The sequence below is a fragment of the Phacochoerus africanus genome, chromosome 1, assembly GCF_016906955.1.
Source record: "Phacochoerus africanus isolate WHEZ1 chromosome 1, ROS_Pafr_v1, whole genome shotgun sequence".
In the NCBI taxonomy this organism is placed as follows: domain Eukaryota; kingdom Metazoa; phylum Chordata; class Mammalia; order Artiodactyla; family Suidae; genus Phacochoerus; species Phacochoerus africanus.
Genome location: NC_062544.1, coordinates 284,817,046 through 284,958,427, shown reverse-complemented (window position 1 = coordinate 284,958,427; position 141,382 = coordinate 284,817,046). Strand labels below are relative to the sequence as shown.

At 51.7% G+C, this 141,382-nt stretch overlaps 2 protein-coding genes, 1 long non-coding RNA gene and 1 pseudogene across 8 annotated transcripts; 2 read left to right on the top strand and 2 right to left on the bottom strand.

Annotated features, from left to right (window-relative positions):
* Nucleotides 1–32,258: 32,258 nt before the first annotated feature.
* Nucleotides 32,259–33,182, top strand: LOC125111505 (general transcription factor IIH subunit 5-like; annotated as a pseudogene).
* A 27,922-nt stretch (nucleotides 33,183–61,104) lies between these two features.
* Nucleotides 61,105–99,051, top strand: TMPRSS2 (transmembrane serine protease 2). Of its 6 annotated transcripts, none has more exons than XM_047797006.1 (14): nucleotides 61,382–61,482; nucleotides 70,800–70,870; nucleotides 73,842–74,064; nucleotides 80,394–80,480; nucleotides 81,364–81,486; nucleotides 86,010–86,136; nucleotides 87,778–87,888; nucleotides 91,314–91,357; nucleotides 92,348–92,522; nucleotides 93,797–93,972; nucleotides 94,657–94,752; nucleotides 96,686–96,828; nucleotides 97,274–97,426; nucleotides 99,004–99,051. In XM_047797006.1, the coding sequence occupies exons 2-14, from the start codon at nucleotides 70,856–70,858 to the stop codon at nucleotides 99,013–99,015; spliced, it is 1,485 nt and encodes a 494-aa protein (XP_047652962.1). In that variant the 5' UTR covers nucleotides 61,382–61,482; nucleotides 70,800–70,855; the 3' UTR covers nucleotides 99,016–99,051. The 6 variants fall into 6 exon arrangements, with proteins under 6 accessions (XP_047652976.1, XP_047652962.1, XP_047652952.1 ...); XM_047796996.1 differs by lacking the exon at nucleotides 99,004–99,051 and adding an exon at nucleotides 63,192–63,318 and having other exon boundaries at nucleotides 61,425–61,482; nucleotides 97,274–98,683; XM_047797020.1 differs by lacking the exon at nucleotides 99,004–99,051 and having other exon boundaries at nucleotides 61,105–61,482; nucleotides 97,274–98,683.
* A 6,928-nt stretch (nucleotides 99,052–105,979) lies between these two features.
* LOC125136260 (interferon-induced GTP-binding protein Mx1-like) lies at nucleotides 105,980–132,646 on the bottom strand. The gene is given in 16 exon segments (XM_047796963.1): nucleotides 105,980–106,466; nucleotides 106,469–106,666; nucleotides 109,575–109,820; nucleotides 110,039–110,115; nucleotides 112,941–113,099; nucleotides 113,446–113,587; nucleotides 114,002–114,124; nucleotides 115,693–115,771; nucleotides 118,683–118,881; nucleotides 122,132–122,270; nucleotides 123,234–123,388; nucleotides 124,934–125,074; nucleotides 126,693–126,885; nucleotides 127,750–127,875; nucleotides 128,812–128,885; nucleotides 132,574–132,646. Coding segments are annotated over 14 exon segments (2,067 nt in total). The 5' UTR covers nucleotides 127,855–127,875; nucleotides 128,812–128,885; nucleotides 132,574–132,646; the 3' UTR covers nucleotides 105,980–106,355.
* Nucleotides 132,647–135,531: 2,885 nt separating this feature from the next.
* On the bottom strand, nucleotides 135,532–140,190 carry LOC125136266 (uncharacterized). The gene is made up of 3 exons (XR_007137141.1): nucleotides 139,678–140,190; nucleotides 138,868–139,527; nucleotides 135,532–137,981 (listed from the first exon to the last, which is right to left on the bottom strand). It is a non-coding gene; the product is annotated as an uncharacterized LOC125136266 (long non-coding RNA).
* Nucleotides 140,191–141,382: the final 1,192 nt, after the last annotated feature.

Sequence of the window (141,382 nt, the reverse complement as noted above, 5' to 3'; positions counted from 1 at the left end):
GCAGTGGGGAGCCAGGGGCGCAGTCAGGAGCCCACTGCACAGATAAAGAAATGGAGGCTGGCCTCCTCCCTGCCTTTCCTCCTGCCTGGGAGGGTCCCTCCTCTCCCTCCCTCTCCCACCTGCCGCCCTCCGCCTGGCCCTGAAAGAGGACTCCCCGTCACCCCAACTCCTCTTCTTCCAGGCACTAGTCTCTGTTACCCCTGTCTAGGATGTGGAGGTGCTGCTTTTGGCCAGGGTTCCCAAAGCCCAGACCGCCCGTGGGTCTGCCCTGAGGAATCTGGAACCCCCGGCACCCATGGGGACAAACCTAACAACCCCTAAGTTGTTGGGATGGCTCGCGGCTGGTGGTTAGAGTAGGACAAAGCCACCTTGGACCTGACGCAGGACAGGCAAAAATCCTTGACCTACCCGCCCCCCCAAAATCTGATCACCACGTAAGTTGAGTTTCCTGAACGAATCACCCTGACAGCGGAAATCATGACCCAGCCCAGTATCCGGAACCTCAGGCAGAAGGAGCAGGGAGCCGCCGGCTCTCGCAGTCACATCCCCGCAACCCACACCCCACTGCTTCTGCTTCCTCTAGAGGGACCAACCGACCGTGAACAGGCCAACATTGGCCTCTGTTCATCCATCCTGCAAACCATGCGTCAGGCCTCGTTCCTGGATGACAGACCGGAAGCGAATGTGGGGCACAAAGTCCCTGCCAGTGTCCAGCCACCATTCCAGGGGGCCTCAGAAGAGCAGATGTGTCTTAGCATCTTTTTTTTTTTTTTTGAAATAAGTGACTCCTTACAGTATGAAATAAAGGAATTGTTAAATTTCTGAATACTAAGAGTTCCTGTCGTGGCGCAGCGGAAACGAATCCTACTAGGAACCATGAGGGTGTGGGTTCAATCCCTGGCCTCGCTCAGTGGGTTAAGGATCTGAAGTTGCCATGAGCTGTGTCGCAGACACGGCTCGGATCTGGCATTGCTGTGGCTCTGGCGTAGGCTCTGATTGGACCCCTAGCCTGGGAACCTCCATATGCTGCAGGTGCAGCCCTAAAAAGACAAAAATAAATAAATAAATAAATAAGGTTTTGAGTACTACAGTAACATAAGCTATTAAAACATATATACTGATGTACTGAAGACTTTTTTCTAAAGGAAAGGAAACGGCAAACAGTACATTTACCAGTTTCATCAGGAAATTTAGATAACGCATGGGAACGGCAGGGGCCGTCTGCCCGTCCCCAAGGAGAACCTGTGCCAGTGGGATGGCGCTGGTCTCATTTCCTCTCCCTCTTTTCCAGGCAACCTTCGTTCTCTGTGTAGGAGGTGAATGCATGGGGGTGGGCACTCCCACATTGCCCATGGTTCCTAGGAGACCCCACCCCCACCCCCCTCCCCAGGGCTGCTGAGTTCTGCCTGGTGTTTGGGGGTTTCTGTGTCTGCTGAAAAGTCCGAATCCCCAGGCTGGGCCTGTGTCTCTCCAAGGCCCCCGTCTGCTCCCGGGCATCACGGCAGCCACTGTGGATCCAGAATGGGGCTCCACGTCCCCCCAAACCTCTTTCTCTTTTTTGTCATTGTAGTGAATGAAGCGCCACCTGCTCCAGGTGGAATCTCCGCGCCGCCCTGGGCTGCTTCCTGTCCCTCCCACCCACAGCCGGTCACCCCAGCCTCCCTCAACCCCGGCCCAGATCCAAGCTGCCCTCTCCTCTTCCCAGACCATCCCAGTGAATTTCCCATCACCCCCTTCACCCGGTACACCTGACGCTTCCCGGCCAGTTCCTCCGCGGCGGTGGCTGAGGTCTTGCAACATACGGTGCAGCCGGATCCTGGCGTGACATCCAGGGGGGTCGGGATAATGTGCAAACTCCAAAACGGAACCTCCCTGCTCCTTCTGTGAAGTCCGTCTTCGCAAGAGGTGGTCTTCAGAGAAAGCCAGGGAGATGAGGATCAGTAAAAGGCAAAAAGGAAAACGCTGTTTTAACCCTTTAGGACCTCGGCGCAAGGATGCACCACTCCGCAGCATGCGGAAAGGTTGCTTCAAGCACCTCCTTCTCCTTCTCCGCAGCGGACCCAAAGGCTCCCGCCCGACTCCCTCACCTTCGCCCAGCCTCACTCCTGCTCCGGCTGCGACCAGCCCTGGCCTTTCTCTGAGCCCGTTCACACGCTCCACGCCGCGGATTCCAGAAACCAAGCAATGGGCCATGCCCTTAGCCAGAGTCCTTGGCAAAGGGTCACGTGGACCTTCCTCACCTTCTCCTGAGGGACTGCCAGCTCCAACCACGCCGCCTTCCTGCTGGGTTAGATGCTGCTTTGGTTCAAGCTCCAAAGCCCCATGCCCTCAAAGGGAATCCCAGCTTCCCATCTCTCACAGCCCTCCAACCTCTGGCTTTTAAAATGAAACCTTGTAGGAGTTCCCATTGTGTCTCAGTGGATAACGAATCCAACTGGGAACCGTGAGGTTGCGGGTTCGATCCCTGCCCTTGCTCACCGGGTGAATGATCCTGCGTTGCCGTGAGCTGTGGTGTAGGTTGCAGACGCGGCTCAGATCCTGCGTTGCTGTGGCTCTGGCATAGGCCGGTGGCTACAGCTCCGATTCAACCCCTAGCCTGGGAGCCTCCATATGCCGCAGGAGGGGCCCAAGAAATGGCAAAAAGACAAAAAAAAAAAAAATGAAAGCTTGTAGCACTGGGAACTCTGTCTAGTCAGTTGTGATGGAACAGGAAATGTGAGAAAAAAGAATGTATACATGTATGTGTAACTGGGTCACCATGCTGTACAGTAGAAAAAATATATATATAAATAAATGATAAAATAAATAAACAAAATGAAACCTTGTTGAAGTGGGGCACCCCTCCTAACTTGGTCTGTTGGCAGCATCCTAGACTGATTCCCCTGAAGTCACAGACAGCTTCCTCCTAAGTGTCAGCTCATGGCTTCAGAGGCGCTGACACAACTCCACGCCCCCTGGCTTGTGAGCAGGACTTTATGGCCAGGGAGCAGGGGGTGGTGGGGTGGAGAGTCAAGGGGCCAGCCTATAACCTGTGTCTCCATTTTTTGTTTTCTGCTTTTTTTTTTTCTTTTTAGGGCTAAACCTTCGGCATATGGAAGTTCCCAGGCTAGGGGTCAAATCAGAGCTCCAGCCACTGGCCTGCACCACAGCCACAGCCACGCCAGATCCAAACCACGTCTGTAAGCCATGTCGCAACTTGTGGCAACGTTGGATTCTTTAACCTACTGAGTGAGGCCAGGGATCAAACCCGCATCCTCACGGATACTAGTTGGGTTCTTAACCTGTGGAGCCACCATGGGAACTCCCCTGTGCCTCTGTCTGTACTTTGGCTCTGACCCCACAGATTTCAGGCATGTCCCACTCAGTTAATGCACCGTGGAGCCAGGACTTGCATCCAGGTCTGACCACACACAGAGATTTTTCTAATTACATATGCTACGCCATGGATTTGGAAGGATGGGTCTTGTAAACTCAGAAATAAAGTACATGTCAAGGAAATATCATTGATTGTGGCACCAGATAAGGAATATTATAACACTAGAGACAGATACGTTAACATGTCTACTTAACGTGACTGTATCAGTTAGTTATTTCTTCCTGACAACCCTCCCCAGTTCTTAGTGTCTGAGTTATTTACTCAGCTGTAGACTGCACTGGTCAAAACTTAGTCTGGGGTCATCTGTACGGTTCTGCTGTCCCCTGAGGGTCCCCTCGTGTGTCTCTGGTAAGCTACAGTCCAGCAAAATGCTGATTCTGCTCCTGGAGGTTGGCTGGCTGTTGGCTGGAGTGCTGGGCCAAGTACATTCATCACCCAGCCGGCTAGCCCGGGCTCAGCCTCCCGGCAGTGGGGCTGGCTTCCGAAAGGGAAAGGGAAAGGATGTAGGGCCTCTGGGGGCGGAGGCCACATTCTGATAATGTCCAGAGTGGGTCCCTTCACTCACCCAGGTTGCGGGGGTGGAGAAATCGACCCCACCGCTTAATGGCCAGTGCCACAAAATCACACGGCCAAAGGTGTGGATACAAGTGGGCATCATTTCCATCTGCATCCACCCCAAAGCGCTCGTGTTGATCAGGACCTTTACCTGGACTCTAAACTGCAGAGATACAGATACAGAGAATGAACAGGTGGTTGCCAGAGGGGAGGGGGCAGGGGAGGGAAAGAAATCGATGACGATGCTTAAGAGGAACAAAAGTCCACTTACAAAATAAATGAGTCACAGGAATGAAAGGCACAGCGTGGGGAATGCAGTCAGTAGCAAAGTCATCTCTTGGTATCGTAGAAGATCGGAACTAGACCCAGTGATCATTTTGAAATGTACAGAAATAGCAAATTACTAGGTTGTGTCACGGGAATTAACATAGGGCTGTAGGTCAATTATACTTCGAAGTCAGCCAACAGGGAGTTCCCGTTGTGGCTCAGTGAAAACAAACCCAGCTAGTATCCATGAGGATGTGGGTTTGATCTCTGGCCTCCCTCAGTGGATTAAGGATCCGGTGTTGCAATGAGCTGTGGTGTAGATCAGATTCAGCTTAGATCCAGCATGGCTGTGGTCCAGGCCAGCAGCTCTAGCTCCATTTGACCCCTAGCCTGGAAACTTCTATATGCTGTTCCTGTGGCCCTAAAAAAAAAATAGAAAAAGAGATCTGATTTGTGGTCACTTTGGTGGGGACTGGAGGGCGGGGAACTGGATGAAAGAAAGAAAGAAGGTACGAACTCCCCGTTACAAGATCACTAAGTGCTAGGGCTGTGAGGCACAGCAAAGTAACTATAATTATAATTAACGCTGCTGTACTTTACATGTGGAAGTGGGTTTTTTTGACCGTACCCTTGGCATGTGAAAGTTCCCAGGCCAAGGATCCAAACGGTGCCACAGCAGCACCACCACCAGATCCTCACCCCACTGAGCCACCAGGGAACTCAAATGGCAGTTGTTAAAAGAGTAAATCCTTCGCGCTCTCATCACAAGGAAAAAACCTTTTTTCTATGTCTTTCCTTTTGTATCCACGTGAGATGATGGATGTTCCCTATTTACTGTGATGACCATTTCATGACGATGCGAGTCAAATCATCAAACCTGGACAGAGACGTGTGTGTGTCCACTGCATCTCAATAAAACTGGAAGAGAAAAAAAAAAACCTGGCTGGTCTCCTCCCTCTGTTCTCTCAAGACATTTTGGTCCTGCCCAGACACCTCAATTGTGTAAGGAATAAACTCTTCCGTACTCTCCCTTGGGGGTTGTGTGCATGCGTGGTGTGTGTGTGTGTGGTATCATCAGTCTCCATCCACATCAAATTCTGGGCTCAGGTTGCAGGTCCACTGCTTTTTGTCAGTGTGCCTGCACCACGCATGTGGACACCTGTCTGACGCTGGCAGCCCACACCCCTGTCAAAAACTGGACATTCTCAGAGTTCCCTGGCAGCCTAGCTGTTAAGGATCTGGCATTGTCACTGCTGTGGCTCGGGTCACTGCCGTGGCACCGGCTTGATGCCTGGCCCGGGAACTTCTGAGTGCCACACGTAAGGCCAAAACCCCCCCAAACAGGACATTCTCATTACTGGAGAACGTTTCCATGAGCCTCTTGCCAGGCGGCCTCCGCTCCCCACCCAGGATGTAACCACCGCAGCTTAAGCCCCTTAATGTGTGTTATGCAATTTCATTTTAGGGCTACACCCACAGCAGAGGGAGGTTCTCAGGGGTCTAATTGGAGCTGTTGCTGCCAACCTCCGCCCCAGCCACAGCCATACCAGACCCGAACCGCAACCTACACCACAGCTCACAGCAATGCCAGATCCTTAACCTGCTGAGCGAGACCAAGGATCGAACCCGCATCCTCACAGAGACAACATCGTGTCCTTGACCTGCTGAGCCACAACGGGAACTCCCATTGTGCCTATTTGAAAACGTCACAGCAATGGAGGTTTACAGGTTGCTTTCTTTGGCATCCGGCTTCTTTCTCTCAGCCAAATGCTTTTGATACTTTCCTGTGGTGTTGGTTGTATCAGCTGGGTGTCCCTCTTTACTGCGGACGGATATCCTGTAGTCCTGATATTTCAAATTTGTTTGTTCATTCTCCTACTGTAGATCCTTGAACATTTTCCAATTTTAGGCTATTATGCATAAGCTATGACGAATATTCATGTGTAAATCTTTTGGTGGACATCGCTTTTCCTTTATTTTGAGGAAAAGACTTAGGAGGGGAATGGCTGGATATGTGCACATTTAACTGTTTAAGAAACTGCCAGAGTTCCCGTGGTGGCTCAGTGGTAATGAACCTGACTAGTATCCATGAGGATGTAGGTTCAATTCCTGGCCTCGCTCAATGGGTTAAGGATCTGGCGTGGCCATGAGCTGTGGTGTAGGTCACAGACGTGGCTCGGATCTGGCGTGGCTGTGGCTGTGGCGTGGGCCGGTAGCTGTAGCTCTGATTCGACCCCTAGCCTGGGAACCCCCCTATGCTGCAGGTGCAGCCACCAAAAAAAGAAAAGTCCTCCATAGTGTACAGTTTTATATCCCCACCTGCACAGTAGAAGAGTTTCAACTGTTCTACGGGCCTTAGTGACAGTATTTTTTTTTTTTTAGCAGCTATACCTGCGGCACACAGACGTGCTCGGGCTGGGGTAAATCACAGCTGCATCCCTGATGACCGAGGAGGCTGAGCACTTTTTCATGTGTTTTGGGATCATCTCTCTATCTTCTTGTGTGACGTATTTTTCAAGTTTGGCTCATTTTTATTGGGCCATTTGTCTTCTCAAATACTATCTCCTTTTATTATCGAGTCGTAGCCAGTTTTTATAGGTTCTAGCTACAAGTCCTTGGTCTGTTGGGTGTATCGCAAATGTTCTCGTCCAGTCTGTGTGTTGCCTGGGAATTTTCTCAGTCATTTTTAGTTCCAGTGAGATCTAAAGACCAGTTGTGGAGTTCCCGTCATGGCGCAGTGGTTAACGAATCCGACTAGGAACCATGAGGTTGTGGGTTTGGTCCCTGCCCTTGCTCAGTGGGTTAACGATCTGGCGTTGCCGTGAGCTGTGGTGTAGGTTGCAGACGCGGCTCGGATCCCGCGTTGCTGTGGCTCTGGCATAGGCCGGTGGCTCCAGCTCCGATTGGAACCCTAGCCTGGGAACCTCCATATGCCGCGGGAGCGGCCCAAGCAATAGCAAAAAAAAAAAAAAAAAAAAAACAACAGTTGTTTTCTCTTACGTCTAGTGCTTTCTGTGTCCTGCCTAAAAAACAAGATCATCTAGCCAAAGATGCAAGTTTATAGTTTCGGATATCCCATTTAAGTTAATAATCCACCGTGAGTTGATTTTTTTGTTTTGGTATATAAGGGAAGGGTTGAGGTTTATGTTTCTGACATAAATACCCTTCGTTCCAGCTTCGCGTGTGGCTTTCCTCTCCCACTGAAATGTGTCAGCTCCTTTGTCAAAAATCAATGGACCAGGTAAGCACAGGCCTGTTTCTGGACTCTTCTGTCCCATTGACCTACGTGTCTGTCCTTGGGCCGATACCCCCGTCCTGATTATTGTAGCTTTCAAGCTAATCTTGAAATCAAGTAGCCTGGGCCCTCCAGTTTTCTTCTTTGGCTAGGAGTTCTCTTGTGGCCGCAGGGGCTTGGGGGTCTGGCATTGTTACTCCAGCGGCTTGGGTTGTTGCTGTGGAGCAGGTTCAACCCCGGGCCCAGGAGTTTCCGCATGCCATGGGCGCAGCCAAAACAGCAACACCGGCAACGACAAACACCCTTTGGCTCTCTAGATCCATTGCATTTCCACGTGAACTTGAGAATGAATATTTGTTTCTCATCATTTTTTCTGGTGATCCAGGGACACTTCAGACCCACTTTAGCTTTTTTTTTTTTTTTTAACTGAGGTAGAGTCGCTGTACAATGGAGTGTTAATATTTGCTGCACAGTAAAGCGATTCAGTTATACATACGTATACACACGTTCTTTTTAAATATTCTTTTTCATTATGGTTTATCAGAGGATATAGGACACAGTTTCCCATGTCACATAGCGGGGCCTTATTGTTTTTCCACTGTGTGTGTAATAGCTTACACCTGCTAACCCCAACCTCCCAACACCATCCCCCCCCCACCCCTGGCAACCCACATCTGTTCTCTATGTCTGTGAGCTGTGAGTCTGTTTCTGCACAAATGCACTTGAAATTCAACTTCGGCCTGAAGGTCTTGTGGCCACACACACAGAACGCTTGGGCAGTGGAGGTTATAAATTCACACATCTGTTCCTCTACCCAGGACAAGCCCAGGACAGGAGCCTGTGTGCCCCCCGGCTCCCACCAGCAGGTTATGTCTCATTCACCTGAGGGCAGAGCCTCAGATTTTGGCCGAGTGCCCCCGCCAGGCTCCCCTCCTTGGAAGACCCCCTACTTTATCCGGTGGCTTTTGGCTCCGTGCTGCTCCATGTGTGTTTAAAAAGATGGGTGGGACAGTCCCGGGGCCCCATTTCCCTCTGCCTCTCCCACTAAGCTTGGATGCCCCCAAGACGGTTCCCTGTGTCTTTGACTGAATGGGCTCTGGGACCAGAGCGACCAGACACCCCTCTGCTGTCCGGAAGACCGTTAGCCTTGGTTTAGGAGAAGAGAGTGAATGAATGGCAGCCGGGGTCCCCGGGGGAGGTGACCAGTGGAGCGTTTGGCCCTCCTCCTCTCCCCAGAGAGGGGAACTGGAGAGGAGGAGGACCAAGGAGCAGCTGAAGAGGGTCTCCCTGCAGTCGAGGTACCGCCGGGGGGCTCCTGGGCGGGGCTCTGAGCAAGTGTCCCCACGGCCCTTTAGCTCCGCCCACCCCTTTCCACCTGCGCCCCCCCCCCATGCCCCATTTCCAGGGCCCCTCGGTTCATCCTCTCTTGTCACAGGCGGGGCCCAGGGGTGGCCTCTGCACCTGGGAGGAGAAAGGGACCAGCCCGGGGTCCCGCCTAGAGGAACCCACCCCCTGGACTTTGCCCACCTGCTGGAAACCCGCAGCCCTGGAGTTTACTCACTGCGCAGCAGCTGACTGGCTATGTGACCGTGACCTAGAGCCGGTCGTGTTTGCTCACTCGTTCCATAAAATGAAAGCAGCACACCCATCAACTTTATAGGAACAGTGTGAGGCCAATCTAACATTTTAAAGCCCTGTAAAGTGGCCGGGAACTCTTAAGTGCCCACCCAAACACTGTTACCTGTAACGTCAGTCAGCGCAGGAGGCACCCTGACCCACCCGGTCAGGGCTGGTGAGGCCAGAGGCCCCGCCCACAGCGCCTTCCTCCTTGTTCCTGTCCCCACCCGACCCCCAACTGCCACCATCCGCCCCCTGCCACCCCCACCTCCCTTCCCCCACTCTGCCACCCAGAGGACCATGCCCTGCCCACCTGCCCAGGTTCCGTCCTCTCCCCAGGAACCTCCCTGCCCCAGGCTTTGCCTCCTCTCTTCCAGGCTTTTCTGGCTCTCAGCAACGCTTACAACTGGCTTAGGGGACTTTCGGCCCCAGCGTGTTTGGAACTGTAGTTTGTACCCAAATCCCGACCAACCACTGTACACAGATGAGGCCAACATGCCAATGGAGTCTCTGTTTCTGAAGCCTAGTTCAAGGTGATTTACAGCAAAATCAGGAAGACACAGGCCAGCCACAGGCTGGGCGCAAGGCCTCAAAGGCTGAGAACCTGCGGCTGGGATGGCAAAAGGCCGTCCGGGGTCTGGAGGGAGGAGGCTCGCTGGCGGGAGTCCCCATGGAGAAGCCGTCGTCCCTGAGGTCCCGCCCCCACGGTTGCATGGGCCACAGGGGACAGGACCTGGTGACTCCAGCACCTGCTCTCTGCACCAGGCTGGGCTGCTTCTGAAATAAACGCACAGGCCTGGAGGAGGCTCAGAAGATCCTCAGAGTGGGTCACTCCTGTGGGTTCACTGCCACATCTTGGTCCCAAACAGGGACTGGCCCATTGCTTAGATCCCTTAGCCACCCCGACAAAAGGAGATGGGACCTAGGGGCAAGGCCACAGGAACCAGAGTGGCCCTGGGAACAGAAGTGCAGTTTCTTCCCCAAGGGAGGACCTGGGAGCAGGGCGGATCTCTTGCAGTCACCAGAGGGACCACTGCTTGCACACCTCAGCCCACGGGCCAGGGTCGCAGCAGTTTTATTGTCATCTGTCCCAGAGGAGGGTCGGTGCAGGAGAGAGTTGATCCTAAAGCCAGACTAGGGCCTTCTACACTCCCACTCTTTATGGCTTTCAGGTACCAGATTGCATCTCTAGGGCTTACAAGGGAGGCAGGGCCAATCCAGCAAAGACTGTAAATTAGACAAAGATTGTATTCAGGACCCTTCCTGGCTCTTTAAGTCCCTCAGCCTTTTGGAATCCAGGTGCTCCCCTAACCCTTCTCTTTTCTATACAGTGGCAGTCAATGGGCAGGAAGTACTAATTCTCACTCAAGTGTAAAAGACTGATAAGGATTGTATTAAGTTATGCCTCATGAGGAATCCCCTTTAACTAATCTCTGAATAGGTCTCTAGGCTATTACTGGCAAGGTTGATAAAATTCATTCACTCATCCATCCATTGAATTTTGCGGGAGAAGCAGATGAGATCCCGCCCCTGTGTGGCAGGACACAGGACATGCTTTGCCTCTGTGTGGGTCAATGATGATCCCACAAGATTTCCCGGGGCTGTGTCCTGACAAAAAAAATTCCCTGTGGAGTTCCCGTCGTGGCGCAGTGGTTAACGAATCCGACTAGGAACCATGAGGTTGCGGGTTCAGTCCCTGGCCTTGCTCAGTGGGTTAAGGATCCTGCATTGCCGTAAGCTGTGGATCCCGCATTGCTGTGGCTGTGGCTGTGGCTGGCAGCTACAGCTCCGATTCGACCCCTAGCCTGGGAACCTCCATATGCCATGGGAGCAGCCCTAGAAAAGGCAAAAAGACAAAAAAAAAAAAAAAAAAACCTGTGCCCCTCCCTCCAGAGAGCCCCACATAGATAACTGAGTAGAAAACGGGGGACAGTTCCTGGGCTGCCCTTTCCTCTCAAGAATGTTCTGGAAGGGCTGGAAGGGCTCCTTTGCCCTCTGCCCTTTGGATTATAGGTCAGGGTCCAAGGAGCACTGAGGGATATGGGTTGTCTGGGTAACTCAGCCAAAGCCGGACCTAATTTTTTTTAAAGCTGAGGAATGTTCTCATTGTGGCTCAGCAATAATGAACCTGACTATTATCAATGAGGACGTGGGTTCGATCCTTGGCCTCGCTCAGTGGGTTAAGGATCCGGCATTGCCGTGAGCTGTGGTGTAGGTCACAGACTCCACTCAGATCCCACGTTGCTGTGGCTGTGACTGTGGTGTAGGCCGGCAGCTGCAGCTCTGATTCAATCCCTAGCCTGGGAATTTCCATATCTCCAGGCTGTGGCCCTACCCGCCCCCCCCAAAAAAAAAGTTGGGGCATCATTAGCTCAGTGGTGAAAAGTCATTGGAATTTGGACTCCACCCCTCACCAGCCTTGGCCCTCAGACAACGCATTTACTATCCCTAAGCCTTGACCTCCTCAGGCCTAAAATGGCATGGTGGGCATAGTGGGGTCTCCCCTGTAGGTTTATTGTGTAAGCTCTCTGGAATAAAGTTACAAAGCACCTGGGGCGGTGAGTGCTGAGATCAGTGCACTCAGCTTCGCCTGAGCCATGGGAGGGGGTGTGGGTGCTGAGAAAGCCTGGCCCCTGGGCAGCTGAGCCTGGGGAGGGGGGCGGCGGGCATCAGAGCAAGCTTCCCCAAGGAAGGGGGCCTTTGAGGCCAGAGCTGAGGTTGATTCAGCTCCCTCAACAAGGCAAAGAGGGGGGAAAAGCATCCCGGTAAAAGGAACAGCATATGCAGGATTCCTGAGGCCAGAGGGATCTTGGGGGGGGGGGCAAGGGAGAGGGCGCCTCAGGCTGGCGGATGGGAAATGTCTCTGGGGCTTTGGTCCTTATTCTCAACTCCCTTTATCAGGAAGGGGATGTGCTCAGTCATGAGAATGTATTCATGCTCCTCTCCCACACGTCTCCGTGCCTTCCATCTAAAACTTGGTATTTTTCTCGATTCTTCTTCATGGGCTTATATCACGCTGAGACATTACTAAATAACATCTTATCTATAGAGTTTCCTGAGAGTAAGTGGGTCCCAGACTCTACACAATTTCAAGCACACTGAACTGCGTGTCCTGTGAGAGGAATCCCCAAGGTAAGTGTTGAATTCTGCCAGCTCCTTTCAGCTTTAAAAGAAGCAGAGACAGTTGTTTGAAGGACTGAGAAGAGAGACTACCCCAAAAATCTGTTTGCCTATTTTTTTTTTTACATGAATGCCCTGCAGGTCATAAGACTAACATCTGACCAAAGTTATCAGGGGATCTACTCTGGGGAAGAATGGGGGAAGGAGAGGGAGGGAGGCCGGGGAGGTGAGCAGTAGGCGATGGTGCGCAAACGAAACCTGCTGCTGTGTGTTAAGTGCAATTTGAGGCACCAGGAAATGCAGGTGAGTTGTGTTGGGGCTGCTGGGGGTGACAGACCGTGAGAGGAAGAGGACGTGGGGAAGGAAAGCGGGGACATCCCGAGGAAGTTCACGCTACACTAAATACCCATCGAGAGCCATTCGAAGTGACACATCTTAAAAAAAAAAAAAAGAAGAAGAAGAAAGAAAGAAAAGAAAACCCAACAGATTTAGCCGTAAGGAAACCACCAGGCAATTGCGGAGCTGCGCTGGTTTCCAGGGAGGAGTGACTCAGAAACCACATGGGTCACCCGAGGAAACTAGGCATTTGGCTGCCCGCGATGGGGAAATAGAAAAGGGTTGTGGATGGCGCTAGTGCCTTCCAGGCGTTTCCTGGGAGAGGGCGGCCATGCGTCCGGTGTGACACCGAGACCGGAGGGAGGTGCAGGTGACCAGGCTCGCCTGCGGGAAAGCCAAGCACGGGGTTCAACCTGAGCTCTGGTCCGATGGCAAACCCCGGGCCCCTGGCAGCTTCCTGAAAGCAGACCTCGAGCCGCTCCCAGGATGCCCCGAACGTGTGTTTCTAAAGGTTCGCTTAACCCAAAAGCAGGATCTTCAAGCGGAAAATATGTATCGCGTTTGAAGTCAAAGAGAATAGTTGTATCTGCTTCTTTCTGGAAGGTCCATAAAACGAAGCAGAGTGGAAAAAGTAAATTTGGCACCGTCACCTTTTCCTAATCTGTCATTCCGCGGGGGGGGGGGGGGGGGGAAGAGGTGTGGGTGGCAAATATTCCCCAGGGATGTACCCCCGACCCCACCGGGGAGCCTCTTTGCCTCTGTCAAACCTGCAGCTTCTCACCACCCCCCGCGCCTCATGTCCTGCTGTCCGGCGTCCACCTAGAACTCGATGGAAATTGCTGGCGAGTGAAAAGTTGGGAAGGACACCTTCCTTCGAGAGCCACGTCCTGTCCACCAGTTAGAATCCTACGACCCACTCAGGGTCCTTGAAACTGAGGGCTAAATAGCTCCCAGGACCCCTGGTTTGGGAAGCAAGGAGGCCTGGATGTCTGGACCCCAGGCTGACAGAGGCAAAGGGAGACGAGAAGGGAGACGAGAGATGGTGGCTCCTGGTGGCAACATCAAGGCTAAAGCTGTGCCAAGGGGCAAAAGAACTGTCTTTTGTAGCATCTCTCCTGAGATCCCTGCTCAGCCAGTCATATCCAGCTGGAGGTGCTGTCTGGCCCCCCCCTCACCCCCAGGCCGTCTCTGGGGTCTCTCTCTGATGTGCCTGAGCGGCTCTCCCAGGGGAGGGAGCAGCTGAGCTTTCTGGTCCCAAGGCTGCCTGAGACAGAGCCTAGGCAGAGGGTGGGCGGATGGGTGGCTGTCCAGAGCCAGCTCGGACAGGATGCCAATGGGCAGAGAATCCAGTGGGGAGAAACAAGGAGCACAGAACCAGAAACTTTCCGGGTGCCCACCCTGGGGGCACGGGGGACCGAGAGACTCAGGGAAGGGAAGGCAGATGCTTCCAGGAGGGCACACGCAGGCAGAGCCGAGGAGCCGAGGGTCCGGGAGGACGAGGACCACACGATGGCCACTGGACTGAAGTGTGAGGTCCCAGGGCCAGCTCACAGAAATTTCCAGAATTCTGGGTGGAGCCAGGCTGCAAGACGTCACAGCAGGAGCTGGTGAGAGGCTGTGGGTGGCAGCTGCTGCTCCAGGGAGTCTGCCCAGGAAGGTAGCAAAGGGACAGAGGGAGACAGGGTCTCCCTGAGCCCAGGCTGCTGTGAAAAAGGCTGGAGACTGGGAAGCTTATAAAGAGCAGACACTTCTGTCTCACAGGGGTAGAGGCTCAAGTTCAAAAGCAAGGTGCCGGCAGAGTCCGTCAGATGAGGCTGCGCTCCCTCGCTGTGCCCTCCCACCGAAGAAGAAGGTGCTGGGGCATCTGGGGTCTTTACAAGGACACTGATTCCCTGCACCAGGGCTCCACCCTCCTGGCCTAATCACCTCCCACCCTGACCTCGGGGGTTAAGATTTAACAGATGACTCTGGGGGACACAGACATTCAGGCCACAAAGGGGTGAGTGGACATGCGGACAAAGCAGAGTGGATACAGAGGACATAGGGACACAGAAGACAGGGGACAGAGTGGAAGCAGAGGGCACAGGGACACAAAAACCCAGGGAACAGAGTGGACAGAGGACGCAGGGGACATAGGGACCCAGAGGACACAGGGGACAGAGTGGACACAGAGGACACAGAGAACACAGGGGACAAAGTGGATACAGAAGCATAGGGACACAGAAGGCACAGGGGACAGAGTGGCACAGGGACACAGTGGGCAGTGCCGGCTACTGCAGTCCCACGAGGGCAGTATTTCTTTGGAGAAACAAGCCCAACCCTCTAGGTGTTTGGAGTCGGGGAGGGTCCCCAGCGAGGACAACTGTTCTTGTTCTATCTCCTGTTCTGTTGAGGGATGGTTGGGTTTTTTCGTTTACCTTCTGGTCCTAAGACCAAACTCTGCCAACCTCCGATTTTGACCTTGATGCACACACACGCTGCGAGCCATGCGTCAAGTTACCCGCCCACTGTTGGTCCTGCTGGGGGTTTGCGTGTCTGCGTTCCTTGCCCAAGGGCCCTGGGAACCCTGGGGACAAAGGCTTACGCTGGCCACCACAGGGGGGCCCCCCAGTTCGAGCCCCCAGCACTCCTGTCCATGTGGTTTGGGGGACAGTGGGATGAGGCTGACACTGTCTTCAGAACTGCCTTCCTCCTTCCTCCAGAGCTACTGTGATCTTGGCCAGAGTTGACCATGAAAGCCCTGGTGTGGGTGGTAGGGGTGTGTGTGTGTGTGTGTGTGTGAGAGAGAGAGAGAGAGAGAGCACGCGAGAGGAGGGAAGAGCGCTGTAAGCCCCTTACCCTTAGGTAAAAACAGAGGTGTCTGCAACTCCGCCAAATTCTATTTAAGAAAGAAGGAGCTTGTGTGGCTGCTCCTGCCCCAGGGAGTCATTCTGCTGGGGGAGAGGGGGTTGGGGACCCTCCCCACCTCGGTGCGGCCACACCTGGGCTGCAGGCAAACTCTCCAGCTGTGTGGCCTTGCTGGCCCAGGGTCAGCGCATCACAGAGGCTCTCTGCTGACGGAGAAGCTCTCAGGATGCGGGAAGCAGGTTCTTCAAGGGCACCGACCGCAGGAGAATGGGGACCGTGGAGACGCTTGGAAGAATCTGATGAAGCAAAGGACGAACAGGAGCGGAGCTGGATGGACCAGAGGGGACAGGGGGTGGGGTCTGAGCACAAGGCTGGGTGGCACCTTGGCGCTGGGACCTGGGGGGCTACTTGCCTTTGAAAGCCGTTTCCCTGGGTGTAAAGTGGGGGAGTCCAACCAGTTCAGCGCCCCTTGGAGACACACTAATGACCCATGTTCACAGCAGCACGTTGGCTGGGCCCCTGAACAAGGCTGACAGCCGTGGGCCCCCGGCCCTTGGCCCTGGATGAACTTTCATGGTGACAACTGTCGCCCGTGGCAACTGGGTCTCCAGCATGGAGCACTGAAACACAGAAAGTGCTCCAGGAAGGACCACAGTAAGTGACAGATCCCACTCTCCCAGCAGTTACGCCGCCTGCGCTGGATTTTGGGGCGTCGCAGAAGTGACACCTGCCCTGAAGATGGCAGCACCCAGAGGGACACAGCAGACGCCCTTGGCCGCTGGGGGATGTGCCACACCCACAGGGAGGGCTTCGTGTGGCCACACTACCAGCTTTCCTGTAAAATGCACATTCCTGGGCCCTGTCCCAAACCCAGGGAACCTGCATTTTTAACACCACGTGCTAAAGGAATTTCCATGCCTAGTCAAGGGTGGAAACCCTGAGAAGCTGGGCAGCCAAGTGGGATTTATGAAAGTTGGATCCCTCAAAAGCTAGCTGGCTAATTCAGCCCAGAAATGCCCTTGGTGCAAAGAACATCTTAGCTGAAGTCCCCAGGTAACCAACGCCCCCTCTTAGCGGGCCGCCCGGATTCCCACGGTGTCATTGTCTGGTCCCTTTGGCATTTCTGTTTGCAATTCCTGTTCCAAGAAGGGTCTCTGAGACAGATTTTAGGTTCCAGAGCACGGATGCTATCTTGCCCTTCCTGGGCTCCTCTTTGTCAGGGCGAGAAGCTGTAAGCACTGAATACGCCACGAAACGCCCTTGAAAATGAATTCAAATGAGGCACTTGGGCAAAGGTCATTAGGCTTCTGTGGAAGCCCCAGATAATCACCTTATCTTCCAGGGCCACTCAGGGCCGTCTCAAGAGCTCAAGATCAAATTATTTTATAACCACATATACACAGGGGATTGGCCAGGCTTCCCCAGGAAGTAACCTGTCCAAACAAGGCACAATGAGCTGATTTGTCCAAAGTCCCCCAGGTAAAACACAGCTGAGATAAGAATTCTGAGCCACCATCACCGTCCAGTGAGCTGACAGTGGGCTCCAGTTGTGAAAAGCAGAAGCAGTCTCGGGAGAAAATATGAGTAAGCAAGTTATTAAATTATCCACAAATTCTCTAGACAGTTCCAAAGTTCAGAAAACATTTTTGTGGTCCATGAACGAATTCTTCGTCTAAGATAATTGTGAAAATGAGCCATATTTGTGCCTTCTAAGGACTCAGCAACCCACTATTCCTAAGAGGCTTCAGAACAGTTCACTGGACTCAATGGTCCTGTCTGCTGCCTTCTTTCGGCTTCTCCTGGGGACCTGGGCCCAGGGCATCCCTGATTCAGTGGCTCTCAAACTGGGTCACCCCCAGGGAGATTTGAAAGCTCGGGTCAGAGAGTCCTCACCCCTTATTGATGAAGGCAGAGCCCCAGGGAGTGCACCCCAAACATGACCTGGTTTAAAACATTCCTTGGGCATATTCAACATGCAGCAAAATTGCAACTCACCACCTTCATAGAATCGCACCACTGAGTGAATCTTCTCCTCCAAACAAATGTAAATTACTTGACAAACAAATGATAAAAAGTCATGGGGGGTAGAACTGAGCGAAATTCAGACCGTCGCATAGCTGTCTCACCAGAGCCAATGGCATTGTTGTCGGGGATTTTATCTCCCCCCAATCCATCGTTACAATTAACTAATGCAATTTACTGATTTCAGTACCCGTGTTAACATCTCCTGTGGTTTCCTTCCTCCTGAAGTTATTAGGCAGCACAGTGATTTCAATCCTGGTTGAACACGGGAGTGACCCAAGTAGAATAAAAATAACTAACGCCTTGTTCTGAGGGTGTGGAATTCCATGTCCTGGAATTTAAACATTTTCCCCAGGTACTTTAATGAGATTCCAAGATGGGCTTTTGCAGTTCTTTTGTCAAAAGTCTGCATTAAATGCTTCAGTCTTTTTAAGTCTGAAGTCTTTCATTTCTTATTTTGTTCATTTGGGTCCTTGCTCTTGTCTTCTTAGTGGAGCCTGGCCAGAGGTTTGCTGATTTTCTTTATCCTTTCAAAAAAACTGTTCTCGGTGTTATAGATTTTCTAAATCTTTTTAACCTCTATTTTATTTATGTCCTCTCTGATATTTACTATTTCCTTCCCTCGTTGACTCTAGGTTTTATAACCACATTTACACAGGGTTTGTTCTTCTTTTCCTAATCCTTTTAGGTGGTACGTTCAGTTGTTTATTTGAGATTTTCCTTGACTTTTTGAGGAAGGCCTATATTGCTATGAATGTCTATATTGCTGCATCCTATAGATTTGTATGGTTGTGTTTTCATTGCCATTTGTCTCAAGGATTTCATCATTGACCCACCGGTTTTTTAGTAGCATGTTGTCTCATCTCCAATGAGGTGTCAGCTTTTAGTCTAATTATCATTCCTTTGTGTCGATCGATCGCATACCTTTTTTTTCCCCTCCTACCCATTAGATTTTCTCTTTGTTGTTATCTTTCTGCATTTTTATGGCAATGCATCTGACCTGTGGATTTTATTTTTATGTATCCTACTTGCTCTTCTGTGTTATCTTTCTTTTTAGAAATTCATCTCTTTCTTCGATTTTGGAAAATTACCTTCTAATATAAGTTGGTTTTTTCTTCCACTCTTTCCTATGTTCTCTAGTCCTGGAACTCCTATTAGATGCATGTTGGAGCATCTCACTTTATTTTCCATGTTATTTAAATTTCTTCCATATTTTTCTTTCTTCATCGCTGTCCTGCTGGCATTAATTCTTTGGTACAATCTTCTAGTTCCCTAATTGTTTCTTTAGCTGTGTCCACTTTGGTGTTCACCCTGTGTATTAAGTTGTTTCTCTCTCTATATATATATATATATATATTTTTTTTAATATATATATAAATTTTCAGGGTATCCAGTTAATTTCTTTATCCACTTCTTCTTGATTCATGGCTGCTTGAGTTGTATCATGGAATCCTATTTCTGGTCATTTTTATTTTTATCCTTTCCTCTGTCTCTTTGAAGGGCACACACAGCAAGTTCAAGTCCTTTGACAATAGCTCTATTATTTAGATTATCTCAGGAGCATTCTCCCAGTTGTTGCACTTATTGGAAATGTTTTCAAGACATTTCATTTATCCAATGCTTTGAAATGAAATTCTGCTCCCCTGGTGCTTTGTGTGTTTAGCTCTCCTCTTCCTTCTCTCATCCTATTATGGTTGGCAGTCTCATGGTTAACTCACCCATAACTCCACCCACTCCAAGGTCAGACAAACAGCCCTTTTCAAGAGCATTCCAGCTTTTGTTCATGGAGGGCAAAGGGGGGGAAGCCATGCCCTGCTCTTTTGTTTCCTAGAATGACCTGACTCCAGGCTCCTCCCCCACATGGGTGCCTCTGGTATCCTTTCCCATTTAGAACATAAAATCCTGGTGGCATTGCCTGTGCCTGGGCCTGGACAGCAATAAACTGGTGGCCTTTGCCTCTTCTCTGAGTTTCCTCATTCAGTTTCAAGTCTACAACATTTAAAAAAAATACGTATGCATAAAATACTTTTTGTAAATATATATTAGGAGGCGTTTTGGTGCAAGAGACAGAAAGCTCAGGAGTTCCTGTTGTGGCTCAGTGGAAACCAACCTGACTGGTATCCATGAGGATGTGGGTTCAAGCTCTGGCCTCACGCAGTGGGTTAAGGATCCAGTGTTGCCATGAGCTGTGGCATAAGTTGCAGATGCAGCTTGGATCCTGCATTGCCATAGCTGTGGCACAGGCCGGCAGCTGCAGCTCCCATTAGACCCCTAGCCTGAGAACTTCCCTATGCCACATCTGTGGCCCTAAAAGAAAGAAAGAAAAAAGAAAGAGAAGCTCAATTCAAGGTACTTTAAAACAAGGAAAGTCACCATGTCATGCAGCTGCACATCTAGCAGTTCTTGGGCTGTTCTATGATGTGCTGGAAGTTTCTGCTTGTCTTTCCAGCTTGTCCCAGTCCTCCTTGTGCCGCCTAGCCCAGCTGGCTGCCTGGAGAGAGTTCCAGTTAGTTTTGGCCAGTGGGGAGCATCAACAGGAGATCCTAGAGAGAAAGGGGAATGAGATGGGTCTTTATTCTCCCTGCAGAGACCCTCAGACCAGCTGCAGCCTCTGTGGACGAGCCCAGCCCCTCTCAAAGGGCCATCTCCACACGGCCTCTCGGCCTCCAGCTTCCGAAATTTTGCTCCCCTCTTTCCGGACTTGGGGTGGAGGGCACGCTTACCAACTTCAAGGGGATACTGCACTTATCTCTTCTGCACCTTTTAAAGCAGTTACTCTAAGAAACTCTCCCCGAATTATTCCTACTTCAATGTGCCGTCTACTGGGAACTTTCCCAATATAAAGTCAAGAGATCAAAGTATTTTCGTGTCTCCAATCTGCCATCCATCGTATGAAGTTCCACCTAATGGTAGGTACCGCCTCAGATGGCTACAGGCAGAAATTGTGGATATATGTTAACATCCAATGAGAAAGAAAGAGGCCATCCCTTTTCTAGAAGACACTAGCCAACTTTCCTTGATGTTTCATTGGCCATAATCAGTCACTTGTCCATTTCCTGAGCCAGTTCCTGTCCAGCAGGGAAATGCCATGTGTTGGCTGGCTTAGACAGGGGTGGGCTGACCAATAGCTATAGAGAAAGTTGGAATTTCTGTGATTGGCTTAGATTTTCTAGCTCTGAGATCCATCCTCCAATAGCAGGGCTGCTGGTACATGATGGGACAAGGATGGGATTAGTGACAAGGAGACAACCATTATCTCTGCTATGTTGGGGGAGGACAGAGGAAGACATGGTATATCTGTGGGTGTGTTTCCATGACAACTTCCTTTGCCATGTTGCCTGGAAGGCCACAGATTTTGCAGTTCAGAAGATACTTGTTATTTGAAAGCAATGGCTTCTAAATTCTTCATAAGGCCCCCAATCCAAGATTAAAGCCACAAAGCAAAATGCCCTTGGTCTCCTTACCTGAAACAGCCTGCATATCACAGAGTGTTGCCTTGAAGCTTGGACAGGACCTGGTGTTTCTTGAGGACATCCAACGTGGGATGAGGAGACGGTGGCCAGGATTAGGCTTCACTGAACTTGCGACGTCCATGACTCTGTGTGACCAGGGCAACAGTCTGAGGACCACTGTCAGAGGCCTGGGGGACAGATCATGACTGGCCAAATGCAGACGGAGTGCTCAGCCGCAGGTGCACCCCTCTATCCATGAATGTGGAACTTGACCCTGAAGCAGTGTTTGTTTCCAGACAGATCACTTAAGTACTTTTCCTCTTGAGACGAGAAAAGAAGCAGTTACATGAACCATTTCAGATCATTTCATACAAGGGTGAAAGGGTGATTACACATGGGCCACATGAAACATAATAAAGCTTAAGCATAATAAACAAAATCTAGAGCTTACCTCCACTCCCTGGGGAAATTTTGACCTAGAGAACAGAATTATTGAAAAGAAAACAAAAGGTGGCAGGTGTGTGTGTGTGTGTGTGTGTGTGTGTGTGTGTGTGTGTGTGTGTGAGATCATGTTGGAGCACATACACACATGTGAAGCCAAGTACACGCATACGTATACACATGTGGATATGCATGTGTGAGGTCACGAGCATGCAGGTGTGTGTGCTTGTGGGCATGAGCGCACATGTGTGTATGTACATGTGTGTGCGTGTGTGCAAGCACACATACCTATACTGTCTACCCTGCATAGATCTCCTGGGAACCTAGAAATCAAAAGGAGAATAGAATTTAAAGATCAACTAACTCACAGTCTCTTTTGATCTCAACCTGAACTTAATCAGCGCAAAAGACCCAGAGGTCTACCGACATCTTCCCACTTTCATTCTGCAGGAGAGAAAACTTGGAGAAAAGGACAACAGAGGTCGAGAGAGGGAAATACTCAACTTGCCCTAGAAATGTACATGAAACTCCCATCTATGCCTCTTACTGGAAAAGCACATCAACTTCTATGTTACCTGCTATTATAAACAACGCTCTATGAAGCTTCTAATAATCCAATAGTTTTACTATGACCAGTAAATTATTAATTTTCCAATGGTTTACCCTGACCTTGAGAGAACTTTGCCAATAGTGTAATCTAAGTAGACTCACAGGCAGCATTTTATTACTGCTAAACAAGCTTCTTAGATGAGACCTCCATCCACACCTGCTCATCAGGAGGGATTTGGGTAACACATATGAACTCTAAGACCAGGTTTAGTTGTTAGAAAATTCTAGACCAAAATTTCCGTTGATGCATTACTCTTTCAATAACCAAACAACTCAAAACAAGTTATATTGACCATAAAAACCTAACAAAATAGTAATATATGGGTGTTCCCTTGCAACACAACAGGTTAAGGATCCAGCATTGTCACTGCAGTAGCTCAGTTTGCCTCTAAGGCTCAGCTTCTATCCTTGGCTCCGGAAACGCCCACATGCCGAGAACACAGCCAAAGAAACAAACAAAAACAGTAATTTATAAGCAGAGAGCATGAAGGCAGCAACTGAAAGCTATAGCCAGCTCAAAACAACACTAGCGATGCCAAGAAAGGAAAACCTTCTGTAACTATAATCACTACACAGATCTCTAAATAAAGCATTTTCCCTAAAAAAAAAAAAAATTCATCTGATTAGGTTGCCTTCTCTTTAAGTTCTTATAAAGTTTCTCATATTATAAGGCACTCACACTTGCTTTTTAAATTTATGTTTTTATTGTGAAATATAGCACCAATTCTTTTTTCCCCCTTATAAAAAGCAAGCTCCTTTTCCCTGGAAGAACAGTAGCCTGAAATGACCTCAATCAGGGCTTGGTTGGGATGCTTAGAGTAGCTGCCTGGTTGAATCACTCACAAAAGATAAAGGGGAAAAAAAAGGACATTTAACAGGGATTGAATTATTCTCGAAGGGATGACCTCACACTCAGGGACTGGAAGGTGTTAAAATAAGCCTTTTAAAAACCACATTAAAAGCAATAGGATATCTATGTTATGTAAATTCACCCACAAAAGGGATTAAAAAAAAAGAAACAGTGTTCGAAAGTTATGTAAACAGATAGTTACAGTTGGGGATACAGTTTCTAGCGAAGGCACCCAGCTTGACTTAGCTTGCTGCAGCGCAAAGAAAATTAGACAAAACCAAAAACTATATCGTGTACCCTGGAAAAGTATTAATGCAAAAGTGGTGGGGAAACTGGAGGACAAAGGTGGAAGTAAAGGTGTTTGTATGAAACGGCTTCATTGGCCATGACTGAAAAGTCTACAGACAATAAATACGGGAGAGGGTGCACAGAAAAGGGGACCCAAGGTAAGTTGGTGAAACCACTATGGGGAACAGTATGGAGAGTCCTTTAAAAACTAAAAATAGAACGACCCTATCTATGATCCAGCAGTCCCACTCCTGGGCATATATCCAGAGAAAACCATCATTCAAAAAGATACCCGCACCCTTATGTTCACTGCAGCCCTATTTACAACAGCCAAAACATGGAAGTAACCTAAATGCCCATCAATAGAGGAATGGATAAAGAAGATGTGGTACATCTATACAATGGAATATTACTCAGCCATAAAAAAGAATGATATAATGCCATTTGCAGCAATATGGATGGACTTAGAAGTCATGACATTAAGTGAAGTCAGACAGAGAAAGACGAATATGAAGTAATATCACTTATATGTGGAATCTAATAAAAATGATACAAAAGAACTTATTGATAAAATGGAAACAAAGTCCCAGATTTTGAAATCAAACTTACAGTTATCTAGGGGAACCTGGTGGCGGGGTAAATTAAGAGGATGGGAATAACATATACACACTATTGCATATAAAATAGATCATTAACAAGGACCTACTATATAGCACAGGGAAATTTTCTCAATAATTTGTAATATATATATGGGAAAAGGAATGGATATATGTAGATATATGTGTGTGTGTGTGTGTGTGTATAACTGAGTTACTTTGCTGTACACCTGAAACTAATACAACATTGTAAGTCAACTATACTCCAATAAAATTAAAAAACAAAACAAAAGAAATGAGCTACTTGGAATGAGCCAGTTTGAAAGCACAAAACGTCAGCTCTTTCACAGTCAGGAATTTCACGGGGTTATTTCCCTCCCTGGACTTGCGTGTCCATCTTACCTCCCACCCGATTTCATTCCTGATGTGTTCAATGTTTTGTTTTGTTTTGTTTTTTGTCTTTTTGGCCATTTCTTGGGCCGCTCCTGCGGCATATGGAGATTCCCAGGCTAGGGGTCTAATCGGAGCTGTAGCCACCAGCCTACGCCAGAGCCACAGCAACGCGGGATCCGAGCCGCGTCTGCAACCTACACCACAGCTCACGGCAACGCCGGATCGTTAACCCACTGAGCAAGGGTAGGGACCGAACCCGCAACCTCATGGTTCCTAGTCGGATTCGTTAACCACTGCGCCACGACGGGAATTCCCCGATGTGTTCAATGTTGACAATGTTGAAGTTCACCTGAAGGTTTAGGCGTCCCCTGACCCTTTTATGTCCTGGTTAATGGCTCAGGGCAAGGAAGCCGCCTTCCTCATAAGACTTAATTAGACTCCCAGGGGCCCCCTTGCGTACCTGTGCAAGGCTGTGTGCACACCCTCAGCCTTCCCATTCTTGGTCTGATCAGTGATTAGCTCACGGCTCACGCCCACTGATGCACAGGGACCAAACGCTAGGTTCCCAGAGCCAAGCTCTCCTTCTAGGTTCTGGGACTTTGGCTTGAGCCACCAGGTGACCCCTCCTGAGGATGAACTGGCCTTTCCAACCTCCACCAGATCCCCTGGTTTCATCCCACTCCCTTCCCTGGGCTGGTCTTTCCAGGCTTGATCAGTCCCCTGTGGAGGAGACACCCCCTCTCCCCTGGCTCCGGAGATGCTTGCGGATCTTGGCTCAGAGGTCTTCCAATGTCAAGAGCCTTCCCCAGCTCCCAACAGCCTTGTGAATCAGGTCTCTCCTATTGAGCCCATTTAAGTTGTTTTTGCTTTGACAATATGTATTTATGGCTTTCTGGATGTTAACCTGTCATTCTTCCTTGAAAGAAAATGTAATTTCTACATCACCCGAAATGTAGAGAAGGGAGTGAGGACAGAGCCCTTGAATTGGGGTTGTCATCACAAGGCTTAATGCGCAGCCAAGGATGACAGGGCAAGTACATAGCATACATTTGGATGCTACTGTAACTTCTGCGTTGAAGAACTTCATTGGAAATGCATCTATTGAGGAAATGGTCTGGTTTGAGAATGAAACACACACACACACAGCCCTGGCTCTGGAAGCAGTACCCTCCCATAGCATGACTTGGCCATGCCAGGCATCTGCTTCCTGCCAGATGGCTTGATTTTTCAGTACAGGAAATTCCCAAAGGCCCGTCGACCCTTCAGTGGCAAAAGTTTCCACTGACAGCCCGGTAGTTTTTCAAGGCCCTCACCTCAAAATCCTCTCCTGGCTATATCCACCTGTCACATGACTCTTGCCCAATTCTAATCAAACCCCTCTCCCCACCCCCAGCCAGCCAGACTTTGAATTTTACAAAAATCCCAACCTTGCCTCCCTCTTTGAGATGCTCCCCAGCTCCGTGGAGCTGGGCCCTGCCGGGCTGTGACAAGTGATGAACTCAGCTAGTCCTGGGAATACGGGGGATGGAGGCTCCAGTTTTCTCACCTTGTTTAGGTCTCTGGTTGAATGAGAAGTCAGACATCTGCCGGATTTCTGTTCTTTGATGTACACACGGAAGGGATGAAAGACTTGCTGGCCTCAGCAAGAAAGTGGGGACACAGAGGCTGGTCCAGCCACACCACCCACCTTTGGAGCTGGGCCAAGCACTGGGCCAGAATCTCTTGATGTCAGCCAGGCTGCCAGATGCCTTCGCTGTGTGGCCCAGGACATCCCTCTGGGAGCCCCAGGCTCCCCCCATGCCCAGTGGGCCCAGAGCTGGGAGAACTCATGGGCTGTATTTGGGGTGGGGAGTGGGGGGCTTCCAGCAGCACCTGGCACACATGAGGGGGCTCCCTCTGAGTGTTAAATAATTCTCAACTTTAAGTGACCTCTCTGTGACGACTCACTCGGGTCCCTCATCTGCTTGGGGTTAAAGCCATCCTGGAAACCGCATCTTCACTCCCTCCTACTTTTGGCAAATGCCTGGGTGAGATCAGGAGATGCAAGGTGGGCAGCGTTTTTGAAGCAGGAGGTCCATGGGTCCCAGGCTGAGCAACTGTAATCTGCTCCCTGTGGACAGATAACTTCAAGATAAAAGCTGCGTCCTGCTGGGATAAAAGATGGAGACTTTCTATTTCTCATCCTTGAGGTCAAGGCGGCCCCCGAAACTACACACTCACAGAAAGGTTCCTGGGGGGGTCAGAGAAGGGAGGGGCACCACACCAGCATCCACCTGAGAGACCCTGGTGCGAGAATCCATCCTGGTTAAAAACGCGCATGCGCACGCGCACAGGGGCGGGACTGCGTCAGACCAAAGCCAGACGAAGCAAGATGATTGGCCAGAGGAAGCCCGGAAGGACTGCCCGGGACAAGTGGTTTAAACCACCTCCAAAGCAGGTGTTGCTCCCTCTCTCCGTCTGTTTATGTCTGTCTCTCTCTCCGAGACCCTCCACCCCCACCCTCAGGGCCTCCCCCACCCCCCGGGCTCTCCCCGCCCCCCCGCCGCCACCCCCGCCACCCCCAGGGCTCTTCTCCCTGAAGAATCACTGGTTTGCCTCACTAGTCCTGGGGACCTACATCGTGTGGTTAGGGCTCAGCTTTCTCACCCCACAGCCGCCTCTGAGCAGAGCAATTTAAGTGAGGAGGCAGATTTGGAGGGTGAAGACCTAGACATTGATGAGTGGCCACCAGTGAGGGTCCCTGGCCCCCGACTCTGCAGCCCGTCTCCCCCAGCCTGTCCGTGCCTGGACTTCTTCCAGCCCCAAGGGACAGTCCGCTCTGAGCTGCTTTTCTTCTTTGAATGCGACAAAGGACATCTTCATTTAAATACCGTTCCTGGAGTTCCCGTCGTGGCGCAGTGGTTAACGAATCCGACTAGGAACCATGAGGTTGCGGGTTCGGTCCCTGCCCTTGCTCGATGGGTTAACGATCCGGCGTTGCCGTGAGCTGTGGTGTAGGTTGCAGACGCGGCTCGGATCCCGCGTTGCTGTGGCTCTGGCGTAGGCTGGTGGCTACAGCTCCGATTCGACCCCTAGCCTGGGAACCTCCATATGCCACGGGAGCGGCCCGAGAAATAGCAAAAAGACAAAAAATAAATAAATACATACATACATACCGTTCTTTTCCCCAGAGCCTTCTCCTCTAAAACATTCTAGATTTCTAAACTGAGTTCCCTGGCTGCTGCATCTTCTTGGTGGTGACCCTGGAGAGCTTCTGAAGGGTCCTCTCTCCACTGGTTATGGCTGCTGATGCCAACAGAAAGGTCAGCAGTGACTTAAAGGGGGTACCCGGGGGACATGTTTCCTGAGGAGTGCTCTCGGAGCTCATGTGTTGTGTTGGAGGCAGACCCAGAGAGCCCTGGGTTTGAATCCCAGCCTGGCCACTGATAAAGCGTGAAGCAGCTCAAGCTACACATCTTCGAGCTTCTTTCTTCAGTAAAACAGAAACTCTGCTGACCTCATAAGAGCAGGACCTGCGCTGGCGCGGATACTCAGCTGGGTCTCGGGTTGGGACCGGCCACTGGGAGGGGCAGCAGCTTGGTAACTGTGCCATAGGGGTACGATGCACATTCAGGGCCCCTGGCCCACCCTGCCCACCCTGGCCAGGCCTGCGGGTACCCCAGATTCAGAGACTAGTGTCCTTCACCCTACCACCCAGAGTCTCTGCCCAGCCCTGGGCCCCCAAAGGTCTCCAAGCCAACAGCCTTTGGGGCCAGGAGCCAGCAGAGCTGGTTCTAACTGCAGCTATTCCTTAGAGCTCTGCCTGAACAGATGTTACTGCCACGTCAGTAAACAAAGAATGTTGCAGCCATCAAGCCATCTCAGGACAGCCACCCCGATGGTGAGCCCTGAGGGCACTCAGGCTGGAAACAGGATGCCCACTGTCTGGCAGCCAGCTGCTGCAGACATCCCCTCCCTCACCCCACCCACCCCAGCTCCCCTCACCCCCACCCCCATGGTGAGCCCTGAGGGGACACAGGATGAGAAAGCCCAGGCTGCTGGCCCCAGAGGGCTGATAGGCACATCATAAGAAGAATTTCAGGAATTCCCTTCGTGGCTCAGGAGTTAACAATCCTGACTAGGATCCCGTGAGGATGCGGGTTCATTCCCTGGCCTCAGTCAGTGGGTTAAGGACCCAGCGTTGCTGTGAGCTGTGGTGTAGGTCACAGACACAGCTCAGAACCTGCATGGCTGTGGCTGTGGTGCAGGTTGGTCGTTACAGCTCCGATTAGACCCCTAGCCTGGGAACTTCCATATGCTGCAAGTAGTGCAGCCCTAAAAAGCAAAAAAAAAAAAAAAAAGAATGGTTTCAGTGAGCCCAGGTTCTTGCCCCGTCCCATACATAAAAAAGGGCTAAATTCCTTGCAGTAGCTGAATTTTCTTTGACGGTAATCTTTTGTGTTCCAACTACCTGATTTTTTTTTTTTTCTTTATGGTGTGCCTGTGGTATATGAGAGTTCCCAGGCTAGGGGTTGAATTGGAGCTGCAGCTGCCGGCCTCCGCATCCTCATGGATACTAGTCAGGTTCTTAACCCTCTGAGCCACAGCAGGAACTCCCCATCATCATTCTTAAAGTTCTAAAGCATCACTGCCCACATCCTGCATCAGACTCTCCCTTCATTCGCAGGCTAGGGCTTGGAAGCCAATGGGTGTCATAGCTGGGTTGGCCAGGACCGTGTTGAAGTCTGTGCTCTGGTGAGTCAGGGACCTCAGTGTCTGGCTGGGGAATCCCAACTTGCTTTGCATGTCAAATTTTTTAGTAGGTAAGAGGTTTCTTTGTGTGTGTGTGTGTGTGTGTGTGTGTGTTCGTAGTTTTGTTGAAATAGAATTCACATACCATACAAAGCATCCATTTGAAGTGTACAATTCAGAGTTCCCTGGTGGCTCAGTGGGTTGAGGATCAAAGCTGTGGCTGAGGTCACTGCCGTGGTGAAGGTTCAATCCCCTACCTGGGAACTGAGACCCCACATCAAGCTACTGCATGCTACAAAGAAAGAAAAGAAAAAGAAAGGAAAGAAAGGAAGGAAGAAAGAAAGGGAAAGAGAGGAAGGGAAAGAGAGAAAGGAAGGAAGGAAAAGAAAAGAAATGTAACTCAAAATGCTTAAGGGCTTTTTTTTTTTTTTTTTAGCACCTGTGGTATATGGAAGTTCCCAGGCCGGGATCGAATCCAAGCCACAGCTGCAAACTATGCCCCAGTTGTGGAGATACCAGATCCTTTAACCCACCGCACCAGGCTGGGGGTGGAACCCTGGCCTCTGCAGCAACCTGAACCACCACAGTCAGAAACTTACCCCCCTGCACTCTTTAAGGACATTTCATAAATAGTTTTGAAGCATCCTACCACTCCGACTAAGCAATAATCAAAAGTCTCCAGATTTAGAAGTAGAGTAAGATAACTTGAACTTAAAAGCCTAAGGAAAAAACAGGTTTTAACATTTGTCCCTAATGATAAACCAAATGTTAAGCTTTTTTAAAAGGTAGTTGCCGGTCCTATTTCCCATGCCCAAGAGATGTCCTCCAGGACACCAGGAAATCCGAACAGGAAAGCCCCAGCCCCTCCTCAGTCACAGCTCTGAGCAGACTCATACACCTCTTATAAAGTCTATATCAGATCTTTCTGTAAAAGTCATTTGCCAGGAGAGAACTCTAAACATGAATTCTAAATCTGAACATCAATTTTGTGCACGTCTCCCAGCATTCGGGTTTATTACGGGGCTTTGGTGTCCCACCCCTTTGAGGCGACCTTGCTGGCTCAGCACCATGAATCTCTGTGGCTCCCTCCTCCTGGCCCCTGCTCCCCATCCAGAGCCAGGTCCAACCTGGACACTCGAGGCCCTGTCCTGTCCTCACTGGGGAGTCTCCAGAGGCTCCCTCATGCCCGGTTTATTTTATGGACTTAGTCCAGCCTGTGCCTCAAGCCCTGAGTGCCAGTCTCACCCTTCATCTCTCCAGATCCCCCTGGGCTCAGGCCCTGATGGCCTCAAGGTCAGAGTCCTCATCATTTAGCCTGTGGCCAAAACGCCAATTCGCTGCTAAGCTTTTTGAACTGTGGCTGCCCTAAGAAAGTTGTTGATCTATTTTATTTTATGTTATTTTTATTTTTTTGCCTGTTCCTTTTTGTTTCCTCTTTATATACCTCATCTGTTACTGCTGTGTGCTTTGAGACAACAAAAAGCTCTCAAGGTACCAGGCGTGGAAATGCTCTATTGGAGAGGTTCTATTTTCCTCTTTTTCTGCAAGAGTGAAACTATTTGCAAAATTTACCTGCTCGTTAATCATCAGAAGAACGTCAAAACACAAATTGGGAAGGAGGGAGGTTGTGGCCCCCACCTAAGGGGACCCTCGGCACTGGCAGCACTGGATGAAAAGATGACCACAGCCGATCATGACCCCCGACCCCACCCACCCCCACCCCACGCACAGGTGCGTAGTTCCTCCTGCGTTTCCATGCCCCCGTCTGGAATAGTGTGATCAGGCTTTTGCCTAATAAACTGCCACTGACCAAGCAGGGTAAACAACAGACATTTGTCTTCTCGTCATTCCAGAGGCTGGAAGTCAGAGAGTAAGGTGTGGGCAGGCCTGCTTTCTCCCTCGGCCTCTCTCCTCGGCTTACGGACGGCCGTCTCCTCCCTGTGTCCTCTCGTGTTTGAAGAGGAGCAGAACACGCCTCAAAGTGCACCCCTCGACACCTGGATTGTTTTGAGCTGCATCATGAGCCAGGTGACTCAAGAACCTGTACCTGTTCCTTTAACTGCCTGAAAGAATTTAGAGAGCGGGCCTGGCCCAGAACAAGAGCTATTATCAGAGATAAGTTTTTATCTGAAAGACGTACCCACAGGGCAGCTCAAACATCAAATAACCAGACCTCTGCTCTCCTTATCGTCCTGTGAGTGGCTCCCTCCCTTTCGGAGCCCCGGCCCCATCCCGTCTCTTAGCTCAACAGCGTATCTGTACAGCGTATCTGTCCCCGTGACCTGACTGCCTCTGGGTCTCCTGTTTTTATGGGGGTCCCATATAGACAAAATTAAATTTATCTTCTGTTTATATGTCTTATGACAATTTAATTATCAGACCAAAGACTTAGAAGGGGATTTCCCGTCTTGGCTCAGTGGTAACGAACCCAACTGGGATCCATGAGGATTTGGGTTGGATTCCTGGCCCCGCTCAGTGGGTTATGGAACTGGCCTTGCCATGAGCTACAGTGTAGTTAAAGACATGGCTCAGATCCCCTGTTGCTGTGGCTGTGGTGCAGGCCAGCAGCTGCAACTCCAATTCGACCCCTAGCCTGGGAACTTCTGTATGCCACAGATGTGCCCCTAAAAAGGAAGAAAAATAAGAAGACTCTGTCTTCAAATAGAGTCCCATTCAATGGTAGGGTAGGGTGGGGGTGGGGTGTTGGGGCTTCACCCTGTGGATCTGGGGACAGGGCACAACTCGGGCCAGCCCCACCCTGCCTGGTCTTCCTCCTGCCCCTTTCCAGGTTCCCTGCTGCCCTGGGCCTCCACCCAGAGCTCCCTTCTCTGGCTTCCTCCTTCGGGGACCCACCCACCCCCAGGCTTTAGATGTCCCTCTCTCCACTCCTGGTGGCAGGTGATCCCCACATGTCCCCTCCAGCCTCGAGGTCTCCCTGATGTCTCCACTTGGGTGTCACACGCGCTTCACAATTTAACTTGTCCAAACCTGGACCAGTCATCTCCCCACAGACTTGGGAGCGGATAAGCCCGCCCTTCCATCGGTCAGGCCAAGAGCCTGGAGGCAGAAGCCCACAGGGCTGGCCCTTCTCGGGGATTAGGAGAGCAAGGCAACGGGCTGGAGCGCTTTTCCTCTAAACCAGCCACATGAGGCCCAGAGACTTGTGATGGCAGATGCTGCCGGCGGATGGCGGCCTGTGCTGGGGCATCCCTCCTCTCCTGCAGAAGCAGAGGCAGAAGGAGCATCCGGGCAGAGCCCTCCGAGCAGACCCATGCTGGATCGGGCACCTGTCCTTTGGTCAAAGTTGGCATCTCACAGCCTGGCAGAGGGTCCAGGCTCGGTTCCAGGGCTTCGCTGGAGCGTAGAGTGGGGTTTACGTGGATGCTGACGATGTGAGAGCCTTGGGGCCCTGGGAGGTTGGTGCTCACATGATCAGATTATTATGCACATGTGGCACAAGTGAGATGCTGTAACTGCAGTCTTTCTGCTCATGCTCGCCTCTATCCCAGGTCCCTTGGCGAGGATGCGGCTGCTACGGGTGCATTTGGACCGATGCTCTGGGGTGGAGGAATTTGGGACGCATTCTGGTTGGGATGAATCATCTTGAAGTTGTCTGCTGTCAGTGGGGGTAATTTGCTGTTAACTGTGAGGTGTGGGAATCGCTTCCAGGAATGTTCCTGCCGCCCACAGGACCAGCTTCGGGCAAGGATGCAGGAGGGCGTCTCCCTAGCGTGTGAGCACAGTATGTCCCGCAGTGCCCAGCTCTCATCGCTAGTGGGCTGGAGCAAAGTTCCACACGTGTGGAGCCAGGAAAAGGCAGAGCATCCCTCCATGTCCCCGGAGAAATGCTGCTTTAAAGTTATTGCCAGAGTTTCCATCGTGGCTCCACGGAAGCGAATCTGACCAGCATCCATGAGGACACAGATTCGATTCCCGGCCTCTCTCACTGGGTTAAGGATCTGGTGTTGCCGTGAGCTGTCGTGTAGGTCACAGACTGTGACGTAGGCCGGCAGCTGTAGCTCCGATTGGACCCCTAGCCTGGGAACCTCCATATGTCACAGGTGCAGCCCTAAAAAGAAGATAAAGTTGTCACCAGAAGGAGTAAGCCAAGAGCGTGCACCTTCCCCCCTGCCCACGTAGTTTAGAGTTATGATGGAACTGGATGCCAAGGCGCTTCTGGATCCGTGGGTGGAGCAGTGGCAAGGTTATCTGCATCTTCTGACTGAGGAAAGACGGTCCACGTCTTGACAGGAGGGCTTCTAGGATGTGACCCCGCCGGAAGCAGTTTCTGCCATGCTTGGATGAGTCCGGTGCCCCCGGGAAGAAGTCGCTGGTTCAGGGCCCTGATGACACCCACATCTTCGTGACGGCAGAGCTGCTTAATGTCCTCCAGGAGCGAGTAGGTGAACTGATGGACCAAAGTGCCTTTTCTCTTCCCCAGAAGTGAAACTAGTAGATATTGACCACTTAGGAATTAAAAACAACAAATGTGACAGACGCTCCCCCTTCACTACTTTCTGTGACTGGTGAGATGTATAGAGTTGCTTAGAAGCATGCGGCAGGCAAGACTGTGCTGTCGGTAGTTCAGAAAAAAGCCCCTAAACTGACTTTCTTCTGTTTTTTTTTTTTTCAGTACAAATATTCTAAACTTTAAATTTAAAAAGCTTTATAGAATTAATAAAGCCCTTAGGTTATTGTTCTGAATTTGTGTTATGGTAGTACTGTTAGCTTTGTTGGTTGGTTTGTTTTGGCTCAGCCCACAGCCCGTGGAAGTTCCCAGGCCAGGGGTCAAACCCGAGCCACAGCAGCAACCCAAGTCGCTGCAGGGACAACACCAGATCCTTAACCTGCTGCACTGCAAGAGACCTCCGTTCTAAGAAGAGAGCTTGTTAGAATTTGCAATGTATGGCAGTCTCTCGTTTTAAATAGATGCCTGCTTTTGATCTGCCCTTGGATTTGGGATTTTGCATTTTGTCCCTTAAAGAGGATCTTTCCAAATCAGCTAAAGCTCCAGCCCCGACACCATAGGGTCCGGCCCTCATAGGGTCTCTTGCAACGAGGGGTCCCCCTCCTCCAGCTGTGCCAGGCTCCCAGGTCTTGTGTAAACAGCCTGTTTGTCTTGCTCTTGTTTGGACCTAGAGGAAGAGCTTGAACAAGCAGACGCCAAAGAAAGCCCAGATTCCCTCCTGCCCAGGGGCCGGTCCTGGCTGGTTCGGGTGCTGGTGATTTTGTTTGGTTCTGTGAAATAGTTTCTTCCTCGCTTCTCTTTTCAAGCCACCTTCAGATCCATGCCATCCTGGGACCGTTGGTGCAGTAGGAAGGGCGGGCACACCCCCAAGTCCCTGATGACAGAGATGGACGCTGTCACTGGGCTGGCTGGCAGCCACCCCACTGGACACTGGGGGCCGCCTGGAACTTGAACCCAGATTTCCTGTAAATTCCAGCCCTGGCCTGGATGCATCCAGTGAGGGATGTAGTTTGAAATTTCTAGTGACAGCAGAGATGGGCTCAAGGAAACATCCGCTCTCTGGGCCCAGAAAAAGCAGCCTGGGAGTCCCAGGGGTTAAGGCCTCTGCAGGTGCTTCTGGTCCAACTGGAAAAACCAGGCAGACTGGGGTTCAGGGTGATGCCAGGGGAAGAGGAGCAGCTAGTGAGAAAGGAGGGAAGCCAGGAACTTAAAGCGCTTGGCAGGGAGCACAGGCCACCCGTCCTGGAGTGAGGTCTGGGCCCCCACGCCAGCACCCCGGCTGTGGACACAGCCACCCAGGCCCGGCCGTGGAAGGGTTAGGACTCACTTTAGTCTTTTGCTGCATCCCCATTTCTGCCAGCTTTCCAGCCCAAACTCCCAGCTGCTGTCAACCCAGCTCCCGAAGGGGACAGGTCACATTTCTTCTTCTTTTTTCTTTTTTTGCTTTTTTTTTTTTTACAGCCTCACTTGAAGCATCTGGAAGTTCCCAGGCGAGGGGTCGAATTGGAGCTGTAGCTGCCGGCCTACACCACAGCCACAGCAACGCCGGATTCAAGCTGAGTCTGTGACCCTACACCACAGCTCATGGCAACACCGGATGCTTAACCCACTGAGCAAGGCCAGGGATCAACCCCAAATCCTCCTGGATACTATTCAGATTCATTACCACTGAGCCACAAGGGGAACTCCATGGACAGTTCACATTTCTGACTCCAGGCCAGCATGCCCTCTGTGGCCTAGAAGTCAACTTGGAAATGTCAGAACCCAGCTGCCTGCCATGCTGGACTGGCTGGGGACAGGTGCATGGCCTCTAGGGCCCAAGCCTGGGCCTGACTTCGCTGCCACCATCTCCAGGTAAGGTGCCGGCATAACCTAGTGACTCCCTGATACCTCACCCGCCTTGACCACAGGGTACCCCCCCCCCGCATTTCCCCCCTCCCCCCACACATGGTGCCCAGCCTGAAGACACAACTGTTCTGAAGGACACACAACAGGCCTGGACTCTAACACCGCCCCCACCCCAGCCCCGCATATCTGAACCAGATGCTCAGGCTCTGGGCCTCATCGGTACAGCTGAGCTAGTGACCCCTAACCCCAGCCTTATTCCCAGAATCTAAGCAGATCCAGTCCAGTACAGAGCACATGGTGGACCCTCCAAACTTAAAAACAATTAAATCCAGGAGTTCCTGTTGTAGTTCAGCCATAAGGAACCCAACTAGTATCCATGAGGATGACGGTTCGATCCCTGGCCCCGCTCAGTGGGTTAAGGATCCAGTGTTGCTGTGAGTGGTGGCATAGGTTGCATATGAGGCTTGGATCCTGTGTTGCTGTGTCTATGGCTGGCATCTGCAGCTCTGATTTGACCCCTAGCCTGGGAATTTCCATACGCCACAGGTTTAGCCCTAAACAAACAAACAAACAAAAAAACACAAATAAATCCATTGTCTTAGTCTATTTGGGCTAGGGGGCTCAAGGAGCAAACCTCTCTCACAGTTCCAGAGGCTGGGGCTGGCGGGACCGAGCTCAAGCTGCCTGCACGTTCAGTGTGAGGTCAGGGCCCGCTTCCTGGCTCCTAGATGGTGATGGCCCACTTCTCACGTGCCCTCACAGGGCCCAAGGGGCAAGGCGCCCCCCACCCCGGGGCCTCTTTCCTGGATCCCCTCCTGAAGCTCCGCCCTCACGACCTAATCAGCCCAGAGGTCCACCTCCTGATGCCACGACGTTGGGAGTTAGGGTTGTGGATGACACATGACCCCTGCCATATTAGCCATTTCCCCTCAACACCTGCCCCTGCCCCAGCTGTGCACCCTGAGCGGACTCAGGATGGAGAAACACCAGCTCCAGGCCTGCACAGCAAGGTGCACAGCAAAGGCATGATCTCCATAAGCCCAGACTCTCGCACCTGCCCTTACCCAGGAGGGCATTACCTTTATTAACCTGCGAGATCTGATTTCCTCTTTTTCTTTCCTTTTTTTTTAGGGCCACACCCTCGGCATATGGAAGTTCCCAGGCTAGGGGTCCCATCGGAGCTACAGCTGCCAGCCTACACCACGGCCACAGCAATGCCAGATCTGAGCCACATCTGCGACCTACACCGCAGCTCACAGTAACGCTGGATCCTTAACCCACTGAGCGAGGCCAGGGATCGAACCCACAACCCCATGGTTCCTAGTCGGATTCGCTTCCACTGCGCCATGACGGGAACTCCTGGTTTTCATTAATTAACAGTAATTTTGATCTTCTGACTACCTTGTTTTCTGGTACAAAACCCCCCATCTCCCCTGGCTCCTCCATGAACACTTCAGTGTAGACCCTTGGAGCCACTCAGCAAGGCTGTCTTCCCAGCGTGAGTCCTCAGAAAGTCCAACAAATAAAACATAATTCTCAACGTTTAGGTCGCATTTTTGTTGGTTTTGTTGTTGGTTGATTTACACTGTTTCAGGAATATATATGTGTGTATATATATATGGAATATATATGTATATATATGTGTATGTGGAATGTATATATATATGGACTATATATTTGGACTACATATATATAATATATATATACATATATTCTTTCCCAGATTCTTTTTCACTGCAGGTTATTACAGGATACTGAGTATGGTTCCCTGTGCTGTAGGTTAATCTATTTTACGTACAGTGTGTGTCTGTGCATCACAAACGCCCTATTTATCCCTCTCCGCTTTTCCCCGTTGGGAACCATCAGTTTGTTTTCTGTGTCTATGAGTCTATTTCTCTTTGAGAAGTCAGTTCAGAGTTCCCGTCGCAGCTCAGTGGTTAACGAATCTGACTAGGAACCATGAGGTTGCGGGTTCGACCCCCGGCCTCGCTCAATGGGTTAAGGATCCAGCGTTGCTGTGGCTGTGATGTAGGCTGGCAGTTGCAGCTCCGGTTGGAATCCTAGCCTGGGAACCTCCACATGCCGCAGGTGCGGCCCTCAAAAAGACAAAATAAATTAAATAAATAAATAAACATTAAACATTTAAAAAATATACATAGATCAGTTCCTTGCATTATTTTTTGATTCCACATATAAGTGATAACAAGATATCTGTCTTTATCTGACTTACTCCACTTAGTATGATAAATCTCTACATTCACATGCTTTTTTTTAGTAGATAACTTAAATACACGAATTTTGAGGGGAGAAAAAACCAGTCTGTGGCACCTATGTGATCATTATTACAAATAATGAAAAACTTTAATCTGAAGTATAGATTTGAATATTTATTGTCATAGACTAATATAATTGGTATAACAGATTGTTTTTTCCAACAATATTGACCATAAACTCTCTTCTACAGTATTTTTCCTGTTGCTTTGGGTGCCCTTGTTTTGTTTTGTTTTTTCTTTGTTGCTGCCCTGTGGCGTATGGAGTTCTGAGCCTCAGTTGCTACCTAAGCCATAGCTGCGGCAACTCGGGATGCTTAACCCACTGCCCCGGGCGGGGAATTGAACCTGCATCCCAGTGCTTCCAAGACACTCCTGATTCTGTTACCCACAGTGGGAACTCCTCGGGTGCCCTTCGTTTGGGATCCATGAGCAAGAGCCAACATGGAAACTCCCCTATCTTCCCAGACTCCTGCTGATAAAATGGTGCTTTGTTGACACCTTCCTGCAGGCAGTCCCATTTGTCGAGGATTTGTGAAAAATGAGAATGCGTGTGGCTCCACTCTTCCTGCTTTTTGGTTAAATTTCAGGACAAGGGACACAAGCTCACACATAGAGGTCACAGTGCCATTGGGTAACGTGTGCACATCACCAATGCCCGTTGAATGTTTTAGTAAACCAGACGTCCCATGTGGCTCACGGCATAACTCCTTGGCATTGCTTCTACAGAGGCTGTGGCTTGACCCCCTAGCTCAGCAACTTCCATATTTTGGAGAATAGACTTGTGGTTGCCGAAGGGGAGGGGGAGGGAGTGGGGGGGAGGGGGAGCTTTGGGTTAATGGATGCAAACTCTTGCTTTGGGAGGGGATTGGCAATGAGCTCCTGCTGTGGAGCCCTGAGAACTATGTCTCCTCACTTATGATGGAGCAGGGTCACGGGAGAAAAAAGAATGTATACATACATGTATGTGTGACTGGGTCACCATGCTGTACAGTAGAGGGAAAAAAATTGTATTGGGGAAATAACAATAAAACATAAAAACAACCGAACAAAAATAAAATAAAATAAAGTTTTAGTGAACCGCAGGGAAGAATGCCCAGGTTCTGAGAAGCGGGTGCGGGCCTCTTTCCCCAGACCTGGCCCTCGGCGTCGGCAGTCCTCAGGCTGGTTCTTCCCACCTGCTCCTACCCTTCGGCTCTCATCACGCTGTCATCACTCTTCTTCTCTAAAGAGAGTTAGACCCTTTTCTTGCCTCCCCATCTTCTGGGGTGAGCTGGTGCCTGGAAAAGCACAGTGACCGACTGGCAGGTGCCGTCCTAGTGGAATCATAACGGGCTGCATCGGCGCAGAACCCAGCACGCGCCACGGGCTCCGTACAGCCTGTGCCCTGGACTCTGCCCACGAAGGCAGGCGCTGTTTGTCCCATATCACGGATGAGACAGTTGCGGCTTAGAGAATTTCAGGAACCTTTCAAGGTGACACATACCGTGCCGTGAATTTAGATATCTTTTCCCCTTTTCCCCCTCCTTCCAACTGGTGCTGGCCATGGACTTCACTTCTCTGGAGATGGAAGTGGCAGATGAAAAGAAGGGACGAGAAATGGGTCTTTCTGGCTCTTTTAGTCCCACAGCCTAAATCCTTAGGAGAATTATCGAGAGTGGGCCCTACGGGGGCTGTCAAAGGGACAAAGGAAAGAATCTTCTGGAAGGAGTGGAGGGGGGGTGCAGGCCCTTTTCTAAGAGGAGATGAATTCTTCCCACTTCCTCCCGTACAGATTGCTGGTCACCTTCTCCAGAGGGAGCAGCGCTTCCCCGGCAGCCCCTCCACCTACGGGCTCCACTGGCATCCGTGTTAGATCCCTCGGGCCGCCGTGACTGAACACCACACCCTGGGGGTAGGAGCGGGGCTGAAACAACATATTTAAAAAAAATTTTTTTTTGAAGTCCCTGTCGTGACTCAGCAGAAATGAATCTGACTAGCATCCATGAGGATACAGTTTCGATCCCTGGCCTTGTTCACTGGGTTCAGGATCTGGTGTTGCCGTGAGCTGTGGTGTAGGTCGAAGATGCAGTTCAAATCTAGGGTTGCTGTGGCTGTGGTGTAGGACAGCGGCTGTATCTCCAATTGGACCCCTAGCCTGGGACTCTCTATCTGCTGTGGGTGCAGCCTTAAAAAGACAATAAAACAGAATTTTTTTTTTTTTTTTTTTTAGGGCTGCACCTGTGGCATATGGAAGTTGTTGGGCTAGGGGTCAGTCAGAGCTGCAGCTGCTGGCCTTCACCACAGCCACAGCAATGGGGGATCCGAACCACATCTTCAACCTGTACCCACAGCTCAAGGAAATGCCAGATCCTTTAATCCACTGAGCAAGGCCAGGGATTGAACCTGCATACTCATGGACACTATGTTGGGTTCTTAATCCACTGAACCACAACGGAAACGCCAAAGAAAACATTTTTTTTTTTTTTTTTTCTCCAGAAGCCCAAGGTCAAGTTGTGGGCAGGCTTGGTTTCTCCTATGGCCTCTCGCCTTGGCTGGTGGCTGGGCCGTCTTCTTGCTGTGACCTCACGTGGCTGTCCCTCTGTTTACACACGTCCCTGCTGGCTCAGTGTCCAAGCCCCCTTCAATGCCCCATTTTAACCGAATCACCTCTTTATGGCCCCACTTCAAATGCAAGACACTCTGAGGTCCTAGCAGTGAGGGTTTCACCGTTGGAACTGGGAACGGACCCCAATCGGCCCATAACGGTGTCTCAAACGCAATCTGCCCAAGACCACTTCTTCATCATCCCCGAACCTGCCTCCCCATCTCAGAAAGTGGCACCTGCAGTCCCCCGGTTGTCTGGATTAACACCTCGGGGGTCCCTGTGACTCCCACAGCCCGTCCGCTAAATCCAATCCCATCGGCATCGCCATCCCAGCTGCCAGGACTCTCTCGGCTCCACTGAGGGCACCTTCTCCGGGGACCCCCCTCATCCGAAGGCTCCCCCGCAGTTCCCTCTGAGCACAGCAGAGAGCGGAGGGCTCCTTCCCGGTGTAAATCAGGCCTGAAGTCTTCTCTGCTCCCATTGCCAGAGGCGGGCCACCATTTCCCGTTCCCACCGCCTTTATTTCTCCTCTCTTATCTGTCTTTCACATTCCAGCTCCTTCCCCCACATGGCCTGGGGCTGCTCCCCGGGCCCCCGCCCCTGCACAGTAGCACCTGCTTCGCCTCCAGCTTCATTTCTGGGCCTTCCAGACTCCAAATGAGAAGACGTCCCTTCTCTGCCCCTTGCCTTGGCTTCACATTTCTTGTCCACTCTTACCCCCAGCTGATGCTGCGTATTTATGGTGTATTTGTTTCTGCCTTTTCTGGCAGGACTGAATCTGCCTGGGACTCACCCCCACCCTCTCAAGCCCCCAGCGTGAGCCTGGCACCCAGCAGCTCAGAAGCAGGGCTGGGGGTGGGGACCACCTGCTGTTTTCCTCATCGCCTCTGCCTGGGGAGGTGAGGGGAAGGAGGGGACATCGGGGTAGGCAGAGGGGGAGAGGTTCCGGCTGCTGGGTGGCAGCTTCTGACCTCAGCCTCCAGGGGGTCAGGGACCCAGAACACACGGCTGGGCTGGGCATCCAGCATTGTCCAGACCCCAGACCTTCTGGAAGAGCTTGCATTTCCAAGGCTCTTCCGCGCCAAGGCCGGCCCCACAGATGCCCACGAACACGAAGGCGCTCAAAGAGCGTTGCTCACACCCGGTTCTTCACGGATGGCGTCGAAACCCACGACGATGCCCACTGGGCACCGAGGGGAAATGAGGGCGGTCACAGGAGGAGGCCTCTGGCTGTGGGCAAGCGGGCCCCTTGATGGTTAGTTGCTGTCTCAGGAAGAATGCCAGTGACCCTGCATCCCTGCATCTTTCCCGGAAAAGCACCAACAGCACTCGCTCCCGGTGTGTTGTCCGAGAGCGGCACTAAGTCATCTTCTACCGAGAGGCAGGCTTGACTGCAGGTATTTCCCAGCCAAAAATCATGTATAAACCGACTTTTCCCCGACCTCTTCAGAGCAGCGTTCGCTGAGCTCCCAGGCTACGGTCCTCAGTAAGTCCCTGAATAAAACAAACCCACCACCCTTACCGGTTAGGTTTTTTCTTTAAGTCAACAGCTGGGACCATCCCTGCTCCCTCTGAAAGGCATTGGCCCAGTCAGCCAGAGCTTTCAAATCTTTTTTTTTCTTTGGTTTTTTGCCTTTTTCTGGGGCTGCCCCCGAGGCATGGGGAGGTTCCCAGGCTAGGGGTTGAATCGGAGCTCTTGCTGCTGGCCTACACCACAGCCACAGCAACACAGGATCCAAGCCACACCTACGACCTAGACCACAGCTCGCTGGTCTGAGCAAGGCCAGGGATCGAACCTGCAACCTCACGGTTCCTAGTCGGATTCGTTAACCACTGAGCCACGACGGGAACTCCCAGAGCTTTCAAAGCTTAAAGAGAAGCTGGAACGCTGGATTTACGTGAAGTCTCCCAATTTAAAAATACTGGTTCTTGGTGTTCCTGTTGTGGCTCAGTGGTTAACAAACCCGACCCGCATCCATGAGGACACAGGTTGATCCCTGGCCTCGCTCGGTGGGTTAAGGACCTGGCGTTGCCGTGAGCTGTGGTGTAGGTCGAAGACGCGGCTCGGATCCAGCGTGGCTGTGGCTGTGGTGTAGGCCGGCAGCTGCAGCTCCGATTGGACCCCAGCTTGGGAACCTCCATGTGGGTGGGTGCGGCCCTAAAAAAAAAAAAAAAAAAAAAAAAAAAGACAAAAAAATTACTGGTTCTTGTAAACCAACTATACACCAAAAAACGTTGGCTCAAAATAGTTTTAGAATTCCATGTTTCTGGTAGGACATGTCCTATCTGGTTTGGCCGCTACCACCATTCAAGAGCTTTCTTTTGGAGCAATCGAAAGCGGCTTTTGACACATTTTTAAGATGATGGATGCGTTTCCTTCTGGCCTCTGGCCATGTAGTTAAGGCAAAGAAGAACTGGGACACAAGACTGCGATTTTATTTTGCAATTTTTTGCAAAACTTGTAGCAGAGAGGCCTTCCGTGGGGCTTCTATCTTCCCTCTTGCAAGATGGTGCATCGTCGGGCAGCCTAAACACAAGCTTGTTCGACTTTCACATGAATTAGGATGAATCACCCTTTCCCTAAGACACTCTGGTGTCTGCTGGAAACTGTCATGTTAAAGCTACACCTTCTGGAGCTCCCGTCGTGGCCCGGTGGCAACAAACCCAACTAGCATCCATGAGGATGCAGGTTTGATCCCTGGCCTTGCTCAGTGGGTTAAGGATCCGGCATTGCTGTGAGCTGTGGTGTAGGTTGCAGACGCGGCTCAGATCTGGTGTTGCTGTGGCTGTGGTGTAGGCCAGCAGCTGCAGCTCCTATCCAACCCCTAGCCTAGGAACTTCCATATGCTGCGGAGGCAGCCATAAAAAGACAATAAAATAAAATAAAATAAAATAAAATTAAATTAAATTAAATTAAATTAAATTAAAAGATACACATCCTCATGACTACAGATGTAAAGGCACCTATTGGAATTGAGCAGCACAGGAGTTCCCGTCGTGGCGCAGTGGTTAATGAACCCGACTAGGAACCATGAGTTTGCGGGTTCGGTCCCTGCCCTTGCTCAGTGGGTTAACGATCCGGCATTGCCATGAGCTGTGGTGTAGATTGCAGACGCGGCTCGGATCCTGCGTTGCTGTGGCTCTGGCGTAGCCTGGCAGCTACAGTTCCGATTCCACCCCTAGCCTGGGAACCTCCATATGCCACAGGAGCAGCCCAAGAAATGGCAAAAAGACAAAAAAAAAAAAAAAAAAAGGAATTGTGCAGCACAGAACATGCACAGCCACACCAGGCACCCTAGGTATGTTTGCCCCTGTCCAGCCCATCCCAGACCTGCCCCAGTTGGAGAGTGGCCTGAATTCTCCACTTCTTGGAAAAGATGCAGCTTGGATTTGCCTAGTTCTTCCTGGTTTGCAAAATCTGTCCTCCTTCATTGGTCGGTCTCGTCCTCCACACCCAGAAACATGGTGCTGTGCCTGTTTTATGGATAAAGGAACTAGCTGAGCCATTTGCCTATGAGGTTACAGAGTAGCGTGAACGCAAGTCTGGCACTTGCTACCCGCCTCTCCGCAGAGTAAAACATGAGCCAGTGCAGCTGCCAACCCGCTGCTCCCCCTGAGCGGAGCTCAGGGAGACCTGAGCAAAGGCTCTCTGTGCTCTGGGAAAACTGGAAGGACAGGCCTTCAGATAGTCAGATATTTTCAGGAGACGATTTTATGGGCTTAATTCTTGCATCATCTCCTCATCTCTAGAAAAACACTAAAGTCCTTCATGGGGATGGCTGCCCCTTGTGACTGGTAGCGACCTTCAGGAGATGAGAACAAACTTGTGTGAGATGTGTGTGCCTGCAGGCACCTGCCCCCCCTACCTCTATCACGTGCTGTCGGTCCCCCTTTTCCTCCCTGGGTGGTATTTCAGCCCAGTCTGCAGTTAAGGATAAGAACTGTCACTGTCATCTGGAACGCAGTCACCTCCCAGGCTGAGAGCCAGTGAGTCCTGCAGGCTGTGGAAACTCCGGATGTTGGCCCTGACAGTGCAGGTGCATGTCAAAGGAATATGATTCCAGGGGGCCCAGGGGTCTTTCATTCCCGCTTCCTGCCCTTTGTTGCAAAAACTCCTAGGTATCCTGGCTCCTCCCTCCCTGCCTCCGGGGGTTTCTCGGGGCTCCCTGCGATGCTGTCTCCCAGGCTTAAGTCCATATTTTGCCCCAAATAAAACTTAACTCAAAGCCCACAACTTGCAGGTGGTGGAAGTTCAACAGTACTCAGAGGCAGAGGGAGGGAGTGAGAACCCAGTGCTCTGAGCGCAGGGCTCCCTAGAGGGCTGGGCAGCCCTGCCCTTCGTGGTTCTGGACACCCGCTTCCTCTTCCTTTGGGCAGCGGGGCCCTCGCCCCCGCTCAACACCCACGGTCCACTGGGAGGCCATTTCCAGTCCCCGCCAAGGCCCTGCCTGGGGTGACTGGGGAGCACTGGGAGCCCCACAGTTGGCAAAAGGGAAAGGAGTCCTTGCTCTCTGCTGCCTTTGCTGCAGGAGAATTTACTGCTTTACAAGCAGGCGTTTTACACCCAGGACTGAAAGACTTGTACAACCCAAACATGACGGCTGCTTAATTTTATTAGCTTTATTTTCTTATTCATTTTCTTATTTTTATTAGCTTTTAATTTTTTCGAGTAATTGATTGCGGTCGATCTACAGAAAAGTGGCCCCAGATTATCAGGTGCAGGCTTCCCCACGGAGACAAAGCCCCCTCAGGAGCCATGGTGATAAGGCAGCTCACAGGTGTGGAAGGGGGCAGGATGTGCCCTGGACTGGAAGCCTGGGTTAAGGTGGGGCTTTTAAGGGCTGGGGCTGGGAGCAGATTTTTTGTTTGCTTGTTTTTGCCTTTTGTCCTTTTAGGGCCACACCATGGCACATGGAGGTTCCCAGTCTTGGGGTCTAATCAGAGCTGTAGCTGCCGGCCACAGACACAGCCACAGCAACACCAGATCTGCGACCTACACCAGAGCTCATGGCAACGCCGGATCCGTAATCCACTGAGCGAGGCCAGGGATCGAACTCGCAACCTCAGGTTCCTAGTTAGATTCGTTTCTGCTGCACCACAGTGGGAACTCCTGGGAGCAGGTTTGCTTAGGACTGGGACCGCGCTGCCAGCGTGGCTAGACGGGAACCACTGGGCAAGGGATTTGAGGCAGGGGTTCAAAGAACCTTAGGGCAAGAACGGTTGATATTTTCTTTTTTGTTTCTTTCTGGGGTTTTCTGGCCGCACTGGTGGCATGGGGAAATTCCCAGGTCAGGGATCGAACCTGTGCCACAGCAGGGACAATGCCAGATCCTTAAATGCTAGGCCTCCAGGGAAGTCTTAATCTTTAAGTTACTTGGGGGAATTTTCCTTGTGGCTCAGCGGTAATGAACCTGGCTTGCATCCATGAGGATGTGGGTTCGATCCCTGGCCTCACCCATTTTAAGGATCCAGCGTTGCTGTGAGCTGTGGTGAAGTTTGCAGACGCGGCTTGGACCCCGCGTTGCTGTGGCTGTGGTGTACGCCAGGAGATGCAGCTCCGATTCGATCCCTAGCCTGGGAACCTCCATGTGCTGCAGGTGCAGCCCCAAAAGGAAAAAAAAAAAAAAGTTATTTGGGTGTATTTTAGCCAGGAAAGAGAAGTCATGTTTATCATTAAGAAAAATTAAAGCACGTTTTATAAGAAATGCTTGTGAGGAAAACCCTCTAAATTGTAGATCTTTAAGAACTTACTATAAAAGAAAAAATACGTCTAATTTTTCCTTTTTGCAGATTAAAAAAAAATTATCCGGATCTTTGACAAACCTGAAAAGACTGGTCTCCGTCGGGCGGGGCTGTCGGGAGGGGAAGGTTCAAGGATGACCCCAGGGTTCAGTGGGGCTCATTTCGGCGGAGCGTCCTTTCCGCAAATACGGTAATGAGCACGTCTTACTTTCTCCTGACGGACCCTAGGTCATGTGTGTTCAGCACAGAGTACTAAAAATGGTACTGCTCATTTAGAAACAAATTTTAATAAAATGCTAAGAAAAAAAATAAGAGGTATAGAATGTAATTTGCGATGCAAACGAAGCTTTTACTTCCGCGGGGCTTCGGACCAGCCAAGCCCCTCTTCCCCACAAGCACCTCCCCTGCCTGCGGCGTACCTGGTGGGGGAGGGGAGGAGGCCGAAACCGGAGGCGCAACGTCATCTCATCTCCCCTTCAAGGAGGCCCCTTCCAGCCCCTTCAAGGAGGCCCCTCCACGGAGGGCAGGTCAAGCTCTTTGAATGAAGCTTCCAGGTCTCTGCGGTCTGACCCAGCCCACTTTCAATTGCTTTCAAGCAGCCGCACATTTCCCAACGCAATCTTGCACGCGGCCTGCGCAATGCCCCCAGCCAAGATGGACAAAGCAGAGGGTGCCCACCGTGGAGGCCTCCCCAGCTTGGCCTCTATGCGCCCCCGCTCCGGGGACCTGGCCCTCTCCAAGCAGGTGCAGGGGTTACACGTCTCGGTGCGGGCGGAGCGGGGAGAAGCAGAAGCAGCTCCTGCAGCTCTTTGCGTCCCACGCTGGAACCACTCACTGCCCTTCCGCCCCCACCTCTCCCGCCACGCCCGCCACCGCCACCACCTCGCCAAGGCTGCCGACCTTACACCCGGTCTGGTTGGGGACCTCCCAGCCTTTGGACGTCACCGAGGGCCGCGCTGGCCAGCAGGTCTGCCAGGCTTGCTCTTCTAAAGCTTGAAGCTTGAAAGGAAAAGATTTGTGACCGTGACCTCCCGGGAAAAGTGGTCCTTTTATGCCTCACCCCTCTAACTTACATCAACTTTCTTTCACCTGGGCGCTTTTCAAAAAGCCCAGCATGTGGGGTGGAAATGTAACTCTGGAGGCTGGCCTTGGGGGAAGCTTCTCAACAATACATTGTTTTTATGAGAGCAGTGTTGCATCTCTTAAAAGGTTTTAAGAGGCATGGCAGCCGCACCCGTATATATACAAGGCCGTATTTGCACTTTGCAATTTTTACTGCCCGTGTCTGAAAAGGCTGGTCTTCAACCATGTGATGAGAATGTTTAGTCTTGACTGGACGAAAAAAAGTCTTTCACTGACTAAGCGCAGAGACCCCACCATCCCCTGGTTCCTGATGGAGGGTGGGTACCGAGAGGCTCTGGTCCCCAGACACATGGTTTGACAAGAGAGAGAGCTTGATGCTCACCTGGCTGAGCTTGGTGGTTCAGCCATCAAAGGCTTAATTCCAGAGTGGATTCCTTAGAACAGGATGAATGCACAGAGGTAGGAAGCATGCACAGAGGTAGGAAGCGAGTGCCCCTTCTATGGTTCTTAGACCCATGGCTGCCCTCTAGAGCGTCTAGAACATTCCACAGTGATGTGGGTCTGAGTCAGGCCAGGGGTTTTCCTGGAGCTCTAGCAGGTCGTGTTTCAGCAGGAGGTGGTGTGTCCTGGGGACTGTAGTGATAAGTGCTCAGGAGTAATGCTTCTCTAGGCCTTTTGCACGCTGTTACTCAAGCTCAACTTCCTCTCCGCCACGGCCTTTGCGCGAGAGATTTGGTGGCTCCTGCCCTGTGCCAGGTTCCCCGGGGGGCAGCAAGTCCCTTGAGGAGTGTTGCTGGGGGTCAGCGTTTGGGGGTGAAGGAAGCAGAGCTGGTCAACAGAGGTGCTGAGCTGTGGTGCCGTCAGGACAGAGGCTCAGCTGCCACCACCTCCCCCCCCCCCCGGGAACAGGGGTTCTTACCCACAGGGCGTGGGTGCAGATGCCCTCCTGGGGGAGGGGCATCATGGGCCTGGGGATCAGATGCCTTGGGGCTGGGGATGGTGTTTGCATGGGACATGGCTGGGGCCACCCTGGACATCATCCAACAGCTGTGTCCCCAAAGGCTCCCCAGTTAGAGTTTCAGGGCTGTCCCTTCATCACTGGGAGAGTCAGGGGGCAGTCACCCTGCCAGCTCAGGAATTCATCTCCAGACGAGAAAGAATATCAAACAAGACCAAGTTACAGCATCCTGGGAAAAGCCGGAGCGAGGCGCATCCAGCTGGCCTGGCCAGCACCCTCCGCTCTCTGCACCAGGACACAGCCAGTAAGGGCGAAGGACCAGCCTTGGGTCCAGCCGGGAGGAGCTGTCCGACCAGAACTGGTTGATGGAAACCACACAAGCCGGCCAAACCTGAAGACCTGTCTCTGGAGATGCCCCCTCCAGCGCGGAAAAGCAGTAATTCCCCACCCTGGGCTGCAAAAGGAGGTCGCCCCTGAGCAGAGAGGGTACCACCATCTCCTCTCAGCACAACAGGGCAGGGAGCCCCAGTCCCTCCTGCTGGACAGGAGTGAGGGACAGCCCGGTGGCCAACAGAGGCTGCCTCTTCTCTTCCCCTTTCCCAAGTGGCATTTTCTTTCTTTCTTTTTTTCTTTTTTCTTTTCTTTTCTTTTTTTCTTTTTAGGACCACACCTGTGGCATATGGAAGTTCCCAGTCTAGGGAATGAATCAGAGCTGCAGCAGCTGGTCTACACCACAGCCACAGCAACACCAGATCCAAGCCGTGTCTGCAATCTATACCACAGCTCACAGCAATGCCAGATCCTTAACCCACTGAGCGAGGCCAGGGATCGAACCCGCAACCTCATTGATGCTAGTCAAATTCATTAACCACTGAGCCACGATGGGAACTCCAAGCCACGATTGGGACTTTAACATTTTTTTTTTCATTTTTTATTTTAAGGCCATACCTATGGCATATGGAGGTTCCCGGGCTAGGGGGTCAAATGGGAGCTGCTGCTGCCGGCCTATGCCACAGCCACAGCAACACTAGATCCGAGCCGCATCTGTGACCTACACTGCAGCTTGTGCAATGCCAGATCCTTAACCCGCTGAGCGAGGCCGGGGATTGAACCCACATCCTCATGGACACCATGCCAGGCTCTTAACCCGCTGAGCCACAGTGGCATTTTTTTATTACCATGGTCTGGTTTTCTCTCCATCATTATGAATCCAGAGTGTTGGCAACAAAGTTGGCACTTAGTTCCCAGGGCCAGGCTCAAGGGTGCATGCCAACCTCAGAGAGCACACATCCGCCAGCACCCATCCTAGCTCCCAGGACCGGGATGTCTCCCAGTCCAGGTGAGAGCACTGGTGGGTGGCGGGGTGGGGGCAGGGACCAAGGTCCGATGCATGGAACTCAGGGCCCTGGAGGAGGAGGCAAGGCTGGCTGTTCCTCCTTCTCTGCCAGCGGCTGGTGAGGCTGGTGATGCTCCCCACACCCCCGGCACACCCTTTGCCCTGTACCTGCCTCCCTCTGAGTTCTGGGGCAAAGGGGCCTGGTAGGACTTGGGACCGACTGGGAGCACAGGGCCCCTCCCGAGCCCCTGTCTATTCAGCCCTACCTGTGCGCCGAAGGCAGGTCAGGGTCCCCCCCCAGCCACTCCCGCAGATCCTCAGCTAGAAATGGGGAAATCTGTACCTGCCTCACAATGAGGTCTTGCGAACTGCAGCATTGGGTCGGGCACAGTAAACATTTAATGAAAGGCAACTGCTGTTTTTACAGGGCCAGGGCCCCAGAACCTGGCCGAGCCTTGGAGCAGAGCCTCACGACTTGCTGCAGCCACAAAAAACAGCAAAGATCTTTTTCCTTGTTTGAAAAACAACAAAAAACTTTTTCTGTGTTTGAACAAGTGGGGTCTGAACTCACCCAAAGAACTTGCTGAAAACATGGCTGCTGTACAGAGAGATCCCCCGGAGATGTCATTTTTCCAGCAAGGGCGTTTGGATAAGGGGGCCTCATGCCCTTGGCAATGAGAAGCCGGAGGTCAGGAGCTCCCTCTGTGATGGCTTCACTTGCTACTTTGTCTTGGCTCAGAATAAATTCTCTGTTCCGGCACCCCTGTATTTCAAGAGATTGATCTTTTTTTTCCCCTCCTGTTTTAGGAATCCTCTATTAGTTATTTATTTATTGCTCGCTTTTTCGGGCTGCCCCTGCAGCACATGGAAGTTCCCAGGCTAGGAGTTGAATCAGAGCTGCAGCTGCCGGCCTACATGACAGCCACAGCAACACCAGATCCAAGCTGCATCTGTAACCTCCACCACACTCAGGGCAAAGCTGGATCTTTAACCCACTGAGTGAGGCCAGGGACCAAACCCACATCCTCATGGATACTAGTTGGGTTCATTACCACTGAGCCACAACAGGAATTCCATTTTTAATTTGTTTTCATTATAATTAAGTCATTATAATTTAAAATGAAAAATATTCATTAAAAGTTGTATTTTAATTCTAATTAAATAGAATACGCTTAAAATTTTTTTATTATAGTCGACTGACAATATCGTGTTAGTTTCAGGTGTATAGCAAAGTGAATCCATCATACATGCATATCTATCCATTCTTTTTCAGATCCTTTCCCCATATAGGCCATCACAGAGTATAGAGTAGATTTCTTAGAAGATTTAATTCTTTTGCCCCCCCTTCTGACTCTGGGTACCCATAGGACTCTTGAAGCACAGAATTATCCTCTCGGTCTAAGCAGCGTGGGGCCAGAGACAGTTCTCTTACTGACAGGTCATGACCTTGATGCTCCATCATCCCCATCAAGGGGCTTGTTTTCAGGTCCACACTTCTTAAAACCAGTAATGATACATACATCATTTGCAAAACAATGAAATAGTCCATGCATACGATAGGATATGTATAATGTGAAAAGTCCTAAAGAAAACATAAAATGAACGCCTGTAGTCACTGTACAGGTTAAAAAACATATCCTCACCAACACCATCATGCATTGTGTCTGCTCCCCTCCCACTGAACCCCATCCATTCCCGTGGGGGAGGGGTGGGGGGCAGTGAAAATCACGATACTGAATTGAGTGTTTAGCCATTCTTTTTCTCTTTCCCACAGTTTTGCCATTTATGGATACAGGTCTAAAAATGTTATTAAATGTCGGATGTTTAAAACTTTCTGTGAATGGAATCCTCTGCACCTGGCTTTTTTGCTTCACGTTTTGTAGGTTCCGCCGTGGGGATGGGTATCTGCTGTCATTCATGGTCATGGCCGGGTGCTACCCATCCCGTGAATAACCAGTCCTTATTTCTTTCTTTTCCCAATAGAAGGCGCTGATAGGAGTTCCTGTCCGTATTTGGGTCGTTTCCAGGCTTTTGCAGTAGAAATAGTTCCTCTGTAGATGCTCCTGCAGAAGCTTCTGTGCGCTTGGCAAGAATTCTTCAGGGCATGTACTTGGGAGTGAGATTTCTGCGTGAAAGTTTTAAATATCTTCACCATTATCGCAGAACACAGAACAGTTCTCACAGCGCTCGTACCAACGGACACCCTCCTCTCCCCTCTCTCCCCTCTCCCCTCGCGGGCTCCGTTTCGCCACATGTGGTATCGAGCAGCTTTAAGTTTTGCCAGTCGGGTGTGTGTGTGAGAGGGGTAAAATACCCATTACATAAAATGTACCGTTTTAACCGTTTTTAGGGGTACAGTTCATTGGCATTAGGCGCACTGACACTGTTGGCAACCATCACCAGCATCCATTTCCAGAACTTTCCAGCATCCCCAGTGAAACTCAGCCCCTGCCCCCCACCGTCTGCTTTCTGTCTCCGTGAGCTTGGCTCCTCTAAGGACCTGCTGTAAGTGGACCCCACAGCATTTGTCTTGGCACGCCTGGCTTCTTTCGCTCGGCGTAACGCCTTCAGTCTTCCTCCACGTTAGAGCCCTCCCTTAGTTTTAATTTGTGTTCCACGTTCTACAGCGATGGACACCCGTGTGTTTTCCAAGGGGGTGGGATTTCGCCTTGCAGTTGAGAGCGCTGTCAAACCCGTCTCAGTGTGTGGCACCTGGGTTCTCATCAGAGGCTTGCAGACCACAAGGGATGAAGAATCACTCTGGTCCAGCTGCCGTTACAGAACACCATAGACCGGGCGCTGAAACAGTCGGCATTTCTTCCTCACGGTTCTGGACGCTGGGAGTCCAAGATCAAGGTGCTGGTCTGTCTGGTTCCTGGAGAAGGCTCTCTTCTTGGCTTGTAGATGGTCACCTTCTCACTGTGTCTCCACATGGCCTTTCCTCAGTGTGTGTGTACAGAGATGCGGACAGAGGGAGAGAAAGAGAGAGATCCTTCTATCAGAGCCATCAGTCCTGTCAATCTGCAGTCTACCCATGACCTCATTCAACCTAAAAGTCCTCTCTCCATTAAAGACACATTGCGATTAGGCTCCAACCTATGAATGTGGGGTCCCTGATGCAGTCTACAATAGTGTAAAATGTGGGCATGCAAGGACAAGCTGGAGCCCAAAGTTTGGACTCGGTGGGGGTGTCCCACAGAAGCTGGGCTGGGCTTCACTCATCACAGAGGTAAACACACATGGCCCGGAGTCGCAGAAGCTGGAGGATCAGAGGAAAGGGCCTGGTCACTGCCTTCTGCGAGGAGGTGAGCCACCAGCCAGGGTGGGAGCAAAAGCTTTGACTCCTGTTTCACTCTGCTCCCCAAAATCTCCCAAGAACACATGGCCCAACCTAACCAGAAACACACAGGACGGGGACCTCTAGTGAGCCTGTCCCATCGCAAAGCCACCGCTTCTTCTAAACATTCTTTCTACTCCCTTATTTTCACATATGGTCTTTAAGTCACTGGAATTGATTTACACGTATGCCGTGATGTAGGATTCCAACTCCATCTGTCTCCACGTGGATAACGGGTGTTTCTCCCATGAGACATCTCCACTGGCCTGTGTGTCCCTTGAGCATTCCAAGCCTCCATAGGGACCTGGTTCCTTCCCATTCATTCTTCTCCCTTTCTCTAAGCCAAGACCCCTGTACAACTTTCTAGAATGAAGTTAGAGGACTCGGTGTCCTACATTCGGTCTTCTGAATGGGAAAATTTCTTGGGGAATAAGCTTGCCTTGTCTTCGCTCTACTCCAGGTGTATCTTGGCTCTTCTTGGTCCTTTGTTCTTCCAGGCTCTCTCAGTGGATTTCCAGCTGAGCTCATCCATGAACTCCAAGACACCCCTGTTAGAATTTTGGGTGCAATTTTGTGATGTCAATTTGAGGAGATAGTTGGTATCTTTGGAACGCTGCATCTTCCACATACGAATTGCATATCCCTCCATTTCTCAGTCTTTAATACGTTTCAATAAAGGCTTATCATTTTCTCCACAAGAATCTTCAAGTATTTTGCTATCTTTTTTTCTTTCTTTCTTTCTTTCTTTCTTTCTTTCTTTCTTTCTTTTTTTTTTTTTTTGGCTTTTTGCCTTTTCTAGGGCCACTCCTGCAGCATATGGAGGTTCCCAGGTTAGAGGTCCAATTGGAGCTGTAGCTGCCGTCCTACGCCAGAGCCATGGCAATGCAGGATCCGAGCTGCGTCTGCGACCAAAACCACAGCTCACAGCAACACCAGATCCCCAATCCACTGAGCAAGGCCAGGGATCAAACCCGAAACTTCATGGTTCCTAGTCGGATTCGTTAACCACTGCACCACGATGGGAACTCCTGCTATCTTTTTTTCAAGGTAACCAATCTTTGTTATCATTTAAGTGCTATGCCTTTGTAGTTTCTTCCCCCAAACTTTTTATGATGACATTTCAAAGATGCAGAAAATATGAAAGATTAGTACAATAAACACATGTACACCCTCCTCCTAGACCCATTAATTATTAAAAATTTCCCATATGTGGCTTTGTTTTGATGAGCCATTAATTTGCAGACATCATGGCACTTCACCCTTAAATCTTTTTTTTTGATTTTAGGCTGCACCCCCAGGCTAGGGGTCGAAATTGGACCCCAGGCTAGGGGTCGAAATTGGAGCCGTAGCTGCCGGCCTACACCACAGCCACAGCAACGCCAGATCCGAGCCGTGTCTGCAACCGACACCACAGCTCACTGCAATGCCATATCTTTAACCCACTGAGCAAGGCAAGGGATCGAACCTGTAACCTCATGGTTCCTAGCTGGATTTGTTTCTGCTGTGCCACAATGGGAACTCCACCCCTAAATATTTTTACATGCCTCTTCTAAGAATGGCATTCTCCTACAAAATCACTCTACTGTTATCAAAGTAAATGATACATGTAAAAATTGCGTTCCCAACATGGTTTTATATTATCCAGATTTAAATATTATGTAGAAATTCAGCAGCAAGGTGGAGACTTAAATCACTCGGTGCAAGAAAAAAAGAAGAAATAAACAAATAAAAATAAAAATTGTGTTCTCAGTGGTTAGCTGGTGGTGCAGAAGAATGCAAATTATTTTTATATACTGCCTCTGAATTTATCAAATGTAAATATAGATAGCTGGACTTTCTTAATAATTCTAGTGATTTTCCTTGCTTCTTTGAGGTTTTGTAGGTACACGATTGTGTCATCTTTAATAATGACTTGTTTCTTCTTTGGTAATTCTTAGATTAATTTCTTTTTTCTCATCTACTATCCTGGCTAAAACATTCAGTACGAAGTAGAGTAGAAGTGGTGCTAGCCATAATCCTTTCATCATTAAGGATAATTTTGGATATTTTATTTATTGTTTATTTATTTTGCTTTTTAGGGCCACACCCGCGGCATATGGAGGTTCCCAGGCCAGGGGCTAATCGGAGCTACAGCTGCCGGCCTACGCCACAGCCACAGCAACATGGGATCCAAGCAGCATCTGCGACCTACCCCACAGCTCACGGCCACACTGGATCCTTAACCCACTGAGCGAGGCCAGGGATTGAGCCCACAACCTCATGGTTCCTAGTCAGATTTGTTTCCGCTGTGCCACTACGGGAACTCCAAGGATAATTTTGGATATTTTAAAATGATGTCCTTTATCAGGTAAGAAAGTTTCCTTTCATTTTATCTTTGCAAAGGACTTTTATCATGGATGCATGCTGAGTTTTATTGAATGCTCTTCCTAAGTATATCGAGATGATTTTACAATGTTTCTGTTTAACATGTTACCGTGTTGAACTAATAGCTTTTCTAATGTTAAATCAGTATTACATTCCTAGGGGAGTTCCTGTTGTGACACAGCAGAAAGGAATCTGACTAGTATCCACGAGGATGTGGGTTTGATCCCTGGCCTTGATCAGTGGATTAAGGCTCCGACGTTGCCATGAGCTGTGGTGTAGGTTGCTACACAGCTCGGATCCCGACTTGCTGTGGCTGTGGTGTAAGCAGTCAGCTGTAGCTCCAATTTTTCGCCCCCTAGGCTGGGAACTTCCATATGCCTCTGCTGTGGGCCACCCCCCCAAAAAAAGCGAAAAAAAAAGTTACATTCCTAGGATGGACCCAACATAATCATGATGTTTTTTATACATTGTTAGATTAAGGTTCCTAATTTATTTTTAGGATTTTTACATTCATAATCACAAATTAGATTGGTCTGTAATTTTCCTTGAACTGTATTTACCAACTTAGGCGCAGATGAGCCGGAGGGTATTTTCTCGATTTCTATTCCTTGGGTAAGTTTGGATATATTTGAAATATATATATTTCAAGTGGTTATGAACCTGACTAGCACCCACGAGGACGCAGGCTCCCTGGCCTTTATTCTATTTGTCTTATTCTTAAACCTCATTGCTCTGAGGCAGAGCTATTAAGATGGCAGAATAGAAGGACTGGAGCTCAACTTCTCTCATAAAAACAATGAAATTATAACCAAATGCTGAAATATGTTCGAATGACTAGAATATAATGCTTCTTAACTCTTTCTAAGACTGAACCTGGAAAACATCTGGCCAGTTGTTTGGTGTAGGTGTCTATACAGGCCCATTAGTAAAGCTTGCTAATGACATTGTTCAAACCTATACTTTTACCGAATTTTTTGTTTGTTTTCCTGACCTATCTTGGCTAAGAGAGATGACGATGGATTTGAAAAGATCCTGCAGTTTTATAAATTTTTTCTTTATACATTTCTGGAGACTACCTTTTTAGGTTCAGGCAAGTTCGCAAGTGTTACATTTTTCAGGTGATTTGTTTGTTTTATCATTATAAAGGGACTCCTTATTTTCAATAAAGCCTTTCATGGAGTTCCCATTGTGACTCAGTCGGTTAAGCCCCCAACGTAGTGTCCGTGATGATGTGGGTTGGATCCCTGGCCTCACTCAAAGGGTTAAGGATCTGGCACTGCTGCAAGCTGCAGGGTATGTCGAAGGTGCAGCTCAGATCCAGCATTGCTGTGGCTGTGGTGTAGGCTGGCAGCTGTAGCTCTGATTCAACGCCTAGCCCAGGAACTTCCATATGCCACAGGTGCAGCCATAAAAATTAAAATAAAATAAAATAAAATAAAATAAAGCTTTTTAATCAAAAGTTTGTTTGGTCTGTTATTAATTTAGCAAACCAGTTTACTTTTACATGTGTCCATTCTACATGTCTCATAAATTGCATATTTCTGTCTTTAAAAATTAGACCATCTGATAATCTAGACCTTTCAAAAAATCTAGGTGTTCCCAATATGGTGCAGCAGAAATGAATCTGACTAGTATCCATGAGGATGTGGGTTTGATCCTTGACCTTGCTCAGCGGGTCGGGGCTCTGGGGTTGCCATGAGCTGGGGTGTAGGTCAAAGACGTGGCTCGGATCCCATGTTGCTGTGGCTGTGGTGTAGGCCAGCAGCTGTAGCTCCAACTTGACCCCTAGCCTGGGTACTTCCATACACCATGGGTGCAGCCTTTAAAAAAAAAAAATTATTCATTTTGACTGGAGAGTTTCTAGCATTTGCATGTGTTATGATTACTGAAGCATTTGTCTATATCTTTACGCCTTTCTTATGCTTTCTATTTGTCTTATTCTTTCTAGGCTTGATTTTACTCCTCTTCTTCCTCTCATTTTTGCTTTATTTTGTTACGTTTCATTGAGTTTTTTTCCTCCTTATCTCATTTTCCTTCTTTGGGTTTGGACAAGGCCAACAGAGACTCTATTTTTATTCTTTTGTATCTCTTCTTTTAACAAGCATACTCAACAAAGCCTCAGGTTAACCCACAATTTACTCTCCTCCAGAAGCATACATCTGTTGCAATGTTTGAATTCTGTTCCTCCTGCTTGGAAACATTGGGAAGCATTTTCCAATATTTGAGTTCTACTTTTCGTTATTGCTGTTAACCGTTTCCTGATGACCATGAGCCGTGGCGTGCTTTTATACTGCCAATATTTGTGTAGATGTTTAGAATTATCTTTATTTTTCCCATTTTCTTGCCTCACAATTTCCTCCTGCATGGCAGACTCCTTTTTTTTTTTTTTTTTTCTTTTTAGGGCTGCACCCACAGCATATGAAAGTTCCTGGGCTAGGGGTTGAATCAGAGCTGCAGCTGCTGGCCTACACCACAGCAAGGCAGGATCTGAGCTGCGTCTGTGACCTACACCACAGCTCACAGCAACGCCAGATCCTTAACCTACTGAGTAGGGCCGGGGATTGAACCTGCATCCTCATGGATGCTAGTCAGGTTCGTAACCACTGAGCCACAGCGGGAACTCCAGGACTCTGTCCTTTTCAAGTTTATTTGTTGTAGTCAACACTGTCTTGGTTTTTCTGTAAAGGATGATTTTCTTCCCCTCCTTTCCTGAAGGATATTTTTACAGCATATAAAATTCTGGGTTGACTGTCACTTTTTCCTGACACTTTTAATATTTTATTCCACCATATTCTCCCTTCCATTTGGTCACTACATCTTTTGTTCTAGGATGCTTTTTAGATTTTATTTTAAGGGCTCTGCAATTTCACCACATTACATTTAATTTTTCTCTACTCAGGATTTGTTGTGATTCAATAACCTGATGATTCATTACTTTTATCAGTTTTGGAAAAGTTTTAATCTTTATTGCCTCTACTGTTTTTCTAACCATTATCACATTTTGGAGCTCCAATTAGATACATTTTAGATCTTCTTACTCTATTCTCTATACCACTCAGCCTTTTCTGTCATACGTTTTTATGTTTAAATTTTTTTTATTTTTTGTCTTTTTAAGGCCACACCTGTGGCATTTGAAGGTTTCCAGGCTGGGGTCCAATTGGAGCTGTAGCAATTGGTCTATACCTGAGCCACGGCAACACCAGATCTGAGCTGCATCTGTGACCTACAACACAGCTCAGGGAAACACTGGATCCTTAACCCACTGAGCAAGGCCAGGGATTGAACTTGTGTCCTCATGAGTACTAGTCAGATTCTTTTCTGATGAGCCACATCAGGAACTCTCTGTCATATGTTTTTAAAAGTAATTTTGTCCTTCTATGAGAATTTTGGACACTTTCTTCAGATCTGTATTCCAAGTCACCAATTCTCTCTTCAGCTATTGAAAATTACGCTTTTTGTTTGTTTCTATAAGGTCTCTTTGGTATTTCACCCCTAATTCTACTACTTAATTTTAAACAATCCCTGCTTCTCATTCATTTTGAGTCTCTGATTTAAAAAAAAAAAACACAGTAAACATACTCATTTTGTCACTTGTGTCTAATACAGCAAATATCGATGGTCTGATTCCACTCTTGCTGTGCTTGTTGATTTTTTCATGAAGTTCTGATTTCTTCTAAGTAAATTAAAGCCCATTTTAATTGTGACTGTGTGGGACTTTTTCCTGGGAGGAGTATATTAGTCAGGGTTCTCCAGAGGAAACAGAACCAGTAAGAGATGCATGTTAAGTGTGTGTGTGTGTGTGCATGCGTGTGTGCATGTGTATTTATTATTAGAGGAACAGGCTCACATGATTATGGAGGACAAGTCTCCTGAGATGCTCTTGGAAGCTGGAAAACCAGGAAAGCCAGTAGCATAATTTAGCCCAAAGGTCTAAGAACCAGGAGCACCGATGTTGGAAGGCAGGAGGAGAAGGATCTTCCAGCTCAAGCAGGGAGAGCAAACCTGCTTGTCTCTGCTTTTTGGTCTTATTGAAGCCCTCAAAGAATTGGATGAGACCCACATGCATTGGTAAAGACAGATCTTTACTCAGTCTGTGGACTCAAACGCCATGTCTTCCAGAAACACTCTCAGAATAAGACCCAGAAATAATATTTTACCAGCTACCTGGGAATCCTTTAGCTTAGTTGAGTGGAAACAAAATTCACCATCAGATGTGGCATTGCACTGGAGAGGCCCTGGGTTTGCTTTTGCCGTATGCCTGGAGCATCACCAATCTGGGACCACGCTCACTTAAATTCCTGACTTCATGTTTTTCTGACTACAAAGACAATGGGAATTCGGGTTCAGCACTGAAATGCTCATAAGAGGGCTTGTTGGTAGTTACAAATTCTCAGGAGAGCATTAGTCCACCTCCACGGAGAGGTACGACTAAGATATAGGCCAGTTTCTTGGTCATCACCCATCAATGTGATCAATACAATTTTTTTGATTATCCTTTTTCCAAGGGTGGGGCTTCTGGGGTGTTAACTTGATGTCATGGTATCCTAGCAACCTCCCACTTTGCTGAGTCCTGTGACTTGATTTGTTACTCACCCCCACCCCCTGCCCACAAAACTCTGCAGGACTAGAGGTGGTTAGATGGTTTCAGGATGCCTGCCATGACCTTGACTTTCCTGAATACATGTTCCCACTTCTCTTTGAGGATTTTCCAAGTTTTCTTGCAAAATCAGCTGTAATTTTAAAGGGTATTAACATTTACTCTATGGAGAACTTTTTGACTGTTTTGTGTGTGACATTATTTCAGAATATATAGTCTGCCACACTGCTGTGAATAGAACTCCACTGCTTATTTTTAACATATGATAATACTGTTTTGTTTTCATTATATTACAGCTGCTCCTCTTGGTTGATAGTTCTGATTTCTGCTTGTATTTATGGAAGACAGAGTAAAGGGGGTTTAACTTCAGAGCTGGTTGGAGTCAGTGGTTCCATGATGTTACCAAGAATTGGGTTTCTTGGAGTTCCCTAGTGGCTCAGCAGGTTAAGGATCTGGCATTGCCCCTACTGTGGCTTAGGTCGCTGCTGTGGCGTGGGTTTGGTCCTTGGCCCAGGAACTTCTGCATGCCATAGCGGTAGCAAAAAAAAAAAAAAAAAATCGTGTTTCTTGTTGTCTCCATGCTGTGGTTTTGGATGGAAGAACTTTTATCATGGTACCAGCTCCGGGGTGATGGAGACGCCACCAACAATTCCCAGGACTACTTGTTCTTCTTCCTCCAAGCATAAGGAAGAGGGTCTCTGGAAATTCCTGAAGAAGAGTTAAAAAAAAAAAAAAAAGAGTTTCCCCACCCCAACTCCAAACCCCAGGAGACCTCTCTTCCAGGTCTCTCTGGCCAAAAATGGGCTGTGTGCTCATCCCTGAAGCAAGAAGTCTGGCGGAGAATGGGATTCGGCTGCAGAGCCCGGCTGGGGCCACACCCCCACCCCTAGCACTGGAGCGGAGCTGCTCCTGGGAGATGAGGACACCCCAACAAAAGTGCCAGAAAGCTGCCACGAGAAAGGGACCTGACTAATGAGAAAGCAAGCGCAAGAGGGGTGAAGGTAGGGACACTCATACTGCCTGGGGTGTAGGTGGACCCTGGCGTTTGATGGAACAATGGCGCCATTACCAGAGGGCTCTGTACACACCATTCCAAACAGAAATACCTTGTCTATCTACTGGAGACCGTCCCCGAGCGTCTTCCACCTGGCCAACCTGGACACCAGTGAAGGAGGAGAGATGGAAGGACCAGGGCATACCAGAGGCGGCCCCCTGTGGAGGGTGGAAGGGCGGAAACCAAAGGAGAGGGTGGGAAGAATTTACAGGCAGGTTCACCTGCTCTGGAAGGAGCGCTGAGCCAACCCAGCCTGGGATCTGGGATGAACAGACTTTCTTCCACGTCCACCTGATTCTAAAGCAATCCATCTCGATTTGCGTATTACAAACAGCGTTGGAAAGAGCCTCTCAAGGACGGGCAGAAAGCCATGCCTTCTAGACGAGGGTTCATCTCACCCTCTTCCCTCCCCGGTCTCTTGCCTTAGGTGGGCGGGAAGACGTGGAGCCGCTCTTGGGGAAGTTCCCAGGGAGAGGGAGGGGCTTGAAACCTGAGGGCCGAGAAGGGCCACCCGAGCGGATTGGGGAGGGTTCTCACCCCAAGCGCTGCGTCTTGGGCTCGAGGGCCCGGCCAGCGGGCCCTGGGAGCAGACGCCTGGGTCCTCGCCGTGGGCACAGGGGCCATGCGAGTGCCAGGTGCCAGGGCCCGGCCGGCTGATACGAGACGCGATCAGCGCTCCCCAGAATCCCGCTCCTGAAGCGCCGGCGACCTGCTCGGTCCCGGGGACGTGAGAGGGAGCCTCGCTCCTCCCCGGCCCCAAACTGCCCGCCGGGAACGGAAGCGCCCCCGGAGCTCCCTCTGGGTCCCGCCGAGAGCGCGTCCCGGGTTTTCCCGGGGGAAACTCCTCCCCCCGCCTCGCCGCCCCGCCCGGACCCGCCTCGCCCGGGACGGCCGTTCCCGTCCGTCCCCTCCCCCTGCCCGAGGTGACCCGGGACCGCGCTTGGGGGTGTCACCCTGGGCCCTGGGACACCGCCTCCGGGGATTAAAGCCAGAGCCGGGGAAGATCGGAACTCCGAGCTGGGCCGAGGAAGCCGCGAGCTTCGGAGGAGGCGGCGGAGAAGGAAGAGCGAGGGGCGGGGAGCGCGGGACCCGGAGCGCGGCAGGTAAGCGGCGCGCGGGCCGGGTGTTCGGTGCCAGGGCTGGGGCCGGGGGGCCTGGGCTCCGCGGAGGACCTGGTCGCCGGGGAGCAACCTACCCGCTCTCGGCACTAGGTGGGAATCACGGGAAGTGAGGTCAGGTGCGTGCGAGCGGCTCCAGCTCGACAGGTGCGTCCTCTCGCCGGCGGGGCGCGCGGGGCTGAGCCGGGCGGAGCGACCTCCCCGAGGTCAGGAGGATTCCGCGCGCCTGGGACCCCTTGGCTCGCTGGTCAGAGGCCCCGACTGCCCCGTTGGCATCGCTCGCTGGGGCAGGTGGCCTTGTGAGTCCTTAGCCAATCGATGGGAGAAATGCGTGCTGGATCCCCAGAGTGGGCCCCCTTCACCTGCCCTCTGCGGCCGAGCTGGGAACAGGGGTGCGCCTTGTCCCTTTGGGGAGAGGAAGAATGAGGGGTGTCCATCTGCTTCTTTGTTTCGGGAAAATCTCTGCAGCCCCGTAGTGTTACCTGAACTCCTGCTTCTTGGTTCCCTCCCCAAGTGGGGAGAAATTGGAAACTCACTAAGATGCCCTGAGCGATAGGGCCCGCGAGGCAGGAACAGGCCCGGCTCAGCAGTCCCCGGAGGGGACTGCACGCAGCCAGAGTCCCATTGCAGTGACCCTGAGGCGACGATCAGAGCAGGGCAGCCTGGGCACCGGGCACCCATACACATCCCTGCTTCACTCCCGGAAGGAGCAGTCCTGGCCACTAGACCCTCAATCCCTGCCAGAGACAAGGCCAGGGACAAGGCCAGGCACTTGGGTGCTTCGGTTCACCAAATGCCATTAGGCAGGATCCGGGACCATAGCTGAACACACCAGCCTGGCAATGAGCGCCCTGCCTACGGCTTCGTGCGCCCTATAGAAGAGTTGCCTCATGGCTCCAAATTTCGCGCTCCTATGCCTTAGAGGGCCTGGTTGCGGGTGGCTGTCAGCTTTACCTTGTGCCCCCTGTTTTGCGTGCCTGGAGCTGAGGGCCTGCCCCGCCGGAGGGCACAGCGTGGTGATCACGAAGACCTTCGGGGATACACAGGAGGCAGCTGGGACAGGTGGCATCCTAGTGGGTCGCTTGGGAGGGAAAGGACAGCGCCCCAGTTCTGCCTCTTGGGCTGGGGTCACCCCGGGCTCTGCCTCAAGACTGTGAAACCTGCCTCCATTCAAACCCCGTGCCCTAGTCCTGGGGCCATAAGCAAGGTCAGGGCAAAGGGGGGGGACTCGCCGCTGCTCCTGGCACTGCTGGCGCTCACAGCTGAGCCAACCAAAGAATGGAAAATTACAAAGGCTGCTCAGAGGAGTTCCAAGGTGTTTAGAAAAGCTGAAGTGAGGGGAGTGTTTTCGACTTAGCCTGGGAGGTCGTGATAGCTTCTCCAGGAAGTGAGGAAGGAGCCAACCTTCCTTGGAGGAGGGTGGGGGCTGGGGATGTGGGCAGGACTTCCCGGGAGGCGGGGGGGGGGGGGGGGGGCACTCCAGCCAACCTTCCTTGACCCATGAGGTCAGAGAGAGAGGCTAGCCCCCCCCCACCCCCCCGCAGCAAGCACTCAGCACAGGAATCAGGGCTTGCGGTGGGGGCCTCTCCTGGAAATAGTTTTAAAAACATCAGCTGGCAACAGCAGGGACCTTTGTTCTTGGTGTGGTCGTTTGTTTGGTCTCCTGCAGTGTCATTCTTCTTGACACCTCCTAGGTCAGTCTTCTTTCAACAAGGTTGCGTAGCTGCCCAGAGCCACCTGAGAGCCAGGAGAACCCTGGACTGCTCCTCCCTGGGCTCAGTCGCCTCTTTTGGCCACGCTGATGTGATTGTCACAGCAAAGGTGAATGTTCTATTTTCTTCCAGCCGAGCATCCTCCAAGCTCTTATACTGTGTTTAACTCCATGGCGAGGGAACTGAGACAGAGAGCGCGGGACCAACTGGCTGCCGTCCCATAGGGAGAACGGGGGTGGGAGGAAGGGGTGGGGGTGAAGGCAGGCCCTCTGGTCCAGGGAGGCTGAGAATGAGGCCTGGAATCCTCCTGGGAAAGGCGCTCACTCACTCTGGGGCCAGGCTGGTTTCCCCAGAAGCCAGGGGCGCCATGCTGCCCCCTTTGCAGAGTGACCCGGCGGGAGAGTGGGTGCTCTAGTGGGACGTGCAGAAGGCTGACCTCCCCAGGCGATGGGGCCGCGGGAGGGGGGGAACGTCCTGTAGGCCATGAAGCCCAGACACACTGGAACATTCTATGGGCAGGAATCATCACCCTGTGAGCCCTGCCTGCAGTGGGGGCTCCACCAGCAGGTGTGAGTCAGGCCTGCGTGCTGGAGGCTCTCACTCTTTTAACACCAAAGTGTGGGGCAGGCGTCCTGGGGGCTTCATAATTGTTGGAGGTCGTTGCCTGGGTCTCAATTGCCGCATCAGGCTCTGAGAGAATAGGGAATTCTGTTTTTCTCCTAAGCCTTCCAGAAAAGTCCCGTTTGGGGAATCGGGGGTCAAACTAAGCCTTTCAGGCATGGAAGTGGAGAGGAAAGGCGACTGGGTCAGCTGAGGGGCTGGCTGGCTCCACTTCCCTAAGGAGGGAAGGAAGGCCGACCTGCAGGTGCCTGCAGGTGCGCAGCCCACCGAGTGGGGGAGGGGACTCCAGGCCTCTCTTCCAATCTCTGCGGCTCCCCCAGCACCGAGTCTCTGGGTAGGCCTGCTTCCCATAACTGCCAAGCCTTTGCTGCTCTTCCTGGCCCCTCCTGACTTCCCAGGACACCTGCCTGGGCCCCCTTGCTGCTGGGTCTGCCCCAGGATGAGTGGGGTGGCCTCTGGGGATGGGGTGCAAAGGTGTCACGCTCCTGACTGCTGAGATCTGAATTGGGCCAGCCCTGGTGCTCCCTTCCTAGCTGGGTGTTGGGGGGCCCTGCAGGCCTTCTCAGGGATCCCTGGCTTTTGCAGGCCTCTGAGGTGTGGGCCTGGGTGTGGGGGAGGGGGACTTTGGGGGCCCCTCTGTGCCCTTGACCGCCCTGGTCCCGAGGACACATGGAGTTGCAAGGGGCTCCGCTGACCACAGGGGCAGTTCTGGGGACCAATCTAGAGAGAGAGCTTGAGGTCAGGAAGGAAGAGGAACTTGGCTTGCCCCAGTCACTGGACAGAGGTCAGAGGAAGAGGAACCAGGAGCATGAAAAATGCCACTTGGGCCACCTTAGAGGCATCCAGGGGAAAGGGAGGACCCTGATTTTCTGGCGGGGGTGAGAGCGGTGCCTTGGGCTGTAAACTGTGTGGGTTTTGAAGAGGGAAGGTGACGCAAAGACGTGCTTTGGGCTCCTGTTAGAGGCGCATCGGGGAGAAGAGGGAAGGGGTCCTGTGGGTGGAGACCTCAGGCATTGCCTTTGCACCAGGTTGAGCCATCAGGCATCTGTAGGGGCAGGGGTGCGGGAGGGGGTCGGGGTGCAGACATGTGCTGAGAAAGCAGGAAATGGGGCGTTCCCGTTGTGGCTCAGCCGTAACAAACCTGACCAGCATCCATGAGGATGCGGGTTCCATCCCTGGCCTCTCTCAGTGGGTTAAGGATCCGGTGTTGCTGGGCTGTGGCTGTGGCTGCGGTGTCGGCCAGCAGGTGCAGCTCCGATTCGACCCCTAGCTCGGGAACTTCTGTATGCTTCAGGTACAACCCTAAAAAGCAAAAAAAAAAAAAAAAAAAAAAAAAAAAAAAAAAAAAAGAAAGGAAAAGCAAAGAAAAGGAAAGGAGGCAGGAAATGTTTGAAAGTTACCAGCTGAAGGTCTGGAAGCTCGTGCAAGGGCAGAGTAGACAGAAAAGAACGGAAAAGAAAAGAGAAAAGAAAGGAAAAGATAAGAAAAAAGAAAAGGAGAAAGCAGGAACTGTTTAAAAGGCACCAGCATCATTATACAACTACAGATGTGATAAATTCATTTGAGTAATAAAAAAAATGGAAAAAAAAATAAAAAATAAAAGGCACCAGCTGAAGTCTGGAAGCTCGTTCAGAGTGGACGGAATAGTTGTTGAGGCGCTCAGTCAGGTCAGCCTGGGAAGAGGGGCCATGGCCATCCAGTAGCCATTCAGTAGAAAACTATTTTCTTCTTCTTCTTCTTCTTTTTTTTTTTGTCTTTTGTCTTTTTTTTGTCTTTTTGAGGACCACACTCATGGCATATGGAGGTTCCCAGGCTCGGGGTCGAATCAGAGCTACAGCTATGCCACAGCCACAGCAACACTGGATCCGAGCCTCATCTTGGACCTACACCACAGCTCACGGCAACGCTGGATCCTTAACCCACTGAGCGAGGCCAGGGATCGAACCTGCATCCTCGTGGTTCTTAGTCAGATGAGGTTCCGCTGAGCCATGACGGGAACCCCATTGAGAACTATTTTCTAGTGAGCTCTGAATTGGCAGATGAAACTAAGTCCAGGCTTTAGGACTGCTCGTTTGGGTCTGACCCAGTGTCAATCCCTTTGAGGCCCTTGTTTTTTTTTGGGGGGGCGCTCCCAGCAGGGCACACACTTGGCTTGTTTTGGCTTGTTTGAGCCTCAATCTGAGCACCAGGCACACAAAACCCGTGTTTTTTAGGGATGGGATTGGAGTTCATCCTTTGAGTTTCTCTCTCTCTTTTTTGGGGGGGCGCACCCTAAGGTATATGGATTTCCTGGGCCAGGGATCAGATCTGAGCCACACTTGTGACCTACACTGAAGCTTTGGCAGCACCAGCTCCTTTAACCCACTGTGCTGGGCCGGGGATGGAACCTGTGTCCTGTTAAAGCCGAGATGCCGCCGATCCCGTTGTGCCACAGCGGGAACTCCCATCCTTGAGTTTCTAATCACAGAGAATAAAAGATCATCCCGCCTGGCATCGCGCTCAAGCCCCATTTGGTTCTAGAATGTGCTTGAGAAACGATCTTCAGAATTGGATCAAATGTTTTTTTCCGGTTTGAGGCAGTGTCTCTTCTAAAGCAGCCCAATCCATGTTGAAACTTATTGTGAGAAACTGGTTTCCCGGATTGAGCTAAACCTGCCCTCCTGATATTTCTGACCATTTTGCTCCAGGATTCACCCTGTGGGTTGACACTGAATGAACAGAGTCCCCCCTCCACGCCACGGTCCCTTAATGCTCTGTTATGTTGTCCCAGGGCTCATCAGGTGCTAAGATGCACACACCTGATCCTGCCCCAAACCGTGTTTATTTGTTACGCGCATTTCGCAGACTGACGGGGCAAGCCCTTCAAACTGTGGCCTTCACACAGGGTGGAGGACTGGTTCCTGGAGGGACCCGGCACCTCTCTGGCCCGCCTGTCACATGCAGTTGGCTCGGTGCGCCTGGCTCTGTGAGGTCCCCCAGGACCTCGGTTTGGGGGCTGCTCTTCTCTGCTCTCTCGCTTACGTTTCTTCTTACTCACTTGGCCTCTGGGATGCCAGAAATCACCGGAACACTTTCTTTGTGCGCTCCAAAGCTAGATTCTTTTTTAAAAAAGGGATCAGACCCATGGGTTGCCCTAAAAAGTTTGTAATCTTGTTTAGACAATGAGGCATTCATAGAAAAAGAAACTTGGACGTTGCGGGCAGTACCTGTCCTGAGCTGGTGTCTCTCTCTCCGTCTGTCTCTGTCTGTCTCAGTGTCTCTCTTTCTCATTTTTGGGTCAGTTACCGTGGATGCCATTTCTCTTCTTATCTTCGATTTGTTTATGTCGCACTATTACTTAAATCCACCCCTGTTTGTTAACTTTCCTCTGAGAGTTCATTTTTCCCCAACAAGGCACGGAGCATCTTTCCATGTAATGCCTAAGATGTGATTAGGTGTATGGGGTTTTATTTGGGGTTTTATGCGGCGGCTGAGGCCCACGGGGATCCACGGATCGTGGCTCACTGGGTGGGGAGTGTCCCGCATTGCTTGCTTTGGACTTTGGAGAAGGGTTACTGCATCTGAGGTCCAGGAACCTGGGGCTCCTTCTGCCCATCCCACCTCATCCCACCACCTGTCTGCGCCTGGAAGGCACCTGACCAGGCGCAGGGCAGGAGCGTGAAGGGTGTGTCGGGGCAAGTCAGGGGAGCCTTCATTATGGGGCGGCCCCTGATCCCTAGAAGGGGTGGGGGGTGGCATCTCTGAGTCTGACCTCACTTGCATTGGTTTGTTGGTTTTCAAAATAAGTCTTCAGCAGGTGCACGTGGAGGTCCAGAGGGGAGACTCTTCTTCTCGGGAAATAGCTTCATTACATGGGATGCAGGTAGGAACAGTTTTCACGCCTTGGGATGCAGGTAGGATTCCAGGGCTGGATCCCGAAGAGCAGCGGCCAGGCAGGTGACTCGGAGTGTGAGTCAGCCTCTGAAAGGAGAGCTCAGAGAGGCCTGAGAAGGCCGTGTCCTGTCCTGTGACCATGGCGGGGCGGGGCCTCGCCGGAAACAAGGAGGGGGCGGAGCTTGGGCACGTGTGTGGCTTGGCTCTTTGTCACTTCAAGGAAGAGCCCGTCATCAAGGCTGGCTTTGTGGAACCAAGGGCCATCCTCCACGTCCTTTAACTGACAGGAAAGAACACTCGAGAAGCCGCATCGTGTCCCTCCAGCTAGGCTGTCTCGCTCCTTTCAGGAGCCAGTGGGAGAGGGTTGCTGTCTTGCATGGGCCTGGAATTGCCTGTTTTGAGATGAACCGCAGCAGGGAATGTGATCTCCTGGTCTCTCCAGTTGTCTCCCATCACATCCTTTCCCCGGGGAGGCCTCTCTCTCTTTCTCTTTGGCCACAGAGAGCTGTAGGCAGCACGACTCTTGTCTTCTCTCCCAAAGGCCATGGCAGCGGATCTGGGTGCACTTGGCATTCTGGCTCCAGGGTTCTGTGGGTCGTGGGAGCGCTGGTGAGATAGGATCGTGTGGTGGTTATGTCTGGGTCCTGGGCTTTTCCAGGCCAATCCCCAGCCACGCGGCCCCCCGCGCCCCTGGCTTCCCGGTCTCTCGCTGTTCGGGGTCCCAAATGAGTAGGAAGCATGGGTTTCGGGCGTTGACGCCTCGCTCCTTTCAGACCGCTGGTAAACCGGGAAAGCCGCCAGTGAGATCGAATGTTCATTTCCTGAAACTTCAACCAAACCTCTAACTGGGGAGATGGCGTGAAGCCACAGAGGGCAGAGAAACCAGAGAGACGAGACTGTTCCCTGGGGCATGAGCCCCCTGAGACTAATCTGAAGAAGGCACAGAGCTTTTCCTGCCGAGACCAGAGGATTTTATGCTGCTGTCAGGTCCGGATCCCTCTCTCTTTACAGAGCAGCCGCAGGAAAGGTTATTAAATTGCGATAATCACACCCACTCAAAGGCTTAAATGTTGTGTGCTTTCAGAACGCCGCTCCCTTGCTGCTGTGTGCTGTCAGTTTTCTTCCCTCGTACCCGGAAAGGGGTTGACTCTTTTTTTTTTTTTTTTTAATCTTAAGAAAAAATCTCAAAGCTATCAGTACAAACTGGTTCTTTTATTTTATCTCTTTACATGAAGGGTAAATACACGATCGGGTGTGTTTTTCTTGTGACCTGTTCCACGAGGTTTCCCAAGATTAAGCAGCCTACTTGTGTTTACAGCAAGTTCGTGTTTGCGTTTTTTTTTTTAAGTGTAATGCATCAAATAATAATTTTGCTTGGTGGTCAGAGAGACGGCGCCAGGAGGGAGCTGGCTGTGCGGCATTTGGCCCCATTGGGTTTTCAGAGCTGGTGGATTTCGTGTTAGTCTCTTGAGGACACTTTTCTGATACACATCTGCGAATGCTGCCAATCGGGCCCATCCTGCTTCTGGGGGCTGTTCACCATTTATCAGCTTTATGATCACTTAAAAAATTCTTTCGTCTTGGGGTATAGTTGATTTACAACATATTAGATTCAGGTGCACAGCCAAGTGAATCAGTTTCACGTTTACACACATACCCATTCTTTTCTCCCTTGTAGGTTATTACAGAACCTTGCGTAGCCATCCCTGTGCTGTACAGTAGGTCCTTGTTCGTATCTCTTTTATATATATGACCATTTTATTAGCAAAAACGTATGCAGCGCTTCCTGCGTGCCAGGCACTAAGAACCTCACCATTGCCTCATTTCAGTCCCCCAACAGCTCTGTAGCGGGTGGTACTGTTACTCCTTTCCCTGCATCCTTCCCTTGCAGACAAGAAAACCAGGGCCTGGACATGGGAACCGATTTGCCCCCGGTCACAGCTGGAGCGTGACTGAGCTGGGGCTTGCACCCACGGTCGCGTCGCAGAGGTCGTGGGCTTAGCGGCTGTGCTGTGCTGCCTGCTGTGTTTGAGCCCCTGCTGCGTGCCAGGCACTGAACAGGTGAAAGCTGTTCCGTCCTGATCTGGTCGGGTCGCAGCCCAGATGGGTCCAGATCGAAGCTTTCTTTCTGGGGACACCAGCCTTCGCATGGACGCGTGTGAAGGCCGTTTCTCAAAGCATTGTGTGGTTATCTCAAGGCAGCCAGGAGCAGTGGAAAAAGCCCTCGTTTGCTCATGAGGGGGAGAGTCATGTAGAATCAACTTTTCACGTGGCCAGTCTTTCTAGATGTTATGGTTAACTGTGCACACGTGTCAGAAAACAAGGTGACCCAGAGCTTCTGCGTCACTACTTTAGAAACCCCAGCGAGGTGGTGAATTTCTTTCTCTCCTGGATCTGAGGGAGCGAGCGGCATGGCTGGGGGGTAAGGATGTGGTTTAAGGAATTTTTAACTTATGTGTTTGTGAAGATGGGGGCAGTTCCATGTGGCTTATTTGGAAAGTCCGGTGTGGCCGCCTTCGCCTTCGGTTACTAAGCTCTAGAGCACCTGCTCCACCGGGGAGAGGTGGGGTGGGCTGCTGCCCAAGGAGTCTCACCGCACACGCACTCCCGCACCCGCCACCGGGCCCGTGAGGTGTCTGCCTGTGCCTGGCGTTAAATCCTCTCCTGAACAAGCCCATGTGATGATCGCGTCTGCTGCTGCACGAGACTCGGCGAGGCCACTTGTCTGGTGACAGCTCGGGACATGGCACTGCCAGGAGCTGACCCCAGGCTTTCCCCTCCTTCCTTGGGGTCCCTGTGTCTGTTTCTCTTTGTGTTTGGTGAAGATGACTTTGGGAAAGTCTGGTTCTCCTGGTGGGTGCTGGGTGGGTGCGGGAAGCCCTGAACTCAAGCTACAGGCAAGCGGGGCCCAGGCTCCTTTGGGACAAGCAGCTGCGGGAAAAGACGCTGCAGCAAAGGCTAAGGGGCATGGGCAGAGCCGCCCTGGTTCCTGAGAAAAGTGGCCCTCACCCAGAGAGCCTTCTGGTTCTTTCTTGATTCATCTTCCGCCAGCTCACCGGTATGGAAATTTTACAGTCTTGTCATTCTTTCTTTTAGGTCAACTTGAAATTTCCAAATACTTACCTGTACCTGATGCTGCTGATAAAATCAGGATGGCTTTAAACTCAGTAGGTGGTTAATTATTACCTTCCTGGCCTTTCCTCTGTCCCCTGTGCCTTCTGTTAGTTCCAGCGGTACCTGTTGGTCAGCATTTTAGGAGCCACCGTGGGGAACGCATGTGTCCTGTGGGTGCCGCGAAGGTGTTCCTGGGGTTAGGGGTGAGCAGGAGCGGGGCGGAGGGAGCCCCACGACAGGTGCACGGCTGGGAGTCTCGGAGCGGTGGGTGGTGTGGGTGATGGCTGCTTCCCTGGGCTGCTTCTCTTCCTGCTCCGAGTGGGGGTGGGGCAGGGGACAGGAGCGGGTGTGGTGACAGATAGAGGCAGGATGGTGGTACGAGGGAGAGAGTCCTGGGGGGAAGGAGGGTGGGATGGACCACCAGCTGGCAGAGCACAGCGGAGCCTCGCTTCCTGGTAGGCTGGGAAAGGTGGTGACAGAATGGGACACTGGGCCAGCCACGTCTATCCCTGAACTGCCACCCCCCCACCCCCTGCCTCACACGCAGACAAATGCACTGTCTTTATTCCCCCTGGCACCTTACCAATCAATCGTCTTATACCTGGGAATAAGTGCCTTTAGCAAAGAACTGTGGTTCATAACAAAAATTTCCTCTCTCCTCTATCTGGAAAATAGACCTTGGCACCCCCGCCCCCCACCCCTTTATTGGGTAGTACTTATTTTCACTCAATCTTTTTAAAATTTCAGGGAGTTCCCATGGTGGCTCAGCAGGTTGAGAATCTGACTAGTATCTATGAGGATGTGGGTTCGATCCCAGGCCTCGCGCAGTGGGTTATGGATCTGGCGTTGCCATGAGCTATAGCGTAGGTTGCAGATGAGGCTTGACGCTGGCGTTGCTGTGGCTGTGGTGTAGGCTGCAGCTCTGAATCAACCCCTGGCCTGGGACCTTCCATATGCTGCGGGTGCGGCCCTAAAAAAGACAAAAGTAAAAAAATAAAATAAAATTTCAAGTCTCCGGCACAGGAATTCACAGGGACAAACTGGCGTGCTTGCCCCCAGCTCTCCTGGGGAGGACAGCCTGTTCCTAGATGCTGCAGATACAGGCCAGAGGCCGGCCGTGCCTCTTTTTTTTTGCCTCTGGTTCCCCATTTAGATTAGAGATTACATGTTGTTTTTCCCTTCTGTGACCGGTCTGGTTTAGAGTGTAATCTTTGGACTTTTGAAAGAGCCATTGGTTGGTGAGTTATTAAAACTCGCCCTGGGCTCATTGCTTTCTAATCGCTCTGCCCTGGGGGCCCCGTTGAAAATTCTGAGCACCGAGTTGCTTCTGCTCGGGGTGCTGGTCCTCCCTGGGCTCTCCTCAACCGGGAGCAGCGGAGAAATGACTCAGTGGGAACACATTTGCCCGGAGGATGCGCAGATAAGAGGGCAAAGCAGCGCAAGGTCGCAGGCTGCTGGGGCCTGGGGGGGGGGGGCTGGGGGGGGGCCGTGGTGTCAGAAGGCGGGCTCCTGAGGGCCAGGCCCTCTTAAGTAGCAATTCTTAAGTAGGCCGAGGGGGAGGGGAAGGCATTCTAAGACAGAAGCCAGCCGAAGGAAGGATGGAGCTGAGAGCGAGATGCTGTGGCGGGGTGCTCCTTCCACCTTTGGGTGTGTGTTAACGCTGTGCCCGGAAATTCCACTCGCTGGGACAGGCTGCAGACGCCACACACTGAGCACCAAGGCCCATGCTGCAGAAAGCTGCTCATGGCAGCACATCTGCCAGCGGCTCCTCCGTGGCAAATCCTTTAGGTCGATTTCGTTTTTTTTTTTTTTTTTTTGCTTTTTTTAGGGCTGCACCTATGGCACATGGAGGTGCCCAGGCTAAGGGTCAAACCAGAGCTGCAGCTGCCGGCCTGCGCCACAGCCACAGCAATGCAGGATCTAAACCGCGTCCTCGACCTACACCACAGCTCACGGCAACACCGGCTCCTTAACCCACTGAGTGAGGCCTCGGGGATCGAACCTGCATCCTCGTGGATGCTAGTTAGATTCGTTAATCACTGAACCACCAAGGGAACACCTCGATTTCTTCATCTCTGTCCCTTATGTTCCTGTCTGCAAAATGGGTCTGTCAGTCCTACCTGGAGCATCTTAGGGGTGAGGGTCAGGCCTCAGAGCGGGCAGGGGTACAGACCCTCTTGCAGAGGAGTTCACCAGTGTCAGGCGTTATTTCTTCTCCTTGTAATTCTGGTACCCTTGTTCCTTACTCCAAGCCCATTCTCAGGGGATGGGGATTGGCTCATTCCCAGACTTCTTTTTCCTTTTTTGTTTTTCTTTTTAGGGCTGTACCCACAGCATACGGAGGTTCCCAGGCTAGGGGTCCAATCAGAACTGCAGCTGCCAGCCTACACCACAGCCACAGCAACACGGAATCCGAGCCACGTCTGTGACCTACACCACAGCTCACGGCAACGCCGGATTCTTAACCCCCTGAGTGAGGCCAGGGATCAAACCTGTGTCCTCATGGATACCAGTTGGGTTCATTACTGCTGAGCCACTACGGGAACTCCTCTTTAGTTTGTTTCTGAATCTAAGTATTGGCTATTTTCTCTATTTCAAAAAATGAATAGTAGGAGTTCCTGCTGTGGTGCAAAACCATCCGCAGTGTCTCTGGAATGCTGGCTGCAGGTTTGATCCCCAGCCGGCACAGTGGGTGAAGGACCCAGTGTTGCCACTGCTGTGGCCTAGGTCACAGCTGTGGCTGGGATTCCATCCCTGGCCCAGGAACTCCATAGGCTGTAGGGTGACCAAAAAAGAGAAAAAAGAAGAAGAGTAAAGAAACAAACCAAAGAAAAACAATTGCCAGTTAATCGGAAATGCTGGTTAGTATTTCTTCCAGGTGAGTTCCGTATTGGACGTAATTGAGGAGACTCTAAAGGAGCCTACAGCTCGACTGTTCCAGTATCTCGCCCGAGGGTGATGGGGCATTTAGTCTTTAGGGTAATTCGACCTTTGTGTTATTCGTCTCTTTCTTTCCTTGTTTAGGGATCGCGGCCAGGTGTCGGGCCTTACTATGAAAACCACGGATACCAACCTGAAAGTGTCTACCCTCCGCAGCCCCCCGGGGCCCACAGGCCTTATGGGGCGTATCCGGCTCAGTACCACCCGCCCTCGGTCCCCCAGTATGCCCCGAGGGTGCAGACGCACACTTCCACACCCGCCATCGGCAGGCAGCCCAAACCCCCATCCAGGACGATGTGCTCTTCAAGTAGGACCTTTTTGTGTTTCTCTCTCTAACCCGAGTTCCGGGTCTGCCTTCTCTCTTGAGCTCTGGTGCCGGCTCTCCTCTGTCTGCTGGGGATGTCCTGTCCCTGCCTGCCTCTCCCTCCGCAGCTCTGTGTCAAAGCTGGGGGCCCTGGGGCTCGCCTGCAGCCCAGAGCCTTTGGGGACCACTCGGCTGCCAAGACCCTCATCTTCCATTCATGCTCCTGGACCAGCTTGGCCTGGACCAGCTCCCCGCACCCCCCACCCCCAGCCCATGGTGATCTTTCCAGCCAGGTGTCTCTGACGTGCCTCCTGCCTGTGGTTTGTGGCCGGACCATCTTGAACAGATGGTAAGGCACCCCTGCAGGAATAAACGCGCTAACCCTTCTCTGAGCACCACTCGCTGGACACCGCACATCCTGCTCAAGTGCTGGATGAGAGTTTTGTGTTCAGTGAGGGAAGTGGGTGGGGGTGTTGCCTGGAAGCACGTTTCTCTTGGCTTGCGGATCTTGCAGACAGACCAGAGCTGGCCACGGGGCATCGCCCCATGTTCTGTGCGCATCGCCTTAACATCTCATTCACCTGCTTCCTTTGCATTTCATTTTGTCTCCTTTCCTGCCAGAACCCTTTCCTCTTGCACCCCCTCCCAACTTTTTTTTTTTTTTTTGCTCTTTAGGGCCGTACCTGCGGCATATGGAGGTTCCCAGGCTAGGGGTCGAATCAGAGCTGCAGCTGCCAGCCTACACCACAGCCACAGCAATGCTCCAGATCCAAGCTGCATCGGCAACCTACACCACAGCCCACGGCAACGCTGGATCCTTAACCCACTGAGCGAGGCCAGGGACTGAACCCGCATCCTCATGGATGCTAGTCGGATTCATTTCCACTGAGCCACGACGGGAACGGCCCCCTCCCAACTTTTAGCGCAGGCTAGTTGACCTGGTAGGAGCTGCCCAGGCAGGACTAGTGCAGCAGTGGCCTAGGCTAGCTAGTATTAGTGGGAGCCCAGAGCCAGTATGGTCGCTGGACCAAGGAGCAGCCTCCCTTATGATGTTTGTTTGCTTTTGTTTTTTTCTCGATGACTTGATTACATTTGTAGTTTACAATGATCCTCACAATGCAATTTTATAGGATTTCCATCCCACACCCCCAGCGATAATGTTTTTATTTTATGTTGTGAGAGTGAACCTCCACGTGTCACCACCAAGCCGTGGTGGTGAGGACAAGCGAGTTAGACCCGGGCTCTTTAGAGCCCCTGATGCCCTTCCCGGCCACCTCAGCTCCGCACGTGCACCATCCCCCAGGTCCCCGCCTGTGCCTTCCTCTGGCGCCACAAGCGGCTCTTTCTCTCCCCGCACCCCCCCCACCCCACTGCTGCTCTCCCCACTCCTGCATTTTCTACCCGTCACCATCTCCTCCTGAATCACCCCTGCTCCTTCCCTGGGGGGCCCCTCCTTTCCTCCCTCAGTTTCCCTCTGATCAAAGAAACACGCATCTCTGAGCCGATGTCTTTCCAGTGGTGGCTGGGGAGGCTGAGCCCAGAGGCTCCCATCAGGCTGCTTCTGATGCCCCAGGGTCATTTGTCAATGTCTGGATTCAGTTTGGGGTGTGAGAACTGGGGTGGGGTCCTGCTGGCATCTCCTGGGTAGGTGCCAGGGCTGCTGCTAAATCTCCTCCAGGGCGTAGGGTGACTGCCCTCCAAGAACCACCTGCCAAGATGGCAGGGGTGCCCAAGCTTGAAGACCCCAGTCTTTGCCCATCTTGTGCTTAGAGTGAAGCCAGGTTGAGGAGGGTTAAGGAAGTGCGGACAGTGGTACCTGCCTCCCAGAGAAAGAAGACAGGGGTCAGAAAACCCGAGGGTCCTCCAGAGGTCACCACCTTCAAAAGGGGGTCCTCGCCTGGGTGACTCGTCCAGGTGGACCAAAGGAAGCCCCTTGCCTGACATGCGTGTTTCCGCTTTTCTGGGGGAAAATGTGGTGACGACAGGCATGTGGACAGGAGTGTCTAAATCTCCCATCTGTTTGTTTTTTTTTAAAATTATTATTATTTTTTGTCTTTTTGCTTTTTCTAGGGCCGCTCCTGGGGCATATGGGAGGTTCCCAGGCTAGGGGTCCAATTGGAGCTGTAGCCACCTGCCTACGCCAGAGCCACAGCAACGCAGGATGCGAGCCGCATCTGCAACCTACACCACAGCTCACGGCCACACCGGATCGTTAACCCACTGAGCAAGGCCAGGGATCGAACCCGCAACATCATGGTTCCTAGTCGGATTCGTTAACCACTGCGCCACGATGGGAACTCCCCACCTGTTACTCTGTAACGCAGAATGTGCACATATGATTGTGCCTGATAAAATCACCCTAGATATTCAAAATAGCTTGGTGACCTTATTTGGGTATTATTTTTTGAAACATAGCATATAGAAACATATATGTGACTTGACGTACAGAGAAACATGTACATTTATAAGTGTGATGCTTGATTTTGGAAGTATTTCTTTTTAACTAACGGACGATTCTTTAGAGTCATTTTAAGTTCGAGAACAATTGGGGAAGGGGTTTCCAGGCACCCTCTCCTGTCATGCCCAATGCTTCCCACCCCCTCAGTTGGCCATAGTGTTAGGATCCACGACCTCTTATTTTTTTTTTTTTTTTGCCGCACCTGCAACATATGGAATTTCTCAAGCCAGGGACTGAGTCTGAGCCATGGCTGCGACCTACACCACAGCCATGGGAACGCCAGATCCTTTAACCCACTGTGCTGGACCAGAGATTGAACGCACACCTCCACAGAGACCCAAGCGCCTGTGGTTGGATTCTTAACCTACTGTGTCGCAACAGGAACTCAAAGGATTACATTCTTTTTTTTGTCTTTTTACAGCCACACTTGAGGCATATGGAGGATCCCAGGCTAGGGGTCCAATTGGAGCTATAGCTGCCGGTCTACGCCACAGCCACAGCAATGCAGGATCCAAGCCATATCTGCAAGCTACCCCACAGCTCACGGCAACGCTAGATCCTTAACCCACTGAGTGAGACCAGGGATTGAACCCACGTCCTCATGGATGCTAGTCAGGCTCATGAACCACTGAGCCACGATGGGAACTCCAGGATCACATTCTTTTTGTTGGATATTCGATAGATTTTGCCTAATGAATAACAAGGTGGCCATAGCTAAAGTGTCATACAGAATAATTTCACTGCCCAGGAGACCCTTTATGCTCAGCCTGCCCATCCATCTCATTCTCCCCAAAAACTTGACAGCTGCTGGTCTTACTGTCTCCGTAGTTTTGTCTTTTCCAGAACGAAGAGTTGAAATCACGCAGCGTGTAGCCTTGGCAGTAGTTTGCAAGTTACTTAAATAGCACACATTCAAGAGAATCTCATGAGAAGCACAAGGGACATTTTTGGACACATTGGATCTATTTGTTTCAGCAAGAGTCCCAGATGTTTCACCTTGAACCACAAGGCAGACACGTCTTAGCTTATGGGTTTTGGGTGATTGAAGGTCAACAATTCTGTGACGCAAATTGTTGACACAGGACATGGCAGAGCTGCCTCAACAATAGGAACAATGGATAACAACTATGACGGTAAATGATCAATAAGTTATAACTAAACTCACAACAGGTGCAATTGCCAACCAGCACCCAGGCAAGTCTGACCTAACTGGGCACTTCCTGTCCACCAAAGGTGAGAACTGGGGCTCCCCCTGCCCACGCTCCTGGTGAGAGCCAGGCAGACTGGCATCCGTTCAATGGGAGGTTCAGGATACCCCGTGTAACCGCCCTCACTCATCAGGTACATTGTTTGCTCTTGGATAAGATGAAATACAGGCGAGTCGCCCAGAGGAAAGAGCCATCCTTGGCTAAGGTGTCCAATTGACCATTAGGAACTTCCTCTGAGCTCGCTGGGTGACCCCACCCTGCCTGCTGTCAGATGAGAACGTGGCCCCGTCCTGAGAACGTGGTCGGTGGCAAATGGTGCTCCTCGGATGGTGGCCGTGACCTTGCCTGTGAGCCTGTGGGACTGCAGACTCAGGCCTCCCGTCCCCGCGCTGGGGCAGGATGCCTGATTAACAGGCTCTCTAACTGATTCCCAAGCCTGCCTAAGAACAGACTGTGGGCGTTCCTGCCCTGGCGCAGTGGGTTAAAAATCCGACTGCATCGGCTCAGCTCACTGTGGAGGTGTGGGTTCCATCCCCAGCCCGGCTCAGTGGGTTAAACTCCAGCGTTGCCACAGCTGCGGCTCAGATTCATCCTGGAAACTTCCATATGACGCACCTGCCATAAAAAGAAGAAGGAAAAGGAGTTCCCGTCGTGGCTCAGCAGTTAACAAATCCAACTGGGAGCCACGAGCGTGTCCGATCCCTGGCCTCGCTCAGTGGGTTAAGGATCCGGCGTTGCCGTGAGCTGTGGTGTGGGTCACAGACACAGCTCAGATCCCACGTTGCTGTGGCTGTGGTGTAAACTGGCAGCTACAGCTCCGATTCGACCCCTAGCCTGGGAACCTCCATATGCCGCAGGAGCGGCCCAAGAAATGGCAAAAAGACACCCCCCCCAAAAAAAAAGAAGAAGAAGAAAAAAGAAGACAGTGGAATTTGCAGCCTGTGGTGACAAAATGAGTGGCGAGTCTTTGAGATCCAAATCAAATGGGTCAGCTCTGGTCTCTGGCCTCAGAAGCTGAACTTCTTGGCCTGGTTGACTCCTGGAAGAAAGACAGTGCTCGGGTCGGGGCCAACGCCCCTCCACACACCCCACCTCTGCAGCCTGGGTGTCTCCCGTGTGAACCAGGGAGTCCAAGGCTCCTTCAAGCCCTCTCGCCCCTCCGCCTCTCCCCTGTTTCCCAGGGGAAGCGCCAGGAGACCCCGGCCTGGGGCCGCTTCCTGCGCAGGATCTGCTGGGGCAGCTGTGTCTCCTCTGACACTCTGACCAACAGCGGCTCGTCCGTTTTGACTAGAGAGCCCTGGAGGTACTCCTAGCTGAAATGGGAGCCCGCGTTCCCGCCCCCAGACCCAGGGGCGAACTCCCCACAGTGATGGAACGGGCGGCTCTGTGCTGTCCAGCGCAGGAGCCACTGGCAACTTTTGAGCATCTGAATTGACAGAATGATTTAATGCCACTTAATGATAATTAATGGACATGTGTCAACTTAAGAAAATAGGCACAACTTAAAAGTTGAGAGTTAAGTTTTACTGGGGGCAAAATGAGGACCAGAGCCTGGGAGGCGGCATTGCTGAGAGCTCTGAGCTACCGCCCCAGAGAGGCAGGGGAGGTCAGTGTACACGTGGTTTTGGTGAGAGGGGAGGTCCATGCAGCCAAGCACACCCTTTACAGAAGGTTATTGCTCATCCCCTGAAGGCCACTGCTGGTCACGAGGAGCAGATGCCACCCTGACGGATTTTAGTGCTTTTCTAGATACGAGGAGATGCAAGCACTGGGCTCATAAAATCTGAAAATATCTGAAGACCTGTTCTGCCAGTTTTCTCAGAGCACAGAAGGCCCTGCCTCTGGTCCCCATCCCGAGTTTTCATGGGGGCTGAAGGTTGGCAGCTGCAGCGGCTCATACTTCAATCCCTGTAGAGGCAGCCGGCAGGGCCAGGTCCAGTTCACAGGTGCAAAGAGCCATGTGTGGCTTTCATGAGTCAGTGGGGTTAGCGTGATTCTGTCCCGTCCATTCCCTAAACTGCCTTGGGAAAGAAGATTTTTTTCCTGCTGCCCTGAGAGCACTAATGACATGGAGATGATAGTTTTGGGGGCATTACTGTTATTCTGCTTAGGCTCATAATTCCCAGAACAAGCTACTTTTCCTTTTTCAGCCATTTTTTCCATTGCTCCTTTATTTGAATATATTAAGGCTGTACTTTTCTAAGAGCTTAACTTTCGTGTATGTTGCTTCAGATCTCGGCTTCCCGCTGTGGTTCTCCAAAAAGCATCAAAGCCAGTGCCAAGGAAGAAGTACGACCTCCTAGAATGTGTTTCTAGAGAGAAAAGTCACTTTTTTAAGTGTATAGGAAATTATGACTCCTTTGTAGGATAGAATATAAAAGTAATGGATGAAATTCGAGAGTGTAACTTCTCAGAAACTTGGCCACGGAGTTCCCGTTGTGGTTCAGAGGGTTAAGGACCCAGAGTTGCCTCTGTGAGGACACAGGCTCAATCCCTGACCTTGCTCAGTGGGTTAAGGATCCAGCGTTGCCATAGCTGCGGGTCACAGATGCAGCTCCTAGTCTCCCCCTGGCCTGGGAACTTCCATATGCTAAAAAGCCCTAAAAAGAAAAGAAAGCTTAACAGTTTAAAATAAATAAATAGTTTACTCACCTGTTTTCCCCCAGAGACCAAGAGAGCGCTGTGCATCACCTTCGCCCTGGGGGCCATCCTGGCAGGAGCGGTGCTAGCCACGGTCCTGCTCTGGAAGTTCAGTAAGTGCGGGAGAGGGTGGGGGGCAGCGTGCTGGGCTGGGGGGTCTCCCATCGCCCTCCTTCCCTTTGGTTCCGTGAATAACCTTCCTCCCTTCCAGCCTCGTCCTCGCCTGCAGGTTATCGATACCACCTGTGTCCTTTGAGTGCTATTGGCACACGGTGGGAGCAGTGGGCTGAGTCCACCCTGTCCGTGCTGGGGGCAGTAGGTGGCACCTGGCACTCTGAGCTTACCTGGTCCGTGTATCTCAGTGCACAGTGGTGGCTGCTGCGGGCTGGGGCATGGCCTCCCCAGGCACCTCCTGTAGCCACAGCCAGGTCACCTCCCATAGCCCAGGGCAGGGGGGCTGATCCCAGGACCCGCCTGGGTGGCCGGGAGGGGGGGCAGTGCTGTCCCTCCCCGTGACCGAAAGTCAGGGGCTCAAGGGGTTCAGCCCCCTTCCTTTGTCTGCTGTTGGCAAGGACACATTCCCTCCTGTTAAAAGAAAGGGGGGAGGGAGTTCCCGTTGTGGCACAGCAGGTTAAGGACCCGATGCTGTCTCCGTCAGGATGCAGGTTCGATCCCCGAGGCCTCACTCAGCGGGTTAAGGATCCGGTATTGCTGTGAGCTGAGGTGTAGGTCGCAGATGCGGCTCAGATCCCACATTGCTGTGGCTGTGGGGTAGGCCAGCAGCTGCAGCTCCGATTCAACCCCTAACCTGGGAACTTTCATATACCGTGGGGGTGGCCCTAAAAAAGAAAAATTAAGAACAAAGGGGGGGAAATCTTATTCCCTCTTGTTGCATGGGGCACAGTGGGTGCCTGACGGAGCTCCCAGTTGGCGGGCGCCGAGGGGCTGTCTTGGTTTCCCAGCCTGACGGGCGTCTCCCTCCGGTTCCTCTGCAAGTGGAGAAGAAGAGGTGCTCCGCGCCCGAGATGGAGTGCGGCTCCTCTGGGACCTGCATCAGCCCCTCTCACTGGTGCGATGGCATCCTGCACTGTCCCGGCGGCGAGGACGAGAACCAGTGCGGTGAGTGACAAGGCCGAGAGCACGGCCCTGGGCGCCAGGCCCAAGCCCGCACGTCAATCCCTCTGTCACTGAATCCCGACCTGGAGGCCGAGCCTCACCTCTAAGCCAGCCTCCAGATGCGGAGACAGGGTCAGAGGGGCTGAGCCACCGCCCAGCATCACACAGCCTGGCAGGAAGGGAGACCGCAGCCCAGGGCCAGGCCAACCCACGTGGCCCCAGCCCCCCCAGGACATCACCCCTCGGCAGCTAAAAAGAGCTGTGTGCATTTAAAGTTGGGTGAGTGCTATGTGTTTTGTGAACAAGCTGCCTTTCAAGGAATCTAGGCTATTGTCACAGGGCGGGTACCACTCTTGCTTTTATTATTTTCTATTAATTATTTCAAGGGTGGTAATGTGGCCGTGCCAGGGAAAGCGATGTGTGAATGCCAGGATTGTGCCGATAGCCCCTGATGGCCGTACCCAGAGCTGATGCCCGCTGCATCCTGAGGGTGTTGACTTTGAATGCGGGCGAGGCTAGACAAGGGCAGTGTTCCAGCGGCCACCCTGGGCGAGGGTTCTCCTGCGTGTCCCCACTTCCAGGTCAGGGCACCTGTGTGAGGTGTGGTGCCCTGGCTGTTGAATCTCTCATCCGGGAGACTGGACAGAGTTCAGCCTCCACTGCCCGAGTGGAGCCTCGTCCAGGTCAGCGCCTCAGCCTCTGTGCCCGGAGCACCTGCTGATGCCTCCTGGAGAGCGTTTGCCCTTGGACGTGGCTCACTCACCCCGTAAACTGTCAGCGTAGTGCCTTGTCTTTATTTTGGTGATGATATATGTGTCAGCATTTATTTAAGAAAAGCTGGGAGTTTTTGAGGTTGAGCAGCCGGGGTTCACATACTGGAAGGAATGACCTCTGTCCTACACGTGCACACATGTGTGCCAATAAATCCTAGCAAGACGAACTCATTTCTTACCTGCAAGGCTCCCTCTCTCTCCTCGTAAGATTGAAGCTAAAGTGCTCAGGTAGGTCACCATTCAGGCGGCACCTGAGGGCGTGCAGTGAAAAAGCTCATCCCCACTTCACTTACACCCACGCCCACTCACGCACCCACGCACAGACACACTCACACATATACACACACCCTCACGCACTGCGAAAAAACAGAAGGCACGCATTGGTCTCTGCCCCCAGTTCCCAGCACCGAGCTCCCGAAACCCTGGTTATTCCTAAGTGGCAAGAGCAGCAGGAGCATCCTTAGTTCTAGTACTTGGTCCTTGACCTCAGTTCCTGATGCAGGACTCCGGAAATTCTCATCACTTCCTGGGTGATGGGAGTGTCTTTTGTTCTAACGAGGTGATTCTGGGTGGAATCCTGGCTCACCACAAAGAATAAGCCGTGGTTAGAAGCTTGGACCTGCCAGTCCTACACCTCCGTCTCTTGAGAGGTGAGAGGGGCTGAAAATGGAGTTAATGTTTGATCATGCCTTCATGATGAAGCCTCCGTAAAATCCCAAAAGCCCAGGGTTGGGAGCTTCCTGGTGGGTGACCCCAGGAAGATCTGGGGAGACTGGCACGCCCAGAGGGCACAGAAGCGCTGCCCTCCCCACATCCCTCGCCCTGGGCCTCTCTTCCTCTGGATGCCCACCTGCATCCTTCGTAGTTAACTGGTGAACGGTAGGACACGGTTTTCCTGAGTTCTGTGAGCTGCTCTAGCAAGCGAATCGCCCTGAGCAGGGGGTCACGGGCACCTCTGATTTAACACTGGTCAGTCAGAAGCGCAGGTGACAACCTGGACCTGCAACTGGCCTCTGAAGGGGGGGACAGTCTTGGGGGACTGAGCCCTTCACTCTGAGATCTGACAGCTCTCCAGGTAGACAGGGTCAGAGTTCAGCTGTAGGACACCAGCTGGGGTCGTGGAGAATTGCTGGGTGTGGAAAAAAACCACCTCCCCCCCACATGGGGTGACAGGCTGTGTGTGTCAGGAGTGTTCTGTGCGAGCCGTAAAAGACACACACAGGGAACAGGACACCAGGAAGAGGAAAGATAGGGTGTTTTCCAGGGATTGATTCGGAGCTGCAGCTGCCAGCCACAGCCACAGCCACAGCCACACAGGATCCAAGCCGAGTCTGTGAGCTACACCACAGCTCACAGCAGCCCTGGATCCTTAGCCCACAGAGTGGGGCCAGGGATTGAACCTGCATTCTCACGGATACCAGTCAGGTTCACTATCGCAGAGCCACAGTGGGAACTCCCTGCCCCCGCGTTCTGAATCTGCCCACTTCCCAGTGGTGACTGCCCAGCCGACTCCGCAGGACTTTACATCCTGGAAGTCGTTTCCTGCCGGGACAGGACCCACCCCTTTTCCTCCACTGCCCTCACGGTGTTCCTGTGCTTGGAAAAGGGAGCCGTTTCACCTGTACAGAAAACCGGGTGGGCAGGACAGGATTCCCACGCACCCCCCCGCCCCGAGTTGCCCCTTTTAACTTCGTGCATCCGGTGGTGCCCTGAGAGCCGTGAGTCAATATTGATGCGTTACTATGGATTCAAGTCCTTGAGCGCGTTAAGGTTTGCTCTTGCTGTTGCAGAAAAATGTCTAATGTATTTACATTTGGACAGCGGGTTGGGACAAGGTACAGCACGCACCCACCGCCGTGGCATCCTGCAGAGCAGTTTCACTGCCCTCAACACCCCCATGCCCCCCCCACTCCCCCTCGCTGGTAACCACTGACCTTTCTGCTGTCTTCGTGGTTTGGCCTTCCCCCAAATGCCACGGTGTGGGAATTGCACAGGCGGTGGCCGTTTCAGATCAGCTTCTTTCCTCACTTTGCGACGTGCGTTTAAGGGGCCCCCGGTCTCTTCATGGCTTGGGAGCACCGTTCTCCGTAGAGCTGAATCATAGTCTGTTGTCTGGATGTGCCACGGTTTGTTTATCCACTCACCTGTGATATGGAATCGCTCACCACGGAAGCGCTAGGAAAGGACCCGACCAAGGCTGGTCCTTCGTGGAGGCGTGAGCCCCAGATGTCAGGCTGCCCAGGGAGTGGGGGGGGGGCTGCAGGGGGGACAGTGAGGCCTGGGGAGCAGCCGGGTCCTCCTGTGGCCCCCATGTCTCCCCCCGGCCACAGAGCCCGGTCTCCACGCTTTCAGGCTTTGCCTACGTAAATGGCACAGGGAGCACGTCATTTGGTGACCTGCCATCCTTTCTGTAGTGCCGTTTTCCAGCCCCTTCATGTTAACACAGCTCCCTGGTTAATCCCTCCACGCACTAGGCCTTCGCTCTGGGAATAACACGTGGAGTGTTTCTCCTACACCAGGAAGAGAGTCAGAATTCTGGATCCCCGTTACCTCTGCCGGCAGAGAGGGGCTGGGACAGGGAGGGAGCTTCAGCTATATTTATAATGTCTTACTTCTTTAAACAAAAGGGCATTTTGTTTTGGCAAATGAAGGTGGAGGTGGAGCTTTACATAAAACTCATCGCTGGGCACGGCCAGGGCACAGGGTTTGGGCAGAGGGGTCCACCTGCTGTTCTGTGTTTGTCTAAGAAGCAGTTTTCAAAAATAAACAAACCAAAAAACCCCAAACAAAAGAAAAAAGCATTTTTCAAAAATGTTTTATCTGTTTTTTTTTTTTTGTCTTTTTAGGGCTGCACCTGCGGCATATGGAAGTTCCCAGGCTAGGGGTCAAATCAGAGATGTAGCCGCTGGCTTACGCCACAGCCATAGCAATGCCAGATCCGAGCCGTGTCTGTGATGCCAGACCCTCAACCCGCTAAGCAAGGCCAGGGATCTAACCTGTGTTCTCATGGATACTGGTCAGATTTGTTTCCTCGGAGCCACGACGGGAACACCTATCGGATGTTTTAAGAAATGGCTCTAGAATATGTATATAATTCACATACCGCGAAAGCCATCCTTTGAAAGGGCAGATCCAGAGCCAGGGGTTTTTTATCTGCACCCACAGACAGCGTCACCGTCACCACAGTCACTTGGCACCCATCTCCATCATTTCCTGAGGAGCCAGCTCTCAGCCCAACCCCTCCTCCCTCTCCCAGGCCCTAAGCAACCACTGGTCTACTTTTGGTCTGTAGATTTCCTCTTCCAGACGTTTCCTAGCAATGGGGTCATTCAGAGTGTGGGCCTTTGTGGCTGGCTTCTTTCACTCAGCAGGATGCCACACGTGTCCACGGTGCTGTAGCATGACGTCACGCATGTCCACGGTGCTGTAGCGTGGACGAGTAATGGTGCGGGTGGGCCGTGTTTTGTGCCTTCACCTATTGGAGGATGTCTAGGGGTTCCCACCTTCTGGCTCTTGTGCCTCGTGCTCCCACAAACATTTGTGTATAATGCTCATTTCTGTCTGAATACTTATTTTCAGTCCTTTTGGGTGAAGGGCACTTTTTGTGGGAAAGCCTAGATTCTTGGCATCCGTCGTGTGTGTATGTGAGTGTGGGCAGGTGGAGGGAGCCTGGCCGTGTCCAGGAGGGTGGGGCTCACGGGGCAGACAGGACTGACAATGGCCTGGAACTCACCAGAATCTCCCTCCCTGCAGTTCGCCTGTACGGACCCAACTTCATTCTTCAGGTGTACTCGGCTCAGAGGAAGTCCTGGTACCCTGTGTGCCAGGACGACTGGACTGAGAACTACGGGAGGGCGGCGTGCCAGGACATGGGCTACCGGTGAGTGGGGGCCCGCGGCCCCGTGACAATGGTGGTGGCAGATAGAAATGTAAGTTCAGGGCTTCTCTCCCGGACCCTGGAAGGGCCGGCACAGGGACACGAAATCTGCTGCAGGAAACCAGCAAGGAAACAAGGGCACCCCCAACCCCCTCCCTGGTACCCTCCTCTCCAGCTCTCCTCCTGGCCCTCCCTCTGCTCCTGGTTGCCCAGGGCTGTCCAGGGCTGTGGTCACCAGGGTCCGGGGTGCCAGGGTCCAGGGTGGCAAGGTCCTGAAGAGCCTCCAGGGCAAGGTGGAGGCCCCGACTCCGCCCACGTCCTTGCTGGGGGCTGGGGGCCTGTGGTGGGGGCTGTGGGGGTCAGAGAAGAGGGATCTGCCTGCACTTGACTGCAAGCTCGCAGGAGGCCCTGAAGGTTTCCAACAGGAGAGATCGTCAGATCCAGCCGGAGGGGGATTCACGCCTCCTGCAGCCACCAGAGCAGGTGGGCGGGGGGCGCCCTCGCCCCGGGATCCCAGCCAGGGGCTCCCCAGGGGAGGATCTGTGATTTCAGTGCCACCTTCTCTTCCTTGGGGCGTCCCGTGTGACCTCTGTGCAGTTCTAGCGTGTTCTCTGTGTGCCAGTCTTCAAAGAGAACTGCCGCTTGATAAGAAATACGTCAAAATGCCGTGTCCCCAGTTGTGGTATATTTAACACTAAGTAACAGTGAGGCCCCTGTCACATTTCAAGATCTGTATTTTATAACTGGGAGCACTTTAATATCTGTAATTCGGTTAAATTACATCTCACACAACCTTTTACTCTTACTCCTTTGTCCTAATCCAGTTTATTTTATTTTTTTATTTTTATTTTTTTGTCTTTTTTTGCCATTTCTTGGGCTGCTCCCGCAGCATATGGAGGCTCCCAGGCTAGGGGTCGAATCGGAGCTGTAGCTGCCAGCCTACGCCGGGGCCACAGCAACGCGGGATCCGAGCCGCGACTGCGACCTACACCCCTGCTCACAGCAACAACACTGGATCCTTAACCCACTGAGCGAGGCCAGGGATCGAACCTGCAACCTCACGGTTCCTAGTCGGATTCGTTAACCACTGTGCCATGACGGGAACTCCCTCATCCAGTTTAGATTAGAAACCTGGCTGGTGATGGAGTTCCCACTGTGGCTCAATGGGTTAAGAACCTGACTTCATTCCTGTGAGGATGTGGGTTCAATCCCTTGCCCCGCTCAGTGGGTTAGGGATCCGGTGTTGCCGCAAGCTATAGCTTAGGTCGCAGATGTGGCTCGGATCTGGTGTTGCTGGGGCTGGGGCGGAGGCTGGCAGCTGCAACTCCAATTCAACCCCTAGCCTGGGAACTTCCACGTGCCTCGGGTGTGGCCCTCAAAAGAAACACACACACACACACACACACACACACGGCTGATGGAGGACTTTTCCCTGAGACCTCAAGGTTGCTGGATACAAAGTTGGTTATCACACAGTGTGTGGTATCACTGGATTCGATCGTACGTTTTTGTCTTCCAAGCTCTAAAGTTTTCCTCTCAACCCGAACGTCATACAGAGAATATCATGATGCAGCTGTAGCGTGGGAACTATGACTGCTCACAACAAAGCCATTATTTTAAATGAGATTTTCTGTCTCTTTTTAGGAATAGCTTTTTCTCTAGCCAAGGAATCGCCGATGACAGCGGGGCCACGAGCTTTATGAAGCTGAACAAAAGTGCCAACAGCGTGGATCTCTATAAAAAGCTGTACCACAGGTTCTTAATTGGGGGACTTCTTTTCTTTTCTTTTCGGCCACGGGGCATGCAAACTCGCACCAGGGATCGAACCCACACCACTGCAGCAACCCCAGCCATACAGTGACAATGCTGGATCCTTAAGCCACTGCACCACCAGGGAACTCCTCATTTGGGGAGTTCTTTTTTCCTTTTCAGAAGTTTTATGCTGAGAATGGGTAGGAATCCGTGTCCAGGGTTTGTCCTCTCTGCTGCAGTTGTGGGTTTGGCTGAGTTTCTCACAGGGAGTGGATTGGACCCAAGTGGGACTTGTTGCTCTGAGCAGCTCTGGGGTCATTCTTGGGAAGTGGCTAAGGCGTATTGGCTGTTTAGATTGTGCCCTCTGCCCTCTGCCCTCCATGCTATTGGGTGACATCGAAAAATCAAGCTTCTTCTTTCCTGATTATCTTCCCTCTCCAGATATCAGCAATGAACTTTACTGAGTTGTTGAGGGGGTGTGTCTCGGAATCAAAAAATATGTCTCAGGGCCCCAAATGGAGTGACCTACCTATGCTGCTTTGCCCAGGACTCTGCGGGTTTCATGCTGGGAATCCTGCTTCCCAGGAGTCCCCTTAGCCCTAGGCAGCAGGGGCAGTTGGTCCCCCAGCCCCCTCAGCCCCCAGCCCTATGTCAGGATGCTGTGTTGGGGGAACCTGGAGCCTTGCCTGTACCTGGGGACAGCTTGTAGTGCTAGGCGTGTCATCACGTGTCTGATGGGTGGAAAGGGAGCCAGGCTGGCCCCATGGTTGATGGTCTATCTGGCTAGGAGTGTGGGGGAAAGGGCTGGGCTTAAGCCACTCATTTTATGTTGCCTTCATTTAAAATGTTTGCGGTCTTCCTGGCACCATGATTATCCTCCGAATGTTCTTTAATATAAAAGATACACAGCACCCTTTGTGTTTAAGGCTCCCTTGCTTCCAGGTGGCCAACCAGGCCGTCACCTCCCAGCAGGCCAGGTGCCAGGTGCTGCATCTGGGGGGACAGGTCATGCTCCCCGCCTTCCCTATGTGTGGGAGGCTGGAAGCAGGTTTGCATTCCTGGTGGCCCAGGCTGAGGTGTCGAGGGGCTGCCTAGTGCCCTGCCATCCCCAGGAACGTGCCAGGGTGAGCCCAGAAGGAAGGGTGTGCCCGGCCAGGTGCACCCATCAAAACAGGGGGTTGTGGTTTGCCCGCCCCAGAAGCTAAACACAGCTGTCTGGGCTCTTTGTAAATGCTGAGTGTCTCCTTGTCTCCCTGGGTTATATGGCATCAGGGCATGGGCTTGGGGGGAGGCTGCCACCCCTCAGAGCTGTGGGAACCCACACAAGGCACTGCAGGTTCAGAGGAAGGGAGAGAAGGTCCCCCTGTCTCAAGGCGTCCCCTATGTGTGCCAGGGGGTAGGAGTGCTTCTTTCCTCTTTGTTTTCAGAAGTTGCTCTTTGGGGAGTTCCCTTCATGGCTCATCAGTTAGTGAACCCAACTTGGATCCATGAGGATACGGGTTTGATCCCTGGCCTCGCTCAGTGGTTAAAGATCCAGTGTTGCCGTGAGCTGTCGTGTAGGTCGCAGACGCAGCTCAGATCCTCCGTTGCTGTGGCTGTGGTGTAGGCGGGTGGCTGTAGCTCTGATTCAACCCCTAGCTGGGAACCTCCATATGCCATGGGTATGGCCCTAAAAAGCAAGAAAAAAGAAAAAGAAAGAAAAGAAAAAGAGAAGAAGTTGCTCTTTGAGGGAGTTCCCGTTGTGACCACAGGTAACACACCCGACGAGTATCCATGAAGACGCTTGTTCGATTCCTGGCATCCCTGGCCTCAATCAGTGGGTTAAGGATCCGGCGTTGCCATGAGCTGTGGTGTGGGTCACAGACAAGGCCAGATCTGGAGTTGCTGTGGCTGTGATACAGACTAGCAGCTGCAGCTCTCATTCGACCCCAATCCTGGGACCCTCCATATGCGACAGGAGCGGCCCTAATAAACAAACAAAAAAGTTGCTCTTTGATTACTGAGCCTCGGACTCCCGCGGGGTTTGTCAGTGGCGAGGGGCTCCCTCGTGCCTCCATGCTGGTGGCCACACAGCATCCATCCATGCAGACGAGAATGACCTTATCATCCTTAGACGCTGCCTCATGGAAACGTGTCTTCTCTTGGCATCTGGCGCCCCTCAACCAGAGGCTACCAGGATCCCTTGTCCTGGAACCATGGCCGTCGCCATGGGACGGCGTCAGAAGGGACTTATTACAGGACTTGTGGGCTTCTTGTTGCATCACCTTGGGGAAGGTTCCAGGAATCAGGGCTTTGCCCTAGATTGGACCCATCTGGAAGCAAGGATGATTCTGTAGTTGGCACGTTGATTTTTGTTTGTTTTTTAGAAGGTGGGTCACTTGAAGCCAGGCTATATACAGCTGGGATTGGCAAAGAACTGTGTCAGCCAGCAGAGGGGGCTGTTGGGCACTGCGTGGTTTGGACCAGGTCCGCCGTCTATGTTCAGAGGGGCTGGCACTGTGAGCTTGCCTGTGTCCTGCTTCATCACGTAGCCGTGATGTTGATGCTCCGCGAGCTGTTTCTGTTGGACAGAACACACAGCCAGCCAGCCGCAAGCATCTGGGTGTCAGGGCTGCTTCTCTTCTCAGCATATTAGGGGAAAATTCGCTCTGCAACAGAATGCATTGGTTATTTCTCTTTCATCTGTAACCTGGAATGTCTACCTCCCCAAAGACTCACTTCTCTTCTGCTCCCAGGCAGATGAATAATTGTATAGTTGCTTGTGCAATATATGTAGAGCAGTGATGGGAAGCAAGCAGTTTACAGATATCTTACTTACAAAATTAAAGGGTGATTTTAAATTCCAGGAAAAAACATCAGAGCCAACCTTCACAATCGCTCTGGTACTATTCTTAGCCCATTCTGCAGATGGGGAGTTTGAGGCACAGAGAGGTGAAGTAGCTTGCCTAAGGTCACACCGCTTGATTTGAACCCTGCACTTTGACTAAGAGTGTCTGCTCTTTACTGCTGTCCCCCACGTATATAGATTTACTTTCCTTTTATTTTTCTTTCTTTCTTTATTGCTTTTTTAAGGGCCACACCCATGGCATATAGAGGTTCCCAGGCTAGGGGTCTAATCGGAGCTACAGCTGCCAGCCACAGCCACAGCCACAGCCACGCCAGATCCAAGCCGAGTCTACATCCTACACCACAGCTCACGGCAACACTGGATCCTTAACCCACTGAGCCAGGCCAAGGATGGTACCCACACCCTCATGGAGATCATGTCAGGTTCTTAATCTGCTGAGCCACCCCGGAACTCCCAACTGCAGACCGTCTGTGTCTGGGGAGGCAGGGAGTGAGACCAGAAAATATGCATTCCCAGGTATCTTTGAGGATCCAGCACCTCATTTATTGTAGTGACTAGAATTTCTCCTCTTCTCCCGTAGTGACGTCTGTGCTTCGAAGACGGTGGTTTCTTTACGCTGTATAGGTAAGTGACTCTTGGTTTTCCTTCTAAGTAGGAAACATGGGGTATTTATAGGAACACATCCCTGTCTGTCTCTGGGGGCCATGGAGAGAGAAGGAGGGGTACAGGTGGGCCCGTGCCCAGCGCTCTGCCCAAGTGGCTCCTTTGCTGAGCTCTGATGCACTCGAGACGCCTTTAGCCCAGGTTCTAGAAGCAGCTGTCCCACGAGGATGGGCAAGCTCAGGAAACTGACGGAGCTGCTCCGTGGCACCCGAGGTGGAGCCGGAGGCCCGTGGGGGTCTCCATGCCTGTGTTTGGATGACTTGGAGTTTTTGAATCTTGTATCAGTATGGAGGACACTGGGAGCCTTTCTCTGGGACAGCCCCGTCCTGCTCCCGAACAGATCTAGGGCCTGAAGTTCGGCTTTTCAGTTCGAATGCGTGAAGGTAGCAGGCAACCCACGTAGACTCATGCCCAGTGGTCCCAACGGTAACTTCCTATCCAGGCTGGTTCAGGCTTCCTTGGGTACCAAGAAGGCATGGTGCCCACCCCGCCTCCTGCCCACGCCATCCGCCTCCTGCTAGCCTGAGAGCAGCATAGACAAGGAAAGTGTCCCTGGCTTTGTTCAGGAATCCTGGGGCCTCTGAGCGTTCAAGGAGAACCCGGGCCTTTGCCATCCAGCCCCCACGCCCCCCGCCCCTGGGAAGTCAGGAGATGCTGATGGAATCACACAAGTGCCAAGTAGCAGGTGGCATTCAATGCCCGCAGAAGTGGTGCTTGGAGGGGAGGAGAGGGTGGTACTGGAGGAGTGTCCTCCCCCTGTCCCCAACCCAAAGAGACCAGGACACATTTCCTCAAAGTCAGACCTGAAACAAACAGGAACAAGAGGTGGCAGTAGTCACCCTCTGGCCAGGCAGGACTCTGGGGGATGGGAGCCATCTGTGTTTGGTGGCACCACGGTGGCCGGGCAGCCCTGCTTCTGCTCACTGGCTGCGCTGGGCTTGTCGCCTTTAGAGTGCGGAGTCTCCGGGAAGACGAGCAACCAACAGAGCCGGATCGTGGGCGGGTCCAGCGCAGCGCTGGGCGACTGGCCCTGGCAGGTCAGCCTGCACGTCCAGGGCATCCACATCTGCGGAGGCTCCATCATCACCCCCGAGTGGATTGTGACGGCCGCCCACTGCTTGGAGGAGTAAGTCCCGAGGGGCGGGGCCCGCGGGCAGGGGGCGGGGCCCGCGGGGGGCGGGGGTGGGGCCTGGGCTCATGGTGGCTCTCTGCCAAGTGGCCTTGAGCGAAGCCTTTGCGTTGTTCACGCTCCAACTTCCTTGTGGACAAGTGGGGACTCTAAGGCGTCTGCGTCGTGGCGTTGCTGGGAGGGTCAGTTGACTTATGAAGCGAGTGGCCAAGCCCGTCCCTTCAGCACAGGGATGCGGGGTTGGGCTGCGTGATCCTGCGATCAGAACTCCTTCTGGCCCGAGGCTTACTCAGCTCCATCCTATCCTTCCTGGCCCCTGCCCTCTCCGGAGGCCTGGTCTCCCCTGGGTGCACTCAGAGACACTCAAACCTGATGCTGCCCTGCTGGAAGGTTCTCTGTGCTCCCTGAAACAGCCTGGGCCACAGGGTTGTCTGTACAGATGGCGGGGGAGACGCAAGGGGAGCCATCATTTACAGCGTTAGCGTTTGTAAAAAATACTGCCCCCCTCTCCTTTTTTCTTAAACATGGAGTTTTTGGGTCCCATTCTTATTTTGCAGAAAACCTCCCTCATCAAAGCTATTTTTCTTGTTTAGAGTAGGGTGGGCCTGGTGTGGCTCCTGGCCCAGCTGTTCTCGGGCTGAGTGGCCTCGGACAGTTCACTCTAGGGGGCTGATGTTAGCACCTGCACCTGGAGGACAGGTGTGCCACTCCTCCCAAGGCTGCTGTGAAGGATGAGGAAGAGGTGTTTATTAGCCAAGAGTGTTCCCTGCCTTCCAGCCACTAGATTCCAAGGGCTCTGGGACTTGGGATTCTCTTAGACAGGAAACATCTAGATAAAGGTTATGCCTGGGTGGCTATTAGACTCAGAGTCTGTTCATCAATATGCATTTATTAAGCACCTACTGTGTGCCAGGAACCGCTCCAGCATATAAAGCTAAGTAAGATTCAGGCCTGCCAGAAATGGGGTTTCAAACCTCAGGGAGGCCTTTAGGCTCAAGAGTAAGTGTTCTAGGAATTGCGAGGGTTTGTGGGCTGGGGCCAACGCACAGGGGGAACAGGATCCATTGATGAGGTACGGGTGGGGGGTGGGCCGAGGAAGCTGCGAGAGGTCGGGGGAGAGAAGACTCCAAGGCCACCTGGCTGGGGGCTTTTTGCAAGTCGTGTCACCTCAGGGACCCGTGGCTCTGGCTGATGACTTTCAAAGACCCACGACGGAGGGCTTCCGGTCTGTGGTTCCGAGATGCTGAGTGGTGCTGGTCTCTGTCTTCCAGACCTCTTAACAATCCCAAGATCTGGACGGCCTTTGCAGGAATTTTGAGACAATCGTTCATGTTTTACGGCAGTGGATACCGAGTGGCCAAAGTGATTTCCCACCCGAACTATGACCCCAAGACCAAAAACAACGACATTGCTCTGATGAAGCTGCAGACGCCGATGACCTTCAACGGTATGTACCCGTGTCCCCGAGGCCCAGGGTGTGCGAGCCGCTTGGACCACATCTTAAGGAGAGGTTGATGGGAACGAAAACGTGCTGGAACGCCCGGAAAGAGGGAACATGCACTGAGTTACAGCGTGACGAGCTGGGGGAGGGGGTGGCTGATCAAAGAGGACTCAGCAGAGGCTGAGTCACTCCCGAAACACGCCTGGGGCCACTGAGGGACACGGTCACCACCGTGGTTTTCCTTCGCCCCCCAGAGTGACAACTTAGCACACATAACCTGCTAGAAAAGTCATTGCAGAATCAGCGTCTGGTCGGAGAAGCCTGACTGGGGGCTGGCTGCACCTTTTGCGAGTTCAATTCTAATATGCTGCTCATTTACCTTCATGCTTACCAACTGATTCTGCTGCTGATGCTGCCCTGCCATGTCAACTATTCGCATCTCTGGACCTTTGGCCTTTAAGCCTCCAAACCCCAAACTTCCAGAGGGGGGCATCTTGCCTGCTAGAAGGAGGGGCCTGGCAGGTTTCAGGAAGAGGGGTGCATGGATAGGTTGGAATCTGGACGCCCCCTGGGGCAGGAGGATGGTGGTCCCAGGCCCAGCGCTTGCCCAGGGGAAGGGCCCGAGGGAGACGGCCCCTGCGGCCTCGGGTGGACCAGACCCGCTCACCATGCTTTCCCTTCTTGAAACAGACAAAGTGAAGCCGGTGTGTCTGCCCAACCCAGGCATGATGCTGGAGCCAACACAGTCCTGCTGGATTTCCGGGTGGGGGGCCACCTACGAGAAAGGTGAGGCTCCCGGCACCCAGATGTGCAGGTCCCACGAGGCAGAGCACGGGCTTCGGAGTGGGAGGTCTAGGTTGTAATCCTAGTTCTACCGCTAAATGGTCGGATACCTTTGGGCAATTCGCCTAATCTGTTTGCCTCAGTTTCTCCATGTGCTAGATGGGAAAATCCCACCTGCCCTACCTAACCCGGCGCTCTTACTAAGATCAAATGGAACAATGTGTGACACTGCTTCTTTTTTTGGGAGGGCCACTTTTTTTGGGGGGCTGCACCGCAGCATATGGAGGTTCCCAGGCTAGGGGTTGAATCGGAACTGTAGCCACCGGCCTACGCCAGAGCCACAGCAACGCGGGATCCGAGCCGCGTCTGCAACCTACCGGATCTTTAACCCACTGAGCAAGGGCAGGGACCGAACCCGCAACCTCATGGTTCCTAGTCGGATTTGTTAACCACTGCGCCACGACGGGAACTCCCAGCAGTACATTTTATATATTTGTTACATCCTTCCAAAAGGGCCTGGGGCACGTATACAAAGAATCCTTTAAAGCAAGGAGAATGGCACAGGGGTGGGCTGACTTGGAGGGAATGGCGGTGGTGCTGGGTATCCTGGCATGGGCTCCTGAGGTTGAGTCTTTCAGTTCTCAGCAAGGTTTCCCTGTTGCCGAGATGAAGAGGAAAATCAGCCCCAATTTGAGCATCCACTTCAGGCTGGGAATGCAGCAGTGGACAACAGAGGACAAAAATCTGCCCGCAGGATGTCTGGGGGCAGGGGTGTGTTCAGACAGGAAACAGAACACTGAACCAGGTGCTTTCAAACAGTGGAGGGGTGGTCAGGGAAGGCTCCTCGGAAGAGGTGACACTTGAGCTGAGACTGCATGAAAGAGGGTCTTAGGAACAGGGTCTTAGGAACTTAGGCCCAGGGCAGCTGGGGCATGATGAGCTGGGGCAAGGGGGCAGGCTGGGACCAGGTTGTGTAGGATCTCGTACAGAGTCTATGATGAGGACACTGGCTTCTAATCCGAGTGAGACAGGAGCCATCAGGAAGTTTTAAGCAGGGCAGTGACAAGATCTCATGGCTGGGTAGGGACTCAGGAAAAGGGTGGGGGCGAGGGCAGACAGTGTCTGCCTGTGCAGAGGGGCCTGTGCCGTGTCCTCCGAGGCCAGAAGGTGGCTCAGACCAGAGAAGTGGGTGCAGAGGCCCATTTGGGACAGAGCCACCTGATCTGCTGATGGGTGGAGTGTCCCCAGGGAGAGGGTGAGGGGTCATGGGAGGAAGGCTTCTAGCTGATGATCTGAGCCCCACCTCCAGTGGTGATGCCCTTTCCTAAGTCCGGGGGCACTGGGTGGTGTGGCTTTGGGGAGGAGCGCGTTTCAGGAGAGGATCTGGTTTAGCATGTTAAGCCCACAGAGCCTAGAAGACACCCAAGTAGCAAGTGGAACCTGGGGTTAAGACAGCAAGTCCCAGCGAGTGTCTGGAAAGCTTCTATGGGCAGGGAGCCGAGGGTGTGGGGTCTAAGAAGGGCCGTTTGTAAGAGGTGATAACAGGGGGATGGGGGGGCGGGATCCGCGTGGTCCAGGGAAGAGGGAGTGATGAAGGAGGAAACTTAATCTTAGGGAACCAAGTGGCTGGGCGCCTAGAAAGAGGGCGATGCTAAGTCATAGATAGAAGTCTAACAGCCGGAGGCGGGCAGCCTTCGCCCCCAAGCACAGTCTACAGCAGCGCGCAAAACAGGCCCTGGCAGCTGGAAGACCTCTCGGTTACCCAGGAAACAGTTACCCAGGAAACGGTTACCCAGGAAACGGCGTGGGAGTGGGGGCAGGAGAGGGGCGGGGCCGACTGTGCACGTGGCCTGGAGGGGCGTGGCCGTCTTGCAAGGGTCCTGGAGCGGATCCAGGCTTGCTGTGAGAGCCGATGCCCTCCCTCCCTCTGCCGCAGGGAAAACCTCGGAGGTGCTGAACGCCGCTATGGTGCGTCTCATCGAGCCCTGGAGCTGCAACAGCAAGCAAGTGTACAACAACCTGATCACGCCCGCCATGATCTGCGCAGGGTACCTGCAGGGATCCGTCGACTCCTGCCAGGTAGCGGCCAGCTTGTGTTCGGCCTTGGGGCCTTGGGAGCCCTGGAGGAGAGCCCCTCCCCCGCCTGGGACCCATGGGACGTGAGGGCCATCGGAGGGGCGGCAGCGCCTTGTACCTCCCACTCCGCCCACCGCTGCATCCCCCGAAAGGGTTTGTTTGGTCAAAGTGTCATTGTAGCAGAAATAAGTGTTTTGATTATTTTTAAAATGTAGACAATCATTTATTTGGTAACTTAGCTGATGCAGACCAGAACTCGTTGCCAGTAGAGTCTGTTGAGGGGATGATATTGTTGTCACCTTCTTGGAGATGAGAAGCAGGAAGACCCCCCCCCCCCCGCCCGCCCGCCCTGTCACCCCCGCTGAGCGCCCACGCCCCCACCTCCCTGCTCTTGGAGGGCACATGGCTTGGGGTTTGATTTCTGCTCTCTAACTTCTTTGTCCCCCAGGGTGACAGCGGAGGTCCTCTGGTCACTCTGAAGAGCAGCATCTGGTGGCTGATTGGGGACACCAGCTGGGGGTCCGGCTGTGCCAAGGCTTACCGACCGGGAGTGTACGCTAACGTGACATTATTTACCGACTGGATTTATCGACAAATGAGGGTAACTCTCCCGTCCTCTTGATGGGGGTCTCTGATTCTCTGTGTCAAAGCCCAGACACCTGGAGGTATGGTCCCATGGCATGTGGCGTCCCCTCCCCCACCGCTGGTATTTGGATGAAAACATCTGGGGCTCAGCTCTGCAGGGTCCCGAACTAACGGTAATGGGCTTCCTTGTGCGCTGCGGACCAGGCTTAGTTCTGGCTCAGCTGGCTGTGATCACCCACCCACACGTCAACGAACCAAACTTCTGATGATGGTCAAGGAGCAGAGGGAGGCAGGTCAGCCAGCGGTGACTCTGCCCTGTCCTGTTCTGGGCAATCGGATGCCCCTTGGGTGGGGGAGCAGCTGAGGTTCTCAGGTACAAGGAGAGGTGGTGACGAGGGGAGAGGTCCCCGGAGTTCCCGCTATCCTGCCATCCCCCCGACTCTTGCCCTGGTCCAAGATGCTCAGATGCCCTGTCCTTGGGCTCTGCTTGAATCCTGGGTGAAGATCAGAGGTCTGTCCATCACAGGGGCCTTGGAACTGGCAGCACCCACAGATTTCGGCTCCTTCTAGGGCTAGGTTCGCGGTGGAAGAAAAAGTTCTATTTTGTTCCTTCCCAAGTCACCAAAGGTGCCCAGATGCCAGGAGATGGGGCCAAACCAGAGGGCATTGCCCAATAAGGCCAGGCCTGCACCTTCCCTGAGTGAAATCGTAGGACCTGCCATCTTCAAGTGACCCTGGGGCCTGGCCAGTCCCCACCCCACAAAGGGCCCAGTGCTGGAAATAAACAACCCCACTGTCTCAAGGGGGTTGAGTGGTGGAAGGAATCTGGGAGGGGGCAGGCAGGGCTGGGGGGTGCAGGCAGCCGGGAACCTAGAGGGATATTAGCCAGGCCGTGGGGTGACCATCCCTCCAGGATGAGAGCGCAAACCACACAGTGTGTTCAGGTGCTTCTGGTGGCTCAGCACGGCCAGGCTGGGTGGCGGCAGAGAAATCGGGGTAGAAAGTGGGATCATTAAACACTGATGTCCTGGAGTTCCCGTCGTGGCTCAGTGGTTAACGAATCCGACTAGGAACCATGAGGTTGTGGGTTCGATCCCTGGCCTTGCTCAGTGGGTTAAGGATCCGGCGTGGCCGTGAGCTGTGGGGTAGGCCGCAGATGCGGCTCGGATCCCATGTTGCTGTGGCTGTGGCGTAGGCCGCCGGCTACAGCTCTGATTTGACCCTTAGCCCCTAGCCTGGGAACCTCCATATGCCATGGGAACGGCCCTAAAAAAAAAAGGAAAAAAAAAAACAGCAAAAAACAAAAACGAGTGATGTCCTGCAGTGGCTGAGGTCACGCGTGGTTGCCCAGAGAGGCCTGTGTCCAGCTGTGCTGCATGGTTGCATCTCCCTCGGGGCCTTTGCATGTGCTGTTCTCCCCCCACTGCCAGCCTCACCCCTTGACTTTTGTGCCGCAGAAACAAATACCCCTCTGTCTTATGACGCTTGCTCGTTGGGTGTACAGGGGCCTCATGTCAATCTAGAGGCAAATACCTTTTCCCCTTTGCTGGTTTTAAGAAAGTAACATCGTCTCTCTCTCTCTCTTTTGAACAGGCAAACAGCTAATCCCTCGAGCCTTGGCCCTTAACACCACTCCACGAGGAAAAAAAAGGCACATTTTGTCATCCCCGTGCGTAACCTATTTTCAGGAATGATCCCCAGGTCCTCTGGTGTTTATGAAACAGTGAACCCGTCTGATTTGGCGCTCTCCAGGGTTCTGTGCTGGCTGCGCGTTCCTTCCCGGCCCCTCATCTGAATAGTGAGGCTGGCCGGCGGTGGGCACCCAAGGCCGGTGCAGAGCAGGGGGTGGGGTCTGGCCCACTGGGGTCGCCCTTTGGAACCCCTTCCCGGGGGGCCACTCTTGCCCGCCCTGGAGGCTGGTGACTTCTCAGCTGCTGGACGGCTGGAGATGGAAGAGAGAAAGCCAGGCAGACACTGCGCGCCCCCCGGGACCTCTCTTCCCCCGAGAGAGTTTAATCATTCTTTTTAAGTGCCTTCTTCGCAGCCCCGGCTGGTGCCTGGATATAAAGGGACCAGCCCTTGCCAGCTGATGACTCCATAGCCACTTGCAGGGGGCGCGGAAACCTGGTGAGGGTGAAGACAGAGCCCTCAGAGCAGGTGCCCCCCCCACCCCCATCCTGAGCACTGCTGGGACTGGGGGCCCTGTGTGTTGGGTGGGGCTCCACCCCAGGAGACCAGCCTTACACTCGGCCACCTCCCAGTCCCTCTCCCCAGCCTCCCGGGAGACTGTGGGACCCCCCCCCAACACTGTGGTCCTGGGGGGCTGGTGCTGCTGACCCTTTTAAGGCCTGTTAATCAAGTGGAAATTGAGGTCCCCCAGGGAAATCAGGGATGCTGATTAAACAACACTGTTTCCTACTGTAAAATTTCTACACGTTGCTACCTCAGTGCTCACGGAATCTGGGCCGTGCCCCCTAAGGCGTTCCTCCCCTTGGTTCTTTGAAACCACTGTGGTCCTTTGCCACGTGTGAGCAGTGGCCGGCGTGAGCTGCTTTGACAAAGCAACTGGCTCCTCGTTCAATGTTCTCTACGGGACGCACTGAAGCACGGCACTGTGACAAAGAAGATGGGGGCCTCGGGGCTCCCCTGTGGCCCCTTCTGGCCCCTGAGGTTCCCCAGAGGGAAGGTTAGGCCTGAATTGCGGAGTGTGACGTGTCAACACAGGTGCCGCGGGATCCTCGCAGACACACTGAGAACGAAGCAAGCAGTTCTGCGCTGGGACCTAAGCTTGGATGGAGGCCGTACGATCCCCTGGCAGGATGCATCTGTGCCACGCACGTCTTGGGCCACAGCATCCCCAGGAGGGGCCGTGCAGACAGATGTGTCTGCTCCCAGAGCCAGATTTTAAAAAAAGCGTTGTCACGGGGTGAAGGCATTCCTTCTTTAGGGCTTCTTTTAATTTATGTGACGCCTGTTATGGTCTCTGTTTTGTATCTTTTTTTAACTGTAAAATTCAGTTGTGAAAAATTGTGCAAATAAATTATACTTTTTTTTTTTTTTTCCAAACGTGCACTGAGTCTTTGGTGGTCGCAGACCCAGTCTGCATTTTCTTGCTGGACCGTGACGTTGGGGCCACTGCAGCATGGGGGCGGGGCGGGGTGGCGGGGGGTGCAGCGGTCCGCTCCCGCAGCCTGTCCTGTTGGAGGTGACCTGAGGAGAGCTTCTGAAGGGGCAAGGCCTCTGCCTCCCACGTCTCCAGATTCAGACCCTGAGACCGGCTCTATTCTAGAACTCTGTCCGGCGTTCCACAGGCCCCCAGAGCCAGCCCCCGCAGAGCCAGCCTCCCCAGCGCCAGCACCCCAGCTTGGTCTAGCATCTCATCCTCTTAACAGTCCTCCTTGTGTCCCTGTGAGCTCACAGTGGCAGAGCTGCTCTTCAACCAGCACATGTCCTGGCACCCTGGAGTGTGACCGCGGGTGGGAGGGAGACAGGGTGAGTGTCTTCCTGCCCCAACAAACATCCATGCTTGGTCTTCAAATTTCCCAAATTCAGGAGGTCCTATCACATAACAGGTGATTGTCTTCATTAGGTCAGGCTGAGTTTAAATTGTGGGGATGGAGTTCCCATTGTGGCCCAGCGGAAACGAATCCGACTAGGAACCATGAGGTTGCGGGTTCGATCCCTGGCCTCGCTCAGTGGGTTAAGGATCCAGTGTTGTTGCTGTGAGCTGTGGTGTAGGTCACAGATGCGGCTTGGATCCCATGTTGCTGAGGCTGTGATGTAGGCTTGCCGTTACAGCTCCGATTAGACCCCTAGCCTGGGAACCTCCATATGCCATGGGTGCCGCCCTAAAAAGACATATATAAATAAATAAATAAATTATGGGGAAGGTGGCTATCAAGTAAAGAGAAGTTCCTGCTCTGGCACAGTGGGTTAAAAAATAATAATAAAGCACACATTTTGTTAGACAATATTCCTTTTTTCCCCCCATTTTTTTACATTTACATGCTTAAAAAAAAAAAAACTGAATGTAGCAGTTCACGCTGGGGCACAGTGGATTAAGAATCTGATTGCAGGGACTCTGCTGCTGCGGAGGCACAGGTTCCATCCCCAGCCAAGCACAGCGGGTTTAAGATCTGGTGCATGTCACAACTTCGGCATGGGTTTGACCCCTGGTCTGGGAACTTCTTGCCTCAGGCGTTGCCATAAGAAAAAATTGAGTATAGTTAATTGACAATGTTAGTTTCAAGTCTAAAGCAAAGTGATTCAGTTATCCATATGTACATTCTTTCCAGATTATTTTCCATTACAGTTTATTACAAGGTATTGAGTATAGTTCCCTGTGCTATAGAGTAGGTCCTTGTTCTTTCTCTATTTTATATGTAGTAATAGATATATATTAATCCCAGGCTCCTAATTGATTCCTCTCCCTTCCCCATTGGTAACCATAAATTTGTTTTCTATAGCTGTGAGTCTATTTCTGTTGTGTAAATAAGTTCATTTGTATCATTTTTTTAGATTCCACAAATAAGTGACATCATAGATATTTGTCTTTCTCTGTCTGACTTATTTCACTTAGTATGATCATCTCCAGTTCCATCCATGTTGCGGCAAATGGCATTATTTTATTTTTTATGGCTGCGTAGTATTCCATGTGTGTATGTACCACATCTTTATCCATTCCTCTGTCAATGGACACTTGGGTTGCTTCCCTGTCTAGGCTATTATAAACAGTATTGCTATAAACATTGGGGCACATGTACCTTTTCAGATCAGAATTTTCTCCAGATAAATGCCCAGGAGTGGCGTTGCTGTTGATAGTTCTATATGGTTCTATATGTGCTGTTGATCATTCTATACGGAGTTCGTTTAAGGGCCCTCCATACTGTTCTCCATTGTGCTTGTACCAATTTACATTCCCACCAAAGGTGTAGGTGGGTGTCTTTGACAACACTCTTTAATATTCTTAAATACAGTTGATGTTTGTTTTTTGTAGTAATTACGTGGTATAAAGTCATCATGAACACTGAATTAGTGACTACAGAATCATTGCTCCTAGGGGACAAACAGGGTCAGGTGCCTGCTAGCCTTCGGTCTTTGTCAACTGATCCGCCTTGTTCGGTGTGTTTGTTTAAAGACACCTGATTGGGCTGCATTGCTGATTCACTAACACTGAACTCACGGCCAGCAGCCCCATCCTCACTCCTGAAGGACCCTCATCCAGCGCACGTGTTTTTCCTTAGAGCACGTCCCCGCCTTCCCGCATGTAGGATTCCAGACAGCTCTTTCTCACTGTGCTTGGGGCCAATTCTGCAGCAGAATCCCCAGCCAAAAGCACAAAAATGCGAAATCATGGCACTAAATAGACCGAAAACGACACTTGTTTATAGGCTGAGCTGAAACAAGGAGGCAGAGTCATTCTGTTCAACACCAGCTAGCAACTCACATTTTTTGCCTCTCTTGCTCTGGTCCCCAAAGCGCTGCTCGTGTTGACTTGGGGGTGACAAGTACATTTCGGTGAGTAAATGAGTCCACTGGTGAGGGACCTTCGCATAAGGAAGATGGACTGTACACCTGACACTGTCCACGTGGGCCAGGCAGCTGACATTGTTTTCAGTTATATTTTTCATTTTGTTATTTGTTTGTTTGTTTTGCGTTTTAGGGCTGCACCTGCGGCATATGGAGGTTCCCAGACCAGGGGTGGATTCGGAACTGCAGCTGCCGTCCTATCCCACAGCCACAGCAATGCCAGATCCGAGCCACGTCTGTGACCTACACCACAGTTCACAGCAATAGCGGGTCCTTAACCCACTGAGCGAGGCCAGGGGTCAAACCTGCCTCTTCATGGATACTAGTTGGATTTGTTTCTGCGGAGCCACGACGGGAACTCCCTATTTTCCATTTTGGAATCCCCTCGTGAATGGTTGTACTTTTGGATGAGGCTGGTTTCACTGAAAAGGTCCAGCCAGAATGCTGAGACTAGGGAAATATTGATATTTTTGTATTTAATCTTTATAAAAGACCTAAGTTGCTTGATATAAATTCACCCAAAATACGAATTCGAGTATTACTAAAAGTATGAACTCTGTAGATCATTTTGCTGCTTCTTGCAGTTTCCAAAGTAGAAACTAAATTAACTTTGATTCGCTTCTTACTGAACTGTTGTGGTGGGGCATCCCTGCTTTCAACTCAGGTCCTTGGTCGCTTCCTAGCTCTTTCTTCTGCCTCTCCTGTGGTTTCTCTGACCTGGCTCTGATTTCAGAGCCCCTTTCCCTTCTGACCAAAGCTTCACCCCAGAACCTGGCTTTGTAAAGAGCTGCACACACCCCCAATTAGTGTCAAACCCACGGCCAGAGCACAGAGAGGGAGATGGGTGATGTGGCCTAGGCCAGTGTTCTTCTCCCAGTGTGCCTGGTGTTTTAAGCAAAGGGCTGCAGAGTTCCCGTCATGGCTCAGTGGTTAGCGAATCTGACTAGGAACCATGAGGTTGCGGGTTCGATCCCTGGCCTTGCTCAGTGGTTAAAAGATCCGGCATTGCCGTGAGCTGTGGTGTAGGTCGCAGATGCGGCTCGGATCCTGCATTGCTGTGGCTCTGGCGTAGGCCGGCGGCTACAGCTCCGATTGGATCCCTAGCCTGGGAACCTCCATATGCCGAGGGAGCAGCCCAAGAAATGGCAAAAAAAAAAAGAAAGAAAGAAAAAAAAAAGAAAGAAAGAAAAGAAAAGGGCTGCAATCTATGCTCCTTCCCAGGTAACAGTAAAAATTCACCACTGTACCAGCTACCTCATTGTAAATGAACTAACTCCATAAATACTGGTGTTTGAGCCATCGCTTAGCTGTGATAAAAGAACCTGGCCTCATCACCCCCTGAAAATCCACGGATCCATGTGGATCCACCAAACCATGAAAGCCAAGGTCGGTGCCCCTTTTAATTGCTTTCCTGGTTGCCTGGTGGATACTTTGCCTCTCGGTCTGGATCCCTTTCCTCCCAAACCACAACTGATCGTAGGGAATTTTCTGGGTTGGCTGGATGCTTTTGTCTTTGCTTTTTGCTCAAGAAGGAGAGTCATAAAGGTAGGTTCTCCAAAGCATCTTAGAAGACAGTCATACATCCACAAAGTCATGCGGACAAACCCTCGGCATCTCCCAAGCCCTCCTTCTCCCACAGCATTTATTGGGCACCTGCAGATGCCAGACTCGGCGTTTCAGAAAACCAAGGCTTTCAACTTTGGTCAATTTAATGCCCTCCGGCCCCTCTCCTTGCTCTGTTCTAAACCCAGCCCCATCCTATGGGGTCAACTGAACCCCAGGCTTGCCTGGAGTGAGAATCCACGAGCGGGCATCATTGCTATTCTAGTCTATTCTGCACCGGCTGATGGAGTGTCAAGCCACTGCTGTGTGCAGGCAGCAGAATCTGGAGATGCGGGTTCTGACCCTGGTGCTGCCCCCTCATGGGTGGGGTTGGAGGATGGGGACCGGGATAGTTCAACCACTTACCTGAGCCCTGCTGCCTTCTGAGTGGAGGACTCACACAGAGCCGGCTCCAGGGCTGCCTCTCCCTGAGTCCTGGACAGGTGGGAGGAAGGACAGGGTACTTCTCCCCTGTCGATTCTGGTCGGGACAGGCCTGGGGGAAGCCCAGACACCTGCCCTTTCTGGACAAAGGGACAGTGATCATGAGTGCCTACGTCAGTCCCCAGCAGGCTTGCTCCCTGGGGAAATTCCTATTCTCTGGAGCACATAGTACCAGCTTTCCTCCTCCATCCTCTCTAGGAATCTCCAGGAAACTGTAACAACAGCAAAGAAGAACCTCAGCAACATTGACACCCGTTTCTGGTCTCAGTAGGTTCTACTGTTGGCAGCAGGGACACCGGGTACCGGAGCAGTTACTCAGATCAGCTGCGAGGGGGCACTAGCTCCAGTGTCCGCAGCATCCCCTCTGGTACAATCCCCAAGACACCGAGGATCATGCAGTTCTGAATGTCAGAAGGGACCTGGGATCGGGAGTGGGGAGGGGGCTGGCTGGGAGGGGACAGTGTGGTTAGCACACCTTCCCTGAGACGCAGTTGTCCAGCTTGGCCTGGGAGTGGACAGCTCTTGAGGCAGCCTCTTCCTTTCTGGCTGGGGGTCTGTGTGTTCGGAGCCCTGCCTAGACCAAGGAGGACAGTCAGGACCGGGCTGTGCTCCTCCTGGACAACTCACAGTTATTATTCTGCCTCCTCTGTCTCCCAGAACACCCCGGAGCTGAGCACCTGCCTGTGAAATCCCGCTGGGCAGGTGGCGACCTCTCCAGGTTTTTACCTTTCAGCCACATGCCAGGTGTCCAGACAGTGAGCCGACAGGACACTTGGGCAGCACACGTTAGAAATATAGAATGTTGACCGCTTCACATTCTGTCCCACTTCTTTCTCTTTAGTCCTCATTTCCCTTCGGCCTCTTGTAAATAACCAACCACGGTCCTCAGACCTGACCCAGCACAGAGGGCGTTAGTGGCCACCGACTGCCCCACGGGGTCCCACCTGCTGTATTTTCAGACCTCTCCCCTCAAATAAAGGTGTCAGAGAAGCGGCTGGTAGAACCAAGTTTATTACAAATGAAAGAAATAGGCTTCTATGTGCATCCATCCACACAGGTGGCTGTAATGCCCCTAAAACATTGGGCGTGAAAGGCTTGTACAGAAACCAGAATGACCCTTCTATGATGCTATGCGGGGACCAGTATCCTATACAGGGATGGAGAGAAGGATGGAGAGAAGGATGGAGAGAAGGATGAAGAGAGGCGCGGGAGGCGGAAGCGTTGGCGGGGCTCATCCAAGTAAATGGCCTGATGCTTGAAGCCAGCGTGCTTATCACAGCTTCTTGCTAAGTCCTCAGCCACTAACAGCAGGGACGGTGGCTTTAGAGTCTACTAACCACAGGAGGATGTGCGAAACAGGAGCTCATGATGCTAGTCTGTTAGGGAAGGAGGTTGGTCCTCGTTGCCTGGAGACGTGCCCTGGAGACCCCGGGCCGCCCGGAGAGCCCGGTTCAGCCTGGGAACTTGGCGAGCCGGCGCCGAGCCTGGGTCAGCCGCGTCAGCCGCTCCTTCAGGAACTTCCTCTTGTCGCTGGTGTCACTGCGCTCCCTCAGGAGCCAGTCGTATTGGTCCTTGTTCTGCAGCAGCTGCAGCATGCTCTTCTGCAGCTGCTGCCCAAAGGTCCGGAGGATGAAGAACTGGATGATCAGGGGGATGTGGCTGGAGATGCGCTTGCCGACCTCCTGGGAGGGAAGGAAGGAAGGAAGGGACGGATCACAGGAGGGTGAGACCCCGACCTCACCGCAGAGCCCCAGGGCCCACCTGGACTGGCGCCGGCCGCTGATCGAACCCGCCTCCTCACGGATACTAGTCATATTCCTTTCCGCTGCTCCCTGAAATGGTTGCTTCTTTTTTTTTTTTTTTTGTCTTTTTGCCTTTTCTAGGGCCGCTCCCATGGCATATGGAGGTTCCCAGGCTAGGGGTCGAATCAGAGCTGTAGCCATGGGCCTACACCATAGCCAGAGCAACGTGAGATCCGAGCCGTGTCTGCGACCTACACCACAGCTCATGACAACGCCAGATCCTTAACCCACGGAGCAAGGCCAGGGACCGAACCCGCAGCCTCATGGTTCCTAGTCAGATTCGTTAACCACTGCGCCACAACGGGAACTCTCTGAAATGGTTACTTCTGATGGAAGAGGCTTCCACCAGAAACCTCTTACGTTTTGTCTTCACTTAGCTAAGTGGATGTTTTTAGGTAAATGGATAGACTGAGTACAAAACCTGCATTTTTCAAATTATGTACAACTAACTCTGTTCCAAAGATTTTACAATTTTTTTTAAATTAAGTCTAAAATTGGAAGTTCCCGTCGTGGCGCAGCAGAAATGAATCCGACTAGGATCATGAGGCTGCAGGTTCAATCCCTGGCCTCATTTTAGTGGGTTAAGGATCTGACGTGGCCATGAGCTGTAGCATAGGTCACAGATGCAGCTTGGATCTGGCGTTGCTGTGGCTCTGGTGTAGGCCGGCAGCTGTGGCTTCAATTGGAGCCCTAGCCTGGGAACCTCCATATGCTGGGGGTGCAGCCCTAAAAAGAAAAAAAAAAGTCTAAAATTATTTAGCAGAAAAGCCCATAACATTATTTAGCAGAAAAGCCCATGGGCTATCAAAAGCCACGGAAAGGAGCCCTCTGAGCTCTGTGTGTGTTCAAAGTTGGTTTCAACCCTTTCTTCCCCCACTTCCTGTAACTGAGCAGGGCCCTTCCTGGGAAAAATCCCTCCCCCCCACCATGTCCTCCGCTTGCCTCTTGTCTATAAAAAGAAAAAACGTTAGCCAAAGAGTATGTGTAAGCAGAGAAATGAAAAAAGTGCACAAACAAAGAAAAAGAGTCAAAGCAAAAGAAAGCAACAACAGCTTTGCCATTCAACAAAATCAAGGACTTTTAGCTCTTCCTCAAGGGAATAAACTTCACAAGCGTGTACAGTCTCCACAAAGGGACCTTGCAAACCCTTCTGAGGCCCCCAAAAGGAGATCTGAAGAGAAGAAAGGCCCCTGATGTTCTTGAATAGGAAATTTCAAGTCACAAAGATGTCAACGCTGCTGCTTCTTCTTCTTCTTCTTCTTTTTTTTGTCTTTTGTGTTTTTAGGGCCATGGCATACAGAGGTTCCCAGGCTATGGGCTGAATAGGAGCTATAGCTGCCGGCCTATACCACAGCCACAGCAAGGCAGGAGCCAAGCCTACACCACAGCTCACAGCAACACTGGATCCTTAACCCACTGAGCAAGGCCAGGGATCAAACCCGCATCCTCACAGATACGAGTCGGGTTCGTTAACCACTGAGCCATGAGGGGAACTCCACAGGTCACCTCTTCTGATGCAGACGTATAAATGGAAGGTCACCCCAATAAAGATAAGGACCTGAATAAGCTAATTTAAAAATTCATATTGAAGCTGGAACAGACAAGAATAGGCACAAATTTCTGCCCATATGTGGGAGCTCAGGTAATTCTACACCCCCGTTCATAGCAGCCTTATTCCGAGGAGCCAAAAGGCGGGAATAACCCACGTGTCCATGGATCACCAAACGGATGAACAAAATTCCATATATATGCGCCATGGAATAGGGTCTACATTCAAAAAAGGAAGGCGCTTCTGCCTCATGCCCCGTGTGGCATCTCACGGGACCTCAAGGGATGAACCTTGAGGACGTTACACAACGTAGAATAAGCCAGACACAAAAGGACAAAGATGGTGAGTCTACTTACACGAGCTACTGAGAACAGGGACATTTAGAGATGCAAAGTGGAATGGTGGGGGCCGGGGGCTGGGCAGTGAGTGGACCTTGGGCACGTGTATGCATTACCTACTCTGACGAGTTCTGCCAGGGAGCTAAGCAGGGTGGTGACACTATGCACGTCCCAGTGTCTGAAGGACACGGAGTGTGTCCTCGGCTTAGAGCCTTGTTGTTCAAGTGTGTCCCTGTTCAGCAGCGTGGGCATCCCCTGATAGCCCATCAGAAAGGCAGAATCATGCCCTCCTCACACCTGCAACCCACACGTGCGTTTCCACAGGATCCCAGAGATGTGTGTGCATGGCTGAGGATGGGATATTGCCTGAAGTGATGGAGAGAGACAACTGGTAAACCAGGAGATTGCTATTGGCTTTCCTGTCCAGGCTTTTTCATATCCCAACAGCTCTGAGGTGTGGGTCCTTTTCCCAGGACAAATTAGGGGGCCCTTCACATTCCTGGAAATGTAGGGTAGCAATCGAAGCTTATGTCTCTAGAGAGCATCTTCTCTGGGGCCAGCAGCCACTGCATTCCAAAGCTGCATGGAGGGGTTTCCTCACATTCCTCTCACTGAAGACTCGCAAGCACCCGAAGAGGAGGTACCACTTTACAGAGAAGAAAGGTGAGGCTCAGAGAGGTTAGGCAACTTGCCCAGGGCCACACAGCAGGGAAAACCAGATGCAAGCGGCTCGAAGCCACAACCCTTCTCTTCTATCCCTTCAAGTTGCTTCTATAGAGGCTTACCGGGGGCTGAAAGATGGAGCAGGTGGTCACCTTACAGCCGCAACACGACCAAAGAGAAAGGCACTCACAGAGGAGAGAAGGGACAAGGACCATCGCTCTGAGACTCGCAGACTCACCTGATGGTAGGCAATCAGGTGCTGAAAGATCTCGGCTATGGAGGGGTCTGAGGAGGGGGCCAGCGACAGAAAGAACTGGTTTGATTTTCTGTTCTTTTCTTCTTCCGCCTCCTTCTCTCTGACCTTCTGCAGCGCGCCCCGATAGACCTGGTCCTGGCAGTACACGATCTGCTCCATTTGGAAGTGGAGCCGGATCGACGTCTCAGCTTCTTTTTCTTGTTCTAATTTAATGTCTTCAATTTTGGACTACGGGGAAAGAGAAACGCCACAAGATGGCCCTTGGGAAACAAGTCACTGCGTCACAGGAAAACAGGTTCCCAGGTTAGGGGTCTAATCGGAGCAAATCTGAGCCACAGCTGTGACCTATGCCACATCTGCAGCCATGTGGAGCCTTAATCTGCGGCGCCACAGTGGCAACTCCCGCATTAAAAATAATAATAATAATAACATACAGTGAATTTTACCTTGGCAGTTCTGTGGAGGTTGAAAAATTCATTAAAATTTGTTTCTGAAACATCTGTGAAGGCGAGCCGGACTAAATCTGGTGAAAGAAAAAAAAAAAAAATAAAGTCCCGTATCGCTACAGGGTTCATCACAGACTGAAAAAAAAATAAGAGGATAAAACAGCAAAGAACTAGGTCCCTCCCTCCTTGCCTCTCTTCTCACCAAAGGAGGAAGGAAAGTGTGCTTTTTAGCTCAAAAACTCCCTGGAGTAATTTTAAAACCAAAATTTCCCTTGGCGTATTTATTTGACTTTAAAATTTCCATCCCCAGAGTTCCCATCGTGGTTCAGTGGTTAACGAACCCGACTTGCAACCATGAGGTTGCAGGTTCGGTGCCTGGCCTCGCTCAGTGGGTTAAGGATCTGGCGTAGCTGTGAACTGTGGTGTAGGTCACAGATGCGGCTTGGATCCTGAGTTGCTGTGGTTGTGGTGTAGGCCAGTGGCTACAGCTCCGATTAGACCCCTAACCTGGGAACCTCCATATGCCGCGGGTGTGGCCCTAAAAAGACAAAAAGACCAAAAAAAAAAAAAATTCCGTCCTAAGTATAAATAGATGCAACGAATATAATTTTGGCTAAGTTATAACAGTATTCCCTAGTAAAACACTCATATCAATCTTGTAAATGCATCAATGGAATCAAAACAGCCATATTATTCATTTGAATGGGGGGGGGCACGCTCTTATTTCACTTGGAAAATTTACATTATTTCTTTTTATTTTATTTATTTTTTTTTATTTTTTGTCTTTTTGCTATTTCTTTAGGCCGCTCCCACGGCATATGGAGGTTCCCAGGTTAGGGGTCCAATCGGAGCTGTAGCCACCGGCCTAAGCCAGAGCCACAGCAATGCAGGATCCGAGCCGCATCTGCGACCTACACCACAGCTCACGGCAACGCCGGATTGTTAACCCACTGAGCAAGGGCAGGGACCGAACCCGCAACCTCATGGTTCCTAGTCGGATTCGTTAACCACTGCACCACGACGGGAACTCCTTCTTTGTATTTTTGAAACTCATATTCCATTTGCCGTCCTCACAGAATGCTACCTTAGTACAAGGTATAGTATCTTTATGCTTGGACATCTTTCGACTCCACAGCACATCTTTCTAAAACAGAAATAAGCACATGCGCGTGTGTGCCTTTGTTTTCTGTGACTAGAAGCCTTGATATACTACAAGTTTTCGTCTGAATAAAGAGTGCAGGATTGATCAACGAAACACAATTACAGATTTGGGTTTATACTTATTAAGCCTAAAGGTAACATTGTATTAGAAATACCACTTTTTTTTTTTTTTTTTTTTTAGGGCTGCACCTGCAGCACATGGAGGTTCCCAGGCTAGGGGTCTAATCGGAGCTACAGCTGCCAGCCTATGCCAGAGCCACGGCAACGCAGGATCCGAGCTGCATCTGGGACCCACACCATAGCTCACGGCAACGCCGGATTTCCAACCCACTGAGCAAGACCAGGGACCGAACCTGCATCCTCATGGATGCTAATCGGATTTGTTTCTGCTGCGCCACAAAGGGAACTCCCTAGAAATACATCTGTTATTAAGCCGTAACGAGCCTGCCCACCCAGTGAGTTCATAGGTCCACAAATAACTATCACTTATGGCTAAAACAAGACAAGTGACATCTGAGACAGGATGACGAAGAGAAAAGATTCAATGGTATCTCAGAAACCAAGGAGCAGAGCATTTGAAGGAGAAGGGAGTGGCCCGCCTGTGAAAGCTCATTTTTATTTCTCCTGGGTGGTGTGGATACAGTTTCCTCCTGGCAGGTGACCACAGAGAGACCACCTTCGGTTCACACGGCGGGTACATACGCAAAACCCTCCCACATGGCATTGGGTTCAGGCAACCTTTCTTCTCAGAGGTTTCAAGTGAACAGAGGACTCTGAGACTGTGACAGAATCAGAAACGTGCATTTGGCCCTTGAGCCCGGCTCCTGACACCGGGCTCCTAAACCCCTTCGAACGTCCCAGGTGACAGGACCGACACTCCTCCTTTTATCCTTTTATGGCTGCACCTGCAGCACATGGAAGTTCCTGTGCCAGGGTCGGATCAGAGCTGCAGCCACAGCAACACCACTTCCAAGCCACACTGCAGTTTGCGGCAACCCTGGATCCTTAACCCACAGAGCGAGGCCAGGGACTGAACCTGCATCCTCAGAAAGACAACAATGGGTTCCTCTCTCTCTCTTTTTTTTTCTGTTTTTTTTTTTTTTTTTTTTTTTTTTTTTTTTTTTAGTGCTGCACTGGCAGCATTTGTAGATTCCCAGGCTAAGGGTGGAATCAGAGCTACAGCTGCCAGCCTATGCCACAGCCACAGCCACAGCCACACAAGATCCAAGCCGTGTCTGTGACCTACACCACAGTTCACAGCAATGCCGGATCCCTGACCCCCTGAGCGAGCCCAGGGATCAAACCCATGTCCTCATGGATACTAGCCAGGTCCATCACTGCTGAGCCACGATGGGAAGTCCGTACATCTTTTATAACAAACCGGTAAAGGCAAGCAGAGTGAGTTTCTGAGTTCTGTGAGCTGTCCTAGCAAATTATGAACTCGAGGAGAGGGGACGGCCTCGGGAACGCTGATTTACAGCTGGGGGATTGGACGTACAGGCGGCTGGGGCTTGCAGCTGCCACCTGCTGTGGTCTGGTGGGCTGAGCCCATAAAGCTGTGGGGTCCATGCGAACTCTGGGCAGTGAGTGTCCGAACTGGAAAGACCCCCAGTTCGTGTCTAAAGAAGAAGAGAACTGGTTGGGCAGGTGGTGTTGGGAAAAGCCCCCCAGGAGGAGGTACGGACTTAGGTTCGACCCTCTCCCTATCCTGGAAACAAAATGTGTAAACACACAAACTCACCAGTCACTGTGTGCAGCATGTCCACGGCTGGCTCTTCCAGGACACTGACCTGCTTCTTAATGATGGTTTCAAATGTCTTATAATTCACAAACCCTGGCAACTCTCTACCCCGGTACTGATTTTCGAAGAGCTGGATTTGTTTACATATGGCGTCATAACCTACAGAAGGGAAGCATAGCTCTGCATTATTCTACGAAAATAACCTTGCAAGGTTTTCTAAACACGGCACCATTCTGCACGTTCTGAAAAGTACAGAGGGGCAGAAAGAAAATCACATGTGAGCGTCACATGGAAAAAGATTCAGGAATTGCCATCAAGGACGGCAGGTATGGCGCCAGGTCCTAGAGTCAGAAGACAGGAATGCAGAAGGCATAAGGCAGGGTCTCGGAAAGGTACTTGAATGGGAGATTTTGTTCATCAGATTTGATTTTTACCAAGAGAACAAAAGAAAATGCATCACAGAGCCCTGGGACCTGCCACGCTTACCATGCCGACTTGGACCCACCTTTTTGGAAATTCTTTTCAACCACAGCACTCCATTTGCAGAACTCATTTCGCATCTTGGTAAACAGCCGAGACTCGTACTCCACCACCAGTTCCTCTCCTTGTATCAAAGCAGTGATATCACTATTAAAGGCATCAATTTTCTGTCAAAAGGAAACACATTCGTATAAGCGGAAATATTGCAAATATAAGAGGTGATTTGGAGAGGGTGCAGACAGGGCTGGCCAGCCTTCTCTGCTGCCTAATGGGCAGGGTGGGGGTGGGGAGCAGGTGTGCGTCCGGAGGGAGAGCAGGGGCTTTGGCAGCAGGCGATCCCACCCTCCCTACTGCCTTCTGGCCTCAGGTGAGCGCACTTGATGAAGAGCCAGTGGCGTGAATGGGATGGTCCCCCACTCCCTGTCTACCCAGCCCCCAACCCAGCCGCCTTGTGGGGCTAAGTGGGCAGCATGAGCCTGGATCAGCCTTAGGGGAATGAAGCGAGACACGTGCAAAGCACATGGCCCCTCTCTGGACAATGATGGATGCTTCTCCATCTTGGCGCCCCTGGCAGCACTCACATCTATCAGAAAAAACATCTTCCCGCTTTCATCCTCCGGAATATCGGAGCCATACTTCTGTAACTCCTCTGTTATTTTCTGGTGACTCTCTTTTATTTGGTTTTCTAACAGGGGCAGAGTTTTCTGAGGAAAAGAGAAGATGATAGAAAGACATAAATATGGTTAAGAAATGAGCAGGGGCTCCCGGCTTCTCCCTGCACAGTGCAGCTGCCCAGAACGTTCCACCTCCTGGCTTCCTCTAGAAGGAAGATATGGGGGTTGGGGGGAGGGCATGTAAGCAGGCACTGGCTCCCACCCAGGCCTTCCCACTGTCCCGCTCCCCTGGATACGGCCTCAGAGCCACTCGGGCCACATTCTGAGGTGTCCCCGTTGCCTGCCTCCTGGGCCCCGTGGGAGCCGCGAGACGGATGCTTCCCCGTGAGATGGTGACATAAACTCTCTCTCTGCAGGGAGGTTGGAAAGGGTCGCTGTCCTGCGCCTTCTGAAAAGGGGGCAGTTGGGGCAATTTGACCTTGGGCAGCTTTTAGGCTATTGTTCACAGATGAAAAGTTCTCAGGGTTTTCTCTCTCCTACGATGGCGGACTCCACATGCTGGCTCACCCTCCCACCAGCAGCAACCAAAACGGAGGCTCATATGTCTCAAGTGGACCTTCAAGTGAGCTGGCAGGAACAGAGCAGATGCTCAAAGGCCAAGGCTGGGTGACAGCGGGTACCCCAGGGACATGGCGGGACAAGCAGCCGTGACACGGATTCAGCCCGAGGCTAGCAGGAAAGAAAACTTGAACCCATGTTTCAGAATCTGCCTTGGTGCCTGGGCAAAGGATAAATCCCCAGTTGGCCGGCTCAGGGCGGGGAATCTTGCATCAAGCTGGGACCCCAGAGAGCAAGGCCCCCACTGCAGTGGTCAGCAGGGAACACCCCTGTCGTTCACCCCGACTCCCAGACCCCCTGCTGGTGCTGAGAGGAGGAGAAAACAAAATCTCCATGGCGACTCCGCAAGCACAAGCCAGCCCTCCGACAGGTGTGCTGTCCAAATTCATGCTCCTCAACACTCAAGCTGAGACTCTAAAGTGGTTCAGGCTGGAGGCCCAGGGGTCTGGCTGAAGCCAAGGCCGCCTCTCCCTGGAGAAACCCATTTTGAACCGAGGCTTCTCCTAAGTACCCTCAGATCAAGCTCCAAGAAAGGGGGGCCGATGGTCACAACTCCAGCTCAAGTCATTGTGGGTGACGGCCTGCAGAACCCAACGCGAGGAGGCTTCTGATCGTTGAGCGCAAACTACGACAGAGATTTAGGCTCAGAAATCTCTTGAAAGGGCTGAACATGTGAAATAGCAAGAGACACTGTCCAGGCAGATTTGGACAAGAACCGCAGAGAATCTAAGAAGTGAAATATACGATGCTTACAGTGAATGAGACAGGATGACACTGGTTGGCGATGGGAAAAGAATTGGTACAGGGCTCCTAAGACGCTCGTGTTTAATGAGGCCAAGTGGATTGAGCTTATTCTCATCCCACTCAACGTGTGGTCCTCTAGCTTATCAGGCAACACCCACACCGCCTGGACTCCCTGAATCTGAGCTCGCATCTTAACAGAACCCCCAGGAGGTCCGTGGGTGCCGATGTTCGTTAGCTGACACGGTTTGGGTTTGTATTCGGGATTCGAGTCAGAGAATAGCTCTGCATGTGCTTACACAAATGTGCATGATGAGTTCAGAGGTCAGTCTTTCTGCCAGGCAGGGGATCGTGGCCCTCCCTTCCTCCAGAAGATCCCTGCAAGAGAAGACCACAGACACGTCCATCTCAGTCTAGCTGGAAAATGCCAGCTGGCTCTCTGCAGCTCGGGAAAGCGGAGGCAAATGCAGTTACCGCCTAATGGATGAAAGGTCCCGCAGTTGGTACCCAATACTTTGTTCAGGATGGGATCGCACAGAATTGCGACTCAGTTTTAGTAACGCTGGGTATTTCAAAAGCGGTATAGAATGATCCCTGCCAGCGAATACATTACACGTGCCTCCAGACATCCGACCATGGCATCGGTCTTTAAAAAAAGATACACACAGTCACTTACAGATACAGATGCATGACACGCACACCCATCTGTACACATGAGGCTTCATGAAAATATCCTGATGCGTAGCCACACAGGTGTACAGATCAGCACTGAACCGGGGGACGCAGCTTCCCCAGGACGAAAATTTAAACTGCAGGCTGCGCGGAGGAAGGAAGCCGGGCCCTCCTTCCACTCTTTCCAAATGTGTGTTCCCAGGGTGAGTTACTACAGGGCTTTCTATATTTTAAAAGACTCTTTAGGATCAAGGGCAGCCAGGAAGCATGAGTTTACACGCCGATTGGCAAGAGTACATTTATTCCTAAGTTCAGTTCCCTACCTGCTGATTAAAAATTGTGGTAAGGAGTTCCCGTCGTGGCGCAGTGGTTAACGAATCTGACTAGGAACCATGAGGTTGCGGGTTCGGTCCCTGCCCTTACTCCGTGGGTAAAGGACCCGGCGTTGCCGTGAGCTGTGGTGTAGGTTGCAGACTCGGCTCGGATCCCGCGTTGCTGTGGCTCTGGTGTAGGCCGGTGGCTACAGCTCCGATTAGACCCCTAGCCTAGGAACCTCCATATGCCGCGGAAGCGGCCCAAGAAATAACAAATAGACAAAAAAAAAAAAATTGTGGTAAAACACACATAACATGAAATTCACCATTTTGGCCACTTGTAAGCACATGTTCAGGGGTGTGAAGTACAGCTACCCTGTTGCGCAGTCATCACCACCATCCACGTCCGGGAACTGTCTTACCTTCCCCAAATGAAACTCCGTCCCCTTTAAAAGACACTCCCCCTCCCCCAGCCTGGCTCTAGGGATCCGATACCTCTAGGGACCTTGTATGAGTGGACACATACAGTGGTTTTCCCTCTGGGACTGGCTTATTTCACTGAGCATCATGCCCCTAAAATTTGTCCATGCGAGGAGTTCCCCCTGGGGCACAACAGGATGGGGGTGTCTCTGCAGCAGCAGGACGCAGGTTCCATCCCTGGCCTGGCACAGTGGGTTTAAGACTCTGGCGTTGCTGCAGCTGTGGTATAGGTCACAACTGCAGCTTGGATCTGATCCCCGGCCTGGAAAGCCCACGTGCTGAGTGTTGGTCAAAAAAGAAAGAAAAAAATTATTGATGTTATAGCATGTTTCAGAATGTCCGTCCTTTCTAAGGCTGCATACTCTTCCACTGCGGAGGGGGGGGGGGAACCCACATGCTGCTTCTCCATTCCTGTCAGTGAACACTCAGGAGGCTTCCCTGTTTTGGCTGCTGTGAATAATGCTGCGATGAACACAGGTATACAGGTGTCTCTTCTCAGTTACGTCTCCGCAAGCTTCTGGGAAAAACTGAATATGATCATGTTTACAAAGCACACGGGACTCCACCTATACACACATGTGTGCCCAGAAGGGGTCGCGGTGAAGGTGTCACTTGTATCTCCACATATTATGAGCACTTTTCTACTGGCCTCTTATTGGCCCGGCAGGCTATTGGTGGCCAACGCTGCGACCTCTTACTCTGGTTGGGGTATAGGACATGATTTTCAACATTTAGATTCCAAATCTTCATACTTAATAACAAAATGAGCTGAGCATCCTTTTGCCATCACGCCTGCACACATCTCTGATTAGCTTCCTGGCTGGAATTCCTGGAGATGGAACTCAGCCTTGGAGGCTACACCTGTTCAGACTGGTTGGCACGTGACCACAGCACCCACGCCCAGCAGCGGAGGTAAGGCCCCCCACCTTCCCACCAACTCTGCATCTTCTCATTAGTTCAAATATAAGCAACTTAGCAGTCTTCCTTTCTTAAAAAAAAAAAAAATCACTTTTGGCCTTAGGGTTAGAAAGGCCTGTATACTAGGATTATAAACTATCTATATTTTCTTCAGGAATGCTTGTGGGCCTCTTTCCTGTACTTAATTTTAACTTGTAACTGATATTTATTTTGGTATACCATGTTAAATAAGAAAAAATTTAATTTTTTCCTAAATATTAACAATTACCTCATTGCCACTGATAGCTAATCAAACAGATCTAGCCCAGGGATTTGAAATGCTACATTTATCATATACCAAATAGAAGAGGAGTTCCCGTCGTGGCTCAGTAGTTAACGAATCCGACTAGAAACAATGAGGTTGCAGGTTCGATCCCCGGCCTTGCTCAGTGGGTTAAGGATCCAGCGTTGCTGTGAGCTGTGGTGTAGATCACAGACATGGCTTGGATCCCAAGTTGCTGTGGCTCTAGTGCAGGCTGGCGGCCACAGCTCTGGTTAGACCCCTAAGCCTGGGAACCTCCATATGCCACAGGAACGGCCCTGGAAAAGGCAAAAAGCCAAAAAAAAAAAAAAAAGAACCTGGGTTTTCTACCTTTTTGCTATCCTCTTTCACTTATGTTTGTATTCTGGTTCCAGAACCATACTACTAAAATTATTGTAAAGAGTCTCTTCCTTATTTTGATTTTTTTTTTGGCAATACTTTGTGAGTTTCTCTTTTATCCTTCCAGGTAAATTTCACGGTCATTGTCAAGGAGCAAACACACGTGCATCATCTCAATATCTGAACCTGACAGTGTCCGTTTCCCGCCGTGAGGACCGAGGCCCTTAATTCTGGTTCACCCTCGGAACCACCCCCACCTGCATACCTGAAATGTGCATGGTTTTCAAAGAAGGCCTGCTCCTTCTGCAGGGCCTTGGCCAGGCTCAGCTGGTCCTGGATGTCCTGCTGGCCCCTGCACTTGACAATCATGTAGCCCTTCTTCAGGTGGAAGACCAGGTTTCTCGCCACGTCCACTATCTTGTCTTCAGTGCCTTTGTCCACCAGATCCGGCTTCGTCAAGATCCCTGCCAGCCAGAGACCCTGGATTAGAGAACGCGCACAGCCTCCCAGAGCGAGACGGCAGGACAGCTCCCAGCCCCGGGGAGCGGGGCCCCTGGCCACCGGCTTCCACCCACACAGGCTTGCAGAGCGAAGGCTCGAGGCTCAGCCCCTGTGCATTAGGAGAACCGCAGCCCAGGGCTGCTGAAGGCGGCGGGCTATGGGGTTCTCTCCCAAGCTCACTTGGCCCAGATCTCAGCCCAAAGAGACAGCAGCATGTAATGGCCTTTTTGTTTTCCTTCTGTCCAGCGGAAGAATTGCTCCCTAGGGCGCAATTTTAGGTGGGTCTAAAACTTCTCAAAGTCTTAGAATCCAAAGTCTCAGGCCCTGCCCCGATTCTGGGTATCTAGTGAGTTCGAGGGACTTGCATTTCTTTTCTTTTTTTGTCTTTTTAGGGCTGCACCTGTGGCATATGGAGGTTGCCAGGTTAGGGACTGAATCGGAGCTGTAGCTGCCAGCCTCCACCACAGCCACAGCAATGTGGGATCTGAGCCATGTCTGCAACTTACACTATAGCTCATAGCAATGCCAGATCCTTAACCCACTGAGTGAGGCCAGGGATCGAACTTGCGTCTTCATATATACCCAGTCGGGTTTGCTAACCACTAAGCCACGACGGATCTCCTAGGGCCTTGCATTTCTAAAAATTCCCCAAGAGTTCCTGCTATGGTGCAACGGGGTTGGCAGCATCTCTGCTGCACCTAGACACAGGTTCCATCTCCAGCCTGGCACAGTGGGCTAAAGGATCCAGTGTTACTGCAGCTGTGGCGGTAGCTCAGATCTGATCCATGGTCAGGGAAGTCCACATGCCTCGGGGCAGCCAAAAAGAGAAAAAAAATTTTTTTTTTTAATTTTAAATTCTCCAATTATTTCTGGTGCAGGCGGGGCCTGGCTCACACTGGGAGAAACGCAGGTCTGGCCAGGACAAGCTACATCATTTGCGGGGCCCACTGCAAAATGAAGATGCAGAGCCCCTCGCTTGAATGTTGAATATTGCCAGGATGACAGAACCTGAGCGTTCCAGCAAGTGGACCCCTCTGGGTGTGGGGCCTTGTGGGACTGCCCAGGCTGAACGCGAGTGAAGCCAGCCCAGGACCAACCCTGACGTTTACAGCAGCCACGGGGAACTGCTGCTGCTCTGGTCGAGAGGGTCTCATCCCAGGCACAGCAGGCAGCAGGACAAGCGCAGAGTCCAAGCCATCAGCTAAGGATGGTGGAGCAGACGGTGGGAGGGACTGGAAGCTGACAGCATCACTGGACACTGGTAGAGTGGGGAGCAGCCTCGGCCCAGACTTCTTGTCTTGTGTAAAATGAAACCGTGTCTCCCAAGGCAACAGAAATTAAAGCAAAAAGAAACCCATGGGACCTAATCAAACTGACAAGCTTTTGCACAGCAAAGGAAACCATAAAAAAAAAAAAAAAAAAAAGACAACCTACAGCATGGGAGAAAATAGTTTCAAACGATTCAGTTGACAAGAGCTGAACTCTAAAATATGCAAACAACTTATACAACTCAACAGTAAAAAAGCCAACAACCCAATGGAAAAATGGGCAAAAGACCTGAGTAGACATTTCTCCAAAGATATACAGATGGCCAACGGCACATGAAAAAATGCTCAACATCCCTGATTATGAGAGAAATGCAAATCAAAACTACTATGAGATACCGCCTCACTCCAGTCAGAATGGCCATCATTAACAAGTCCACAAATAACAAATGCTGACCAGGGTGTGGAGAAAAGGGAACCTTCCTGCACTGTTGGTGGGAATGTAAGCTGGTACAGCCACTACAGGAAACAGTAAGGAGGTACCTTAGAAAACTATACATAGAACTACCATATGACCCAGCAATCCCACTCTTGGGCATGTATCCAGACAAAACTTTCCTTAAAAAAGATACATGCGCGCGCATGTTCATCGCAGCACTATTCACGATAGCCAAGACATGGAAACAACAACCCAAATGTCCATTGACAGATGATTGGATTAGGAAGATGGGGTATATATACACAATGGAATACTACTCAGCCATAAAAAAAGAACGAAATAATGCCATTTGCAGCAACCTGGGTGGAACTAGAGACTCTCCCACTGAGCGAAGTAAGTCAGAAAGAGAAAGACAAACACCCTATGATATCACTCATATCTGGAATCTAATATACAGCACAGAAACGAAACTCATGGACTTGGAGAACAGACTTGTGGTTGCTAAGGGGGAGGGAGGGGGAATGGACTGGGAATCTGGGGTTAATAGATGCAAACTATTGCCTTTGGACTAGATAAGCAATGGGATCCTGTCGCACAGCACTGGGAACTATATCTAGTCACTTATGGTGGAGCATGACAGAGGATAATGTGAGAAAAAGGATGTATATATGTATGTGTGAGTGGGTCACTTTGCTGTACAGCAGAAAATTGACAGAACACTGTAAACCAGCTATAATGGAAAAAATAAAAATCATTAAAAAAAAATAAATCACCATTTGCCCCAGCCACTGTTTGTTCTCAGGTCCTCTGCTATGTACAGTCAAATGCATTTTTTAAAACATAAAATTCACCATTTGGACCATTTTTAGGTGCACAGTTCAGGGGCACGAGGCACTTTCACATTGTTGTGCAACCTTGATCCCTAGCCACCTCTGAAAGCATCCCCGGCTGAGACTCGGTCCCCATTGAACAGTGACTCCTCTTTCCCTCCCTCCATCCGACTTTCTGTCTCTATGAACTTGTCCACTCTAGATCCTCCTCCGAGTGGGATCATCCGGCATCTGCGCTTTTACACCAGCTCATTTCATTGAGTCTATCTTCGAGGTTTATCCACGCTGTAGCATGTGTCAGAACGTCTTTCCTTTTTAAGGCTGAATTCTTTTCCATGGTGCAGCTACATCAACTTTTGTGTACCACTCATCTGTCTGAGACATTTGGGTTGTTGCACTTTCAATGCATTGTTAATCAATATTGCTTTCTGACTCCCACCCCCCCAAAACTACCATGCCTCTTAGAAGCAGGTAGACAAGGATGATGAGCCACCTTGTGGCCAATGAGAGTCAAATGGTGGCCCATTTCATCTTGCCCTGATGAGTTTTTCAATGGTTTCCACCTGCCGGGCGCAGACCCCCACTCTGCGTGTGTGCCAAGAAACACCCTTGGCATTCCAGGGGTGCTTCTCCACACTCAAGCTGCCCACCACATTTTTAGATTCTTCCCTCTTCTTACCAATGGTCCTGTCTCCCTCGGGGTCCACCTCCTGAGCCATGCGCAGCGCCTCCGTGGTGGCAATGTCCACGTTGCAGGGCACCACCACCAAGTTGATGGTCTCCTGCTTACAGATGTACCTCTTGATCAGAGACTTGATCTGTTAGAAAAAAAGAGGGTGTGAGAACTGAGCCGGGTCCTGACCTGGTACTGGCTTCAGACCCTCCAAGTCCCAGAGGCGTCTCTCCAAAGAAGCAGCTACGGAGAAATGAGCTCGCAACACAAGCCTGGCAGCACTTTCGGAGCCGGAGAAACTAACTCTGCGATCAGGGAAAACCATGCGATTTCTTTTTGTAATTATTATTTTTTAATAGTTATCTCCCCAATACAATATTTTCTTCTACTGTACAGCATGGTGACCCAGTTACACACGCATGTACACATTCTATTTTCGCATATAATCATGCTCCATCATAAGTGACTGCACACAGTTCCCAGGACTGCACAGCAGGATCTCATTGCTCATCCATTCCAAAGGCAATAGTTTGCATCTATTAACCCCAAGCTCCCCAACCTCCCCACTCCCTCCCCCTTCCCCTTGGCAACCACAGGTCCATTCTGCAAGTCCATGATTTTCTTTTCTGTGGAAAGGTTCCTTTGTGCCGTATATTAGATTCCAGACAGAAGTGATATCACTCTCTCCTAAGACCTCAAATCTGATGGTCACAACGAAAAACAAGACGTTGAAATAATTGCTTGTACATTCCCGCAATCATAATAATAATTGCACGTGTATTCCCATGTGGTGAGATTCACTGATTCAGAAATATCACTATACTTGCTTCTAATGCTCTCTCTCCCCCCGTAAAACCTCTCCCTGATACACACCACCTTAGATATGGCACCAAATGAGTCACTGCCTAAAACACAAATAAAAGGCATTGCCAACTTCTTCCATTTGCCTCTGTCCGCATTGGTGGAGCTGATTTCAACCTCTGTGTTCTCCAAATCCCCGCTCACACCTCCTAGCATCCATTCTTCAAACACAGTCCTGAACTCACAGTTGCTCTAACGCAGCCCCGCCCCCGCAAGGCCCCTGCCAGGATGGAGCCCGAGGTCTCACCTGGTATTCGATGTCGTATGGCTGATTGCCTACAGCTACCCTGGTGATGCCAGGAAGGTCTATCAGGGTCAGATCTGGGACGTGAGGGGAGCTGACCTCCAGAGTAATTAGCTCATGACTGATTCCCACGCCTTCCCCAGCGATGGCAATCTGGGCTAGAGCAGAGGAAACAAGACAGAGGAATAGAGCTTAGGATGGGGCATCTCATGACTGAGAATCCTCTGGAAGCAACGCCCACCCACTGCGATTCCTGGATAAGGCATATGTGGGGCAGACTCCCCTTTCTGGAGCAAAACGGGACCTCAGAGGATAGCTCTGTGTTCTCACTGCCAGTGGCCAGAACTTTCTGAGAGACCTAGTGAAAACATGTGTAAAAGTGACACCCATCTAAACCAGCCCTAAACCAGGCACCGCCGGTAAGTTCCTCCTGGTGTCACACCGAAATCCCTCCCATTGATGTATGAGGAGCTTAACAAGGAAGTAAAACGAAAACAAATTCAAATACATGGTGACTCCTAGAGCATGACCAGGAAAACTGTAAGGCTTGTTTTAGGCAAGATGAGCATTAGCGGTCAGTATGCCATTGAGGGATTTCATTTTGCTCCATCCTCCTTAATAATGAAAATTTCAAGATATGAATTTATTTCAGCCCATTGTTAGCTAACACTGCTTCACCGCTTTCGACACCCGGACTAGCTTTTTGGTATGTTTTCCATCAGTTAAGAACGTAGGAAGAGGGAGTTCCCACTGTGGCTGATTGGGTTAAGAATCTGGGAGTTCCCCTCGTGGCGCAGTGGTTAGCGAATCTGACTAGGAGCCATGAGGTTGCGGGTTCTGTCCCCGCCCTTGCTCAGTGGGTTAACGATCCGGCGTTGCCGTGAGCTGTGGTGTAGGTTGCAGACGCGGCTCGGATCCCGCGTTGCTGTGGCTCTGGCATAGGCCAGTGGCTATAGCTCCGATTGGACCCCTAGCCTGGGAACCTCCATATGCCAGGGAGCGGGCCAAGAAATCACAAAAAGACAAATAAATAAATAAATAAATAAATAAATAAATAAAATTAGCTTTAAAAAAAAAAAGAATCTGACTAGTATCCATGAGGATGCGGGTTCCATCCCTGGCCTTGCTCAGTGGGTTAAGGATCTGCGTTGCCACAGCTGCAGCGTAGGTCGCAGATGCGGCTCAGATCTGGCTTTGCTGTGGCTGTGGTGTAGGCTGGCAGCTGTGGCTCTGATTCAACCCCTAGTCTGGGAACTTCCATATGCCACGGGTGTAGCCCTAAAAAGACAAAAACATTCACGTTATGCTCCAATACTTACTTACACGCTAAGAAGTAAATTACTGGGGTCAGATTCTGTCCAAAGCACTGGGCTTAGTGTGGGAGAAAGAAGAGAAAACAGGAGTTCCCTGGTGGCTCATGGGGTTAAGGACCTGGCCTGGTCACTGCTGTGGCTCAGGTTCCATCCCGGGCCTGGAAACTTCCACATGCTGGGGGCGTGGCCAAAAAAAAAAATAGAAGAAGAAGAACAGTATGGGGAGCTGCGGACCCGAGGTAGACGAGGGAGGGAAGGAGAGAGGGTGTGAAGTGACCAGGACAGGCCCACAAAGGGGAGAGTGGGAATGGAGACGGGCGGGCCCCACTCACTTCGCCTGGTTGACCAGATGTCCGAAGAGGTGATAACGCATGAACATGGGACATTTACCTGCACTGACTTCCTTTTCCACCTGCGAAGCATCTGAAAGCTCAATCTCGCTGTCCCGGTAACTGACTTTGCCCTTCCATTCGTCTTCTTCGTTCACGAGTTTTTTCAATTTCAGCACAAGAGGGCATCTTGTCACAATTCCTAGGAGGGCACATCCCATCAGGTCCAGACTCTGCTCTTACCAGTTCTAATGGTGGCCTGAGACCAGTGGCTCTCCCAAGTTCACCCATCGTCTGGGGTGACTGCGAAGGCTGTGAACTTTCTGGTCCCACCCACTGACACCCTGACACATCTTGTGTGTGTGTGTGGGGGGGGACTAGAGGATGGGCGCTTCAGCTGGTGTTTGGCTTAAAAGCCACGACGCGGGGCCTCCCGCTCCACCCCAGTGTTCCCCATCAGCTCAGCTCATGCCGCAGGAAAGCCGCGACGTCTGCAGACCTCCTGACACCCAGCCCGCCCCCATCAGGAAGGCATCCCGTCCCCACCAACCGCATGGCCCTCCCCGTCCCGTCAGCTCCTTCCGAATCCCATCCATCGTCACATCCGATCTGTATTTCAAGACCCCATCTCAGCTGTCTCCTTCCCTCGAGCCCTCACTGACCCTTGGCCTTGGGGCTCAAACAGAACCACTAACCAGAGCACCCGTCGCTACCTCCCAGAGGGAGGGTCACCTCCTGAGAAGAGGCTCGGGAAAGACAACGTGGGCACAGGGCTCAGGGCTGGGGGCCCACGTGCCTTTACACGAACCTTCCACAAGCACAGGTTGTGCACAACTGGCACCAAATGTGCGATGAGCGGGTGTTACGAACTGAGCTGTGTTTCTTCCACTTCAGCCCCGACTCCGCTGTTGAAGCCCTCATGCCCCCTGTGTCTGCGCCTGGAGACAAGGCCTCTCTTTAACAGGTGAGTCGAGTTCCCATCGTGGCTCTGTGGTTAGCGAATCTGACTAGGAACCATGAGGTTGTGGGTTCCATCCCTGGCCTCGCTCAGTGGGTTAAGGATCCAGTGTTGCCGTGAGCTGTGGTGTAGGTCACAGACATAGCTTGGATCCCATGTTGCTGTGGCTCTGATGTAGGCCGGCAGCTACAGCTGCAATTGGACCCCTAGCCTGGGAACCTCCATATGCCACGACTGCAGCCCTAAAAAGACAAAAAAAAAAAAAAAAAAGACAAGTAAAATAAAATAAAATAAACAGGTGATTGGTTATTAAATGACATCATAAGAACAGGACCCTAACGTGCCAGGCATCCTTCTCAAAGGAGGAAGAGGAGTTCCCGATGTGGCACAGCAGAAATGGTCCAACTAGTAACCACGAGGTTGCCAGTTCGATCCCTAGCCTCGCTCAGTGGGTTAGGAATCCAGTGTACCCATGAGCGGTGGTGTAGGTCGCAGACGTGGCTCGGATCTGGTGTTGCTGTGGCTGTGGTGTAGGCCGGCAGCTGTAGCTCCCATTATACCCCCAGCCTGGGAACCTCCATGTGCTGCAGGTGTGGCCCTAAAAAGACAATAAATAAATAAATCAAGGAAGCCACCCCAGACATGGGTGCTCACAGAGCAAAGGCCGTGTGAGGACATAAGGAGACGCTGGCCATCAGAAGCCCGGGAGAGGGGCCTCGGGAGAAACCAGGCCGACAGACCCCTTGCTCTCAGGCTTCCAGGCTCCAGAAGCAGCAGAAGTACGTTTCTGTTGTTGAAGCCCCGAGTCTGAGGGCCTCTGCAAGGGCCGCCTGAGCTGACCACCACACCGGCAAGTGCTCACCGCTGCCTCTGGGGAGAGCGACCCCCGACAGGGCCTCCAGCACGGAGCTCTTGCCCGAACTCTGGTCCCCGATGACGGCGATGGCGGGCAGGGCCAGGTCCTGCTCCACGCCCAGGGCCCGCAGCGAGTCGATGAGGTCGATGCAGGGCCGCACCTTCTCCTCGTACTGGCTGTACAGGTTGTTCTCGGGCCCCTGGGGGAGGCAGAATGGGAGACTTGTCATGGCCTGCAGGTCACATTCCATCAGAGATGGACAACTTCTAGGAGTTCCCACTGTGGCACAGTGGTAATGAACCCGACTAGTCTCCATGAGGCTGCAGGCTCCATCCCTGGCCTCGCTCAGTGGGTTAAGGATCCAGCGTTGCCGAGAGCTGTGGTGTAGGTCACAGATTTATCTTGAATCCTGCGTTGCTGAGACTGTGGTAAAGGCCGGCTAGCTGTAGCTCTGATTCAACCCCTAGCCTGGAACTTCCAAGGTGCAGCCCTAAAAAGACACACACACACACACAAAGATGGATAACTTCCATCAGTTGTCCAATGCTTGTACTGGGGCTTAGAGTTCCCCAAAGAGAGTGGCAGCAAAGTGGAAATATTTATCTGAAGAAATGAGGGTTAAAATATTCCCAAACTGGGTGAAAACAATTAGCCTGACGATCCAAAAAGCTCAATGAACCCCAAGCATAAGAAACATAAACTAAAAAAAAAAAGGAGTTCCCTTCGTGGTTCAGTAGTTAACGAATCCAACTAGGAACCATGAGGTTGCGGGTTTGATTCCTGGCCTTGCTCCATGGGTTGAGGATCCAGCATTGCCGTGAGCTGTGGTATAGGTACAGGTGTGGCTTGGATCCTGTGTTGCCGTGGCTATGGTGCAGGCCAGCAGCTGTAGCTCCGATTCCACTCCTAGCTTGGGAACCTCCATATGCCGTGGGTGTGGCCCTAAAAAGGACAACAAAACAGAAAATGAACAAACCAAAAAAAAAAAAAAAAACAAATAGGCAACCCCCAAGTGGACACAGCTCATGTCCGCATGAATAGTAGTTTGCAGGCATCAACTTACTGTTTTGTGACTTTTCTCCACCGATTCTTCATTCCCATTTAGTAGCAGGTGATTGGATGCAGAAACTGAATCAGGTTCTTTACTTTCACAGTTGGAATAAACCATCTTCTTCCTTGATCAGTTCAGCTTAAAATCAAGCAGATCAGGATTCACACAAGTCAGAAGTAGGTACATTCTGGAGTTCCTGTCGTGGCTCAGTGGTTAACGAATCCGACTAGGAACCATGAGGTTGCGGGTTCGGTCCCTGTCCTTGCTCAGTGGGTTAAGGATCTGGCGTTGCCATGAGCTGTGGCTCGGATCCCGCATGGCTGTGGCTCTGGCTCTGGCGTAGGCTGGTGGCTACAGCTCCGATTGGACCCCTAGCCTGGGAACCTCCATATGCCGCGGGAGTGGCTCAAGAAAAGGGAAAAAGACAAAAAGAAAAAAAGGAGGTGCATTCAAACCAAAACGGAACCAAACCCACGGCGACATACCCGGGGACACAGTGCGAGCCCAGAAAGACATGACAGGAGAACAGCAAGGAATCAAATGCTCCATCCCCGCTCAGGGCTCTTCAAGGATATGCTTCTGGACCCCAAAGATTTTTGTCGAACATCCAAAAAAATTTTGCACCAGAAATTTAAATAGTGGCAAAGGATGAAATTTCTGATGCATGTGAAAATTTACATTTAAAATTAAAATTAGTATAAGACTTTCCAACGTGATGAGGGATTCTAAATATTATAATTTAACACCCAAACCTACATTTTTAAATAAATATGAACTTCAAGTCGTTAACTCTGTTCCTTTGGATCCTCAACTTTAGATTTTCATTTCATTTCCCCATGAAAGCGTGTCTTAAGGTTGTTCATTTTATTTTTGCAAGCACTTAATTGCCTGCTTTATCTCCCCTGTCTGCATCCAAAAAAATACATATGCGTATACTTGAAATTCGTTAAAAATTTTTCCTGGGACCACATGTCTCTAAATACCACATTTTAATAATCTTGGATAAAAATAAATGAAAATATTTCTCCTATGGCTTGAAAGACACTTAATAAAAAAGATAAAGCCCTTACTTACCTGAAATGTACCTTCCTTTTCTTTGACGCTGTGACGTTGACCCGGCAACAGAAATGCAGGGCTGTTCTCCCACACTTACTTGAAATCAGACAAAATATATATATTAGACCAAAGCCCAGGTGAATAATGAAAGCATGCATCCAGGTACATTCTCGTTGCTGAAAATGGTACAAAAGCAGCATGGTTGTGCTTTGAAGGAGATTTATAGTTCCCTGAGTCCTTTTCGTAAACCTGACCTATTTAAATTTCTAAGACAGATAGATAAGGCACAGAGACTTGCTGTCAACGTACTGCCTGAATTGACTTTTTTTTTCCCTGATGCTCTCTCTCCTTGTTTAATCGTAAGGACTTTCCCCCAGACCCATGCAATTTTGGGTCCATATTGATGCATTTGAAAGGGCAAGTTTGCTAGAGAAAGAGAGATGCATTTCATTCACGTTGTAGGAGAAAGGTGATTTTGAAAGGCAATCCATTTAATTTTATTTAATTATTATTTTTAGGGCTCCACCTGTGGCATATGAAAGTTCCCAGGCTAGGGGTTGACGCAGAGCTGCAGCTGCCAGCCCATGCCACAGCCACAGCCACGCCAGATCCTAGCTACAGCCTTGATCTTTGTCATAGCTTGCAGCAACAAAGGATCCTTAACCCACTGAGCAAGGCAAGGGATCAAACCTGAAAGAAACTTCATGGACACTATGTCAGGTTCTTAACCGGCTGAGTCACAATGGGAACTCCAAAGGTGATCCATTTTTTTGTTCGTTTGCTTGCTTTTTAGGACTGCACCCGCGGCATATGGAGGTTCCCAGGCTAGGGGTTGGGTAGGAGCTGCAGCTGCCGGCCTACACCACAGCCACAGCAACAGAGGATCCAACCCGTGTCTGTGACCTATACCACAGCTCACCGCAACACCAGATCCTTAACCCACTGAGCGAGGCCAGGGATCGAGCCTGCATCCTCATGGATGCTAGTCAGATTTGTTTCTGCTGTGTCCCAACAGGAACCCCCAAAGGCTATCCATTTTAAAGAGTACGTAGGGAATTTGGCAATCTGGAAATTTATTCCCTAACCGTCCCCCCACCCCACCCCATGCCTTTGAAAAGACTGTGAGTCCCTGGGGGTCCAGGGCTGGAACTGCAGCCCCATATTAAAGACCACAACCTCAGTGGACCTCAGTGCACCCAGCCAGGTGGCGTGACTGGTCCCCAGGGCTGGCATCCCCAAGACCACGATTTTCGTGAATACATTCCCTTCCTGTTTGTTTCATAAAATGACATTCCTTGAAAGCAAAATCTTGTGAGTTTTGTCCATACACCTTAAATATTTGTACCCCTCCTGGATCATTTCTGAAATTCTGTTTGGATTTCAGGGGCGAGGCCATCTCAGTAATAAAAACCAGTGCTTCACTTGGGCATTACTTATTCAGCATCCTGCTGCACCTGTCAAACCGAGCTGCATACATTCACCAATTCTGGCCATTGCCAGAGGCAAGTCAGGTAACCCTTAGCCCTCAGCCCCAAACTGCCCACAAAATTCTAACCCAAACCCTGTGTCTTCAGACAAGACTGCAGGGAGCTTTGAGGCAGGAGCTGCACCTGAAATCTCTCCTTTGCAGCTCCCCACTTCCTGCGTCCTGCACACACCCGCTGCTCACTGGGGGGCTTGCTGTGCCAGGCTCTTCCCTCACTCCTAAGGCTGGGGGAGGGATGGGGAGAAACTGCCCGGGAGCTGAGGGCTCCTTGCATTCTCTCTGTCCACTCGGGTTCCCACTGTCCTTGGGGGTGGCTGGCTGTCGCTGGTGAATCCCTGGGAGGGTAGGGAGGGCATCAAAGTGTCGCCCAGAGGGTTTCTATCCCGTAAGGGTTTCCTTAGCCCAGTCCACCGGGAGGAGCAGAGCTGGCAGGGGCGCGGAGTGGGGGGAGGTCAGCATCCCTCCTCCCCAGCCTTAATAAGGAGTGCCTACCAAGCAAGTTCTAGAAAATCCCGGGATTCAGGGTCTGCAACTTGCCCCACAAAATTCAGTCCGGTGAATCCTCTCAAGACTTAGCTTTCGTTTTTCTGATGAAACTGTTTGGGCTCCCCCAAACTCACTGACATTTCAAACTGTTTATGATGGGATTAGGGAATAACAGATCGGACTCCGTATTAGATTTGTTTCTTTTACTTTAACCTTTGCATCCTATTGCTTTTGCTACAGTTAACCATTAAAGGATGCTGCCTATAGCTTAAAATAAACATAATGGCCTATCCCTGAGAAGCTTGCCCCTCCCCCAGCCTGAATGTAAATCTAAATTATCTTTGTTCAGCTCACAGGACGCATCCGGACCCAGCCCACCTGTGAACGGGCCAAGGGAAGGAGAAATTAACACATGCCCTTGCCCAGTGTCTGGCCAAAACCAGGAGATGTTTGCAATGGCCTTTCTGCTTTACCTCCTCCTTTCTTTGTTCTATAAAAGAAACCAGCATCCTGATGCTGGGAAGATGCTTCTCTTGGACATTAGTCCATCACCTTTTCTGACATCCGGCTTTCAGAATCAAGTCATTCTTGGCCCCAACCCCTCGCCTCCGGACTGATTGGCCTGTGGTGGGGCCAGCAGAAGGAGCTTAGGCTCGGTAGCATGATTAAAAGGGAGAGTATCTTATCCTTGAGACCTAACGCTATCACATCACGCTGAGCTGTGCGTCTGGAGGTGGAGAGAAGGGAAATGAGAAAGAAATTGGAAGACTGGTCCAAAGGACCTCCGGAAGGGCGGGGGTAAGGGGGGTGGGGCGTCCTGGCCAGCAGCTCTCCCGAAGTAGGAAGAAGTCGTGGACATTTGGGGAGCCGTCAGGGGATATGACAGCTGGGGGTGGGGGGGGGGTTAGGATCACTTGTTCCTACCTCCAGCAGAAAGTTGATTTAAAATCTGAATAATTCTGAGAATCCCACTTGCGCAGCTCAGCTGGCACTCACGGTGGGGGTGGCGGTCTCGGCAGCCCCCAGGACTGTCCTACCTTCATCTATACCGAAAACTAAGCGTGCCCACCCGACCCGGTCGCATCCCGCCGCTGCACAAGCTCCGGGGGAAGGGAGACTCTGGGTACCTGCACATCCCCTGGGTTAAGGGCCCTCCGCGCAGGGCGTTTCTGCGCATGCCTCTTCTCTCCAGCCAGGGCTGCTCGGGTTCCCAAAAACTCCTAGCGGAGAACCTCCGCTCTCACCTCCGCTTTCACCTCCCTCTGCTCAGGTTTGGTGAAGACCCCTGGTCCACGTGCTTTCAGGGAACCCCCGGGCCGCGGACCTGTCTGGTTTGCCCTCATTAGCAGGCAACATAAACCCGCATATCAAGCGATGGTCGGCTTTTGGAGGGGGCTGGAAGGCCACGCAGCAGCGGATGTGAAACTTTCTCAGGGCGCCCCCCTGAACCAGCTCCCTCGGAGACCCTCTTTGCCCGCATCCCCTGCACCTGTGCACCCCCTCAGGCAGAAAAGCCGCCAGCTGCAGGGGGCGGGGAGGGAGGCTGTTTTTGATGCGTCACCCAGGATCCTCAGCAGCCTGTCGGTGGGAAAGTAGAATCGGGTGCTCTGAGCCCGGCCAGCACGGCCACTGCTCTTATTACTCTCACTGCCGTCGCCATCATCCTGTCATCATCGCTATTAATGAGGATCATTTTTGCTATTGATCCTACAATGCCCGCGCCCGACTGCCTAGCCCGTCGCCCAAATGCCTTCTCCGAGGCCCCTGGCCGGCCGGTGGGCCCCCAGACCCAGGCGCGCCACACTTACCCGTCCCCCGTGCGGTGACCAGCGCCGGGGGCTGGCTGCTCCTCCGCTTTTCTGCCGCGCGAGCCCCGCCCCCTGCCCTGAGCCCGCCTCCAGCCGCGGGGAAATGAAACTCCCCGGAACTGCCCGGGAAGGAGGGCTGAGGGTTAGAAACGAAACCTAGAGGCGTCTGGCACCAGCGCGAGCGAGTGGAGGTCGGGGGGGAGCTTCCTGCACCCACAGCATCCTTGGGAGCTCGCGGGAAATGCAGATTCTTGGGTCCGCCCAGACCTGCTGCAGCAGAAACTCAGGCACAGGGCCCAGCTACCTGAGTGGTGTCGGGCCCTTCTGAAGGTTCTGGCACCGTGAGAACCGCGGCTCTAACAAGCCCCAGGTCATCCAAAAGCTGAAGGTAGCTTTGAACCCTTAGCCGATCCCTTCACCCCTGGTCTTCTGAATAGATGCAAGCGCCATTTGGGTGTCTTAAAACCCTGCTGTCCTTTGGAATGGATCAGCAGTGAGATCCTGCTGTGTAGCCCTGGGAACTGTGTCTAGTCACTTATGATGGAGCATGAGAATCTGTACATGCATGTGTAACTGGGTCACCATGCTGTCCAGTAGAAAAAAAAATTGTATTGGGGAAATAACAATTAAAAAAAATAAATTTAAAAACAAACAAACAAAACCTGCTGTAGGAGTTCCTGCTGCTATTCAGCTCAGCGGGTTATGAACCCGGACTGGTATTCATGGAGATGTGGGTTAGATCCCTGGACTCGGCTCTATGGGTTAAGGATCCCATATTTCCACAAGCTGCAACTTCGGTCGCTGATGGATGTGGCTGGGATTCTGTGTTGCGGCAGCTGCAGCTCTGATTCCACCCCTAGCCTGGGAACTTCCATATGCCCCAGGTGCGGCTCTTAAAAAAACAAAACTAAAACCAAAACCAAAAAAAAAAAAAAAAACAAAACCAATCTGCCGCAGGTTCACTGAGAACATTCCAGCACCAGTAGCGATTCTCAAGCTCATGGCACCCTCCCTGAAATTTAGCTCTCTGATGTCGTCAAGATGGAAATGGGGGTGCTGAGGTTGGGTAGACCCCAGAGTGGCCCTCCCTGTGAGGGCTCTGTGGGTGGGGAGTGACATTATTTTTTGGAAGGGGCTGGCACGGCACCTCCATTCTCTTAGCTAACAAGCCCTGACAACAAGCCTCCTCCCCCTAAAGAATCCTGGGATTAGGAAGGAGCTAGGCTGCCCCACAGACACCTAGAAGCTGCTCTGGTTCTCAGTGCTGGGGTCAAAATCACTGCATAACTTACGAGTGGAGAATTTGTCCAGGATGTACCCTGGAAGACAGCTTCTCAGACAGCTCGGGGATGAGGGCTGCTCCAAAGAGGTCTAGGAGCCGTCGGGATTTACAAGGGTTTTGGCAACAAAAATCAGGTAGTTGGAACGTCAAAAGATTACTGTGAATTAAAGAAAAACCAGCCAACTCAAGGTGATGCATGTTGTGCTTTTTTTAAATTTAAATTTTTTATTTTTTGTCTTTTTTATTTAAGGCCACACCCGCAGCATATGGAGGTTCCCAGTCTAGGGGTCCAATTAGAGCTGTAGCTGCTGGCCTACACCACAGCCACAGCAACACGGGATCCAAGCCACATCTGCGACCTACACCATAGCTCATGGCAAAGCCGGATCCTTAACCCACTGAGGAAGGCCAGGGATCAAACCTGCGCCCTCATGGATGCTAGTCAGATTCATTGCTGCTGAGCCACGATGGGAACTCCCATTGCATGCCTTTCTACATATGGGAAGACGCAAGAGCTAGGCTTACTGGAATCAATCCTTTGATTGCACTTTAACTACCTAGGGCTGGCATCTTTCTTTTCTCCATCCTGACTCCCTTCAGTGTGCAAGCCTGCAATGGCTGATGGCTTGATGGCCGCAACATCTTATGTTTACTGATCTGGCAGGAGTCTACACGGGGAAAGTGGGATGGAACCCAATTCAATATGGTGGCACCCAAAAGAGGGGGAGGAAGCCCCACAGAGCAACTCCCTGGCCTGAAGGCTGCCATGCTCCACAGGGCTCTGAGCAAATCCCACCAGGTTGGAGGGCAGGGAGAACACACACGACCCCAATCATTATCAGAACCCTGCCTGGCCGCTCACTGGTCTGGGCCTAGGCTACTTCCTCCTTACAAAAAGAGCAAAGACTTTGAGGGCTGATCTCACTTCTTCAACCCCCAGGAGGCTCTCCCTGGCACACCTGTCCAGGAATGAATTCAGAAAGAGCCATTGGCAAAAGTCAAAACTGGCCTGGGCCAAAGCCGGCACCAGGGCCACGACTAGGGGCACGAGACAGAGGTGCCTGCTGGGCCCGATTTAAGCAGCCTCGCACTCTCAGTGGGTGCAAGTGCCATCTTAGCTCAGGTGCCCAGCTGCCTCACACTCCTCCCCCTCTTGCCCCCTAGCCCGGGATTTTGGTATCTGCTGTTTCCAAAAGGCACATTAGATGTCAGGTCCCTGAGGAGCCCAGGGGCTTGTTTGGGGTCTCATTTAATAATAAAACAATGGGAGCTCCTGTGGTGGCTCAGTGGTTAATGAATCTGACTAGCATCCATGAGGATGTAGGTTTGATCCCTGGCCTCACTCAGTGGGTTAAGGATCCGGCATTGCTGTGAGCTGTGGTGTAGGTCTCAGGTGCAGCTTGGATCCCGTGTTGCTGTTGCTGTGGCTGTGGTGCAGCTCCGATTCAACTCCTAGCCTGGAAACCTCCATATGCCTCAGGTGCAGCCCTAAAAAGTAATAATAATAATAATAACAATAATACAATAATAGCTCAAATGCGCTCGGCATTAGTAGGTGCTGGGTGCCAGCATAACTCAGCTTCACAACCACCCTCCCATTTTTCATATGAAGAGACTGAGGCCCAGGAGTGAGGTTACTGCTGGGGCCCAGGACTAGGAAACGGAAGAGCTAAGACTCCAGTCTAGGTTTTTATTCCCAAGTCCACTGTCTGTAGCATCTTCGCCCCCTGCTGAAATTGCCGGGATGCAGCTCCTGCTCTCAGGAAGCTCACAGTCTCCCACCTGAATGGTTGACCATATTCTGTCTCTACATTGATGACTCTGGATTTTACAAAGGAAGGTTCGAACTCTCAGCCCTTGAGAACTGTGCTCCAGATTCAGCACCCGACTCACCATCCCTGAAGGTGGCTCAGCTTCTGCTGGCTTCTCTCTCCATTCCCCTGGGCTTCTAGAGACATTTTCCTCCCCTGCCCAGTCCCAACTGCCTGACCCCTGTCTTGGTGGCTGCCCTGGGGTGCTCCTTCGCAGCCTGGGTCACACCTCTTCCAGCTCCCCCTGCCACCCCACAACTGGCTCAGCTCGGGCAAAGAGTCTTTGCATCTCAGAGGGATGTTCTGAAGACTGAGGGATGTGCCACCTCCTCAGTGGGGCTGTCACCTTGACAAAGGCCTTATCAAGGTTGTATCTCTCCCAGGCCTACCATCTACTGACAGCAGGTGCTCAGTAATCATAGGCTGACTTTAGGGGGACTGAGCCCAGCAGCCTCAACCCAAGGAGATGCCACCGTGGCACTGCCTGGTCCCACCTCTTCCTGTTGTTCCCTAACTCCACTGAAATGTGTCTGCCAAAAGCATGGCATCCAAGGGAAGCATATTACACTCACACTGACTCTCAGCCCTGTTCCCTGTGCAGCTGTGGGCACCCAGCCCTCTGCGGGTCTCTTGGGTCCTTGTCCAGCCCTCTCATCACCTGCCTGGTCTGGTCTTGCAGAGAAGAGGTGAAACCAGGCCCGGCAAGCTTCCAGGCATCACTTCCTACCTGCAAACCCGTGCATTTCCTCAAACAGCTGTGGGACGTGAACGGCACCGGGTTTAAATGCTGCGGGGTGACCCGCTGCAGGGGTGGGAGGGGTGGGGGTATGCCAAACTGCTCAGCGTGGTGTGCCAGGCCTGCCTGTGCCCAGTCTCACCTCCCTCTACGCCCACTGCTTGAATGTAATATGCCTCCTCACAACAGGAGAATTTCCAGCTCAGGGCGCTCCTCCTTGCACCTGCGCGCTGGGCTTCTTCCCTGGAAGTGGCCTGTCTCAGTCTTTCTCCAGGCCTAGGGGACTTCCTTTCTGAGATTCCCCATGCCCCAGCCGCCCCCCTTCTCCAGGACCATGGCCTCATCACACTGCCTAGGCTTTTTTGAACATCCAGGCTGTCACCAAGTCGTCAACAGGGTGGAATCAGGTTGGTGATGTTTGCTGTCGTACTCGGGATCCCGCACAGTTCCTGGCACACAGTAGTTCAATAAATGTTTCCAGAATGAATGAATGAATGTATGTATGGTGCGTCGGGGGACTGGTTGGTCCTGTGGACGTGGCCCTCGTGCGAGCTCCAGAGAGTGACTCCTTTATCGTCTCTTCCCCGATCTAGCGTTTCCCAGTCAATTCAGTTTCGGTTTCCGTTTCTTTTCTCCTTCTCGATTCAGAAAACCCGAAACTGGAGCCACGACTCCAGAATCCAGGGGCGGGAGAGGAAGGCGAGGGCGGAGCGCGTCGGAGCGAGGCGCAGTAAGGGGGGGCGGAGTCCGGGTGAAGGGGTGGAGCCTAGGAGAGGGGCGTGTCGGGGCGGGGTTAGCCCTCGGCCCCGCCCCGTCCCCCTCCCAGCCCTGCAGCCAGTGCGCCGCGCAGCCTGGCCCGGCTGCTCCTCCGGTTCAGTGGCGCGTCACGCTCGGCGGCGGTTCTTCCGGAGCTGGCGGGCGCGCGAGGCTTCGGGTCTTCTCCGCCCTCCCCGAGGTAATGCGCCCGGGTCTGAGGTGGCACTGGCCGAAGGGAAGAGCAGTGCGATCCTGCCCAGCGCCCTCTCTGTCCCGCCTGAAGCGTGAATCCTGGGTCCGATATCACTCCGCGTTTTGTTTTCTCTTTGCGTGTGACGCCCATCCGCGCTCCTCAAAGGCAGATCCCCGGACAGGCAGTAGTGGCTTCACCTGGGAGCCTGTTAGAAAAGCGGGGTCCAGTCACTTTGGTGGAGCTGCGTTGGTAGCCCTGGGTGCTGGCTTGGTGTACACGTGGCTCAGTGCACAGTCCTCAGGGAAGGTCAGTGGCCGTTCCCAAACCGTGTTTCCGGGATAAGGGCCAGCTGCCCCTCTATGAGCGGCACTTGGTTAAAGTTTACTTTTCAGAGAGTGGGATGCGGCACAGTAGCACCTGTTACCTGCCTCTCCCAGAGGGTAGTGGGAATTGGCCCAGGCTGTTCTTTCCGCCAAGTCTTCAAAATTCTTCAAATTCCAACCTAGGATGCTTCAGCTGCTCCATGTTTCATAGACTAGGAAGTGGAGGAATGCCCACTGCATGAAAACGAGCATGTGTTGGTGGATGAGCATGTCACACACTGGGCCGGTTTCTCTACACGCATGATCCCTAATATCACAGAAATAAATCAGGACATGCTCAGGGAGATGGACTCCTTTGCCCCAAGTCACACATTTAGAGAGAAATGAAAACTGAGCTCCTGCCCTTCCAGAAGCCATCCTGGGCCTGCCAGCCAGCTTTCAGTTGCTCCAGAGATGTGAATCCTCCCCCAGGGGAGCCTTTGGCTGAAGGTTCAGCTTGCCTGGCCCCCAGCTGGATGGCAGCTTCGTGGGAAAAACCTGGGTCAGCGGCAAAGGAACTGAGTGAGCTCCTGAGCCGAAGAAACAGATGGAAAATTTCGGGGAGTTCCCATGGTGGCTCAGTGGGAACAAACCCGATTCGTATCCATGAGGATGCAGGTTCAACCCCTGGCCTTGCTCAGTGGGTTAAGGATCCGGCTTTGCCGTGAGCTGCGGGGTGGGTCACAGATGCCACTTTGATCCTGCATTGCTGTGGCTGTGGCAGAGGCTGGCAGCTACAGCTCTGATTCGACCCCTAGCCTGGGAACTTCCACGTGCCACACATGTGGCCCTAAAAAGAAAAAAAAAAGAAATTTGTGGGTTAAAATTTGGAGCAATTAGTTATACAAGGAGTAACCCCAGTACTGACACTGTGCATGACAAAAGGGCCATTGGGGGGCCTCACATGGGGTAGACACAAGATGGAAAATCCAAATGTGTTTATCCCACCTTGGGAGAGCATCCACGGATAGTCTTCCTTCTTAACCCCTGCACCGCTGATTGAAAAGACCATCCCTCCCTGCCCCCACCCCAGGAAAGCCCTTTCCACCCCAGTGAGGAATCTCTGGATCGCCTCAACACGGAGGGCAGAGGGGAGGGAGGGATCCTATTCAAGCGCAGGCAGATCCCCAGACTTGGATCAACACAGATCTCACCTTTGGGAGCAAGTCTGCAGCACCCAGGGTCGGAGGAGGAAGGAGCGTCCCACAGGGTAGGGTGAGCTGTCAAAGACTTAAGATGCACACAGACAGGGGTCAGACACAATGAAAACAGAACTCTGAGCCAGGGGGCCAGCCCACTGTCTCCAGGAGCCGGTTTAGGAAGACAGTCTGCCAGGCAGACCTGTAGGAAGTCAGGTGGCTATTGACTGGGACAGAGGAAAGGGACAGCGTAGGTGATTAAATAGTCGATCCCGCCAGGGGATTGTAAGTAGAGAAAAAAGTCTGGGAGACCCCTGGGAGTTAATGATCACACCGGAAAGCAGGCAGGTCTAACAACAAACCAAGCAGGCTCGCTGAGCAACAAAACCACCCCGCAGCATCATGAAATAGGCTCTAAAATAGTAGCGAAAGGAGACCCACGTCCTGCCCGGTGAGGTTAGTAAGTTAAGAGTTCCCAGGACAGGCTTCTCTGCACAGACCAAAAACAAAAGTATAGGAGAGGTGACATTATACTGAAACCATGCTCTCCTCTACTTCAATACGTTACTGGCTTTTTGCTCGTTTCCCCTGCTCCGTGACCGTCCCAGGTGGACCATGTAGGGCCAAGAAAACTCCGCTGCTCGTGGAGGAGGAGCTGATGACGCAGTTTAACGTCTAGTCAAGAACAAGGGAGAAAATGGTTTCTTCTCCCCGCTTTTCCTTTGATGATAAAACCGTAGCCCACCAGGTTCTGGGCATGGCCCTCCTTTGCTCTTCAGCTTGTATTTCTCTGTCGCATCCCATGCTAACAAACGCCTGCCTTACCTGTCTCTCTGCCTCTCGCTGAGTCCTTTCTGAGCTGAGACAGGGGAACATACACTCGACTGAGTCCCAAATCGCATTCTGCCCGGTTCGATTTCTACCAGCAATTCAGGAAGTCAACCAACTCCTCCAACGATTAGCCTCAAGGGACCGGGACTTTGTCACCAGATCAGGTCTGTTTGCTGCCAGGCAAGTGTTTACTCAGGAGGCAGCCAAGCGTGGAGAAAGGGGACAAGCCCCTGAAGGCAAGGGGGCTGAGGCATTTACGGAGAAGCAGGGTGGTCTTAGCCGCGGGGAAAGGTGACTGGAGCTGGGGGAGGGGGCGGAAGTTGGTGTTTGGCACAGGAGCATCTGGGATGCAGGTTTCTCTGCAGGTTCACAGAGGAGGCGCTTTGCATGAGAGGGGGCAGTTTCCAGCCCTCTGACATCGAAAGTCCACTCATGGGACAAACCCAGTGTTAGGATCAGTGGTCCCAACGAGCCTTAGGTGGCAACTGTAGGAGACTCGACTCCAAGGTCCTGTGAAAAACTGGGCGAGGTGAAGATGCGAACGTGAGCAATTAAAGAGAAAAAGCAAAACAAAACAACCCAAACTAAAGGGAGTTTGGTCCTTGAAGGCAATTTACAAGCTGGGAGGTTTTCACAAACTGTTCCCTTAATTTGTTAGTCTGCAAGACAAGTGCACGAATTCCTGTTAACAGCTTCTGTCCACTCTAGAGGGCGCAGTTTCAATTTGGTTAATAACTGGCAGAAACCCTAATTTTCTTGTCCCTACTTTTAATTTAGGACCATCAAGAAAAAAAAGGCTGCCGTTATTCCAGTTCCACAAGGATCAAGCCACTGGCCACCACAGTTGCCCACCCATGGTGCCCCTGAAGGAAACTGAGGCTGGAGAAAAACAGAAAGCATCGTGTGTGTCGGACGGACTGGCCCCTCGATAGTTAAGCTACATCCCTAAGGAAAAAATGCCAATGACTCCAGGTTCTTGCATCTCCCCATATATACAAAAGCAGTGAAATCAGTACGTTGAGAGGTCTGGTTTTTGCGATGAGCAGTCATCTTTTTATGCTTGAGTCCATGTTTTTCCTAGCAAAAAAAAAAAAACAAAAACAAAAACCCAAACCAGCAAACAGTTCCTATATACTCTGGCTCCTCCCTAACCTCTCCAGAGCAGTTTCTTAGAGCAATGGGAGCCTTCCCTCTGTTCCGCTATAAAGCTTGCCCACTCCTCTGCCTGCCTTTGAGTCTCGGCCAAAACGTGGCAGTGACGGACCCCCTCACGACAGCCAGTTATGACTAAGTTAACTTTGCTTGTTCTCATTTGGGTTTCCATAATTGTTGTCCACAAAACCTCAGATCCACCATAACATGGAGTGAGTGCGTGTGTGTAGCCTGGGATAAGAACAGGGAGTATGTCTGTTTCTTGACTCCTGTGCTGTGTTCAGAGTCTTCCCATGGATGTGTCGATGGAGGGCTCATACCCAAATCCCACTTCCTCCTCCTCTTGGCTGCTCAGCTGGACCACGTTTCCCAAGCCTGCCTTGCAGTGAGATGTGGCCGCAGAGTGGGAAGGAGTGATGCACACGGCTCCAGCGCCTGGCTCCTGGACACCTTCCTTGCAATCCTCAGCTCTCTCTCTCTTGTCTCACCTGCTGGACAGACAGCGAGGGTCCGGTGGAGGATTGAAGACCCCTGTGATGGTGGAGCC

Coding starts and splice junctions, on each gene's coding strand:
- TMPRSS2 (XM_047796979.1), top strand. CDS start 70,979: ATGTGTCCTGTGGGTGCCGCGAAGGTGTTCCTGGGGTTAGGG. Junction 87,889..91,313: donor TATAAAAAGCTGTACCACAG/GTTCTTAATTGG, acceptor CTTCTCCCGTAG/TGACGTCTGTGCTTCGAAGA. Junction 96,829..97,273: donor GATCCGTCGACTCCTGCCAG/GTAGCGGCCAGC, acceptor TTTGTCCCCCAG/GGTGACAGCGGAGGTCCTCT.